Genomic DNA, 144,179 nt, shown 5'->3' with positions numbered 1-144,179 from the left:
TTGTTTATGGGTTTGTTTGTGTGTTTGTTTGCGTGTTTGTTTGTGGGTTTGTTTGTGGGTTTGTTTGCGTGTTTGTTTGTGGGTTTGTTTATGGGTTTGTTTGTGTGTTTGTTTGTGGGCTCGTTTGTGCGCTTGTTTGCGTGTTTGTTTGTGGGTTTGTTTGTGAGTTTGTTTATGAGATTGTTTGTGGGTGTGTTTATGGGTTTGTTTGTGTGTTTGTTTATGCGTTTGTTTGTGTTTGTTTGTGGGGTTGTTTGTGGGTTTGTTTGCGTGTTTGTTTGTGGTTTTGTTTGTGGGTTTGTTTATGGGTTTGTTTGTGGGTTTGTTTATGGGTTTGTTTGTGTGCTTGTTTCTGGGTTTGTTTGTGTTTGTTTGTGGGTTTGTTTGTGTGTTTGTTTATGGGTTTGTTTGTGTCTTTGTTTGCGGGTTTATTTGTGGGTTTGTTTGCGTGTTTGTTTGTGTGTTTGTTTGTGTGTTTGTTTGTGTGTTTGTTTGCGTGTTTGTTTGTGTGTTTGTTTGCGTGTTTGTTTGTGTGTTTGTTTGTGTGTTTGTGGATTTGTTTGTGTGTTTGTTTGTGGGTTTGTTTGTGTGTTTGTTTGTGGGTTTGTTTGTGGGTTTGTTTGTGTGTTTGTTTGCGTGTTTGTTTGTGGGTTTGTTTATGGGTTTGTTTGTGTGTTTGTTTGTGGGTTTGTTTATGGGTTTGTTTGTGTGTTTGTTTATGGGTTTGTTTGTGTGTTTGTTTGCGTGTTTGTTTGTGGGTTTGTTTGTGGGTTTGCTTGCGTGTTTGTTTGTGGGTTTGTTTATGGGTTTGTTTGTGGGTTTGTTTGTGGGTTTGTTTGTGGGTTTGTTTGCGTGTTTGTTTGTGTGTTTGTTTGTGTGTTTGTTTGTGTGTTTGTTTGTGGGTTTGTATGTGGGTTTGTTTGTGTGTTTGTTTGCGGGTTTGTTTGTGTGTTTGTGGATTTGTTTGCGTGTTTGTTTGTGGGTTTGTGTGTTTGTATGTGTGTTTGTTTGTGGGTTTGTATGTGTGTTTGTGGATTTGTTTGCGGGTTTGTTTGTGTGTTTGTTTGTGTGTTTGTTTGTGGGTTTGTTTGTGTGTTTGCTTGCGTGTTTGCTTGTGCGTTTGTTTATGGGTTTGTTTGCGTGCTTGTTTGTGTGTTTGTTTGTGTGTTTGTTTGTGTGTTTGTTTGTGTGTTTGTTTGTCGGTTTGTTTGCGTGTTTGTTTGTGTGTTTCTTTGTGGGTTTGTTTGCGTGTTTGTTTGTGTGTTTGTGTGTTTGTTTGTGTGTTTGTTTGTGGGTTTGTTTGTGTGTTTGTTTGCGTGTTTGTTTGCGTGTTTGTTTGTGTGTTTGTTTGCGTGTTTGTTTTGTGCTGTATCACGTGATTGGGATTTCGTATATCATGACTCGCCCACTCGGGATGACAGTGATGTACATCCGGACGCACAATAAAGCGGAGTTACTGCTAACACTCTTGCTTCCCATGTTCCGCTGCACCTCGGACACCACATATTTGTGTGTTTGTTTGTGTGTTTGTTTGCGGGTTTATTTGTGGGTTTGTTTGCGTGTTTGTGTGTTTGTTTGTGTGTTTGTTTATGGGTTTGTTTGTGTGTTTGTTTGTGAGTTTGTTTATGGGTTTGTTTGTGTGTTTGTTTATGGGTTTGTTTGTGTGTTTGTTTGCGTGTTTGTTTGTGGGCTTGTTTGTGGCTTTGTTTGCGTGTTTGTTTGTGGGTTTGTTTGTGGGTTTGATTGTGTGTTTGTTTGTGTGTTTGTTTGTGGGTTTGTATGTGTGTTTGTGGTTTTGTTTGTGTGTTTGACTGTGGGTTTGTTTGTGTGTTTGTTTGTGGGTTTGTTTGTGGGCTTGTTTGTGTGTTTGTTTGCGTGTTTCTTTGTGGGTTTGTTTATGGGTTTGTTTGTGTGTTTGTTTGTGGGTTTGTTTATGGGTTTGTTTGTGTGTTTGTTTATGGGTTTGTTTGTGTGTTTGTTTGCGTGTTTGTTTGTGGGTTTGTTTGTGGGTTTGTTTGCGTGTTTGTTTGTGGGTTTGTTTATGGGGTTGTTTGTGGGTTTGTTTGTGGGTTTGTTTGTGGGTTTGTTTGCGTGTTTGTTTGTGGGGTTGTTTGTGGGTTTGTTTATGGGTTTGTTTGTGGGTTTGTTTATGGGTTTGTTTGTGTGTTTGTTTATGGGTTTGTTTGTGTTTGTTTGTGGGTTTGTTTGTGGGTTTGTTTGCGTGTTTGTTTGTGGGTTTGTTTGTGGGTTTGTTTGTGGGTTTGTTTGTGGGTTTGTTTATGGGTTTGTTTGTGTGTTTGTTTATGGGTTTGTTTGTGTTTGTTTGTGGGTTTGTTTGTGTGTTTGTTTATGGGTTTGTTTGTGTCTTTGTTTGCGGGTTTATTTGTGGGTTTGTTTGCGTGTTTGTTTGTGTGTTTGTTTGTGTGTTTGTTTGTGTGTTTGTTTGCGTGTTTGTTTGTGTGTTTGTTTGCGTGTTTGTTTGTGTGTTTGTTTGTGTGTTTGTGGATTTGTTTGTGTGTTTGTTTGTGGGTTTGTTTGTGTGTTTGTTTGTGGGTTTGTTTGTGGGTTTGTTTGTGTGTTTGTTTGCGTGTTTGTTTGTGGGTTTGTTTATGGGTTTGTTTGTGTGTTTGTTTGTGGGTTTGTTTATGGGTTTGTTTGTGTGTTTGTTTATGGGTTTGTTTGTGTGTTTGTTTGCGTGTTTGTTTGTGGGTTTGTTTGCGTGTTTGTTTGTGGGTTTGTTTATGGGTTTGTTTGTGGGATTGTTTGCTTGTTTGTTTGGGGTTTTGTTTGTGGAGTTGTTTGCAGGTTTGTTTGCATGTTTGTTTGTGGGTTTGTTTGTGGGTTTGTTTGCAGGCTTGTTTGCAGGTTTGTTTGCATGTTTGTTTGTGGGTTTGTTTGCGGGTTTGTTTGCGGGCTTGTATGCGGGTTTGTTTGCGGGTTTGTTTGCGTGTTTGTTTGCGGGTTTGTTTGCGGGTTTGTTTGCGTGTTTGTTTGCGGGTTTGTTTGCGTGTTTGTTTGCGGGTTTGTTTGCGTGTTTGTGGGTTTGTTTGCGGGTTTGTTTGTGGGTTTGTTTGCGGGTTTGTTTGTGTGTTTGTTTGTGTGTTTGTTTGCGGGTTTGTTTGCATGTTTGTTTGCATGTTTGTTTGTGGGTTTGTTTGTGGGTTTGTTTGTGGGTTTGTTTGCAGGTTTGTTTGTGGGTTTGTTTGCGGGTTTGTTTGTGGGTTTGTTTGCGGGTTTGTTTGTGGGTTTGTTTGCGGGTTTGTTTGCGTGTTTGTTTGCAGGTTTGTTTGCATGTTTGTTTGTGGGTTTGTTTGTGGGTTTGTTTGCAGGTTTGTTTGCATGTTTGTTTGTGGGTTTGTTTGTGGGTTTGTTTGCAGGTTTGTTTGCATGTTTGTTTGCGTGTTTGTTTGTGGATTTGTTTGCATGTTTGTTTGCGTGTTTGTTTGTGGATTTGTTTGCAGGTTTGTTTGCATGTTTGTTTGTGGGTTTGTTTGTGGGTTTGTTTGCAGGTTTGTTTGCATGTTTGTTTGTGGGTTTGTTTGTGGGTTTGTTTGCAGGTTTGTTTGCATGTTTGTTTGTGGGTTTGTTTGTGGGTTTGTATGTGTGTTTGTTTGTGTGTTTGTTTATGGGTTTGTTTTCACGTTTGTTTGTGGGTTTGTTTGTGTGTTTGTTTGTGTGTTTGTTTGCGTGTTTGTTTGCGGGTTTGTTTGCAGGTTTGTTTGCATGTTTGTTTGTGGGTTTGTTTGTGGGTTTGTTTGCAGGTTAGTTTGCATGTTTCTTTGTGGGTTTGTTTGTGGGTTTGTTTGCAGGTTTGTTTGCATGTTTGTTTGCGCGTTTGTGTGCGCATTTGTCTGCAGGGTTGTTTGCATGCTTGTTTGTGGGTTTGTTTCTGGGTTGGTTTGCAGGTTTGTTTGCGTGTTTGTTTGTGGGTTTGGTTGTGGGTTTGCTTGCAGGTTTGTTTGCATGTTTGTTTGTGGGTTTGTTTGTGGGTTTGTATGTGTGTTTGTTTGTGTTTGTTTATGGGTTTGTTTTCACGTTTGTTTGTGGGTTTGTTTGTGTGTTTGTTTGCGGGTTTGTTTGTGGGTTTGTCTGCGGGTTTGTTTGCGGGTTTGTTTGCGTGTTTGTTTGCGGGTTTGTTTGCGGGTTTGTTTGCGTGTTTGTTTGCGGGTTTGTTTGCGTGTTTGTTTGCGGGTTTGTTTGCGTGTTTGTTTGCGGGTTTGTTTGCGTGTTTGTGGGTTTGTTTTCCGGGTTTGTTTGTGGGTTTGTTTGCGGGTTTGTTTGTGTGTTTGTTTGTGTGTTTGTTTGTGTGTTTGTTTGCATGTTTGTTTGCATGTTTGTTTGTGGGTTTGTTTGTGGGTTTGTTTGTGGGTTTGTTTGCAGGTTTGTTTGTGGGTTTGTTTGCGGGTTTGTTTGTGGGTTTGTTTGCGGGTTTGTTTGTGGGTTTGTTTGCGGGTTTGTTTGCGTGTTTGTTTGCAGGTTTGTTTGCATGTTTGTTTGTGGGTTTGTTTGCGCGTTTGTTTGCAGGTTTGTTTGCATGTTTGTTTGTGGGTTTGTTTGTGGGTTTGTTTGCAGGTTTGTTTGCATGTTTGTTTGCGTGTTTGTTTGTGGATTTGTTTGCAGGTTTGTTTGTATGTTTGTTTGTGGGTTTGTTTGTGGGTTTGTTTTCAGGTTTGTTTGCATGTTTGTTTGTGGGTTTGTTTGTGGGTTTGTTTGCAGGTTTGTTTGCATGTTTGTTTGTGGGTTTGTTTGTGGGTTTGTATGTGTGTTTGTTTGTGTGTTTGTTTATGGGTTTGTTTTCACGTTTGTTTGTGGGTTTGTTTGTGTGTTTGTTTGTGTGTTTGTTTGTGGGTTTGTTTGTGTGTTTGTATGTGTTTTTGTTTGTGTGTTTGTTTGTGTGTTTGTTTGTGTGTTTGTTTGTGTGTTTGTTTATGGGTTTGTTTGCATGTTTGTTTATGGGTTTGTTTGCATGTTTGTTTGTGGGTTTGTTTGTGTGTTTGTTTGTGTGCCTGTTTGTGTGTTTGTTTGTGGGTTTGTTTGCGTGTTTGTTTGTGTGTTTGTTTGTGTGTTTGTTTGTGGGTTTGTTTGTGTGTTTGTTTGCGTGTTTGTTTGTGTGTTTGTTTGTGTGTTTGTTTGCGTGTTTGTTTTGTGCTGTATCACGTGATTGGGATTTCGTATATCATGACTCGCCCACTCGGGATGACAGTGATGTACATCCGGACGCACAATAAAGCGGAGTTACTGCTAACACTCTTGCTTCCCATGTTCCGCTGCACCTCAGACACTACATATTTGTGTGTTTGTTTGTGTGTTTGTTTGCGGGTTTATTTGTGGGTTTGTTTGTGTGTTTGTTTGTGTGTTTGTTTGTGTGTTTGTTTGTGGGTTTGTATGTGGGTTTGTTTATGGGTTTGTTTGCGTGTTTGTTTGCGGGTTTGTTTGGGGGTTTGTTTGTGGGTTTGTTTGTGTGTTTGTTTGTGTGTTTGTTTGTGTGTTTGTTTGTGGGTTTGTGTGTTTGTTTGCGGGTTTGTTTGTGGGTTTGTTTGTGTGTTTGTGTGTTTGTTTGTGTGTTTGTTTGTGGGTTTGTTTGCGTGTTTGTTTGCGTGTTTGTTTGTGTGTTTGTTTGTGGGTTTGTTTGTGGGTTTGTTTGCATGTTTGTTTTGTGCTGTATCACGTGATTGGGATTTTGTATATCATGACTCGCCCACTCGGGATGACAGTGATGTACATCCGGACGCACAATAAAGCGGAGTTACTGCTAACACTCTTGCTTCCCATGTTCCGCTGCACCTCGGACACCACATGTTTGTGTGTTTGTTTGTGTGTTTGTTTGCGGGTTTATTTGTGGGTTTGTTTGTTTGTGTGTTTGTTTGTGTGTTTGTTTGCGTGTTTGTTTGTGTGTTTGTGGATTTGTTTGCGTGTTTGTTTGTGGGTTTGTTTGTGGGTTTGTTTGTTTGTGGGTTTGTTTGCGTGTTTGTTTGTGTGTTTGTGGATTTGTTTGCGTGTTTGTTTGTGGGTTTGTTTGTGGGTTTGTTTGTGTGTTTGTTTGTGTGTTTGTTTGTGGGTTTGTATGTGTGTTTGTGGATTTGTTTGCGGGTCTGCTTGTGGGTTTGTTTGTGTGTTTGTTTGTGGGTTTGTTTGTGTGTTTGTTTGTGTGTTTGTTTGCGTGTTTGTTTGTGGGTTTGTTTGTGTGTTTGTTTGCGTGTTTGTTTGTGGGTTTGTTTATGGGTTTGTTTGTGTGTTTGTTTGTGGGTTTGTTTGTGTGTTTGTTTATGGGTTTGTTTGTGTGTTTGTTTGCGTGTTTGTTTGTGGGTTTGTTTGTGGGTTTGTTTGCGTGTTTGTTTGTGGGTTTGTTTATGGGTTTGCTTTTGGGTTTGTTTGTGTGTTTGTTTGCGTGTTTGTTTGTGGGTTTGTTTGTGGGTTTGTTTATGGGTTTGTTTGTGTGTTTGTTTATGGGTTTGTTTGTGTTTGTTTGTGGGTTTGTTTGTGTGTTTGTTTGTGTGTTTGTTTGTGGGTTTGTATGTGTGTTTGTGTGTTTGTTTGCGGGTTTGTTTGTGTGTTTGTGGATTTGTTTGCCTGTTTGTTTTTGGGTTTGTTTGTGGGTTTGTTTGTGTGTTTGTATGTGTGTTTGTTTATGGGTTTGTTAGCATGTTTGTTTGTGGGTTTGTTTGTGTGTTTGTTTGTGGGTTTGTTTGGGTGTTTGTTTGCGGGTTTGTTTGCGTGTTTGTGGGCTTGTTTGCGTGTTTGTGGCTTTGTTTGCGGGTTTGTTTGCGGGTTTGTTTGTGGGTTTGTTTGCGTGATTGTTTGCGGGTCTCTTTGGGGGTTTGTTTGCGTGTTTGTTTGCGGGTTTGTTTGTGGGTTTGTTTGCGTGTTTGTTTGTGGGTTTGTTTGTGTGTTTGTTTTCGTGTTTGTTTGCGTGTTTGTTTGTGGATTTGTTTGTGGGTTTGTTTGCGGGTTTGTTTGTGGGTCTGTTTGTCGCGCTACTCCTCCTACAGTCCTGGGCCAATTACATCCAGACTTGCTACAGAGGATCAGCATGACCCCAATTAATGTATAGGGGAGTTGTTATCTTTGCTGATGGTCTTGGGATTTTTTTTGTGGGGGGGGTGGGGCTGTACAGAGCTATCATTTGCCTATACACCGCCCAAATAAAGGTATGCGTCAGAAGAACGCGTTGCATGCTTGAAGTAAGATCGTCTGTCGGGTGGGTACTCTGCTTGTTCTTTATAAAACGCGGCGAGACGATGGGAATAAAACAGTGGGAGGAAGGACAGCGCATACTGCCATACCCGACCTCCTTTCGAGTGCAGCCTGTGGCTGCTGGTTGCATCATTGGTTGGGACGCGGCTATGCCGCTGATGCAGTGTCCCCCTTACCAGTACACTGGTGCTCATTTTGCCGACCTCGGAAGGATGACACGCTGAGTCTGTGAAGACTCCGTTCCCCGGACAGGAATGAAGAGAGTCAAAGAGGAGTCACAAATGCACCGGTTTATTGAAGGACCACACGCCAGCGGAGGTGGTGTGGCAGCTCAACCAGCACAGTGGAGAGCGACCAAACCACACTGAGTTTTACATGCAAAAACTCTCCTTTTATATAGTCTATCTCTAATTCCAATCTATCTCTGGTTATACTCGAACCCTGGTTGGTGTGACAGAGCTGTGTGAATACCCAAATATGTGCTGCAGAGTTTTCCCTTCCTCCCATAAGGGAGGGTGGAACAGTCAAGCCACTTATCTAAAGGCCCGGTCACACCTTGACGTTTTAGCCAACGTATGCCGATTTTTGAATTTTTTTTTCTAACACGCTGGCACACGTTGAATACGTTATGGGTAAGTTTTGATAACATTGAGAGCACGCTGAAAAACACTGCCATACGTCGTTGTACGTTGGCTTTAAACGTTGTACTTTTTGGTTGTCCTCAAATTTTTTCATGCTTGAAATTTCACGACGTATGCCGGCGTATGACTCACACGTTCCGCTATGCTGGCCACAAGTTGTATGCACGGTCTGCGATCGTTGACAGACGTCAACACATGCTACTTGTAAGTTAATCATAAGTTGAGACACGCCGAGGTAATGTTTAGCGTACCCGAAACTTATTTCTAACCTATGATTAACGTGTTGTTGGCACGTTACGCGATCGTTGCCACACATCGACAGACGTTACTTTTAAGTTACTCATAGGCTGAAAGACGTCGGTATAATGGATCGTCCTTGCGTCAGCGTCCACGGCCACGGCCAGGACACTTATTTGCAGCATTCTTCAAACTTTTCTTCGGCATGACGAGGATGTTCACACTTCGATGTCTAGCTTGGCTATGATTCCAATTGTCCATCGGCAGCGTCTATTTAAAATAGTCGAGTTTGAGCGTTTCAACACGTTCAGAAGAAACGCTTCAAATTTCCAAACCCCAACGTCAAAAAACAAAGGCGAGTGACAGCAATTTAAATCGTTCATTGTAAACAATGAAAATAGCTGAGTGGTACCGTTTAAAAGTCGTTGAGTGTAAAAAAAAATCCAATTGTTGAGCGCAAGCGTCTACTTTCAATAGTGGAGATGCAGCCATTTAAATCGTTGAGTGGCAGCCTATGGATAGCAAACCCTACGTCACCGGCAAAGATAAACTGCCGCACGATATGAATAAGTTAGGCTATCGTTGGGCATAGTTTGTGAATGCCAGCTTCACGATAATTATTCGTTGGTATACCGTATATATCTATGTTATCGAAGCGCTCTATGCACATTATTAGTTCATTGTGCATTTGTCCAACCCGTTATGAATAGACCGAAATCGTAAAAACAAGCTATAGCTCATTGTTGAAAAAGCCCCATAAAAAATTAGCCGCGAAGAACTTCGAACAATGGTGAAAAGATGTCTCCTACCCGTGGACACGCGGACGCAAGGACGATCCATCATAACCCACACCCTCCCCCTCAAACTCACCTACTACTGCCAACATGAACAAACTACTACTAATACTAATACTGATACTGATACTGTTACTGCTGACATGGACATCGACTCAAAAAGGACTCGAAAACACTGTTGGGTTCCCCTTTTATGAACACCATTTTTATATACCAATTCCCAAAACCGCTGGGAACACGTCTTTATATGGCAGTTGTAAGCTAGAAACACGTTCATTTATTTTTTTTGTCGACCGAAAGACGTCATTGGAATACGTCTACATACGTCGATGTGTGTTGGGACTACGTAAAGAATTGGTTCAAAGCACGTCAAACATAAGTTAGAAATAAGTTTCGCGTAAAAAAGACATTACCGCGACATGTTTCGACTTATGAGTAGCTTATAAGTAGCCTTTGTGGACGTGTGTAAGCGTCCACATATCGTGTGTAAAACTTATCCCCATCGCATGCGGAATGTGTGTCATACGCCGAGTACGTCGTAAAATTTTGAACATGTTTAAAATTTCTTGACGTACTCTACTTACTACGACGTATGATAGCGTACTTTCGCGTTGTACTCACGTATACCAAACTTACTCATACCGTATTTGACGTGCCCCAACGTTTTAGACACATTTTTCTTAGGTCGGCATACGCTGGCAAGATCGCCAAGGTGTGACCGCGATGTTGACACTTCCATTTCTACCGCAGTTATGATTCGAATCGTTGTGCGTCAGCCTTTTAATAGGCTACGTCACGACATCGTCGGCGATGCGTGCAACGCGCTATGCCTAAGTTAGACTATCGTTGGTCATCGGTTGTGTCGGCTGACAACAGGTTCAGCATTCGTTGGTATAAGTTATCTATAACACAACGAAACGTTCTGTGTCTGTTACCAATGCGTTATACATAAGACCAAGTCGCTATGAATACGTCCGAATCTTAAAAAAAAAAACATCAAAAGTTCAACGTAAGCCAGCGTTTTACATACATTTTAATACGTTGCCATCGCTGGCTAAAACGTCAAGGTGTGACCTGGCCTTTAGGGCCCAGGAATTTCTCTTCGGCAATTATCTGGGCTTGTTATCACTGTAAAAGCAAAAATCCTTTAAGTTTCCCAAGCGTTGGCTGTGTGAGGTGACCAGAATGAGCTGACTGGTGGAAACTGTGTGACTGAAGGCAATGAAGATGTTTAAAATGCATTTCAAACTAAAACAAGAGAGTGTCACAGAGTGGAATGCTTGGGAAAGCCAAGATCAGGACTAGCACTACCAGTAAAGAATATGTGGTAGGCTAGACAGTGCAACTAAATTTATAAAGTTTTTAAAATACATTTTGAAGGATACAAGAAAAATTGGTTTGAATCCCTACATCTAACTAATATATATGTATTGACTTTGGCTCAAATGTGGCCATTTAATAGCACTCCTCACAGAGTCAACCTCCTGGTGTGTATTAATTCAGCAGCGGCCCAACTGGGCTTGAACTCAGGACCCGAGGATCCCAATCCACCATCCGAACCACAAACCCAACACCAGGCTTGCCACTCACCTGCAGTACACACACAAACATTTTCAGAACGATTGCTTGAAAACTGTGGCCAAAAATCATGTGACAAATACACAGACAAACGCTGCAGACCAACAAACTTCGGAAAAAGTTTTTTTTGCCGTCAACTACCAAACACCAATCAGGAATCAGGATGAAACATAAATCCATCTTCTGCTGGACATCTTGAACATCAACTTCATTCACACGGTACTTATATTTTCTGGTGTTCATCCTTCCGATATGGAGGACTTCGCACGATTCCAATTCCAACGCTCTTTCCAAATCATCTTGCAGGGGGATTCAATCCGGTCACCATTGGAAACCGGCCCAGAAGTCTTTGCATCATCGGCGACGGCTTCCTGCACATGCAATTGATCACAACTTCCGGCACATCATAGCAGAGGACGGAGGACATGATTCCATTGAGGTGTGCCGCTTCTCACTGGGCTCCAATTCGAGCTAACCCCATTTATCGGAGCCCACGTGTTGGCCTATCAGCCAGAAATGCAGCCATATGCACTTGAGGGGCTTCATTGCTGTCGAGCGGTTTTAGTACACATGATGCAGTGCACGGGCGCCATTTTGGTGGGCAAGGAGAACAAGGTCGACGAATGAGCGTGACCTTGCAATGCAGGGAATTGAATACCACCAACGTGGCGGCGCGCACGGAATTATGGGATAGCTCTGCAAATCCTCCATTCCATAGATCGCTACGTTGATCCTGATAAGGTGTTCGTACGGTAGCGAGTCAAATGCTTTGTTAAATACCGTCCAATCCTGGGAGGTTTAAAGTAAGAGAAAAAAAAAATTACTTTTTTTATATAAATCAAGATTATTTATATAATCAAGACTGAAGAGTAATTAATAATAAACGAATGCAAGATGAGAATATTTTCCAAAAGCGATGAATTATTTCGTCTTACTCTGAATGTTTTTTTTTTTTTTTTCCTCAATTTCAGTTTTTCTAATCCCGAAGTCGCTATAAACTGGCATCCTGGTGTTTCACAAGCAGAGAGCGATTCATCAATGTGTGTGCGCACCGTCCCTCGGATGGACGTTAAAGATCACACGGTGTCTGTCCTTCGTGAAAAGTAGGCGACCTATCGCCGGCACCCTGGACGAATTACAAATTCCTGCCCTACCTACTGCTGGGAGAGGGGGAAGGCAAAGCACCCAGGATTGTAGCCTCATAACCAACTGCTTCAGGCATCATACATGATGATGACAAATTGCTAAATATCGAAGCTCTACAGGTACCCGATTTAATTTGGAGATCACGATGAAACACCCACCAAGTGTAATGGTCACCAAAGGCCCCTTTACAGTGTTGATGATACCCGTGAAAGTACCAGAAGGGTGGTGTACCTGCTTTAAACTCGTGGATATGGATAGCATTTCTGATCGTGTTAATGGCGGCGCAGTGCCCAACTCGGGGCCTCTTCCCAGACGAACAAAAAGTGCCACTCACGCGCAGTGAAAATAGCAGTTTGGCAAAGGCCATGTCACACGATCGCCTTCCAAGAGCCACCCGCTGCCAGGCACCCATGGGGGCTGCCCACTTTCATGCCATTTGATCTTCGGGCAAGTTACTCAACAAATGTCATTTCTAAACGGCAAATCTAGTTTGTTGGCCCAAGGTTAATGAGCCCAATTATTCAGACAATGCAGTAAGTCTGGTCTCGAGTCCATTTTGGATAGTTAGCCTGTACTGGACTCTAACAAAAAAAAATAATCGAAAATCTTTCAAGGGGGTGTTGGGGGAGGGACATGCTGAGAACAAATTAAATAAACTGAGGCATAAAATCTGGAAACAGCAAGAACGAACATTTGGGCATTCCATAATGCTCGACACTCCTTCAACCGACAGATAGGCCAAATTAACTTGCAACCGATAACTCTTCATCTGAACTTTCGCTTCAAACACAAGCCCTTCAGCGATGGATTATATTTTCATAACAGTATATATATATAATTTTTTTTTAAATCAATTAGTTCGATCCGAGCAAGCTTTGTTTTTAACCTCTGGCAATTGGCGCAGGCAAGAATAGATTGGCAAAGTTTTCGAATTCCCAACACCCACCCTCCTCCACCCCCAAACTATCTCGTTCAGACACTCAGCAGAACTCTTCCGCGATTCCGGTTTATTGGTTCTAAAGCTGAAAGGGACAGTTGTCTGTTTCAAAGGGTGGGGATGCCAGAGGGATGCACAGGAAGCATGAACATGGAATAATCTCCAATGAGACTGAATTGTCCATGTGGAGTGTCAAAGAAAGCACAATTTCCAAGCACTTTATTGGCAAAACAAATGACAAAAGGGTGGCGAATTCCACAACCATTTTGAACAGTGTTATTTTGCTCGTATGCATCATTTACGCAGAGATATGCAGAATGAACACAAACAAAACAAAAAAAAAAACAGAAAAAAAAAAGAGAAAACAACAAGGAATCAAGTCGAAGCCGCAAAACCGAGCCGCTCTAAGGAAAGGCGCTGCGATTCCGCGTTTGCCTGATTCGTGGGTGCCTGGCATAGAGCCAAACTAACGATAGGCGTAGGAGGATTGAACACTAGCTCAAAGGCAATCCAACTGCGAAGCACAAACATGGGGCTTATTTTCACCAAACATCGATTCCAGGGAGTATCAAAGGGATCAACAGGCAACAGAAGCTACAGGCATTCTGACCGATGACAAGACACCGTGGTGGAGATCTGGGAAAGGAAAGAAAGAAAAACAAACAAGCAGGCACAAACCAAAAGCAGCAAGGCCCGTGCGTGCTTCACGGGAGCAGAGATCGCGTTTGTTCTGCATATTAATTGCAATCGATCAACAGTGGAACGCAATGAATGAAATCCCAATGAAGAAATTCATAAAATCATTATATGCAATTGTTTAATTCAGCGACCGTGCAATATAGCCCGATAGCCAGTGGACAAACTCGTGCAACAATAATCAGCACACGTAAGGCAGCACTACTAATGAACCCAAAGATAATTTATCAGTCAAAATGAAACCTTTTTAAAATTTTGGCAAACTAAGGCACGTGCCCGCAGGTATAGCCTCCAAAGTTCCACAACCCCCGAATGTACCGCCGGAAAGGGGAGCTTCAAAATAACTGACGTGCCTACGACTAGTTCAAAATTGGAAACTACAAAATATATGTTTTGCTGGTGATGTTTGGATTTGAAGTCGATTGCATAAACTACGGGATCGACAATATCTGAGGGGCTGAAATGAGGCATGGGCTGAAGCTTACAGGTGTGCTCAGTGCTGGTCACCAAACTTGCTTGATAGCTTGTTGACAAAAGCCATAACCTTAGGGTTGTTTTGGTACTTTGTGATATTGGCTGGATTCTGAGCAACGTCTTGAAATGCTGCCAGCACAGTGGGGTCCTACAGATGGAAGAGGTGGTGCACAAGAAGAAGAGGAGGAAAAAAAAAATCAGAACAATAATAGAAAACGGTACAAGGAATCGGACAAAATGTTTCAAAATAATCATCAAGGATTCAAAATGCACCGCAACAGAGTCGATAGAAAGTCCACATGCCTTTTCAAAATCTTCACCTTTTGTTGCTTTGTAAGGTGGAATTAAATAAGACTTTTTCCACCTTTATTTATACATCGTAATCCACACCTTCCAAGTGAAAAACAAATTGAACAAATTTCAGAAAATTAAATGGAAATACAAAAATAGGATCTCTTGGTTGGATAAGTGTCCACCTCTCTTGTAACAGCAATTGTAAATTAGCTCAGGTGTAACCAATCACACACCAAGTTAATTGGCCTATTTCACAGCAAAAGGGTCAACCATCAGCCCCAAGGAGCTTTCAAAACACCACTGGGATAAAGTTGTGAAAGGCACAGAACAGGGGATGGGGATAAAAATATTTCAAAAGGCCTTCAATATCCCTTGGAGCACAGTCAAGCCAATCATTAAGTGGAAGGCATATGGTACCACCAAGATAGTGCCGAGATCAGGCCGTCCCTCCAAACTGGATGACCAAGAAAGGAGGAGACTGATGAAAGAGGCCACCAAGAGGCAAATGGCAACTTTGAAAGAGCTACATGCCTTTATGGCAAAGACTGGTCACTGTGTGCATGTGACAACAATATCCCAAGCACTCCACAAGTTTGGCCTGTATGGTAGGGTGGCAAGAAGGAAGCAAATACTCAAAAAAGCCCACCTTGAGTTCCTTTTGAGGTATGCAAAAAAAACACTCCGGAGATTCTGAAGCCATGTAGCAAAACGTTTTGTGGTCTGACAAAACCAAGATGGAACTTTTTGGCCAAAATGCAAAACGTTACGTTTGGCACAAACACAACACAGCACATCATCCAAAGAACACCATCCCTACTGTAAAGCATGGTGGTGGCAACATCATGTCGTGGGGATGTTTCTCATCAGCAGGGACTCGGGTACTTTTCAGGACAGAAGGGAAAATGGCTGGAGCAAAATACAGAAAAATCCGAGAGGAAAACCTGCTGCCCTCTGCAAGAAAGCTAAAATTGGGACAGAAAGTTCACCTTTTAGCATGACAACGACCCAAAGCACACAGCCAAAGCTCCACTGGAGTGGCTAAGGAACAAAAATATAAATGTCCTTGAGTGGCCTCGTCAGAGTCCTGACCTAAATCCAATCAAAAATCTGAGGCATGACTTGAAGATTGCTGTTCATCAACACTCCCCACACAACAACTTGACGGAGCTTCAACAGTTTTGTTCAGAAGAATGGGCAAATATTGCCCAAACAGAGTGTGCGACATTGGAAGAGACCTGTCCCAACAGACTCACACCTGTAATTGCTGTCAAATGTGCTTCTGCAAGTATTAACTCAGAGGGGTGGACACTTATCTAAACAAGATATCCTAGTTTTGTATTTTTATTTAATTTTCTGAAATTTGTAGAATTTGTTTTCCACTTGGAAGTTGTGGGTGACGATGTGTAAATAGAGGTGGAAAAAGTCTGATTTAATGCAATTTAATTCCAGGCTACAAGTCAACAAAAGGTTCAAAATTTTGAAAGGGGGTGGTAGACTTTCTATAGGCACTGCAAATGCGGTGAGAAGAGTCGATTAGGTTGTGCAGCGACACACCGAAAATGAATCAACAGGACAAGACAACAAAACATCAAGTTGGTGCTTCACAGGAGCAGGAATCTGGAAGACCGTCCAAAAAGGGCAATCAAGCCTGCTGTTCGGGTTTGTCCATGATTGGTTGAAATATATCAGTCATGTCACTTGCGTGTTTCACAGACAATCAATGGCACAAAGGAAAAAGATACCTGCCTTGAGAGAAATCACTGGGATATTCATTAAAGTTGCATTTTTCATGGATCTAGTGAATTTTTTTTTTTTACAAAACGAGCACATACGTAACTCAGTTTTCAACTTTTGATTAACTTACCTGCATAGCTGCCATGACCTCTGGATCACTAAGAAGATGACTCATGTTCGGCATTCCTCCAGGGATCCCGCCTGGCATCCCTCCAGACATCCCTCCGGGCATCCCTCCAGGAAAAGCTCCTAAAAATATATAAATGAATAATAAATTTAAAAAATAATAATAATTAAAAAATCTAATTGCAGTGAGAGATCTCCACATGGTATGACCATGGACCACCACCCGAAAGGGGCGGTGTGCAATCGTCACAGATTCTCACAAGTTCACGTGAACGCCAGTCTTGGACAGTGCTGTTTATACCTTAATCACAAAATGCATCAAAATAATCAGGACAAAAACAGGATGTATAAAATACATTAGAATGACTGAATAAATAAATAAATAAATAAATAAACAAACAAACAAAACAAAATGTCAAACTTAAACCCAATGGACACCATGAATGCAAGGGTGCCCATAAAACACAACACCTTACTGGCTTAAGGATAGGGAGAAGCAAAGGTAGAAAAACAAATGATGGAAGTAGAGGGGGAAAAAGAAGAGCCAGGAAAAACCAAAGATAAGTAAGTGAGAGGGCTCTGCACATCACAAGTATAAAACTAGTGCAGTCGCTCTCAAAGTCGGTGCAGTCCCATTAAGAGATCGGTCCACCATTCCGATCAAGCGTTACAGGGACCATGTACCTGAAAAGTCAGCAGTTTCACCAGCGGCTTGCCTGCGATTCTCTTGTTCCTGCAATAAATGCACGTCGTCGGTGTTGGATTATACAAGAGATAGTGAGCTTCGGTTAACCGTCACATTACTGCCATGCATGTGGTGATGAGATGGAAGAGTGCTTTGCATGCATGCAACTCGACAATCAACTCGATATGCGGAAAATGACAAAAGCTGTCAGATTTGATGGAGGAATTTACATGCACAGAGCATATCATATTGTGTATTTAAACCCATTCATCGGTTTTCAAAATTGTGGTTCAGGAGAAATCATTTTAAAATTCTGTGTTGGAGTCAGGGCCATATATTTATTACATATGTACCAGAGATGGCCGAGCCAGAGTAAGTAAAGGAAGCACAATTTTAGATGATCGAAGATAGGAGGGTGGAAAGAGAGGGTAGTGGAGTGAGTGAAAGAAAGGAAAGAAGGTTGGGGAGGAGGGGATGGTGCAGAGATAGGTGTAAGGGAAGGGCAATATGGGGGGAGGGAAGGGGGTTCAAATAGGAAACAGAATTGCATACGTAATAAACAGATGGCATCGAATATTCACACAGACTACTTATCACTCCAAATTTGTTGTCTTTGCCCCAGAATGCAAGTTTCAAAGCATGGAACTCCAATAAACATTCCTGTAATATAGACTTCCTTGTAAGACGAAGGGGCCGTTGACATCGTCGGTAAGTAAAAGTAACAGAATACTAAACTTCCTGAACATCTTCCACAAGTCTCAACCCTGTATTCCCCTTTCACTCCCTCAATTTTTGAAACCTTCACCCAACCCTTCACATTCCAGATGTAATGTAGATATCCAGGAGAACCCATTTCGCTGCACACATATTCAAATGTTAAACTTGTACAAGAAAACGTTAAAAAAAACAAAACAAAAAAACAAAAACAACAACTTGGATTGAGGAGACAGAGGGTAAAAAAGGCCACATACTCACAGGGGCAACAGTTGGACGCAGTGAGCAAAGGCATGAATGAACAGCAAGAGAGAAAACGATTCTCAAGTGAAATGATTTGCAGTGAATATTTTTCAATAATAATAACAATAATAATAATAATAATAATAATGATAAACAAACCATACAAACTTGGAAGCAGAGACATACCTTGCGCGCCTGCTCGTGTTCCTCCTGTGCCTTGCGGACACGTTCCCTACGCTCGTGCAGCTTTTGCTCCTCGTGCTTACGCTCGTACTTGCGCCGGTGCTCGGCGATGCGCTGTACCTGTGTGCCGCACCACACAAACAAAGAGCGTGCAAGTCATGTGGAACGCTCGCACAACAACCGTAAACAGTGTTCTCATCACAAATCTTCTTCTTCCATTACTAAAAGGAGCAGCATGCATCAAGCTTCATTCTAAAGGGTTCCTGCTGCTGTGGAATAATAAAAATAGGACCGCACGTCCTGAAGCTCACCTGGATCAGGAGCAAGTCACTCAAACCGCCCGCAGACACCTCGAGACCCTGATATTTTTTATACCAAGAACAAACTTTGGTACATCATGGGCGATGAAGGTTGTGGTCAAGTTTTATCAAAATTGTGAATGTCGTTTCAGAAGAGAGAGCAAATACCTATTTTAGGGAGTTAAACCCCCACCTTACCACCCCCCTCCTTACCCCCCCCCAACCGACCCTTTCATGAGTGCAGATCTTGATGCGATCGATACACTTTAGTACATTACGGGTGATGAAGGCTGTGATCAACTTTCATCGAAATTGTGCCTGTAGTTTTAAAGGAGAGAACAAATACCTATTCTTTGGGGGGGGGTCGACCCCCCCCCCCCGGTAAGCACCCTTAATGAGCACAGATTTTGATGTTGTCAATACAACTCCTTTAAACATCAGATATGAAACCTGTGGCCAAGTTTCATCAAAATTGTGTGTTGAGTTCAAGCGATGACTGAAGTGTTTATGGACCAATTGACTCACTCACCTACAGACACTGCTTGGTAGCATAAGCTCACCTGACTGAAGTCCAGGTGAGGTAAAAATGGTCCTGTTGGAAAGTTACTGATAGATTTCATTGGAACAAAAATTTCAGTTTTAAGCTGGCGTGTCCGTTTTATCAAAAAGGTGCCTTTTACTAGGACTTGGAAGCTTAATGTTGCGGTTTCAACGGGACCAGTTTCATAATTCCACGACAACACAAACCCTTTAGAATAAAGTGTGACGGACATGGAAGGGGCACACAAACAACTACAACCACAGTGACAGCGACAGCAGCACATGGTAGATTGCATACCTCTGCCAGGCTGAACGGTTTACATTTTGTATCCCACTGATAAGCCAGACATGGATCAGGACCATAACCAAAATCTTATTGTTCCTCCTGTCACCGACCCAAATCATCAATCAAGGTTCTTCCGAATCCATCCATAACTCTGAGATATCATGATATATCTCGTTTTTTGGCCCAATCTCTCAATGCCGAAGAAGCACTTAAAAAATGAAAAAAAACAAAATTTCATATCCGGATGCAGATCTTCACCAAAATCTAATCAATTCGTCCTTCTCCCACACCCAACCTGTCGCCAAAGTTTCGTCCCAATCCGTCCACAACTTTTTGCGATATCGTGCAAACAAGCAGACAAACAAACATGGGTGAACACAATCTCCATCCACCTTCGGTGGCAGAGGTAACAACGTGTTATGAAAGATCTTTTCTCGTAAGTTTCACTTCATTTTCAATCCTCACTGACACTCACAGATGGACATGCAATATGGTTTTGAAGTACAACGTGCTGTCTTTTGATTAAACCCGTCAGCAAAGTGACCGGTCTTATTTGCAAGTAAACCAGAAAAGAACCATGACGGATCAGAAAGAAACACTGGAGATGCTATCTCATTCAATATGTTAAAGGCAAAAATAAAACCGAGAAACTCTGAGGCCTGTTACTATTGGTTAAGGTAATTGTTGTGGTTCCACATATCGTCGACCGAGAATTAACAGGGTCTATCTGACATTTCATTCAAATTTAGAAGAAATCCATGTAGAAGGGCAACAGAGGAAACTAAGTAAGATTATTTTATGTAACCTTTATATGTACCTGTTATGTAGCACACGATATGAAAATAAAATGTTATGAGATAGCGGCAATTCCACTTTGAATTTTTGATTTCATTTTTCTCAAACTCTAAAAAAAGTGTAGTTCGACCCTGTTAATTCTCGGTCGACGATATGTATCCATTTTGCAACTTTTGATTGGTCAAAGGCTTACATTATGTGACCCAATTACCTCTCAGAAGCTGCTCACTCAACATAGCAACTAATTGATGTGCTGCCAAGTCAGAGTTCCTACGATCAATGCTTGAAATACATGACACTGACATGATACCCACGAGAAGGCAGAATGGTAATCCCTCTTTCATAGTTCTCTTGGCAATTCCAAGGTCTTCCCTACATAATGCAGTGTCGTGGTAGTAGTTGTAGGCAGGGACAAGAGCAAGAGGACAGCCGAGAGCATCAGCTATTTATGGCCGCTGACATTCGCAGGAAAGCCTCTACACTGGGAGGTACACGGCACAGAGAGGAGAGGCAAGACGAGGCTTGAGGCAAGGTTGCTTACAGGCACCGACAGCAGCACCGTGCCACAAGTTTGCACTACAATGTTTCGCTACTTCACCTGTCTTCTCGTGTTACTTTTAGCACTGAGTGCCGCTGCTCAAGGTGAGTGGTACACCACCGGTGCAGGACACCACACACAACCGCGGCATCGTTTGGTCACCTTGTGATTGGGACGAACCCAACAATTCGCTCTTTGTATGTCATTTGTGTGTCGATATGACTTTATAAAACCATGTTGTCACTTTTAGAATCGAGTGACACTGCACAAGGTGGGTACATCATACCGCACAGTGCAGGGCAGCATCGGTCGGTCACATGGTGGTTGAGATGAACCCGACGTTTCGGAATTCAAATGTCATTTTATGTGGATAAGTGCTTGGAAACCATTTTCAGTATTTCTGTGCAAAGTTAAGAAAGCTTAATGTGTGCCTTTTGTAAAAAGACCTCAACATCCATAGAAGTTGCTGTCATTATTAGTAACAAACATGGGAAACAAATCTTTTGGAATGCATACGATACGGTTAACCGTCGCTCTTGTGCTTAAACGATGCACCTCTAACTCACTCCATGGGTGCAAGCTTTAAAAGAGTAATCTGAGCTCCTTGTATCATTGCAAAGATCCACCCATAAAGCCAAAATATGACTATCTATTGCAGCAGCATGACGTAGTGAAGCAGACAACAGATGCACAGTGAGAAAAGGAGCATCCATTCCCCATTCCCAGCACACTCACTGGAGTAATTCAAGGCAGGCGATTAGAGCGCTTCCCATTTTAGCGGCATCTCACCGAGCAGCCCAAGTATGGTCAGCGCGCCCAGCAACTGGCTCGCTGTGCTCCAGGTCACTGACGGCGTCACTAACGAGACCAGTCATTAGGACGGGCTTTCAGGCTCCCGGCACTCTTGGGAAAACAATGACAATAATGCGTTCCAATGGGCTGCACAAAATTTGGTGCTGTTGTGGAAGCGATGGCCAGATGCAAAAGAAGGCAGGGAGAAAAACAATAAACAAAGGCTGAAGTGGTAGAGAGAGAGAGAGAGAGAGAGAGAGAGAGAGAGAGAGAGAGAGAGAGAGAGAGAGAGAGAGAGAGAGAGAGAGAGAGAGAGAGAGAGAGAGAGAGAGAGAGAGAGAGAGAGAGAGAGAGAGAGAGAGAGAGAGAGAGAGAGAGAGAGAGAGAGAGAGATAGAGAGAGATAGAGAGAGAGATAGAGAGAGAGATAGAGAGAGATAGAGATAGATAGATAGAGATAGAGAGAGATAGAGAGAGAGAGAGAGAGAACACGAGAGAGAGAGAGAGAGAGAGAACACGAGAGAGAGAGAGAGAGAGAGAACACGAGAGAGAGAGAGAGAGAACACGAGAGAGAGAGAGAGAGAGAGAGAACACGAGAGAGAGATGGACAAGACAGACAGACAGAGAGACGGACAAACAGACAAACAGAGAGAGACAAATCATTAAGCCCTGGGTGTTGATAAATTAACATTGCAAATTGTTGAAGCAATGAGTAGACCCCCAAAGGAAACAAGAACAAAAAAAATTGATTCTGAAAAGCAAGAAGGTAAGACTATGTTTTGGCAAACAACTAATGGCCGTGCCTTTGCGGCGCAGATGTGGCAGAAACAGTCAGCACCTGCACTGTGGAGCCAGAGCGACCGGTCCTGGCAGAGCTTGGAGGGATGGAGAATACTGCCAACCAAAGCCCGGTTCCCAGCGCACAAGCACCAGAATTGGACGGCGGCACACATGCCGAGGACACAATTGCACAGGTTCTTCAAGAGAGCGGAGTTACAGCAGACTATGAACCTGAGCAAACCCAAACCAAAAATTCTGAACCAAATGCAGATGACATAGGGTTGGATAGTGGCAGCAATGAAGGCACAGACCCCCCACTTAGAGATAAAAATGGCGAATCGACAGAAAGCAAATCAAATGAAAACCAAACGCCTACCAAAACATGCATCCCAAAGGGAGACGCAGATGAGAGCGAAACAATTAGCCATACTGAAGAAAGTGGTCCTGAGGATGAGCCTGATTTAACCCAAAGTCCAAATGATAGCTCGATTCTCAAAACAAACATAGATGAACTAGAGCAGAGTAGAGATGACAGCATAGGGGAGATTAATCGCCCTTTGCTGGATAATAATGGATCCGATGGACAACAAACACCCACAAAAACATCGATCGAAAAGCTAAAAGCAGATGAGGTCGAAATAAAAGCCGATACGGAGGAGATAAGCCACGAGAACGAATCTGATCTCCCCCAAATTACAAAGGTTCCCGAGTCAAATGGAGTTGTGGTTAAGCTCACAAATTATACGCTTGCTGAAGAGTCCGTGTCAAATCCGCCGGTCGCAGAACGGCAAGGTGGACAAAGTGCTGGAAAAGAGCCACTCCCTGACCAAACTGTGAAACCTAATCGGGTTGCAGATGTGATCGAGCCGAGCCACGAGGCCTCCGTGAAAGCACCAAACCCACCGGTGCTCAGACCCAATGGAGCAGAGATGGAGGCGAACGTTGATGTGGATGAAATTGCATACGTGCTTCGTGATCGTACGCACATTGACCAAACACTGCAGCTCGATGACACGCCACTCGAAGACTATCCAGGTTTGGACATTAATAATAATAATAATAATAAAAATAATAATGTTTTGATTTTGATGAAAAAAATACTCTTTACAAAGCATTGGTGCTTCTGAAGCAGTTTTTTATTGCAAGGATGATGCTATGTACGAGGTGGTTTGCCATTGCCTTCTCAATGTTGTTTGTCTGTGATCTATCCTTTTTAATGCTGAGCATCAACAAACAAGGAACCGTTTGGTAAGTCTTTGGGACGACTCGGCCAGGGTTTGAACAACCAACCCCCCCAGACTCAAAGCGGACGTGCCAACCATTACACCTCTGAGTCTGGTAATAATAATAACAATAACAATAATAATAATAATAATAATAATAATAATAATAATAAGTAAACCATGTGCAAGAGGAGGCTTATGTTGCAGTTATATAAAACACTTGATTCTGTTTGTATTTCATTAATGGACAACTAACCCACAATATACATTTTTGCTCTCACTGGGTAAACGATAAACTGTTGGCTTCATTGGAAAACACAATTTGGGTGATTCAAGAGGAGTTCTGGAGGATTGTCCCACACCCCACCCCCAGCCAACGACATCAATCTTTTGCCAGATTTGGGTTAAATCCCCCCCATTCCTTACAAAATTTGAGCCTATTTTTTATTACGTCCTGAGGACAGGACATGAAGCGGTAAATTGTGAAAAAAATTAATGTTATTGGAATTAAAGCCAGGAAGATAGATAAAAGAACAAAGGAAGAAGAATGTTGGCAGAGTTGGGAGGAAAGGATGACAGGATGTTGACTGAAGTAAGGGTGAAGGTGCTTGGGGCACGTGCGGGTGACATGCATGAAAGGAAGGGGCATTTTTGTGCAAATCTGGAGTGAAATTTGATAATGTAAAGAAACGAATCTTGTATCTAAGCTGATATACCTATTAACTTTAAACAAGCAAGGCTATGTTCCCTCCTTCTCCATATTTACACAAGAAAATGGGAAATTTCCAAAACATTAAACTTATCTTTTTTGGACTGTTTGGAGAATTATATTGAGTGAACAAAAGATGTAAGAATGTGCAAAAATTAACTAGTTTCATTGAGCTATACAACAATGCATTCAGTGCTTGACCTATCTCCCAGAGGTCCTGTTTATCCAGAACATCTGCCAGATCTGTGTCAATATTTTTGGAGGTTCTGTGAGGTGCTCTACAGGGGATCAAAGCAAATCTGGTGAAAAACACACGCTTTAAAAAAAAAAGTTACGTTTGCGCAGACCGCGAACGATGCAACATGTGACGCGTGCACAGACGAGCAGGCAACATAGCGGATCATCTGCAATGTTTATTTCATGGGCGATTAAACTTTGCAATGTCCCCAGAGTTGTTCTCCATAAGCAGCAACTCTTTTGTGGATAAAGTCATTATTTGAACGAATTGATTTTATTTCATTAACTGATGCGTGCGTGGTGATGACCGGCTTTAAAGTTAAAGGGATCCTATATAGTATCCAGCCACAGCCTGGCCAGCCATTCCTTATCAACCATTTAATTGAAGTGCTTGCTCGAGTGCTTAAGCCACTTGTCGAGCACCCGATAGTCGATAGTAGTACCGCGCTGTGTCTTTATTTTGCTCGTAATAAATAGATGGCACCTTTTGTCCAAGCTTATCATTCAAAACGAGCGAAGTGCTGCTTTCAAAATGCCAAACTTGAATGAGCTTTACATTTGTGACCCAGGCCTCTTGGAACGCCTCAAAAGGACTTACCACTCCGCCATCAAACCGATGGAGAGGGCGTACAAGTACGAAGATATAAGGCACCAAGACATCTCCGGTAATGTATTTCTACACAGCACCAAAGCACAACAGATTGCGACCTCGACAGTCATAATACAGTAGTTATAACAAAAGAAGCACATTCGGGTTTAATGACTGGACAATACCGACTCGAGCATGTTCCACACTTTATCAGCACAACCTCACTCGTCTAATTGCTTGGTTTTCATCTCCTGCTCCACCACCTCCACCTCCATGAATGGTTTGACAATGAGTGCAGTTACGTGGTGGTGGGGGAGGGCACTTTCTGCACGAGAGCACCGGAGTCTTAACACAGACACTAAGCTGCACATAATGTAACTGCTCTACAATTCCTCCGCAAGTTAACTTCCCATTCTTCCCTTTGGGTTAAGCATCCCATTAAAAAGCACTCCTCATCCTGTGGAACTGAGATAATCCTCCATAATGCTTACCACTACTCTCTTCTTTTTCCCTGTTAACAGCTTTTGCTGGTAGAAGTGCAACTTCTTTCCAAGGTTAGTAACAAGATTGCTGGCAGACATTTTGTTGCTAATGAGGGAGGAGGGGTTTGATGAAGAGGGGAATTTTGTTTTCAATTTGGCCAATGCAACCTTCACAAAGTTACGAAGATTCTGTTTGCAGTAATAATCTAAAGTTCAAGCATTTTAATGTTAAGTGAGTCATGATTAAAATTGTAAGCGGTGAGATTTAATTCCACTAAAAGAAGCATATTTTAAATGAAGATATCGTTATCAGCAGCACCTGACACCGGAGCGCCCGAGTTATCGTCCTCACCCCCCCCCTCCCCACCTCTCCCTCGCCCCAGTTTAAATCACATTCCATTCCATTGTAAGAAAGAATAGCACAAACACCACCATATACCCCCTGCATGTTCGGAGTTGTATCCCGAACCCAAGTACGAACCCAGCACTCCAAAAATGCTCGAGACAAAAGCTTGTCCACCTGGCATGTACAAGGTCTAACATTTGATCACGTTGAGATTACAGCCCCAGCGTGCTGACTATTTCACAACACAAATGCTAAAACTACAGCGAAAATGTCCAATTCGACCATTGGCGAGACCTTTTTACAGCAGCTCTGAAAGATGCATTCACCCAAGGTGGGAAAGGCAAATAAATAGATAAATAGCCATTCAAATCCACAAACATTTATTTTTAACAGATACCAACATATATAATAAACATAATAATAATAATAAAATGTTTATTTTTGTTTTTTAAATATCTGGCCAAATAATGTCGACATGATTAACTCTCCTTATAAACTTCAAGTATTTCAGCTCGTTTTCAGACCTCCAACCTGGAGCACCAAAGTTTCTTTTTCGAATTGCGATTCAAGAGCTGCTTGCATTTTCCTTGGGTGATGCTCATCATGAATGAGTGCAAATTTGATGAGGATTTAGGGCAATCCGCCTAACAACAGACAGTGCTGTGACTTGCTTGTCCAACTTAGACTTTGACTGTTGAGCTGCAATTTGTCACTTGCAAGAAGAATAAGCTGCTTGCTTCACTGTGCATGCAACTGTTGCAGCCGTTGGGATTGACGGTTCTTTGAGATTCAAGCCGAGGGTCCGTCCAACCTTCGGCCAGGTGTGTATAATAACCCTCACGTTCTGCCATCCCCGTCTGCCTTTCAGAGAACGAGATAATGTCCAAACCTATGGTGTTATTCCTTGGCCCCTGGAGTGTGGGCAAATCAACGATGATAAACTACCTCCTAGACCTTGACGACAAACATTACCAGTTGTACACAGGTAGGTTTCAGCCAGAATCGAGCTAAAATACACCACTTTCCAGCTTCAAACAAGTGACCTTGAGTTAATAATAACAACTGAGTTTCCACATCCATGCTATCCATACCTCACAGGGGGTCGGAAACTTCCTAGTGTCACGAGCGAGCCAAATAAGTCACCTGTCACATGCTTACACCAGCCAGAACATCCAAATCATGAAGTTTATGATCACTTAGTTTTTGACTCCAACATCCATGGGGAAGTGAAGTACTCATTTAAGGCCTGCACCACAAACCATTCTCACATTACCTAAACAAGCGTTTGCTGAAACGAAATGACAGCCGGGGATGCCCAAGATAAAAATGGTGCTGACATAGCAATGGCGATGGTGGCATTTCCAAATACAGATTGGTATCCAGCTTCGCAAGTTAGGAGCTTAACTCTTTCATACCAATGAATTCTGCACTTGTAGCACTTGGAAATTGAAAATGATCAGCATGGACCATGGATGCACATTGTCTTTGCACGAGTATGTATGCATCCATCCATCCTCTCCAAAAATCACGAAGACTAAAAGGTCAACAAGCAATTTTAACAGTCCGCTTCGATTCCGACAGGTGCCGAGCCGACGACATCGGAATTCACAGTCATTCGGCATGGACCCAAGATGAAGCACCTGGAGGGAATAGTCATGGCAACTGAAGGTGCACGCACCTTTGCGTCACTTGAGAAGTTTGGACAAAACTTTCTGGAACGTTTTTCCGGGTATGAAATCCCACACCGACTGCTTGAACGGATCACGATTGTTGACACACCAGGCATCATTGAGAACCGCAAGCAACAGCAGCGCGGTATGGCCACCCCAAACCTAATTTACAAATTTCAAAGTTTGTTGGAAAAGGCAATGTACAAAACATTTATCTGCATCACAAGAAACACAAAAATAACTCCATTTCTCACTTTCTCAATCTTGTGCCCCCCAGGTTACCCGTTCAACGATGTGTGCCAGTGGTTCATTGATCGTGCTGACCTCATACTGGTGGCCTTTGACCCAACAAAGTTAGACGTGGGACTCGAGCTGGAGATGCTGTTCCGACAATTGAAGGGTCGTGAATCACAGATCCGCATCGTCCTGAACAAGGCCGACAGCCTGTCCACACAGGAGCTCATGAGAGTTTACGGTGCGCTGTTTTGGAGCCTCGCCCCTCTCATCAACGTTACCGAACCACCACGTGTCTACGTCAGTTCCTTTTGGCCCCGCGCATTCCGTGTCAACACCAACAGTCGCCTCTTCCTCATGGAGGAGACATCGTTGCTCGATGACTTGCGGCAGGTAATCGCTAATCGCATGGAGAACAAGATTGCATTCATCAGACAGCATGCAATTCGCGTGCGCATCCATGCTCTCGTGGTGGATCGTTACGTGCAGACCTTCCATGCCAAAAGTTCATTCTTCAGCGATCCAGACGAAGTCTTCACAGAGATTGTAGACAATCCGGAGAAGTTTGGGATTTACAAGGCCGTACTGTCTCATAACAACATCAGCAAGTTTGACCTGCCTGAACCAGCTGCATATTATGAGTTCTTTGCAATGAACCCAATCAGCCAATTCCGCACGCTTTCCCACCACTGTGGCTTCACGGGAGGATGCTTGCTCGACAAGATGGAGCGGGCCATCGCTTACGAGCTCCCGGGCCTGCTAACATCTGTGGGAAACATCGCTCATCGGGCTCGGTTTGGCCAGACCTGCTCCACAGTTTCATGCAAAGCTACCAAGGGTCACAAGCCATAGGATGGCACAAGACCACGGCACCCAGCCATGGTCAACCCTCCCTAATCTCAGCCCCACTTCACGCCGGCTTTTCCAACAGGACACGAAAAGCTGATAGAAAGGTCAGGGAAGCCCAAGACTCGGAGTCAATGCTAGCACCCCATCTGGAAGAGTTTCCTGTGACCTTTGGCGGAAGTTAATCATCCAAACCATCCGGCGGGTAGTTGCATGTCCATCGTCATTTTCAGCTCAAACCCCATACAGTTCCCCCAAAATGTCCGTAACTTTTCCCCTATGGCTGGGAATCATTTTGGGACCTTTAAAGCTGTTTGTTTGTTTGGCAACCTCAAATTATTACAGACAATACGTCAAAGCAATTAGGCTGACAGTGAAAAAAAAAACTTCAGCTTTGACAAAAAATTATAATTTGAACAGTCTTGCCAGCATACAAAAAGCTTTTTGCTAAAAATGACGAATATAATTCAGACCTACGAGAGCCCAAGATTGGGCATATATAAATATATTAAAAAAAAGAAAAGAAACGTATTTAAAGCATGTGCGTCGTCGTTTTAGGGGAGAAATGATGCAAGGTTCGATCCTTTTTATTCGTTTATGGTACTACTAACCTCCTACCAGTCAAAAAAGCCAAAACAGTCCACAAAATAATTTTTAAAAAGATCATGTAGTGCAGGTCGAATCAGTTTATCCATTTCACCCCATACTATCATTCAACAAAAACAAGTGAAGCGCACAATAATTTGGTCCTGAATCCATCCATTCATATGTGCACATCCATCCAGCTAAAATCTGAATCCACACACATGCGCATTCAGCTAAAATTATTCACAAGCAATAAGTTGCACAAAGAAATTGTATTTGCATAGCATATGACTAACAATACACCAATGGCTACAAATTGCATGCTCGTCATTACCGACATCGGTCATGAAAACCAAGGAAATACGGACAGCACAACCACACAACACGGCATACCAACAAGCGGAGTTACCAGTAAATGCACTTTATAATACTCCATCATACATGACCTCGACTTGATAAGCCAATTATTAGGTTCACCGCAGGATGAAAGCCTCCATCAACATAAATGAGCAAACTGCAAAAAAAAAAAAATATATATATATATATATATATACATATACATATATATATATATATATATATATATATATATATATATATATATATATATATATATATATAGATATATATAGATATATATAAAAATAGGATTTTCCACGAATGCGTCGATGGATATGCCTCCACCCAGGTTAGATGGCATCACCCGTTACGTTTGATCTCAATTAAAGGTCACGAGAGAGCACTAGAGAAAATATATTAAGGCAGAGAAAGATAGTCACATGCTTCAAACTTGAATTATGGTCTGCAAGAGTCACAAAGGGCAAATGACCTTCGACCTTTGAGCCATTGCAACTAAAATTGAATCGGTTCATGTTTCTATTTGCATCGCGGTCCATACTTGCACCAGGTGTGGTTAGAATCCCTTCAGTGGTTTACAAGTTAATGGATAACAAAGATTGTCAATTAAAAGTCAAATGACCTCTAAACTTTGACCTTTTATACCCAAAATCGAATCAGTTCATCTTTGTATCATAGTCCATATTTGTACTAAGTTTGGTCAAAATCCCTTCAAAAGTTTACAAGGTATCATGGTAACGAAAATCCGCTTCACACACGACTGACGCATGGCCAAACGGACAGCCCGTAAATGTAGCGCCCCCAGTGCTTTCACCTGAAGAGGCATTAAAAATATAAACACACAAACAAACTCGTCAAAGAAAAGAACCAAATCAGAATACTATTTCACCAAAACACCAAAGAGGACAAACTGGAAATATTAAGCAAGAGCAAACAACCCAAAACTAATGAGTGTTGGATACCTGCAAAGTGAAACTTACAAAGCCATAGCATGGGACCTTGCACTGACATCTTAGAAAAACGTGTTTATTCTCAAAAGCAACTTATTCATAAAGGGCTGAGTAAATTGCCATCACTAGGGTTGGGAGGGAAGCGGGGAGGGGGAGGATTGGTGGCGGGGACTAACTCACTTTGATCCGCTTCTGCTTAAAATCACGGCTTTATCTGTATGAACCTTCTTCACGAATATTGACGTGGCGGGTTGGGTGGGAGAAGCAGTGGGCAAGTTAAGGACTAAATTTCCTGTATTTATGGGGAAAGAAGAGAGCAAGAAATAAGCAGTTTTCATTTTTTGAAAGATTGGCAGATTAATTGCTCGGGATATTTAACCCGAAGCATCGTCGCAACATGCTTTTTGCACTGAGTTGCAAAGTTCCTATTGTGCTTTTAACTCGGCCACGTTCGCACGACGCCCGAGTTCTGAAGCGGTCAACGCTGGCTGGTTCATGGTGCTACAATCAAATTGATCAAATGTGTGTTCAAGCTAAGGTTACATTCATTTTCATAAACAAGAATGAAGCGTCAACTCGGTGCAACCGGTGGTGACAGAGGATGGACAGAATATTTAGCATTGTAATGAGTGTGCTAAAAGTTTGATCCCATAGATATATAATTAAAGGAGCAAGTAAAATAGATATCATTTTGACAATCTGTGTTCAAACATTTAATCTTTTTTTTTGTAAGTAAATATTCAACAAAACAGTGGAATGTTACAAAATAAATGACCGACTCAAATACAGGAACCATAAGTATACAGATGTTTGAAACGGAAAGCAAATTCGTATTTTGTGTTCTGGAAACTTTCAATAAGTGATTTTTACAATGGACTGCAATAAAAAGGAAATGCTACCCTCCCCCATTCTGCCCTGTTTATCAGATCTTTTTGCCACTGGATGCACACATCCAACTCCAACTGAAGATTAAAGATTCAACCAAGTGCACATTATTTTGATTTCCTTGTTTAACAGACAAAACTAGAGGGGGAGCACTCGGTAGAGTGCAAAACCTCCGCCGCCAATACTGCGAGGTCACTCAAGTGAACCTGATATCCTATTCATTCAATTTGACGTCAACAGTGCTCAGAGTTATAGTTTGCAACTTTCCCTTTTACTTTTAACTTTTACATACTCAATTCATTCGTCATAACTAGATTCCTTGAGACAAATTGATTTTACGTGGGTATATCCACCTGAAGTTCCAAAATCAGCCGCAATTATAATGTTGGCATGTTTTTTGTTGGAAATCACTTATAACGTGCAGAAATGCAAAAAAAAATAAAAATAAAAATAAAAATAATAAAAAAAAAATCGAAATTTTGTTGAAAAAAAAGTTGCAAAATTTTCTTAAGTTTTTTTTTCTTTTTTTTCTCTCAAACAATTTTTTTTTTTTGGTTGGAAATCACTTAAAACATGTAGGAATGCAAAAACAAAAATTCAAATATTTTTTCAAAAATGGCCGCCATTGCAGCCATATTGGACTTTGGACCAAGTCCAAAATCTAATGGCATGATCCTTGGACCATACCTAACCCCCCACCAAGTTTCGTCGAAATCCGTCGAGGAGTTTTTCCATAATACTGTTCACAAACAAACAGACAGGTGAAAACAGTAACCTCCATCCATCTTCGATGGTGGAGGTTAAATATAATTCAACGAGAAGGGCACTCGGTAGAGCATAGACCTCCGCCACATAATGCCTGATTCATGAGAACATATCATGCCACGTGTCGTTTTTGACTCGATCTCTCAATGGTGAAGAATCACTTGAAAAATTAAATAATTCTCGTATCTTCACCAAACATCGAATCAATTCTTCATCACACACCCAACGTGTCCACCAAGTTTCGTCCGAATCTGTCCACAACTTTTTCACACATCGTGCTATATATTAGTTTAGCCCCATCTCTCAATGGTGAAGAATCACTTTAAAAATTAGCGTATCTGGATTCGGATCTTCAACATTGAATCGCTTCTTCCTTGTCACACACCAACCTGTCCACCAAGTTTTATCGAAATCCACCACAATTTTTTGAGACTTCTTGCTATATATAGTTTTTTTTGCCTCATCTCTCAATGAAGAATCACTTTTTTAAATTCTAGAAGCCAGATCCAGATCTTCACCAAAATCTAATCAGTTCATTGTTGTCACACACCCAACCTGCCCACCAAATTTCATCCGAATCCATGCATAACTTTTTGAGATGTCCTGCTCACAGACAAACAAATAAAGACAGACAGACAGACGGGGGTGAAAACATAACCTGCGTCCACCTCAGACATCGCCGGTGACCAAGGTAATAAACTCCAGTCAATAATTGTCAGGTCATGAAAATAAATGAAGAGAAATAAATAAATCCTCAGCTTATTGAGCAACTTTAAAGGGATAAAAGTGGAAATCGAGAAGAAGATATTCATTTGTGAAGACAAATCAAAGTAAAGTCCATGAGAGACAGATGTACTCCCAAATGTATCGCATTGACAAACCCTCACCTCCCCATGACTGCAAGTACCATATTTTGACACTTAAAGTCTTTCAATATCGTCACAGTGCAGGTCTGGCACGATTGCTGCCGTGGAGGACACACCTTTGGTTGGATTTCTTTCAGCACCTTGCTCGACTCGTCATCAAAATCCAATCGGCAGGCAATCGAAAGATCTTTCCCAGCTTCCTCCCAATGGCCTAACAACCTGCACAACATACAATTCTGTGAGCATTTCAACGGTGTAACTCAGAACTCTTGCCATGTTCTACGAGAGTGCTCCAAACTTAACATTGACCGTGGAATGGTAGTGCAATGCAGATCATCAAGTTGAGGGAATAGGTCTTTATAGCGCCGGTAACCAATAATGTACAAATCACGCCTGCCACACTTTAAATGCCATGTGCTGAACAATAAAGATGATGGCAAGTGAGGTAACAAGGTGGATCGGTGCAGGAGGAAATTCCTGGTCAGTAAAAATATCAAACCCATTAACGTTTAGAGTATTGGCTGCACAGTACGGTGAAGATTGCTTGCCAAGGAAAACCATTAAAGCGCAACTGGACAACAAGCTTTTCACCCACGAACACGTTAAGAAGTCGCAGATAATGCCCGTGAAGGGTGGGTGATTGGATGGTTGAGATTTGAAAGGATGGGAGGGCCATAAAACAACAACAACAATCACATGGAAATTTGGATTGAACCCTGCCCATCAGAATGACACGTCATGCAGAGACTGGAATAAATAAACACCTTGGAAGCAAATGGAGATGTCATAGTCCAAAATACAAGACATTGTTTACTAAAGATTTCATAGAACATGATATCACATGCAGTGCTCGAGTATACACAATACCAAAATGATTTTAAAGATAGTTTAAAAAAAAAAAATCCAGAAACAACACTATTGAAGCAGTCATACATCACCTTTATACACCACCCTATTTAACATGTTAAAGTAATGCAAAACTGGAGGTTCTTGGAAGTATTTAGAAGGTGATTCATGTTCAAGTATTTCATACCACTTAAATAAAATAAAGCTTGAAAGTCATATAAATTAATTAATTCTGAGTTTTAGTGCCGTTATTCGCAGTGTCTACTCCACCACCTTATTTAACACCTTCCATTCATTCTTTGTGCCTGGTGTTTGTGTCCTTTAGGACGTCCGTAAAAACAGGACGTTTCCTGTTTGGAATTTTGTTTTGTTTTTTGTTTGTCCTCAATTTTGTTTGACTGCCAGGCAGACAGAGTTAAAAAAAAAAGTATCTCACTCTTCTCTGCGCATGTACGATCGAGCCAAATTCAGAGACAAAGTCGTGTTTAACGGCAGATTTGTCTTCCGATTCAGGTTCAAAATAGAACATTTGATTTAAATTAGTTGTTCCTCGATCGTAAACTGGTAAAGGCCCAGTCACACCTTGACGTTTTAGCCAGCTTATGCCGATTTTTGAAAAATTTGTCTAAAACGCTGGCACACGTCGAATATGTTATGGGTAAGTTTTGGAAACATTGAGAGCACGCTGAAAAACTGCCATACGTCGTAGTACGCTGGCTTTCATCGTTGTACTTTGCGGTTGTCCTCAAATTTTAGCATGCTTGAAATTTTACGACTTATGCCAGCATATGACTCAAGTTCCGCTACGCTGGCCATAAGTTGTAGGCACGTTATGCGATCGTTGACACACGTTAATTGTAAGTTAATCAGAAGTCGAAACACGTCGAGGTAATGTTTAGCGTACCCGAAACTTATTTCTAACCTATGAGTAACGTGTTGGAGGCACGTTATGCGATCGTTGACACACGTTACTTGTAAGGTTACTTCGACCTGACACACGTTACTTCGTCAAGGTTACTTCGAAGTAACGACACACGTTACTTCGACATACAAGTCCAAACACGTCAATGTAATGGTTAGTGTCAGTATTCCAGACTCCCTGGTTTTTTTTATTTTTTCTTCGGTATGACTGATGTTAACACTTCGATTTCTAGTGCGGTTATAATATAATTAATAGGCTGCCGCTCAACGATTTAAATCATAACCGCACTCGAAATCGAAGTGTCAACATCACCGTCAAAACGAAGAAGAAGAAGGAAAAAAAAAATAAAAAAAATAAAAATAAAAAAAAACAGGGAGTCTGGAACACTGACACTAACCATTACATTGACGTGTTTCGACTAATGAGTAACTTACAAGTAACTTTTGTCGACGTGTGCCAACGATCGCATAACGTGCGTACAACTTATTCCCATCGCATGCGGAACATGAGGCATACGGCAAGTACGTCGTAAAATGTTTAAAAGTACAAGACGTACTCCACTTACTACGACGTATGATAGCGTTCTATTCACGTATACCAAACTTACCCATACCGTACTCGACGTGCGCCAGCGTTTTAGAGGCCGGTATACGCTGGCAAGATCACCAAGGTGTGACTGCGATGTTGACACTTCCATTTCCCCGGCGGTTATGATTTGAATCATTGTGCGGCAACCTTTTAACAGGCTACGCCACGTGATCGTCAGCGATACGTGCAGCGCGCTATGCATAAGTTAGACTATCGTTGGGCATAGGTTGTGAATGCCGACAACAGGCTAAGCATTCGTTGGTACAAGTTATCTGTAAGACAACGGAACGTTCTGTGTCCGTTACGAATATGTTATGCATACGACCAACTCGTGATGAATACGTCCGAATCTCAAAAAAAAAAAAAAAAAAAAAAATCAAAAGTTCAGCGTAAGCCAGCGTTTTACATACATTTTGATACGTTGCCATTGCTGGCTAAAACGTCATGGTGTGACTGGGCCTTAAGGAAGATGGACGGACATAAACCAATTCCGCTTCACGTGCGTGGGGTAATTATGACTAAGTTTTGTGGTCAGACGTGAAGCAGAGAGAGGGACCATGGGAAGTGGGAGAGATAAAGGTGCAAGCACAGTCCATTTAAGGCCTGCATTGGCTATTTTTTCTTTTTAATGGAAATCGCTCCAAACAAGGCATAAAGCCACTCTTGGTAAGGGGCTGAGGGAAGTTTAGATAAAGATAATGACAAAGCAAAACAAAAATAAAAGAAAGAGAAAAACAACAAGAAAACATCCAAGACACAGGAAGTAACAGATGTCAGGTGAAATGCGATGCAACCTCAAAGATTTTGGAAGATGTTATTGACATTCCTCTTAAAGTCGAGTAGATTGGAGGATAATGGGAAGCACAATACAGGTAGTGAATTCCAAAGCGAGACAGCACGAGGGTTAAAACGATCTGCATCGCCTTTCGTTCTGCACTTTAGATCAGCCATCGTGCATCGGTGTGCAGAGATGGAAAACCGAGTCTTGCGTCCAAACATTCATACAGGAAGAAAATCATTTCAAAAATTATTTAGGACGAGCTATGCACACATCCCAAATAATACCTTGAAAATAATCCAAGTATAGTCCCTCACCTTTGCGATACACATACAAGCTGAGTTACAAGTATAAACACAAATCCAGGTAAAAAAATTGAGGTACCCTTGCATAAGTTAGAGTGACTAAGGCACCACACATCAGGCAGCTTCATTCAATTTTAAGCCTGGTGTTCGCTTGGTGGTTAGGGTAGCTGGCCTGGGATCCTAGGGTCCTGAGTTCGAGCCCGTTGGCTGCTGAATCAACACCAGGTGGGGTTGACTCAGCTCGTCATCCGTTCAAGGTCGGTGAAATGAGTACCAGTGTACTGGTCGAGGGGCGCAGCATCAGCGGCACAGCCACACTCCAATAAATGATAGCTACCCGGCAGCCAAGCTGCCATACGCAAGAGCAGATTCAATTATAATTTGCCAAATTTTCTTTGAAGATCTCAGCCTTACCTGTGAGCAATACCTCTCCACTTGTAAGACTGCGCAGAGTCAGGGTTGATGTTGATTGCTCGGTCACAGTCCCGGATTGCCGCATTTGGCTTCTGCAGTTTGATGCAAATACTGCACGCACCAGGTAAATGAAAAGGACCATGATGCAGGACTGCAACGTGCATCAGCAATAACAAGGTAAAAGAAAGTATATGGGCAAATGCCATGCATGTCACGGTGGGACATGCCAAGGCCACCTCGTACCTGGCCCGTTTGGCGTAGAGAATGGCAGACTGGGGATTCAACTTTACAGCTTCCGTGATAAGGGCCAGAGACTTCTCCAACTCCCCTGCATTCCAATGTTGCAAGCCTCAGTCTCAATTGCAATCCCAAGTCTCCCATAATATGAGGTAAACATGTAGAGAGTTGTTTCACCTGATATTCAAATTCATGATATACATTGACATCCTCCCCCAATTTGCACAAAACAATTAAAGGCAACTCACCTTCAGAAAAAGCACTCAAAGCCTCTATTTTTTTCTCACTTGCCTGATCAATCATCTCTTCTGTCACCTGTAAAGGGAGAGCTTATTATCTGCTCAAGTACCATCAGTTTCACCGCCACAGTGCCACACAAATACATCACCCCACCAATAGCATTTAATCCATCTCTAATTTTTGGATTATATTTTCAACAAAAAGTAGCCAAAAGACAATGAGGATAAAACAACCTGCAGCTTTATTTATTTAGTTTTGAAAAGACAAAATTCAGTAAAGGCCTTCCTTGGCACACCTCAACTCTGATCCACCTTCAAGGCCTTCATCTGAAGCTTGATGGAACACAGCTCTTCCCTCTGGGCTGGGTCACCTGACTCACACCTTGCTCATCTTAACGCTGTGGAAACAAAGGCCTTCAAGATCATAGTAATCTCCTGCGATGAAGCCAAGTCAATGGGCCTCTCACTTTCACGTTGCAGACAGGTCAGTGGTCTCTGTATCCTCGACCGCCTCCTTTCTGATCCTGCACCCACAGGTTTCTGCAGGACGCATGCAGTCCACCATCCACACCTTCTGTTGAACCTCCCAAAATCCAGGATCAATGCTCACCACTCATTCATTAATCTTTTTTTTTTTCCTGCCCGTGGAACCAACTTCCACATTCCATCCAAAATCATTCTTCCCTACAGATCTTCAAGACGGCTGTTCACCACCATCCCATAACTGGATTTTGATCATCTCCCATCCAAATCCATGATATTTTCTATGCCCAATAAATCCTCCCCAAACCCACCTCTTTCCAGTTTTTCCTTCCTGAGAATTTGTTACTGTATCCATCTCATTCTCCCGGTTTGTCCTCCCCGAGCAGTCATTCTTCCCCACGTCTCCCTTTATTTTGTACCCCAACCCTGCTGTTGGTGCATTCCCCCCTCTCTTTCCACTATGTCCTGATCTGTTCTTTGTCCTTGCTCCATGTGCCCAATATGGTGTGAAAAAAATGAATAAATAATAGCTTCTCCAAAACAACACACTACTAATAGTTTTGATGATCATGTTTGTGTCTCTTGGCACTTAATCTGGTGGAAGAGAAAGGGGGATTTCCATAGAGCAATACTTTCCCAATATCAACACGACAGAACTCTTATTCACCACTCTTACAATCAGTACCCTGTGTGCTCCTTTGACTTTGATTAACAACCATTTTATGGAATGCTTCCTCCAAGTAAAGCTGCATATTATTAAATTTTTTTTGAAAGTTTGACAGAGTGTGGCAACGGGGTCTGATTTCGAAGCTCTCCTGTTTCGGCTTTCTTTCTTCACTCTGCTCTCTCATAGCTAGCTTTCTCTTGGGCCATTCTTTCGCCGTAATTGTTGATGGTTCAACCTTCTTCCCCCTTTCCTACCAACAGCGGTGCTACTCAGGGTTCTGTCCTGTCTTCGACATATAACCAAATGCATTCGTATTGTTGTGGGCTGGGGTCCGGTGGCGAGAACGACCACTAGGTGGGTGAAGTTACGTCTCCCACCAGACTCCCGGAATTGTAGGCCGTCACTCACGGATAATTCCGTAACACGGCGAGTCGCTTAACTGACCGTGGACGCCAATACCTCAACCGCGTAGCGTAGGGTCTTCCTGCCAGGTGTAATCAGTTCACTGAATTAACCACGCGGTTTCGACTACCGGGGAACCACCCCCTCGGTAGGCCTTGCCCGAACTGGATCACTACCAACTACGGTAGAGTACCAACTACCAACTCCGGATCGGATGCAGCCGAGCGGAACTGCCAAGGACGTACCGGCTAGAATGAACAGATTATCGGGGATAAAGACCCGGATAAACGCAGATCCGAACCATGCTGGACCAATGAAGGAAAAGACAAAAACGAACCGAGAACATGTCTACAATGATTCATTTACACTTGGTGAGGAAAAACGTGGTACAGGAACAGGTTTATTGGTGTTATGCAGGGGACAGAAGAGAGATGTAGTGCGACAATTTTACAGCAACTTGCAAAAGAGGACACAGAGCAGACTTGTCGTGAGAATAATACAGGCAAGAATTACAGTATTCAAAAACTTAAACAGTTTTTACTTAATGGACAGGTGCCACACACTCAGACAAAATAAACCCCAGTTGAATGGCAAAGGACTTTTGCAGCCATGAAAACGATTTGTTAGTGAATTTAGGGTTATTACAGACCACAGACACCGACACCGACACAGAAAACGATACACAGACAGACAGACCATCCCTGAAGGATGGTTGATGGAAGGAGGGGTTGAGTGAGGGGTACTCAGCAGCTGAAGGGGGGGTTGCAACCCCCCCCCCTCTAGATCCGCCACTGCCTGTCCACCTAGTGTGGTCTTCGTGTCGACTGGGGACCAGCGAGAGGCGAGCCGAACCCGGACACCAGCGAGCGACCCTTGCGGTTCTTGTGGGGGGAAAGTGTCGGTCGTGCGGCGAAGGAAGAGGAAGAGGAAGAGGAAGAGGAAGAAGGCGATGACCAGCTTCTTCAGGCTCCTGACCAACTTCTCAGGCTCTTCACCAGCTTTTCCCGCTCCAGACCAGCTTCTGCGGCTCCTCAGGCTCTCTATCGCGAGGAGGACAAAGACGACGACATCGACCAAGACCAGCCAGCCAGACAGACCGCTGTCCCGTTTGACTGACTCCTTTTATGCGATCCGGCGCGGCTCGACCCCTCCCCCACTCGGTGTGCGGGCGTGCGGAGAATCCCGGGGCCGAGGGTTGTCATTGTTCTCTGAAGAATTGTAGCAAACCGTTGCTGTCGTTGATGTTGTTACAAATAAAAGGAAATCCTAACAAGCAAAAGTAACTGACAGTGCACGGACATTTATTTACCCATAAGACAAAGGAAAGGAAGCAATCTATAAAACACATACTTACCGATATAACTGTTCTATCGGGACTACTGAATGTTGAGTGCAGTAAACTTCCAAATTCGTAACAACATATGTATATATATATATATATATATATATATATATATATATATATATATATATATATATATATATTTATATTTATATATATATATATATATATATATATATATATATATATATATATATATATATATATATATATATATATATATATATATATATATATATATATATATATATTGTTACGGCTGTGGAAATTCGCAAACCACCATTCAGGGCCCGTAGGTGAGATAACTCTAAGTACATGTGTAGTTAGCCCCAAACCCGTTGTTTAGAGGGAATTTATGTTATTCATTGGGGCTGCGAAGCTTTGAGATAGCCGTTTTTCTGTTCTATCTGTATTTTGAACCAACCACGTCTCAACCGCCATAACCATCAAACCACCACCGATAAACCCTCCACCACCCTCACCTCTCTCCTTCTACGGCCATTCCCGCAACACCTGTGAAAACTGAGCGTCGGGCTGTCTTGGGCTCGTTCAAGCGATACGCACCGAGCCGCGAGTGCAAATAGCGGCCTTTCCGAGGGAGAATTCGGATCAAGAATGCTACACGCCCACTTCTGATCCGTCCAATGAGGAAGTGCGGAGCGGCTTGGCCCCGCCTCCAGGCGCGTCTGTGTGAAATCCATATATGCAAATTCTATGATTAGGGGAGGTTCACGCCCACTTTTCCTCCGTCCAATTGGCGAGCGTGGCTCCGCCCACGAGGTCATTCTGATCCGGAAATTTGCATATCGTTTCTCCTGCCAGCCTATAAAACGGCGAGCGGAAGGCGAATCGGAAGAGAGTCAGTTTTGGTGGCAGAGTCAGTTTTTGGTTGGAAGAGCAGAGTGTGGCAGAGAATGGAGTCGGGTGGCGAAGGCATCGAGTTGGGTTCTGCAGTCGGCTGAGGAGAGTTGTGGGAAGAGGCCAAGGAGCTCGGGTCCGAGGCGAGAAGGACGGCGGTCGGCGACAAGGTCGCGTTGGGAGATCGCTCGTCGCAGGACCCAAGCCAGCCAGCCATTCTCCTTCCCCCAGGGCATCAACAATTCCCCCTTTTCCCCCGCGCTAAGATAGTGCAACAAAGGGGGCCCCGTTCCCACGCCACTCCAAACATCGTGCCAACGAAACCCGCGAAGGAGCACGAGTCGGGGCACAGCCACATCTGCGGCTCGTCCGCCAACGCGTCACGAGGACGCGGGTAGGACCCACCCGGTCTCGCAGACCTGGCCGCTCCTTCAGGTCCCGCGCACATATTGGCCTCCAGGCCCGTCTGCCCCCTTGTCTATGAGGGTGGCTTCTTTCCTTTGCTTTTGAGTAAATGTGTGTTGGCGCCGTCTGTAAAGTAGAACTGTATTAGTGTTGCCGTGTGTATGCGTATTCGGTAGTAACTCTGCGTCATTGTTTCTTTTGTTTTACTGCTATAGGTGCATTTTGACTGTTTGGCTGTATATGTGTGCTTTCCGTGTGTCGCGTAATAAATGTGCATTGTGTGAACTGTTTTCCCGTTTCACTTCGTCTTTTCTTTATTGACCCTCCATCCTGCTTCACGTAAAGGGGTCGTATTGGGCTTAATACGCCCGATAATTAATCGGAACCGTCGAGGCCGATGATAACACCACTCGGTTATCCCGACAACACGGAACGGTCCGCTTAAGCGGTTCGTGTCCGGAGTCGGCCTGCGGCGAGGTACGATCGCCCGGTCGACCATCCGCGCAGGTACTTAGGTAGATCGAATTTGGCGAGTAACCCTATCCTGCGCGGGTGGGCAATTGGCACGGTCGTGGTGGGGTTAAACCCTCATCCGTGACTAGCTCCCGGCGTTGTTCCGAGAGGGTCACGACAGAATTGTCCGTTCGGTGGGCGAGGCGGTCACCATTCGAGTCGAGCGGCCGATCGCACGCTGGCGGGCGCGAATTCGCAACAATATATATATATATATATATATATATATATATATATATATATATATATATATATATATATATATATATATATATATATATATATATATTGTTGTGGTTGACGAAATTCGCAAACCACCATTCAGGTCCCTTAGGTGAGATATCTCTGTAAGTATATGTGTAGTTAGGCCCAAACCCGTTGTTTCGAGGGAATAAATGTCATTCATGCGGGCTGCGACCCTTCGAGATAGCCGTTTTTCTTTTACTATCTTTATTTTGGACCAGCCGCCATTACTACCACCACCAACCACGTCTCAACAGCCATCACACAACAACCACCAACCGCAACACCGCTTCACAACAACAGCCACGACCTTTACCGTGACAACTCGCCCTTGCAACCATCGCATCACCGTCATTCCCACGCCGCTTGTGGGCACCGATACTGGACTCTTGCAGGGCGAGCACCGAGCAGCGGGTGCAGAAGCGCCGGCCTTTCCGAAGAAAACGGATCAAAAACGACTCACGCCCACTTCTGTTCCGTCCTATCGGCGAGCGTGGGGCGATTTGGCCCCGCCTCCAGGTGCGTTGGAGTAATATCGCTATATGCAAATTCATGGATCAAAAAGCATTCACGCCCACTTTTCCTCAGTCCAATGAGGAGCCAGTTAGAGGTGAAGGGTCGGAGGTAAAGGGTCGAAGGTGAAGGAGTGAGGCCACGGGGCATATAAGGGGCCGCGCTCGCCAAACAGAGCAGTTCGGAGGGGAGAAGTTAAGAGTTCGGAGGGGAGAGAGTGAAGAGTTCGGAGTCAGTGAAGAGTTGGGACGAGTCAAGAGAGGAGTCGGAGAAGGCGGTTGGACGGAGCTGTGGAGAGGTGGCGGCGGCGAAGGCGGTCGAGGGGGTGCTCGTGTCGGAGTCGGGAGCTGCGGAGGGAGAGGCCGGCGGCGCGACCGAGGTCGTGGTGGAGACGCTCGTCGCGGGACCCGAGACAGGGAGATATCCTCCTTCCCCCGAGCATCAACAACCCCCTCCTGTTTCCCCCCGCGCTGAGATAGTGCGAGAAGGGGGCCCCGTTCCCACCCCCTACCAGACACTGTCCGCGAGGCCCGCGGAGTCGGGGCGCCAGCGCCATTTTGCGGCTCATCATCAGACGGGTAGGCCCGACGCGGTCTCGGCCTCAGGCCCGCCTACCCCCCTCATCCTTGAGGGTGGTCCTTTTCTTTTGCTTTGAGTACATGTGTTGTCGGCGCCGTCTGTGAAGTAAAACTGTATAAGTGTTGCCGTGTGCTCGGTAGTCGGTTAGCTCTGCATTGTGTTTTGCACATTTGCTTTTGGTGTAATTGTACATGTGTGCTTTCCGTTCATCGCGAAATAAATGTGCTTTATGTTGAACTGTTTTCCCGTTTCGCTTCGTCTTTTCCTTTATTGAATCTCCATCTTACTTCACGTAAAGGGTTGGTCGTGGGCTAAAACGCCTGATAATTAATCGAACCGTCGAGGCCGACGATAACACCGCTCGGTTATCCCGATAGTACGGAACGGGTCGCTTAAAGTGGCCCGTGTCCGAAGTCGACCTGCGGCGAGGTGCGATCGCCCGGTCTACCCTCCGTGTGGGTACTTAGGTAGGTCGAATTTGGCGAGCAACCCTATCCCACGCGGGGGCCGATTGGCACGATCGTGGTGAGGCCGAAAGGTCCACCCGTGACTAGTTCCCGGCGTTAGTCCGAGAGGGTCACGACGGGATTGTCCGTCCGGTGGGCGACGTGCCGAGATTCGAGTTACGTGGCCGTTCGCACGCCGGCGGGCGCGAATCCGCAACAATATAAATATATATATATATATATATATATATATATATATATATATATATATATATATATATATATATATATATATATATATATATATATATTGTTGTGGTTACCAAATTCGCAAACCACCATTCAGGTCCCTTAGGTGAGGTATCTCGGTAAGTACATGTGTAGTTAGGTCCAAACCCGTTGTCTAGTGGGAATACATGTCATTTATGCGAGCTGCGACTCTTCAGGATAGCCGTTTTTCTTTTACTATCTTTATTTTGGACCAACCGCCATGATTACCACCACAACCACAACATCAACCACCAACCACAACGCCGCTTCACCACAACCGCCACGACCTTCCCGTCACACCTCGCAGCCGTCGCATCGCCACCGTTCTTGCCCCGCTGTGGGTACCGGTGTTGGACTCGGGCAGGGCACGCGTCGAACAGCGTGTACAAAATCACGGATTTTGTGCTTCAAAAACGGATCAAAAACGACACACGCCCACTTTTTGCCGTCCAATCGGTGAGCGAGGGGCGATTTGGCCCCGCCTCCAGGACGATCGATATATGCAAATTTGTGGATCAAAAAGCCTTCACGCCCACTTTTTCTCGGGCCAATGGGGAGCGAGGTGAAAGGTCAAAGGGAGGGGGTCAAAGGCGAAGCTACGGGGGGGATAAAAGGACCGTGTTCGTCAGTCAGGAGAATCGAGAAGGGGAGAGTCCAACGAGGAGAGTCCAAAGAAGAGTCCAGAGTCGGAGAGTCCAGAGGCGGAGAGGCGGCAGCGGCGAAGGCAGACGAGGGGGTGCTCGCGTCGGTGCCGGGAGCTGCACGCCCGAGGGAGGCCGGCAGCGCGACCTGGCCGAGGTGGAGACGCACACCAGGGATAATAAAGATCCTCTATACCCCGAGCATCAACAACCCCCTCCTGTTTCCCCCCGCGCTGAGATAGTGCGACCAAGGGGGCCCCTTTCCCACCCCCTACCAGACACCCTCCGCGAGGCCCGCGGGTTGGGGCGCCATCGCCGCTCCGCGTCTCATCACCAGACGGGTAGGCGCGACCCGGTCTCGGCCTCAGGCCCGCCTCATCCTTGAGGGTATTCTTTCCTTGGTTTTGGGTATGTGTTGTCGGCGCTGTCTGTGAGGTAGAATTGTATAAGTGTTGCCGTGTGCTCGGTAGTCGGTATTAGCTCTGCATTGTGTTTTCGCTTTTATATTTGCTTTTTGTGTAAATGGAATTGTGTTTTTTCTGTGTGCATTTGGTGGAATTGAATATGTGTGCTTCCCGTGTGCCGCGAATAAATGTGCTTTTGTGTTGAACTGTTCTCCCGCTTCGCTTCGTCATTTCTCCCATTGAATCCTCATCTTGCTTCACGTAAAGGGTTGGTAGTGGGCTGAATACGCCCGATAATTAATCGAACCGTCGAGGTCGACGATAACACCGCTCGGTTATTCTGATAGTACGGAACGGGTCGCTTAAGTGGCCCGTGTCCGAAGTCGACCTGCGGCGAGGTGCGATCGCCCGGTCTACCCTCCGCGTGGGTACTTAGGTAGGTCGAATTTGGCGAGCAACCCTATCCCACGCGGGGGCTGATTGGCTCGATCGCGGTGAGACCGAAAGGTCCACCCGTGACTGGTTCCCGGTGTTAGTCCGAGAGGGTCACGACTGGATTGTCCGTCCGGTGGGCGACGTGCCGCGATTCGAGTTACGTGGCCGTCAGCACGCCGGCGGGCGCGAAAACCGCAACACTGGTGTCAGGAGTGGGATACAAATTCATCGCCCTCCTCGCGGCACTGGTATCAGAGAACAGGAAAACAGGCTCTCCTGTCTCCGGCTAAATTCACGGGAATTGGTCCAGGGGTGAGAGAAGCGACCCCCGATTCCCTCCAAATTACGAGCGAGCAAATTAACCCTTCACAAGAAGCAAGATGGCGTCTCAAGGCGAGCGGGAGCCGGGGGTATTAGAAATGGATGTAGAATGGTAGGATCCATGGTCCAGGATGGAATCCCCGAGCAGGAAATGTTGATTGTGCAGGAACACGGACTCGCCCAACTGAACCCAGAACCTGAAATGGGTGCGGCAGCGGCCGCAGTGTATGACACCTCCCCCCCCCCTCTCCACCAAAACCCTTCCCCAACCTTTGCCGAAACGGCTCAGCTGAGTGCATCCAACATGGCCCAGCTATGCGCCATGCTGGCGGCAATGAACGAAAAGATGAATGCGAAAATGATCGAAAAAATGGATGCAAATACAAACGAAATGAAAGACATGAACAAGCAAATGAATGAAGTGAAAACGACGATAGATACAAATACAAACGAAATGAAAGGCATGAACGAAAAGATGGATACAAATACAAATGAAATGAAAAACGAAATGAACAAGCAAATAAACGGAATGGAAGCAAACATGAAGGAAGAAATGAAAAAGTTCCGGGGTGAGACGCAGAACATGGGCCGATGCCTGCAGGCGGGCATGACGGCCGTGACAAAGGAAATAATAGTTGAGACAAGGGAGGTAAAGGGTGAAGAGTTGGCAGACACACGGGAGATAGAAAAAATAGAGGGAAGACTACACGAGGAAGACGGGGTAAGTGACGCACACACACACACAGAGGTAGTGGAGGATAATGGGGGTGAGCTGGCGGACTGGGTAGAGACCCAGTGCGAGCACCTGGATGGCCTCCTCCAGGAACGAGGGGAGGGAGTATGCCCCCTTGAGGCGAGTCACGACCAGGTGAGTTCGGTCGTGCTTTGCGAGGTTGAGAGGATGGGTGCTGTGGACAGGTGCACGGAGAGCTTGGGGGGTATAGAGGCCCCGGAGACCCTTGTGGGGACACGAATCCCCAGTGTGGTTGTCCCTGTGTGTGTGGTGCAAGGCGTGAGTGCGTCCCCGTGTGTGGAAGCGACCCCGTGTGTGATTGGTGTGGTGGCGATGGTGCCGGAGTACGTGCTTCCCAGCACGCCGTGTGTGGATGAGGCACGGAGTGTGAGTGAGGCACCGCGGGTTAGTGCCCCCGCGTGTGTGGGTGAGGCACCGTGTGTGGAAGAGACCGCGTGTGTGAGTGTCGCCGTGTGTATGAGTGAGGCACCGCGCGTGAGTTCCCCCGCGTGTGTGAGTGAGGCACGGAGTGTGGATGAGGCACCGCGGGTGAGTGCCCCCGCGTGTGTGAGTGAGGGACGGTGTGTGGATGAGGCACCGCGGGTGAGTGCCCCCGCGTGTGTGGATGAGGCACCGTGTGCGAGTGTCGCCGTGTGTGTGAGTGAGGCCGTGTGTGTGAGTGAAACGGCCAGTGTGAGTGAGGCACAGCGGTTGAGTGCCCCCGCGTGTGTGAGTAGTATGGTTTGTGTGAGTAGTGAGGCACGCGTGAGTGAACGGCCGTGTGCAAGGTCGCTGTGTGCAAGGGAGACCGTGTGTGTGAGAGAGCGGTATGTGAGGGAGATGTCGGTTGGCATGCGGGAGCACGCAGCCGCATCTCCCGGTGTGAATGTGATGGAGTGGACTGTGTGCGTCGTAACACGCAGGTATGCGTGTGTGCAATGGAGGCGACGACGGCGACATGGGAGAAACGAAAGCCGAGTAGCGGCTGTAGTTGTTTCGCGGACCGTGCCGGGTTCACCCAGCAGTGAGCACGAGGTTCGTGCTGTGCAACGCACGAGACCAGCACGTGCTCGCTTGCGAGAGTGAAGTCCCGGTCCGGAAACGCACGCGGTGGATTTGCCGATCCCGCGGACGGACAAAGTTTAGGCAGGATTATGGATTTGGACCGGACGGGTTCTCCACGCGATCGTGTGTGTTAAGCTCCAACGGGCAAAGCACATGTGTTCGCGTGGGAAACCCCTCGAGACGTGGGGCTTGTGTTTTTTTTATGCGCACGGTGACGTCATGGCTGCACGTGTGGTTGGAATCCGGCAGGAGTGGTATCTCTGCCGGATGGTACCGTCCAAGGAGGGACGAGGAACACGTGCAGCTGCATGACGTCACGGGCAGGTGCAAAGTGCGCGAGTTGCCGCGCAGGTGCTGCGCATGGAAAAAAAAAATATATATATAAACAAGCCTCACTTTCGGGTGCACAGGATTCCTGGGCAAGGGGTGAAAGACCCCCTTACCCCTGGGCACAGGATGGAAACTAGTTAGGGGGAAGGGTTAGCTTAGTTAGACCGACTTCATGGGGCAGGGGTAAGTCCTCATGGAGTCCGTGGAATGGATTAGGTAGAGGGATTGTAGCCAGATTTAGGTTGGGAAATAAAATGAATTTTTGAGTTAGGAGACAGAGACAGACTGGTGAGTGTGTAGAGGGGACGTAGTTTAGCTACGTAGGTTAAAAGGAACGTGCTGTAGTATAAGGGACGACGTGGGAGCACGAGTTAGTTAGGGGAGGTAGTTAGAAGGATGGCAGAGTTCAGCGGTGAGTGTGTTGAAGAGTTGTGGGTTGTGAGGAGAGTACGTGTACATGTTGAGTGAGTGAGGCCAGCGGGTCTGTGTGTGTGGAGTGAATGGGGAATGCATGGTGCGATGAGTGATTGGGGGGAGGAGTGACTCCCGCCCAAGGGACCCCGGGGTCAGTGTAGAGTGAGTTAGCTGGGTTAGTCAAATTGAAAAATGGAGGTCGTTTTGTTGTTGGTGGGAAAGTAGGCTCGAGACCCATTTGGAGGGGTGCAGGAGCCCTGTTGCCGGGCTTGGGAGCGTGGCTGCGAAAGGTGAGTATCGCTGAGTGGGTACCCCGGGCACCAGGCTAGTCGGCCGTGGTAGGCCAAGGGCACATGGGGGGCCGGGATAGCGTAGTGGGCACGGGTGCGCCTGCTTGGTGCGGGGGCCCGGGGCGCCATTAGCCGCGTGGGCAGTGTTGTGGGCACGGGTGACCCTCGGAAAGGGGCCCGGGAGGCCGGCCTGCCACGTGTGCGTTTCAGGGGAGGTGCCATGGGGGGCACTCCCCGGTGTTAGGGAGCTGGTAGGCTCGGAGGCAGTGTAGTGCCCGGGGGTGCCATAGCGGAAGAATCGGCAGAGGGTCGTGCCTGCCAAAGGGAGCCACGTGTCCCAGCCAGGAGACCGTGTGAGGGCACGGAGAGAAAATTGGGGGGCGAGGCCCGAAATTGTGAGGACACCAACACAGGCGACGGGAATCTGGGCTGTTAGAACCAATAGTTTAAGCGAGAGGCGCTTGTTGAAAGCCCCGGGGTAGTTTAACAGTTAAATGGTTAGGGTAGATTAGGAGATGTACCCCTCCGCACCATCCATCCCCTCGCTGTCGTTGTGGGCCGCTGGACCCACTTGGTGTTAAGATCGCCGAACTCTGGGGAGGCCATTCTGAGGCTTAGTTGGGCCTCGACACAGGACGTTAGCTCTCCCTTATTCCCCTCCGGGAAGGGAACGTAGGGGTTGGGAGTAGGTTAGGTGACAGGATAGGTTAGCCGAACAAGGACGATAAAGGGGGTTAGGGGACGATTTATAGTGGGGGAGTAAAAATAAAAACAACAGAAAAAAATTAAGTTGGCGCTAAATTGGGGTTTGACAAATTAAGGGAGTGGGTATGTACAGTGACAGGCAAAGGCGATAGGTTGGGAGGGAGACAGGTAGGTAGGTCCGAGCCCGCCTTCCAAGTGGCCAGCACCACCGCACTCCCTCCACCAACCTCCACTGAACGGCAAAGGCTGGCCAGCTTCATCTGCAGCTGCTGTGCTGCAAGGCCTGTGCCGGCTGGATCGTCTGCCGGCTGGCTGTTTTTCTGCAAGGCCTGTGCCGGCCAGTTCATCTGCTGGCTGTTTTTCTTCAAGGCCTGTGCCGGCCAGTTCATCTGCCGGCTGTGTTTTTCTGCAGCGGCCTTCTTCGGCGGGCTGTGTTTGCCTGCTACCTTTGCCATGCCATGCCCACTGCCCACGTTCACCAGCCCCGTTCAATTTTTGCTTTGCCCCCCCCCCCCCTGTTCATTTCCATGTGCGCCAGGATCCGCAAGGCAACAGTTTGCAAGCTGCGAGAACTGCCCCGTTGGCAGCTACAACACGGGCCTGCAGTGGCGGCCCGTGCACCGTGTTTGTGTTCATCCATCCATTCGTTGTGCTCATTGCGTGTGCCACTTGAGCTGGCACGGAGACTGCGTTTGTGCAGCCCATGCACCGTTGTGGTTCACTGCGTTCAGTTCAAAAGGGAAGGCCTTGGACTGCGTGTGAGCAGCCAGCCACGTTCCCTGTCACCTGCATTGTTTGAGCCAGAGACTGCATGTGGGCAGCCTGGCTCCCTGCTAACTGCTTTTCTTTTGCAGAGTTCAATGATCCTGGGCCATGGTTTAGTGTAAAATTTGTAAGTTAAGGTTAAGATGTACTGTAAATATGAGTGCGCCCCCGGCATGTCTGTCTAGCGCCGGCAATTTTATTTAAGTCGTCCGTGTGAGTGAGTTTGTTTAGATAGTTACGCAGCCCTCAGGTTATTTATTTTGGGGACACGAATACCATGAATGTCGCACTCAGGGATCCGTAGGTAAAATGTACTAGGGGAAAACTACACATGATGGCACACGAAAATTTGACGACTCGGGACGAGTCTGTAAAAAGGGGAGGGGGTAGTGTTGTGGTTACCAAATTCGCAAACCACCATTCAGGTCCCTTAGGTGAGGTATCTCGGTAAGTACATTTGTAGTTAGGTCCAAACCCGTTGTCTAGTGGGAATACATGTCATTTATGCGAGCTGCGACTCTTCAGGATAGCCGTTTTTCTTTTACTATCTTTATTTTGGACCAACCGCCATGATTACCACCACAACCACAACATCAACCACCAACCACAACGCCGCTTCACCACAACCGCCACGACCTTCCCGTCACACCTCGCAGCCGTCGCATCGCCACCGTTCTTGCCCCGCTGTGGGTACCGGTGTTGGACTCGGGCAGGGCGCGCGTCGAACAGCGTGTACAAAATCACGGATTTTGTGCTTCAAAAACGGATCAAAAACGACACACGCCCACTTTTTGCCGTCCAATCGGTGAGCGAGGGGCGATTTGGCCCCGCCTCCAGGACGATCGATATATGCAAATTTGTGGATCAAAAAGCCTTCACGCCCACTTTTTCTCGGGCCAATGGGGAGCGAGGTGAAAGGTCAAAGGGAGGGGGTCAAAGGCGAAGCTACGGGGGGGATAAAAGGACCGTGTTCGTCAGTCAGGAGAGTCGAGAAGGGGAGAGTCCAACGAGGAGAGTCCAAAGAAGAGTCCAGAGTCGGAGAGTCCAGAGGCGGAGAGGCGGCAGCGGCGAAGGCAGACGAGGGGGTGCTCGCGTCGGTGCCGGGAGCTGCACGCCCGAGGGAGGCCGGCAGCGCGACCTGGCCGAGGTGGAGACGCACACCAGGGATAATAAAGATCCTCTATACCCCGAGCATCAACAACCCCCTCCTGTTTCCCCCCGCGCTGAGATAGTGCGACCAAGGGGGCCCCTTTCCCACCCCCTACCAGACACCCTCCGCGAGGCCCGCGGGTTGGGGCGCCATCGCCCCTCCGCGTCTCATCACCAGACGGGTAGGCGCGACCCGGTCTCGGCCTCAGGCCCGCCTCATCCTTGAGGGTATTCTTTCCTTGGTTTTGGGTATGTGTTGTCGGCGCTGTCTGTGAGGTAGAATTGTATAAGTGTTGCCGTGTGCTCGGTAGTCGGTATTAGCTCTGCATTGTGTTTTCGCTTTTATATTTGCTTTTTGTGTAAATGGAATTGTGTTTTTTCTGTGTGCATTTGGTGGAATTGAATATGTGCGCTTCCCGTGTGCCGCGAATAAATGTGCTTTTGTGTTGAACTGTTCTCCCGCTTCGCTTCGTCATTTCTCCCATTGAATCCTCATCTTGCTTCACGTAAAGGGTTGGTAGTGGGCTGAATACGCCCGATAATTAATCGAACCGTCGAGGTCGACGATAACACCGCTCGGTTATTCTGATAGTACGGAACGGGTCGCTTAAGTGGCCCGTGTCCGAAGTCGACCTGCGGCGAGGTGCGATCGCCCGGTCTCCCCTCCGCGTGGGTACTTAGGTAGGTCGAATTTGGCGAGCAACCCTATCCCACGCGGGGGCTGATTGGCTCGATCGCGGTGAGACCGAAAGGTCCACCCGTGACTGGTTCCCGGCGTTAGTCCGAGAGGGTCACGACTGGATTGTCCGTCCGGTGGGCGACGTGCCGCGATTCGAGTTACGTGGTCGTCAGCACGCCGGCGGGCGACGTGCCGCGATTCGAGTTACGTGGTCGTCAGCACGCCGGCGGGCGCGAAAACCGCAACAATATATATATATATATATATATATATATATATATATATATATATATATATATATATATATATATATATATATATATATATATATATATATATATAATATTGATATGCTGGAATGACCCCACCAGAATAATGATAATCAAAAAATAAAAAATGAAAATAGACATCGACAGAGCTTAACGTGCTAAACTAAACAAAGCCCTACCTCCATGGAATCATCTCCCATGTCTTGCTCAGGATCACAGTCTCCCTCGATTACACCTTCATCGTCAAGATCTACAGGAGACAACAATCAGACAGTGTTCTTCACTCGTGCGTAAAGGGTGAGCCAGAACACACATCAACCCCCCCTTCCCCCACAATAAGAATCACCACAATTTATTTGCAAAATTAACAAGCAAATAAAAATTTCACAAGCAGAAAGACAAAATTAATTTATCTTGAAAAAAACCCAAAAGTAAGTGGCACACCAAGATCGCTCTCCTCACTCTCCTCTGGCTCTGACTTTGGCTTTGGCGGTGGTGGTGAGCTTGGTAGATCTTCCTTCTGGAATAAACAGAGGCAGAAAGGTGAAGGTTTCTCCAAACTTTTGGATCTGAACCTTTGCAAGGTTTACATACATAATACTGTTACATGCACAGGAAAGGAAGGTGGTGAAGAGACCTTTAGTGTTGTACAAGTGTTGGAGAAAAGAAACGAAAAGAAAAAGAGTTAGTGCTCTTGGCCTCACCTTTCCAGAGTGGGGGGTTTATAACTGTTCAGGTGATGTCACAAATCAACCAGTTAGAGCCACAAGGAATCCTGTAAGCGTTTTTACCAGTCTATCCCTCCCCTCCCTCTTTATGGTCACAACATTCTCAAATACAATCTTCGCTATCTATCCTCACCAAGAAAAAAGCGCTTGGACCATTTTCTGCCATTGCCGAAATGACGGAGACAGTTTCACATGGCGCATGGACATGCCAAGACAGGTAATGAGACACTTTGCTCTGGGGCGGAATATAAAATGGATGACCGCGGCTGCAGCGAAAGAACAGGAATTGATGACTGTAGTTGGAGAACAAGAAGCGATGCCTTTTAGAGGAAAAGAGGGATAAAAAAAAAAAAATCAGGAGCGTAATGCATTAATGCACAAGTTCACTTCTGAGCTGCAGAAATATTGTTACGAATCTGGCAGCCATGAGCACACAACAGGCAGGTCCCCATCGCTCAGTTATTTCGTGAAGTATATGTGTATAGTTAGAATCCATCCCGTGTCTAATGGGTGATTAAATGTTCATGCACTGCGGAGTTATTTTGATAGTCAGGGTTTTCTTTTAAATTTTTACATCACTTACAACTACAACACCCTTGCCTCGCTCCATCCTGATGCCATAACACTCGCGGTGGGCGGAGTTCAATGAAAGACTTGGCGTCCGTCCTTCATTCTCCGTCCCTGGTACTTTGAGTGGCATTGTGGTTGCAGGTTCGAGTCCCGCCGATCCAGAACGTCGAAGACCACATGAGGTGGACAGGTCCAAGATAGCTCTGGTCTCCAGCTCACCCTTTCCTCGAGCTGGAAGCCTTCAATGAAGACCCGACGGGGTCCATTTCTGGGTATGTGTGTGTGCGTGTCCGTGGGCCCCCGTCTGACAAGTAAAACTGTTAAGTGCTTTTTGTTGTACATTATTTGCCTTGCTTATTCGGATAACACTTCCCTTACGTGCTCCCCTCAAACCCCGACTATTGTTAATAAATTCCCCTCTTGTTGAATGTCCCAGCTCATCCTTGTCCTTTCTATCATTGGTTTGCCGTGCTGCGAACGGGAATTAGGAGGCCTCATTGCTGCCGTAATCGTGCAATCGGCCCGGCAGGATTCTGGTACTCTCCGCTCGGGGTACGCCTCGGATCCAGCTCGGTAATGGCCCTGATCACGCAGATCCTGCCGAGGGTAAATTTCCCTGGTAGTTTGGACGACGTGGGTATTTAGGTATATTGAAATTGGCAATTGACCCTATCCCATGTGGTCGACCTGTTGGCGATCTTCGGTCCGATAAGGGACCCGTGACCTTTCGGATTTATCTGAAAGGTACGACCTAAATTCCGGGTGTTCGGTGGAGCCGACTCTACTGCTCCATCTAGCGGTCGTGCTCGCCACCGAGGCCCAGCCCCATAACAATATCGCAATCCCGTACTAGATTGCCATGTCCGTCCTAGGCTGCCAGCAATGGCAAATATGCCATTGACACTGATAACGTTCTGCTGCCCTGGCTTCACATACATTTATTCACTTGCGAGCCCCATCTATCCTGACCCCTCCTTTGTTGTTGCCAGGCTTACAGCAGTAGAGTACAGTCAAACGAGGGTAAACTACAGCTAAAGTCATCACAAATTGAAACATGTGGTTTCCCTTTGGATTTATCAGAAATGTCTCCAGAATAACATACTAAAAGTCAAGGGGGGGGGGGATAAAATAAAATAAAATGCACAAGCAAAATTCGCTTTTTCAATGCATACATTTTCAAAGCTGCATAAATCCAAAATGGCTACCACAGAGTTAGATTACTACATCTTGACTATCCATCTGTCTATAGCTATCCTACATTCTATACAAGCAAATACCACCCGTCACTTCACTGACGGGAATAGTAAAAGGGAGGAGAAAGGGAGGAGGGAGGGGCGTGAGGAGGGGTGGGGAAGGGAAGGCAGACGTGTGGTGGAGCGTTAATTACCACTCATACCGTCTCATCACAATGATTCTGCATACAATAACAGTGAAGATGGAAACAAATTACAGAAACTTCACTGTTATTCGATGCAGAATCATTTTGATGAGTCTTCTTCTTCTTCTTCTTTCGGCTGCTCCCATTAGGGGTCGCCACAGCAGATCATCCATATGATCCGCATAGTGATTTGGCTTAGTTTTTACGCCGGATGCCCTTCCTGACGCAACCCTGGTCACCTCTTACAACACAGGGATATGGTACACCTATTCTAACCGGGGCATACACCGGGCCCAGTACACTGGTGCTCACTTCGCTGACCTCGGAAGGATGACAGACTGAGGGAACCTCCTGGTGTGTATTAATTCAGGCGGCCAACGAGGCTTGAACTCAGGACCTTTTGGATCCCAAGCCGCTACCCTAACCACTACGCCAACACCAGGCTTAATCATTTTGATGAGAGTATGAATTGTAATTAACGCTTCACCGCATGTCTGCCTTCCCTTCCCCCACCACTCTTCTCTCCCTCCGTCCTCTCTCTCTATTCCCCTCCACCTCCTCACTCTCCCCCTCCCTTTCTCTCCCCCCCACCCCTTTAGTACGCCCGTCAGCGAAGCAACAGGTGGCATTTGCTAGTAAATACATATAGCACGATATTTCAAAACGTTTGTGGACTGATTTGGACAAAACTTGGTGGATGAGCTTGGTCATTGACAAGAACAAGCCGATGAGATTTTGGTTCAGGTACGGATGCACATCTGGCTTATCAGTTGGCTGCAGAACGTAAACTGTTCAGCCTGGTGGAGGTATGCACTCTCCTGAGTGCCGTTCTTGTTAACATTGCTCTGCTAGGTTTAATTGACAATCTATTATTATTAAATAAATATCGTCAGGATGTCTCCTCTTCCCATCCGGCTGATAGAATAGTGGGCAGCCATTGGGAGAGGACGGAATTTTATTTCCCCACACACGGCTTCAAATTCAGCCAATCACCAATCGGTTATCTGGGGAAAGGCACCCCCCCACCCCCCACCCCGACAAACACCAGGGCAGGTGAGCGAAGGTTTGCACACATCATGGAAATGACAATGTGTGTGTGGATCCAAACCCATTTCACACAGCCACATATCCTCCTCCCCTCCTCCACAACTTGCAACACTGCAACTGACGAAACTTACACACGCACAAACACGCTCACACACTCACCTTTGGTGGGGGGCTTGCAGATTCCTGTGGAGTTGCTGCAGGGATGGTCGCACCCAAGCTGGGGGTAGAGAAGGAGGGAACATGCAATCAAAAAAAAAACTGCAAATCTGGCATCGTGGGATTTTTTTTGTCTCCAATGCTCACAGAAGTGTTTTACACAATTAGAAGAAAAGCATGTGGGCATATGCATGTCCCCGCTGCCTCACCATAACCACGCTTGCGACAAGTACTGTCGACCAAACACCACCAATGACATGATCCTGAGAGGTATCACGTATCACATTTACGGCTAAGTGAACAACCTGATGGAATGCATGAAAGGTCATTGCATTCTGTAAAAATTGGTGTTTGGTGTGCTGCAAGTCAGCAATGAATTATTGGCCCAATTTTCTTCTCAGAAACAGTAAACTCAGAACGTTACATCAACCTAATCCATGAGATTCTTGGGCACCTTACAGAAGATGAAATCAACCAAGGACGGTTTCAGCAAGATGGTACCACAAGTCACACTTCACAATCAATGCAGCATTAACAAACTTAGGCTACTCTTTGGTGATCGTGTCATGTCCAAATCATGACGGCCACCCCGATCCCCAGATTTTTTTTTGTGTAGATATTTTGAAGGATATAGTATACGCCACAAATCTACACACTATTGGTGAATTAAAAGCAATAATCAGTGATGCAATCAATCAATTTGTGCCTGCAACATGGTGGTGGATACTTTTAGCACTTCATTGAAGGTAATCAATTGTGTGGATCATGTCACGTCTTTCTGTAACGTCAGGCTACATTTACGCAAAATATTAGCTTCTTAACTGACGTGGTATTTTATGTAGGGGAATAATTTAAGGTTCTCGAATAAAAATTAAAAAGCAGTGTTTTTTTAAATATATATTGTTACGAATCTGGCAGCCATGAGCACACAACATTCAGGTCCTTATAGAACAGTTATATCGGTAAGTGCGTGCTTATAGTTAGGGCCCCCTACCTGTGTCTAACGGGAATTACATGTGTGCGCTGCGGAGTTTTGTTTACAACAAATCTCCTTCACTTCACATACCGAAGCCATAGCCCACGTGCGTTCAGCCACGTATGTGGGCGGAGATTTCCATCGCCTCAGACTGGGACTCTGCCAAGGAAGGCAGGGGCATGCCCCTTGTCCAATCACACCACAGAGAGCGACTTTCCCACGGCACCCCGGCCAATGGGATTGAGACTGCCACAGAGAGCGACTTTCCCACGACACCCCGGCCAATGAGGGTGGAGAGTGCATCAGACGGCGATTTGCTCACCCCGGAGGAAAAAAAGAATAAAAAGGAACACCAGGCTGGGTGAAGCAGGGTCGTGGTCGTGGTCATAATCATCGTGTTGCGGGTTCGAGTCCGCCAAGCTGGATCATCGTCGCCTCTGATCTTCTCCTCGGTCTTGGTCGATTGGTGCGTGGCCGGTTGGAGAGCGCGGTACCTGGTGCTTGGAGCGGCATCGTGTTGCGGGTTCGAGTCCCGCCGAGCAGGATCGTCGAAGACCACATGAGGTGGACAGGTCCAAGCACAGGCTCGAGTCTCCAGCTCACCTATCCGCGAGCTGGAAACCTTCAATAAAGACTCGAAGGGGTCCGTGTGTGTGTGTGTGTGTGTGTGTGTGTGTGTGTGTGTGTGTGTGTGTGTGTGTGTGTGTGTGTGTGTGTGTGTGTGTGTGTGTGTGTGTGTGTGTGTGTGTGTGTGTGTGTGTGTGTGTGTGTGCAGGCGCATCTTCAAGTAGAACTGCATAAGTGCTTGTGTATAAATTTCCATTTCTTTTATAGTCGTGATGGCTCTGCTCTTTGTGTGTTCCCTTCCCCCCATTGTTAATAAATATCTATTTTGTTGAATGAATCAGCTCGTTTCTGTGCTTCTTTCATTGGCTTAGCACGGTACGTATTGGGAAATGGTAAGTTGTGCATTTGGACCGATGGGTCTTGGTAAAAATCTGCACGGGTTATGCATGGTTCGAGCACGATAACGGCTCATTCCGCTTGAGGCCTGCCGAGGGTGTGAATTCCCCGGTAGCTTTGCCGCGTGGATACTTAGGTATATCGAAATTGGTAATTAACCCTATTCCACACGGCCGAATTATTGGCAATTCACGGTCCTGCAAGGGACGCGTGCCTTTCGGAGTTCTCCGAGAAGCACGATCTACATTCCAGGTGTTCAGTGGAGCAGACTCCACTGCTCCACCGAGCTGTCGTGCTCACCACCAAAACTCGGCCCCACAACAAGAAATATATGCATGTATGTATGTATACATACAGATAATATACACATACATACATATATTGTTGCGGATCCGGGGTGGCGGGATTCTCACACAGTCCTTGGCGCCACCCTCACCACCACCGTCTCCGGGGTTTATAACGCCGGCCAGCTCAGCACAGGCCTCGGGTCACACGTCTTCAATCGCGATACCAACGTACTCCTTGTACCTTGCCAGTTGGGGAAATAGAACCCCTGGTTACAGACTGGTTTTGTCAGATGCCGAGCGTTTTCTGCCAGTTTGTAACCATTTTGGTTTTATATGCCAATCAAACGGATCGTTCCTCGACGCGACAAATTAATCCATAGCGGCAACTTCATACGAACCAACCAGATTTATTGGGGAACATCGGGGATCACAACACAAGCAAAATTCACGACAATGTTTTTATTAACAATCCTTAACCCGTTCTTAACGAGGGAACCACGGACTACAGGTTTCGAGGGGGTCGCTACCAAGATATGCCTTAAATAACGTGCAGACAAAGACAGATAGACAGACAGCATGCATGCAAGACAAGACAGAGTACATGGTGATGTCTCATGGATGAGACGACTGTGGCAAAAGCACGAATGTCGCTCGCAACAGGCGGATGTCCATGGATTCGAGCTCCAGCTCAAATGCGCCGCGTGGCGAAATGGAGGCGTTGTACTCTTGCCCCCTTCGCGCCACACGCGGTCTCCGCACGCTCTGACCCCGCGTAAGGTCGACGATGGGCCTCAGCTGATCTCTCTCAGTCCAGCATACAAATCCAGGCCTGGCCCGTTCACCAGACAAGGCCCAAATCGAGGTGCCGAGCTGAGCAGGCAGATCGACAAACGCGTCGAGCCGTGAGGTGAGCAAGTACGGAGGCTCCGCGGTCAGACGCAGGCCGAACCTGTCGATCACCTCCCCATACGAGTCGATAGTCGACTTGACGTGCAGGCCACCTCTCCCACTGTCCAAAAGGGCAGACTCGACGTGCAGGCAGCCTCTCAAAACTCAACCTTTTCACGAAGCCTTAGTTTCTCTCGCTTTGAAGCCACTCCGAGCACGCTTCGAAAACCCGACTGTTGTTTTCCACACACAATAATGTTTTCTCCGAAGCCTTTGTTCGTTCGCTCGCTTTGACACACGAGCACCCTCTCAACCGACTGCAGTTTTGCACTTCTGCCAAACTGAAGTTGTTCACGAGGTCTTCGCTTGCTCTCTCGTTCGCTCCTTCGACACACGAGCACGCCTTCCTCAGCGACTGCTGACAAACTCTTCCCCTTCGCGTCACTTCCTCTTTTTGGCCACACCCTCTCAGCTGACTCGGCAGGGCCTCGCCCGGGATGGGGAAGAAGAAGAGGGACCTCTCGTTCCACCACCACCACCACCGCACAACCAATAAAACAGCCTCTTACATCTCCCGACACATACAACGTCCATTTTACCAAACAACCTATCTATACATGCATTTAATAGGGGATCTGAGCTAATCCTATATTTAGTAGTCCAATAAGGGCCATTTCCATAACAACACACACACACACACACACACACACACACACACCAATCTGTCTGCCCCACCCTGAAACAAGGAAATGCTTCTCAGAGAGAAAAAAAAAAAACTATATTAAGTAAAAGTTGTTTCAAATTAATCCAAACCTGCAGGACAATTTAAAAAAAATTTCAATCGAGACAAAATTGAACCCAGGCAATGTGTGGTGGCAGCTACCGCAAGGCTGGTCTGCCTCGCTTCTCCCTTTTTAATTTTTTTTTCTTTGCTGTTAAGACATGATGGTGTCACGAAAGGTGCACGTGTTCTGAAGAACACAAGAAACTGTATGAATGTGACAAAATGCAAAAAACAAACAAACAAACAAAAAAAACCACATCATGACATCTCTTTTGGTTTGGCTGTAATTTAAAAATCAAATTAAATAAAATGAATAAATATAAGGGTATGTTTTTTTTGAACATACGAGTCCCCTAGGACCATGACGCTATCGTTCTTGTTGTTAATTTTGGTAAAATGGCACAGAATGCTGTCACTCAAATCCGTTGGAAAACTCACTCGTGGCGAACACGTTCCCAGGCCTGTTTGCCATGTTACATTACTCATTAGGATCGCAGAATTATCCCAAGGGAGTGTTAATAGAAACACATGACCTACCTAATTTGACCGAGCAACAGTTATAAGCATGGTCTGAGTAGCGGCTTTCCAAACTTCAAGTTGCAACCACCATAAACCACAAAACAGCCGGAACAAGGGAATCCATCCTGAGACCAGGTATATTTAATAACAAGCAAATGTTCAGGGGAAGGATGACGTGAAGCAAGAACAATGTAAATGTGTATGTAATAAACAAACAACATAATCACTCCTAACCCTTCATTGATATACACGCCCTCAAAAAGAACCAAGCAAACTGTGGCTTCCTTAAATATTCTAATCTTATGGCCCATTCAATCACACGACAAGAGATATGCAAAGGGAGACAGGAAGAGATCTGGTCAGCAAACCCGATAATGAGCCTGGCATTAAATGCGGTGGCAGCTCGCTTCCACAGTGAACATCCCGTCACATCCATACTCCATTCTGGCAGGATGTCGTTCGGCGAACGAAGAACAGGGAAGAAGCGCAGTTTCCTCTGCAGTGGTATTCCTTTTTCCTGATCAGCTCCATCTCAATGGGCTCAGACGTCAACAGCTTTTCAGCTCAATGAGTCATAACCACTAGTCACAGGCCATAAGAAACATTGCACATGCTTCCAGTGGTGATTTTATCTTCAACTTTGACAGCACCTAAGCATTCTCCCATGGCCTCACACAAGGTTTTGTGCACATTTTAAAAAAGAAACAGAGAGAGGAAAGCTAGAAGGGCACTCGTTGGAGCGCATACCTCTGCCACGTAATGACCGATCTAGAACATATCAGGCCCAATAAATTTTTGAAATATCATTGGCCCTATCTCTCAATGGAGAACAATCACTTTACAAATTCTAGTATCTGGATCCAAAGCCGTATCTTCCCCAAAATCGATTAAATTTGTCCGTGTCACACACCCAACCTACCCACCAAATTGCATCCACATCTGTCCACAAATTTTTGAAATACCCTGCACACAAACAAGAAATGTCTTGCACAACACGTAACTTGCAAAATCCATAAGACAAGGTTAGGTAATGTATGGGAGCATGCACCAGAGCAGCGCGTTGCTGTGTCCATTTTCCGTCGGTACTCAAGGTGGCCTCTTTCTGGCCATCCCCCATGGAGATGCCTGGCCCATCACCATCTACTTGAGATGTCGATCAACCTGCTGCAACGAGGCATGTCATCATCCGTTTGGCCTTCTCCACTCACGAGGCTCCCTCTCTGAGAGAAACTGATAAGCAAGATCAGCGTCGGGAATTCAAGCCACATGTCCATACAGCTGTAGCTGACGTGCACAGACTATGCAGGTAACAAATCTCATTTGAGTCAATCTCAGCAACCGCTCGTTGGACACAGTCTGACCAGTGATAGCCAAGGATTATCCGAAGAGAGCTGGTACCAAAATAATTAAGTCTTCATCTCAGATCCTTTGGCAGAGCCCAAGTTTCAGACCTGTAGAGCAAGACTGGACGCACCAAGGACCTGAAGACTTGGACTTGCGTCGTCCTGCACAGGTACCGACAGCGACACCCCATGATCCAGTGAATCCATGACTCCCACAGGCTCAACACAGATGTCTGTTGACCTCCGGCTCACGACCTGCAGAAACATGAATATCACTGCCAAGGTAAGTGAATCTCTCCACGATCTCAACATCTTCACCACAAACAGAAACAGACAAGATGGCAGCATCCAAGATGTCACTGAAAGCCTGGATCTTTGTTTTGATCCAGGAAACCCGTAGGCACAGTGGGTCCTATTCTTCATTCAGTGCCTCAAGGACCCCTACAAGGACATCCAGCGTTTCAGCAAGGATGACTGGATCATCTGCAAAATCAAGGTCAAAGATGTGGACATTCCCAAGCGATGCACTGCAGCTTGATCTCTCCGACAACTTCCCAAGAAGTGTTGAAGAGTGTGGGGGCCAGTACACACCCCTGACAAACTCCAGTCACAACTGGAAATAAGTTGGACATGGAACCACCACACCTCACAGCACTCTCTGTACCAGAGCATAGTTCAGAAATCAGAATGATCAACTTTGGTGGCTTCCCACAAAGACGGTGAATCCTCCAGAGGGCATGCCGATTCGCTGATTCAAATGCTTTGCAGAGATCAACAGAAGCTGCAAGTAGCCCCTGCTGAAACTCTCATCTGCATTTGGTGAGGAGCGAGAGAACAAAGATACAGTCAATCATTGATCTCTTTGGTGTAAAGCCAGACTGCTCTAGGTGCTTGTGCTTGAGCAGATGGTGTGCCTTTGGAGAGAAATTTCCTCTTCGCCTGACGGTGGGTTCCAAGACATCCGCTGGCAACATCAAGGAAGGGAATCTTGAAGGCATTTGAGAACTCTTCAAGATTCCCCACAGCACAATGACTCCCCCCCACCAATATCCATTCAGCCCATTCGTAAACTCCTCAGCGACTCTCGTATCCCTGAGCTTGTCAACATCCAGCCTCGGCGAGGATGGTACCATTCTCCTGGATTGAAACTGAAACTTCAGAGTTGCTAAAACAAGCCTGTGGTCGGTATTGAGGAACTCGGTACTCCGGTAGACCCTGCAGTTCTGAATCGTCCTCCAGCGGCCATCAACGAGCATATGGTCAATCTCCTTTGCCACACCACCAGCATTGGAATACCAAGTCTGGCAATGAGCCTGCAGGCACTTAAACTATGATCCAGCTACCCGAAGTCCACAATTTCTTGCAAAATCAAGGAACTTGGTGATATTCAGGTTGCAGTTCCAGACCCATGGGGACAAACATGTCTCATAGCCAGTCAATGATTTGAAGTCGCCCAAGACCAGAAGAGCAACTCGTCTGGGGCACTGATCAACCAGACTCGAGCACGGCATAAAATGCGTCCTGCACAGTGAGATCACTCGCCTCAGTCGGAGCATACATAGAGACCAGGGAAATGACACCCAAGGAGTGACGAATCCTCAGTCCCATCATACGCTCGTTGACTGCTGTTACGACAATTATCATTCGAGTCAACTTATTGGACACAGCTACAGCAACTAAAGGACATAGATAAAGTAACCATCAGAGGGACCAGACCAGTCGTACATGCAACCACCTGCCATGATCTCACCACAATCCAGTTTCTGAATCTCAGAGTGCTGCAATACTGATGTTCAAGCGCTGGAGCTCAGATGGTAGCAGAGACAGATGATCATATTCGCTTTGAGATATAACATTGCAGGCACCACCTAAAGGGACCGCCTCAGGTTAACCCGAGATTGCCATCTGGTGGACGACACCTCAGCACCACCCGACACACGACCGCCATCCAACCCGAGAAGGTGACCCCGTGTTTTGCCTGTCATCAAAGAGTGGGGGGTCCCAAAGGCTTTGCCCCAATCCTGACATCCGGTGAGCTGCCCTGCGAAGGGGAACTGCATCGGAGATACTCCCACGGAATAGCTTTTCAGTTCTTTGCGTTGTCAGTGTGTTTTGCAGAGCGAAATGTTTTTACGGTGGCAGTAGTGCAAATCCTGCCACCAACCTCCTAGGAAAGGTTACCCACTGCAGGAGGACATTCACAGATGCAGATAGGCACAAGATATGGATGGCCGGTGGCTCACAAGAAGCTCCTCCGCCTTTTGACAGGTCTTGTTTTTAGTCCTGCTGGGTGTCCATATCCATACACCCTCCTCACCAGGAAACCTGGTGGGGAAGATGGTTTAGTCGCAGACAACGAAACATGTTACTACAGGTTAACATAGTAACTGTAGCAAGTCACAGATCTGATCTGGCCTGACCTAACATCAAACAAATTTGACTAAAAAATAAAAAACTAGAACTGCCACTTAAAAACTGCTGGTAGTGATGACCGGGTACCCAGACCTTCAATCAAACATGACTGCCAAACCATGTGACGTGTGATGTCGTAAATTTTACCACGCCTGCATACACGGTGGTAGATGATAATTGCAAATTTTCGATTCGATAGGTTATGTGATTCCAGAGAAAACATTATTTAATATTTTTCTTGAATCCAACACGGCTGCCAAACCATGTGACCTATCAATTCAAAATTAACAAACTTGTATTCACTGCTCATGTGCAATAGGTGTGTGAAGTTTCCCCTTGATCAGATTAGCCGTTCTGGAGAAGATGTTTTAAGGTTTTAGGGTAAATCCAAGATGGCGGCCAAACCATGTGACTTCATAATTTTCACCATCTATGCAGACATCATGGAGGATGACAGTTGCAAATTTTCACTTCGATAGGTTAAGCAGTTCCAGAAAAAACATTATTTAATATTTTTCTTAAATCCAACATGGCTGCCAAACCATGTGACCTATCAATTATAAATTAACAAACTTGTATTCACTACTCATGTGCAATAGGTCTGTGAAGTTTCCCCTTGATCAGGTCAACTGTTCTGGAGAAGATGTTTGAAAGTTTTAGGGTAAATTCAAGATGGCCACCAAACCATGTGACCCATCAAGAAGAAATTAACAAACTTGAGAAAGGACCTCATTGGGAATACATGTGTAAAGTTTCGTCTCAATCTGTCTTTCCGTTCTGGAGAAGAAGATTTTAAAAATTTATTCATTTTCAATCCAAGATGGCTGCCGAGCCATGTGACCTATGATTGCTTGGGGGAGTTCGTCCTGTACAACCAGCATTTCCTGCTCGGGGTTCTCATCCTGAGCCATGGATTCTAACATTTCTAAATCCATTCCTACCACCCCCCGCTCACGCTCGCCTTGAGACTCCATCTTGTTTCTCGTACGAGAATAATTTAGATCGCTCGTAATTTGGAGGGAATCGGGGGTCACTCCTCTCACCCCTGAACCGATTCTCGTGAATTTATCTGGAGACGGGAGAGTTTGTTTCCCGCTCTCTGACACCAGTGTTGCGAATTCACGCCGGCCGGCGTGCGAACGACCACGCAACTCGAATCGTGGCACGTCGCCCACCGGACAGACAATTCTGTTGTGACCCTCTCGGAACAACGCCGGGAGCTAGTCACGGGTGGGCCTTTCGACCTCACCACAATCGTGCCAATCGGCCACCCGTGTAGGATAGGGTTGTTCGCCAAACTTGACCTACCTAAGTACCCACGCGGATGGTAAACCGGGCGATCATAGCTCGCCACAGGTCGGCTCCAGACACGAGCTGCTGGGGCGGCCGGTTTCGTACTATCGGGATAACCGAGCGGTGTTATCGTCGACCTGGACGGTTCAGATTAATTACCGGGATGTTGCACCCACTACGAACCCCTTACGTGAAGTAGGATGGAGAGTCAATAGAGAAAAGACGAAGCGAAACGGGCACAGTTCAACATGCAAGCACTTTATTACGTGACACACGGAAAGCATGTATATACAGCCATACACAAAAAGCAAATGTAATACAACCGACGAGCGCGTACACACGGCAACACTTACACAGTTTTACTTCATAGATGGCGCCAACACACATTTACACAAAAGCAAAAGAAAGAAGCCACCCTCACAGACAAGGAGGCAGACAGGCCAGTAGGCCAAATGTGCGCGGGACCTAGAGGAGCGGCTAAGTCCGCGAGACCGGGGAGGTCTTACCCGCGTCCTCGTGAAGCGTTGGCGGGTAAGACGCAAAGTGTCCGCGACGCTGTGCCGCGACTCCGGGCCCCTGGTGTGCTTGTTGGCACTACGTTTGGGGTGAGGGAGGAACGGGGCCCCCTTTTGCACTATCTCAGCGCGGGGGAAGGAGAAATTGTTGATGCCCTGGGGGCGGGGAGTGGCTGGCTGAATTGGGTCCCGCGACGAGACGAGCGATCCCCCACACCGCAGCCTCGTCGCCGACTGCCGTCCTCCTGGCCTCGGACCCGAGCTCCCCTGCCCCGACCAGCCGCCCGCAGCTCCACCGCGACGCTCCTCGTCTCCAAAAGCAACTTCTCGACAACACACTCTCCTCTTTTCCCGCTCAACTTAAGCCCCCGAGTCGCCTTCTGCTCGCACCTTAATAGCGCTCAGGAGGCGCCGATATGCAAATTCCCAGATCAGGACGTGATTGGAGGTGGGCCAACACCGCCCCCCCGGTCAGCCATTGGTCAGGCAAAAATGGGCGTGAATCTCCCCTGATCCTAAATTTTGCAAAGACGGACCAAGACGGAATTCACCTCCACGCGCCTGGAGGCGGGGCCAAGCCACCTCGCGCTTGCCCATTGGACGGAGAAGTGGGCATGAAGCATTCCTGATCCAAATTTTCCCCTCGGAAAGGGTGCCATTCGCGCTCGCGGCTCGGTGCGTTTGGCATCAATTGCTGAACGGGCCCGAGACAGCCCAACGTTCAATGTTCACAGGTGGTGTGGGAATGGCCGTAGAAGCGATGATGTGGGATGAGGTTGTGAAGGTAAAGGCGAAGCTGGTGGTGTGGCGTCGTGTGGTTGGCGCTGTGGTGGGGATGGCATGGTTGGTGAGATGCTGTTTGTTTGAAATAAAAGATAGAGAAAGAAAAACGACTAACTCAAAGCGTCGCAGCCCGGATGCATCACATAAATTTCCTCTATACAACGGATTTGGGCTAACTACACACGTACCTATGGAGATATCTCACCTGAGGGCCCTTTATGGTGTAATGCGAATTTCCACAGCCGTAACAATATCTTGCAAAAACTTCGTTTTGGCAAGATAACAAGCAGTCATAGACTGGTACTTACGAAATCGTCAACTTGACCTCTGGCCTTGTCTAATAAAAGCTGTCTCTGGAGAAGGTAGCGACGTAAACCAGAAGTTTCTACGATGATTCTGTACCAAACCATCAAAAAAAAATTCAATGTTTTGGATGTTTGACCTCACCATGACCTTGACCTTTGACCGATTTTTGACCAAAATCTAATCAGCGCTAGCCACCACCCTCCTGAATCACGTGGTGTAATTTGACATTGGTCGCTTCTTCTGTTCTCGAGTTATCTGTACCAAACCATCAAAAATCGAATATTTGACCTCACTGTGACCTTGACCTTTGACCGATTTTGACCAAAATCCAATCAGCACTCGCCATCACCCTCCTGAATCACGTGGTGTAATTTGACATTGATAGACTCTTCCGTTCTCGAGTTATCGTGCCTACAAACAAACAAACAGACAAACAAACACAAACAAACGTCATCAATATACTTACGAAATCTTTAGATTTCGTAAGTAACAAACAGAAAAGGGTGAAAACAGTAAGCTCCGATCTTCGATGGCGGAGGTTAATAAATATTGCATGACAAAATGTAAGCGCGGCGTTCCAAGACACCAACAAAAAGAAGAAGCTTAATAAAATAGTGACGAAGCAATGAAGATTCGATTTTGGACTTATGCCGCAACAAGTAAAACGGGCTCTCGGTCATTTAGCCAAAACGAACGAATTAAAAAATAAAAATAAAAACCACGTCGTGTTAGTGTGTGCTTGTGGTTTGAGCACGGCATCCCAGACCCAGTAATCGCAGGCCGCTCACCTGAGGAGCCAGTCCTTGAAGAAACGCAGCTCGGGTAAATGAATCAATGCAGGCGTGGACTTGCACGATTCCACAAAGATTCGCAGCTGAACGATCTTTTCTGAGTCCATAACGCGTTCACTTTTAACCGCAATCAAAATAAAAATCCACTCACAAGAAAGCACCACGTTTACAACACGACCGCCGGGCCTCGACACCACCTCCCGCCTTCACGAGGTTCCTCTCTCTTCAGCCAATCAGAACGACGCATGCACGTCACGCGTCACCGGCTAACCAAAGGGAAGCACCAAATTCTCTGAGGTCGGCGCCCAGTCAGCATTTCAAATTAAATACTTTCCTCGATTTTTTTTTTTTTAATTTCACCACATACGTTGAGGTCTAATGTTGATTCAGATCTGACAAATAAACGACTTCTGGCGGTTCCGCAGGCAAGGCGGTAACGTCGTGGACATCGTGGATGGATTTATATACGGGCGGTACTCGATTTTTTTTTTTCCAATTCGAGTTTCCAGTGGGACTTTGACCCGAAACAATTGTCATCTGAGTGATATCACAGGATTATCGGCAATTTCCTGCAACGCACCGAGTGAAATGATTCGACAAGAAAATGCTCCGTTTGAATGCTCTGAAAACCAAAAAAAACCCCATATATAGTGGCATGTATAGATCCTGTAGATCTGAATGAGTGTAATTTGTATTAAATAAAAGTTAAAAACCAAATTGTAATTACAGATCGATTTAAATATGTGACAAAGTTCAGTATTATTAATGCCGGTGGATATTTTTTTCCTCAGATCATTGGTCATATTTGGATCGGGGTAATAATGGCTGTGTCAGGTTTCGAGCATACCTCCCTTCATTTATTTTTCTCATTCATCTGCTTCAAGAAAGGTCGGCGGGGTAGGTGGGTAGGTGCGCAGGATTCTTAAAAAAAAAACATTTATTTGTTATTAGAATCACAATGGGCGTCTTTGTTTGAGAGTAGGTCTCCTAAGCCGCCACTTGCCAGCTTTGTTTCGTACGTACAATATGTCAACAGCAGGTCTGCTGTTGGCATTGTGATGAGGGTGGCTGGCTTGGGATCTTAGGGTCCTGAGTTCGAGCTCCGTTTTACCCCTGAATTACCACCGGGTGAGTGTTGTTGACTCAGCCTGTCATTCTTCGAAATGAGTACCAGTGGAGGGGCACTGCATCAGCGGCACAGCCGCGCCTCCAACAAATGGCAGCAACCCGGCAACCAAGCTGCCACACGCAACAACAGAATGCAGGTTGGGATCACAATGGGTCATCCATCACGCGTACGTCAAAGCCGACAGGACGACCTGCAGGTATGCACACTCACGTCTGAGCTGTTTCGCCGAGGTTGGAATCCCGACCCGGCTACAAACTGCCATCCTGGTGTCTCGCAGGTGAGGAATCGATGTGTGCGTGCCGTACGTGCCGTACGTACCTCGGATGGACGTTAAATTGGCGTCACGAGTTGGTTCCTTTGGTGGACGTTGAAGATCCCACGGTGTCATTCATGAAGAGTCGGCGAGTTATCTCCTGTCCCTGGATGAACTGCAAATTCCTGGCCGAATCACCTTCAGGGGAAACATCAGGCCTTGCCAACCGGTTCGTGAAAGACTTGGCTGACTCCACGACGAGGTCGGAAGAATTGGAGCTTGTTCATTCCTTTCATACTATACGCAGCCTCTGGCCGCTGGTTCAACCATCGGTGGGAGCGTGTCTGTGCCGCTGATGCAGTGCCCCCCTTGCATGTTTGGTTCGCAATTTGTAATTTGTTTGCAGCGCCGACTCTCCGTGTGTGTGCTCATGGTTTGAGACAACGTGGGATTATTTAACGTCCACCAAGTCATGCCGGCAGACAGGACGCCCAGCTTAACGTCCATCCAAGGGACGGCACACACATTGGTGAATCAACCTACCTGTGGAACAAACAGGGGCACTGCATCAGCGGCACAGCCGTGCTTCGAGAAAATGATGCAACCAGCAACCATGCATGCAGGCTGCATATGAAACGACAACAAATTCATGTACAAGTACAGGTATGTCTACCAATAGGTACACAAACTCAACTTGGAGTGAAAAAATACATTCTTGGGAAGGCACGTCGGTAGAGCACGTACCTCTGCCAGGTTAGTTTACCTTTTGTATCCCAGTGACAGGTCGGATCTGGATTCAGACCTGAACTCACAAATAATCGACTTGTTCCTGTCACCGAACCCAATTCATGCACCGAGTTTGGTCCGAATCCTCCCTTAAGTTTTCGAAACATCCTGCAAGTCCGATCACTCAATGATGAAGAATAACTTTTAAAATTCTCGGATCCAGATCCGGGTTCGGATCTTCACCAAAATCCAATCAGTTCGTCCTTGTGTCACGTACCCAAGCTCTCCCCCAAATTTCCTCCGAATCCATCCGCAACCTTTTGAGATATTTTGTTCACAATTAAACTGACAGACAGGTGTGAAAACATAACCTCACTCCACCTTTCTGCTTGGTGTTGGCTTCTGGTTAAGGTGGTGGGCTTGGGATCTTCGGATCCTGAGTTCAAATCCCACTTGGCTGTTGAATTACTACCAGTTGGGGTTGACTCTACCCGTCATCCTTCTGAGGTCGGAAAAAATGATTACCAGCTTGCTGGTATCCAGTGTTGGAGTGGTGACCTGTCCAGGATTGTACCCGATTAGCCAAGGAGACTGCTTGGGCAGCACCAACGCTCTGCACAGAGTATGGTCCCGATGGATGGATGGATGGATGGATAGATGGATGGATGGATCCACCTTTGGTGGCGCAGGTACAAAGGCAAATTGGCCGACACGTGCGTGAGAGTTGATAAAGTTTAATTTCCTTTCTCCCGAACAACTTTCCTTGGCGTGCTTTGATGAGCTGACTTACAGTTTGCTGATGTGGAGAAATTTCCCCAAAATCCCGATACTTCTGGTCTGCAAGACGTGGCTTGTGAAAGTGGGGAAAGTGCATTCACAACAACATCCCATCAGAGCATCTGCAGAGGCAGCGCAATTCAGTCCTGGCTGACTCAGCAATGCCGCAGGGAGTTTGTGCGACTGTTACTTCATGGTTGCCACCCTTCTTATCCTCATCAAAAGGAAACTATTTTGTATATCATTTATTCCTTGCACTGGTGGGACAGCTGATCACCCTGTCTTGCCTTGAACCGACTACTACGTCTTTATCCGGCCCAAGGGTCTGCTCAGGGGGCGATTTTGTCTTTCAACCATACTCGGTGTCGTCATGGTTGGAGGGTCCGCTCCGAGTCTGGGAGGTCGGTGGTTCAAACCCTGCCAAGTCATACCAAATACTTTAAAAATGGTCCGTGATGCTTCTTGTCGCTCAGTATTTAAAGAGGATGGAGCACGGACAAATAGACGGACAAACAAACGGACGGACACGGACAAAGGTCAATAGACGTCTGGGTCGGGCCTGGGGAGTCATGGATTCACTGGATCATGGGGCCGGTACCTGTGCGGGAGGACGAAAGTCCGAGTCTTCAGGTCCTTGGTACTTCCAGTCTTGCTCTATGGGTGCGAGACTTGGACTCTGACCAAGGATCTGAGACGGAGACTTAATTCCTTTGGTACCAGGTGTCTTCAGAGAATCCTTGGCTATCGGTGGTCGGACTTTGTGTCCAACGAGCGGTTGCTGAGAGAGAGTCGGACGAGATTTGTTACCTGCATAGTCCGTGAGCATCAGTTGCGGCTGTATGGACATGTGGCTCGTTTTCCTGACTCTGATCCTGCTCACCAGATTCTCTCAACGAGGGAGTCTCATGAGTGGAGGAGTCCAGTGGGTCGACCACGTGCCTCATGGTTGCAACAGGTTGACCATCATCTCAAGGAGATGGGGATGGGCCTGGCATCTGCCTGGGGGATGGCCAGACGGAGGCCCCTGAAGTACCGGCGGAAAGTGGACGCAGCGACGCGCTGTTCTGGCACATGCTCCCATACCTGACCTGGGCACGGACAAAACCCATAGGTTGACAACCATAGCACAAGCTTGATGGACCTAATGGACTCCTTCTAAGATAAAGTTTCTAGTAAGGAGACTCATATTATTGTTATTATTAACCTCCGCCATCTTCGAAGATGGATGGAGGTTACTGTTTTCACCCATTTCTGTTTGTTTGTTTGTTTGTTTGTGAACAGTATTACGGAAAAACTCCTCGACGGATTTCGACGAAACTTGGTGGGAGGGGTTAGGTATGGTCCAAGGATCATGCCATTAAATTTTGGACTTGGCCCCCCCCCCAAAAAAATTGTTAGAGAATTTTTTTTTTTTTTGCATTTCTACATGTTTTAAGTGATTTCCAACCCCCCCCCCCCACAAAAAATTGTTACCCCCCCCAAAAAATATAGAAAAAAATGTTTGTTTGCATTTCTACATGTTTTAAGTGATTTCCAACCCCCCCCAAAAAAAATTGTTAGAGAAAAATTTTTTTTTTTTGCATTTCTACATATTTTAAGTGATTTCCAACCCCCCCAAAAAAATTGAGAAAATTTTTTTTTGCATTTTTACATGTTTTAAGTGATTTCCAACCCCCCAAAAAAATTACCCCCCCCAAAAAAGAATTTTTTTTGCATTACTACATGTTTTAAGTGATTTCCAACCCCCCTCCAAAAAAAAATTGTTAGAGAAAAAAAAATTTTTCAACAAAATTTCGATTTTGTTTGGGCATTTTTACATGTTTTAAGTGATTTCCAACCCCCCCAAAAAAAAAATTGTTAGAGAAAAAAAATTTTTGCAACTTTTTTTTCAACAAAATTTCGATTTTTTTTTTGGCATTTTTACATGTTTTAAGTGATTTCCAACCCCCCCCCCCCCAAAAAAAAAAATGGAGAAAAGAACTATAACTCTGTCAGCACTGTTGACATATTTAATGAATAAGATATAAGGTTCACTTGAGTGACCCAGCAATATTGGCGGCGGAGGTTTTGCACTCTCCCGAGTGCTCCCCCTCTAGTTAATATTCTTATTGTTATTATTAGTCTTTTACAAATTGGCTGAACTTCTGACGAACGAATAAAGGTGATTTCAGAAGGAATTTGTGCAAGCTGCCAGAGATAACTCGCCTACTCTTGACGAGAGACATCGTGGGATGCTTAACGTCCAGCAACTCGTGCCAGCAGATGGGACACCCAGCTTAACATCCATCTGAGGGTGGTATGCTTTGTGATGTAACGTCCGACCTGCGAAGACTGTTTAAGCTGGGTTGGGAATCAAACCCAGACGAGATAGCTCAAAGGTAAGTGCATTCACTTCACCTCTGCACCATCCAATTAAAGACCTGCTATTCTTTAACCACACAATGCCTGAATGCCTCAATTCTGTGTTTGCTTCAAAATCTTGTCTCCAACCCCTCACTCTCGGTACCTATCCTGAACTCTGTGTCTTTTGCACCTGAGAAGGTGGAGAAGGTTATTAAAACCCTCGATTCTGATTCTGCAACTGGACCGGACGTGAGTGCATCATCTCACGTGTCCTAGAGCACATACGTCCACCAGGATGAACAGTTTACATTTTGTATCCCATTGCTAGGCCAGATCCCAATTCGGACCTGAACCAAAATCGGACTGATTCGACCTTGTCACACACACAACCTGTCCACCAAGTTTCGTCTGAAGCCATCCATAACTTTTTTGAGATATCTTGCTCACAGAGAGACAAACAGACAGCCGGGTGAAAACATAACCTGTCGACCTTCGGTGGCAGAGGTAACTTGGTGTAAAAACGGATCCCCTTAACTACACACTTTTCAGCTTACTTCTAATCATCAGCAAAGTCATGGAATCCATCATCACAGCTGATATGAAACCTTTCCTTTTCTCCAGCAACTTCAGCTCATATCAACGGTTTGGTTTCAAACCAGGTCACTCCACATTGGACATCCTGCTTCTACTCATCCAATAATGGATGGAGGCCCTCAATGTCAGACACAAGATCAGAACTGTCTCTCTTGACACATGTTGTGTATTTGATGCATTCTGGCATCCTGCCTTGCTCTCCAAACTCTCTGCCTATGGCATCCAAGGCCAACTCTACACATGGCTTTCTGACGTGCTCCCCTCTCGTAGTCGTGTGACTCAACAGAATCCGTTCATCTCCTCTCCCTGTCAATGCTGGAGTTCCCCAAGGCAGTGTTCCAGGCCAAGTCCTATTCTTAATCTTCATAAATTATCTCTCTGACTCTCTATAAAATTATTTCTCTATTTGCTGATGACTCCACCCTTTGCCATGACATCCCTCATCCTTCAGACAGGCAGGCTGCAACCTCTTCCCTCAATTCAGACCTTGACAAAATCAAAAGCTGGTCAACCACTTGGAATATATTGCTACAGATTCGGGGTTCAAGTTCGACCATGAGGGGAAGCACTCAGATTCCTCCCGAACACCCAGTCCTGAGGCCGCCGGGCACAGATAACTGCACATGGACGGGTTGCGAAGCAACCACAAACACCGATTGGGACTGCCAATCCTAGCAGGGTTACACTACGTCCCGTGTTCCCGTTTCTGGTGGATTGACCATACCAAGCGAGTTTCGTGCCCTCTTTGCATGCTTGTGTTAACTTACCGTATCATGCAGCTGAGCGGAGCTGCCAAGTACGCACCAGCTAACAAGAGCCAATTGGTGGGGTAAAACTTCCCGGTTAACCTGTGCGCAGACTTCGTGCCCTCTTTGGGTGCTTGTGTTAACTTACCGTATCAGGTGCAGCCGAGCGGAGCTGCCAAGTATGTACCGGCTAACAAGAGCCAATCAGTGGGGTAAAACTTCCTGGTTAACTTATGTGCAGACGACACTGGACCAATGGAGGAAAAGAGCTTGGTACATTTATAACATAAGCAATTTAGTACAATAAAGTGAGGATGAGGAAAAAGACATGTGAACAATAAAGGGTTTTAATACACAGCAATATGCACAGCAGGGGAAAGCAAGGGTTTGTAAGGTGCGGCGAAAGAAAAGCAGTGACATACAAAAGAAGACAGTGCAGAGCTAACATGATACAAACTTCTACAATCTTATCTCATGCAAACATTACAGGTGCCATCAAACAAACATACCCAAGGAAATTAGAATAGGGTAGAAAGATATGAGAAAGTACGAGGTGTAAACGACCTCTGTGGTACCCGGTGCGGCCAAGGGACTAGCGCAAACCCATTCACTTTGGAGGGGGAAGGAGGGAAGAAAACTGAGGGTGTCGATTGTGCACGAGTGGGGAAGTGCAAATGGGGTGCAACAAAGTGTATGTGGGGTGCAGATAAGGAAAAATTAAGAGGTGCCTATCTGTGGGTTGCTCTTTTTGCTCTTGTGCATCCACAGATGAGACAGAAGATAAAAGAGACAGAACGTGTGACAGGATAGCTTATAATGGCGTGTGAGAAAGTCTGTAAGTGTAAATGCTAAAATATATGATCGGTCTGGCGTTCTGCCCACACAGCGCTCTACTCCGCCTTTCTCCTCTCGTCACTCATCAGGCCAGGACTCTCCTCCTTGCCCGGCCCTTCACACTGAGAAGAAGACTGTGTGACCTTTGCAGAAGACCATGGAAAGGAGACTGTGATGAAGACTGTTCTGAAGACTGACTTACTCGAATGATCCTTGCGCAGCTATTTTACAGACGCTTGACGAAGGAGGAGCCTCAATTCGGATCAAAACGCTCTGTAGGTATTTCCCAGTGCCCTCATTGGTGCGCAGATGCTTTCCTAAGGAGTAGCCCCATCCCTGTGAGGCTCTGAAGCTGAAAATGGCCTCATTCGCTCCCCGGCCATGCGACGGAGCTCCGAGATTAACCTTGAGGAGATTGGGACCATACTCTTGGCAGAGTGTTGGTGCTGCTTAAGCAGTCTCCTTGGCTATTGCACTCAATCCTGGATGGGTCGCCACTCCGACACAGTATACCAGCATGCTGGCACTCGTTTTACCGACCTCGGAAGGATGACAGGCCGAGTTAGCTCCACCTGGTATTAATTCAACAGCTGAGCGGGATTTGAACTCAGGACTCTCGGATCAAAAGCCCGCCACCCTCACCATTAAGCCAACACCAGGCATGATTAACCTTGGGTGTGGGTTTTTGGGAGCACTTTCCGGCTCTGAACGTGCACTGGGCACCAATGCGAGTCGCTATTTAGCACAGTATCAGGACTTTTCAGATCACGTTGAATGGACCCAAGTGCATGCTTGCACTTTGAGCTATGTGCCAATATGTTCCGAACTCAAACATCTGCCAGGGTAGATAGTGTTCATTGTTCCCCAATATCCTCACAGGACAGTGGTGAACGTCCGGGGTGCCGACTGTGGTTTCGGCGTTTTGTAGTGGTTGTGATGAGGTGGGTGAAGCGCTGTGGCATTTCTGGTGAGGATGCTCATGCGTTTGTAGCGGTTGTGGTGAGAAGGGCATGCATAGTTTATTGTGGTGATTTTTAGGGAGGCGTTGTGGTGGTTGTATGAAGGTTGTAGCATTGTGGCTCGAGTACATGGAGAAGGTTGAAACAAAGTCTCCGTTGGGGAATGGTGGGCTGTTTGAACAGGGTTTTCGCGGTAGATGCCAATGAAGCTGTCCCTCTTGTTCTGCGGTCTGTGGCGTACATGCAATGAAGAGAAGATCATGTGTGCAGCAAAGAACATTTAAAGAGGGTAAAGGGCTAGAGAATGGAATGAGACCTAACCAAAAGTCCTCACAGCGCATCTTGTCCCATATACCCACCACACGTGAGGGAAGGGCTAACTAAAATGAATACCAATGAAATAACTGCCTGGGGACTGCACACAACACACAAATAGCACATAAATAACAAAACACACAAGCAGCACATAAATAGCACACAACACACAAATAACACACAAAGCACATAAATAACACAAAAATAGTACACAACACACAAATAACACATAAATAGCAAATAGCACAAAAATAGCAAACAACACAAATATAATACACAAATAGGAAATAACACATAAATAGAACACAACACACAAATAACACATAATTAAATGAATACATATTAATCACTTCCAGTCATGAAAAAAAGAAAAAAAATCACTTCCGGTAATGCAAAAAAATAAAATAACCACTTCCTGTCATAAAAAAATCACTTTGGGAAATAAATAAATAATCACTTTCGGTCATGGATAAAAGAAAAAAAATCACTTCCGGGAAAAAGGTTTTAAATCACTTCCGGTAATATAAAAAACAAAATAACCACTTCCTGTCATGAAAAAAATTACTTTCGGAAATGTAAAAAAAATCACTTTGGGAAATAAATAAATAATCACTTTCGGTCATGGATAAAATAAAAAATCACTTCCGGTAATGTAAAAAACAAAATAACCACTTCCTGTCATGAAAAAAATTACTTTCGGAAATATAAAAAAAACACTTTGGGAAATAAATAATCACTTTCGGTCATGGATAAAATAAAAAATCACTTCCGGTAATGTAAAAAAAAAATAACCACTTCCTGTCATGAAAAAAATCACTTTCGGAAATATTTTAAAAAATCACTTTGGGAAATAAATAATCACTTTCGGTCATGGATAAAATAAAAAATCACTTCCGGTAATGTAAAAAACAAAATAACCACTTCCTGTCATGAAAAAAATCACTTTGGGAAATAAGTCAATAAATAAAAAATCACTTATTTACAAAAACGATACAGTACATATTTACATGGAGAATTTGTGTACTCCCACTTCTTCCCCCCTCCCCCAAGACCACCGGCAAAGATAAAAACACCCTTTTGCACTAATTGGGATCATACTTATCTTTCGCAGCAAGTATGGATGAAATCAGCCCACAACTGGAGAAGGAGTAGCATGACAAACAAAAACACCGATCCGTGGATTTTAATCAGGATACAATACTGTACAATATGTCGGAATCAATCCTTTGTGGGTTTTCCCCCCTGTCCCGACTCCGGTTTTCCTTCGTGTTCATCCCGACTCATGCGCATTCCTCCCTCCGCGTGGAGAACAAACAGACAATTCTCCTTGAGAACCGATCGTTTTACTCTTATTTTAATTTAAGCCTTCCTGAACATGTTATCACTTCCGGCGGTGTAGCGGTTGGTACCCTCAACGGTGGTGTTTTGATTTTCGGTTCGTGAACACCACCCGATGTTCAATTGATTTTAACTTTATTCAATAACTAATAGTTAACTAAATTCATGACATGACTTTTAAGTTTGACAAACGGTTATTAATCCTGACGAGGTGTGAAGAATCTATTTCCGGTCGCTTTCCGGATCTGGGACAGTGCCCTTCTCGCTGCTGTTCCGCGTTCGTTCGGCGCAATCTTGGCTCGTTTTCCCCACTCGACGCACTCGGTCCCGTGACTTCACTCGTCGCCAAACCTGGTAAGCAGGTGTCCGCTCGACCTGCAAGGTTAATTGTAGGTCAGGTAGCACAAAGGCCTACCATTATAGTCGTCGTCCCTCCCGCAGGCCTACTATTAGAGTCATCGTCCCTCCTGCAGCCCTACCATGATAGTCATCGTCCCTCCTGCAGCCCTACCATTATAGTCATCGTCCCTCCTGCAGCCCTACCATGATAGTCATTGTCCCTCCTGCAGCCCTACCATTATAGTCATCGTCCCTCCTGCAGCCCTACCATTATAGTCATCGTCCCTCCTGCAGCCCTACCATGATAGTCATCGTCCCTCCTGCAGGCCTACCATGATAGTCATCGTCCCTCCTGCAGGCCAACCATGATAGTCATTGTCCCTCCTGCAGCCTTACCATTATAGTCATCGTCCCTCCTGCAGCCCTACCATGATAGTCATCGTCCCTCCTGCAGGCCTACCATTATAGTCATCGTCCCTCCTGCAGCCCTACCATGATAGTCATCGTCCCTCCTGCAGCCCTACCATGATAGTCATCGTCCCTCCTGCAGCCCTACCATGATAGTCATCGTCCCTCCTGCAGCCCTACCATTATAGTCATCGTCCCTCCTGCAGCCCTACCATTATAGTCATCAGTAGGGTAAGAATACTGATTCTGGCTCACTTTTCCCCATGTAAATGAATGGGGGATTTTCAGCGATTTATATTTTTTTACCCTAAAAATAAACCCCCTTTTTATCCGTTTTTCCCTGCTGTGCAGGGGTTTGGCTTTTTGTGAGGCAATGTTTTATGGTCGGATGCCCTTCCTGGACGCCTCTTACAACACAGGGATATGGTACACCTATTCTAACCGGGGCATACACCGGGACCAGTATACTGGTACTCATTTCGCCGACCTCGGAAGGATGACAGGCTGAGTCAACCCCCTGGTGTTAATTCAGCAGCTGAGCGGGATTCGAACTCGGGACACTGGGATCCCAAGCCGCCACCCTAACCACTAAGCCAACACCAGGCTTTGTATATATATAACCAGGCTATCCCAAGGTATATTTATTTGTCTCCCCTTTAACCTGGGGTGTGAACAGCTCACTCATTGAACCTATAAAGATTTGTTCATTCTCAAATTCCTTCAATAGTTTAATTTTCTTTGCACAATAATCCCCATCTAAAATATTGACAAACAAAACATTTGAATCTTTATATTTTTTAAGATACCCCTTTTGTGCCATTACGAAATGATAAACTTCTCTTAATGCTCTTGTTTGACCACCTCCTGAGCCACATATCATTTTGAGATTATAGTAAATTGTTTTTTCATTGTTCAATTGATAACCATCAAAGTTTTCAGTCCATTCAAGGATATTCATTTTTTCTTTACATCCTCTAACTTACTACTTTTTAAATTGATTCGCTTATTTGTTTTATTTACCTTTGTTTTAGTTATTTTTTCAATAAGACTTATTTGATATTTTTCACATTCATTATGTTTTCCATTTATATACCAAGACTGAGATTTTCTCCACTCTTTAGTTTGATTAATACTTGGTTTAACCATTTATATATTGTGAAAAAGCAGTGTAGCCCTTAAAAACCCTAACCCTTCTTCCCATCGTTAAAACGCAATCTATTTTATACACTCTATCATACAATATCCATATGGAACACAATCTATTCCATTATCTAAAATAAATCTCTTATCATCAAAGGCTCCTAATGCCTTTTTATTTACTTCTTCACTATATATGTTATGTTTATAACTTCTTATTGTATTCATTTTCCTGTATTCTTCTTTCTTATTCATCAAACAATTATAATAATTTCTAAAAGTTATTGATTTCTTTATTACATATTTCTTTATTCCCTTTAACCTCTTATCAATCTGATCACCATACTTATAAGCATATGCCTTTGCTCTCAATCCAATAAACTCACTCATTACTTTTCCACCCAACTCATCCTTAAACTTACCAATAACCTTTTCATTCTTTTTGGAAAATAACTCACTCTTCTTGCTGAAATTACTTGTATCATATACTCCAATATTTTTCTTCATATCTTCATAAACATCATCAGTTTTTATATCTAGGATAAAACTATCAGTGTCCATATACAACAATGAAACATTTTCACCATACTCTTTCTTTAAGTCATTATACAAATAATCATACATCAATATCTTTGATAAATCAAGAACTGCTGTTCCAATATAAATTGGTTTATCCATTACAATACTTTCCTTTTTCATATGAATTGCAGAAAAGTTCTCTGAAAAAACCTCTTCTCTCTCAAAACTTGGTTTATTTATCAATCTCGAAGCTTCTTTCCAAGATGTTGCGAATCTAATGTTTTGCCTGTTTCTAACATTTTCCATAGTCTTTCCAAATACAGCATTATTCATTAATTTATAAAAGTCCCCTTCAAATTTTACTTTTGTATTTGCTCTCATATCTGTATTGAATTGAATATACTTTTTCACCCAAGGACTTTGTTTAAATTTTAAAACTCTATGAATTTTAGCTACTCTCAATCCTTCTCTCAAAAACTGTTTTAAGCTTCTCTGATGCAAAACATATCCCTCTTTATCATAGAATGTTGTTAATAACTTTTCTGTTGATTTACCTTTAATATTAAAACTTTTATGATAATCACTTAACCATTCTTTCTTTGGAGTTTCTTTCTCACATGCAAAAGGAAGATCTTTATGCTTATTATGAAGATCACTCGGGTACCTCAAATCAACTTCAAAATAATAACCTTCTTCTTCGTCATTCAATTCCTCTTGAGAAGAAATAACAATATTCATCAAAGCCTTTTCATAATCCTTTTCTTCCACCCACTCTAATTTACCATAAGGTAGAGATTGAGACATTGCCCATCCATACAAATTATTAGCATCAAAATACATCAAATAATTACTATCTTTTTCACTATCATAATTTGGGAGATATTTATTATTTGCTTTAGCATATCTTTTTGAACATACTTGTGATATTCCACCTCTCTTGGACTTCTCAATCATCAAAAGCATATCCACATCACTGATTAAATCTATATCTTGTTTTGTCATTTTCAACATTGCACTCCAAGCTAAACCAGGAGCTATGAAATAGTGGGCAGGATCTAATCCATAACAATTTTTATTATGACAGAGTGATCTAAAAGCTTCAAACACATCAGCTAACAATAAAACATCTGTTTTTAGATATAAATCGTGATATTCTCCAAGGTTCTTTATCTTAAATATTTTCCATATTTCTTGTGCGTGTTTATATTCCTTATCACTTATCTCTTCTTCATAAAGGTTATTATAGAAACTTTCTTTTGAAGGAAGTTGTGTTTCTTTAAATCTCATAAATGAATCCATATAATCATAAGGATAAATTCCCTTACTTGTAAGAATTTTCTCTTTACTTTGAATTTCATTCCTTGTTTGAATTTCCTCTCTCGTAAGAATTCCTTCTTTAATCAGAATTTCATCTTTAATCTGAATTTCCTCTTTAGTGAGAATTTCCTCTTTTGGAAAGAATGAATTAAGATTTGGAAAAGAGTCCGTGGAGCTTAGATTTGATGCGAGGTAGGCTAGTGGTGTTCCCATAAACTTGTAAGAATCTAGAAACCTAATACGAGTTAAAGGTTTTGTGAATATCATTTTTGAAAATGAAATATACTTTTGACTTGTGTTTGTTATGGCAGAAATATTCCCTGGTGTTTTTGAAAGTTCATTTATAAATAGATGTGTATCATAGTTGGCGCTGTTGTGAAGAAAGACTGGAATAAAAGAAGGTAATTTATAATTAAGATTACAACAGGAATGAGCGGGACCTCTATATTTACCAGTAAGATGACAATGGCCTCTAACTTTAGACTCCTTAATTTCCCCCTCACAAATATGACAGATATTGTTCATTCTAAATTCTAATTTTTCTTCTTTGGTTAATTTCATCGGTTCATTTGTTTCTTTCATTAATTTAGTGAGTCTTATACAATCCTTTTCTAATCGTTTTACAAACTCTTGTGAAGCATTTTTTCCACGATAATGTTCAAGTTTGTTATACTTTTCTCCAACAGATGATTTGATATAATAACAAAAACCACAAGGAATATGTTTTTGATATTTATTTGTATATGGTTCTTTTGGATTAGGAGAAGCAGTATTTATCTTTTTAAGGATACACTCAAAATCAGCGTATATCACAAATGGGTGCATGATAGATTTATTATAATCTTCAAAAGAAATCTTTTCACCAGGTTTAGGCATTGTAATTACAGCTGATTTATGATTACTACAATATTTTGAATGTTGTTCTAATCGTTCTTTTGTATGAAATGAATTAAGACATCGCTTACAAGGATATATTTTGTTTGCTGTTCTGAATACCTGAGAAGAGATTAATCTTGATAAATTATTGATGTATGTGTAATGTGAATTCTTTCCAACACTAAAATATAAAAGATCAATGTGTGTTTCTTCATTTTTATAGTTGTTTGAAATTTTTAATATTTGAACTTTGTTTGTATCCGTTAATCCATATACATTAATAGAAAGATTATTCTTTTTCTCAAATTTAGGAATATCTGTTAGTGGCATTGGGAATTTAAAATCTTTAATGTCCAAGGTATTCTCATATTTCATATATTGTTTTACTCTTTCTGAATTACATTTTGGTGGATGTAAGTGAGCAAGAACAGACCAGAGAAAACATTTATTATCATTGTTCTTAATATTAACAACTGCCTTCTTTAGTTTTATTTCTTTTGGTAATTCAATATAAGAAGAAGCTTTAAGAGGGTTTGATTTTAGAATGTGTATATCTAAAAAGATGATTTTTTTAATATTGAATCCACTTCCTACCACTGTATTATCAACATCCTCCTCTTGTCTTGATAGTTCTTCATAAACCCCACTATTCAAAAAATCTTGAAATGATGTTATAAAATGAAGATCTGTTCTCATATAAGGAGTTTGTTCTTCATCTTGTCTTTTCATATTCATTTTCACTCCCATATAAAACTTTAAAGTTTTTATTTCTTTTAATGTCTTTTTAATAAATTTTTCAACATCGGGTTTCACTATTTCAATTGATTCAGCTATTGATGATGGACTGGGTTCTCCAAATTGAAAAATCCTTATTTTTATATGCCCTTTAAATGCCTCATCAGTGTTTTTAATATAATAGTCTCCCTTTACTTTAAACTCATTTTTCTTGTGTTTTTGTGATTGAAGATGTTGATTATAACTACTCTTCAAAACATCCTTTGAACAGATATCACAATGTTTTCTTTCCAACTCAAGAGGAGATATTTGATGAAATAGATTAAATGTGTGTTTGTTGGTTCGGAGGTGTTTTCTATAATGTTTATATTCGTGATTACAAACATCGCAGTACGTTGTATTCACCATATTTATAGAATAAAACTTTGCTTCAACTAAAATTTTCTTGATGAAAATTTCGTTTAATTTATAGGTGAATCTGTGCTTAAAAAACATTTTATCCTCCAACTTTTTCACTTAATAAATACAATGTTTCAAGACACAAAAGACAAGTTTCAATCAATCTCTTCATCTGTTAAAGATACTGAGAAATATGTCAAGGATGTAAAATTGAACAAAGATAAATATAACAACTATTGGATAAAAACTATTATGGTAAATAATATGAGTTCTTCAATTTCCTTCAGTGGAAGGGCCTTTAGTATACCTGGTAGAACATCAATTAAAGTATCTCTAACAAAAGTTTCTCCTCTCCTTCTAGTAATATATTCAAAACTAGAAAAAGCAATGAAACAAGAAAAAGTATCAAAGAACAAAAACCTTATGGATGAAGCTTTAGAAAGAAAAGATAAGACCATCTGTAATATGCAAGGAGAAATTTGTATTTTTTTCAACAACCCTAAAGATGTAAATCCTGATGAAATAAAGGATGTTAATATATCAGGTGAAATGACATTTCGTTCAATAGTAGTTAACGATAATTTTAAAATTACCTTTAATATAAAAAATGTTGTCGTTGAATCTGATAATGAAAAAAAGTATATCGATATCGATGGTAATATACAACTGAAAGTATAGATGAATTTCAGTTTAAGTAAAGTTTTACTTTATAAATATGCTAGACTTTCCTGATTCTCCATATGACAAATTTGAGAATTGTCCTGCGTGTGAAAGACAGGGATTAAACACAGAGTCAAAAGCCTATAAACAATGTATATTCTGTGATTATCTTCTAATTAATGATAATAAAAAATATAAAAAGGAAAATAATTCTTTTAGATTTACACCAAAAATGAATTACTTTACAAGATTGATTAGAGAAATGAATGTAAAGTATGAGGATGATAACACACCTTTCCTTACAAGGGAAGAAACTGAACGTATAAGAGAAATGTTCAAAGGATTGTTGTTGTATATTATTCATGGATGTAATTTTCAGGGAAATATCAACACAAGATATTGTATAAATAAAATAATGGATTATCTTGAAATTAAACCTGAACTTAGGATAAAATATAGAGTTTCTAAAAAGCCAATAATAAATTAAATAACCTGTTTTTCAAATATATAAATGAATGATTTTTTACCTATTTGGGAAAATAAGATAAAATTTAACAACCATAAAAATCTCCCAAATTCATTAAGATGTCTCATAGTTGGTTCAAGTGGATGTGGAAAAACCTGCTTACTTTTAAAAATGCTCCTCACTCCCAACTTTTTAGATTATGATAATTTAATAATTTTCACAAAGTCGAGTTTTCAACCAGAGTATCAACTACTCTCACAAGGTTTTAATGCTGGTCTTCAAAAAGAAGATATAATAGGTTTATTTAAACGTCAAAAAAACCTAAATGATTATAACATTGAAGATATAATTCAACTATTTTGTGATACACAGAGATGTAAAAAGAAATCAAATCCTATAACTTGTATTCTTAGTGATAATACGGATGATATACCGTCTCCCCAAGATTTGGATAAATCAAAAAAGAACCTCGTTATCTTTGATGATTGTGTTAATGAGAGAAACCAAACGGTAATGGACAGCTACTACACAAGAGGGAGACATTCTTCTTGTAATTGTATTTATCTTAGTCAATCGTACTTTCAACTTCCTCGTCGTTCCATCAGAAACAATGCTAATACTTTTATTTTATTCAAGTTAAATTCAATAGATATCAATAATTTTTGGAGAGATAATTGTTCTACATTATGTAGTAAAAAGAAATTTGAGGATTATATGAAGCACACGACTGAAAAATATAAATATATTGTTGTGAAACAAGATGAGATATTAAGGGATATATTTTTTGTTTTATAAACAATTACATATATAAATCTTGTGGGTAAATCTGCTTCTGGAAAAAACTTTCATAAATCAAGGTTCTTGTGTAGTACAAATGAGAATATTGTAAATTTACTTAAAAAACACCCCGTGATACGCATTGTATCAACAACAACTAGAGCAATAAGACCTGGAGAAGTAAAAGGTGAAGATTATCACTATATTTCAGTGGAGGAACATATGCGATTGAGGAATGAAGGACAAATATTTGAGGAGGTTTCTCTTGGTACAACAAAATATTCACATTGTAAGAGTGAGTTAAGGAAACTAAAATCTGGTGGTGTTGGGATATTAGAAACTAATCCAGAAGGAGCAGAGACAAATTATTAAACATCTGAGTGGAGTGAAGATTTTATCATTCGGTTTTGATGTTGATGAAGAAACTCAACGCAAACGTATGAAAAGCAGAGATGCAAGTATTAGTGAAGAAGAAATTACAACTCGCATTAATGTTAATAAAGAATTTGATGAAATATTTAAAGAAAAGGATTTATTTGAACACATCTACTTGAATGATGAAGAAAAGGAAAATTTCCCTGTTGATCTTTACAATTCATTAAATGATATTTTACAATAAATAAATGGATGTAAAAGAAAGAGCAAGAAGATTTAAGGAACATCAAGAGTTGGTTTCAAAAGTTGTAAAACAACAGGAAGACATAAAGAAGAAACGCAGACAGAAACTAACGGGCGAAGAAGCATTTGAAAGAAAACAAGAGAAATTTTTTAAACCACTTTTAAAAACTTCCCAAGAAAAAATGAAAGATGTTTCCACAGTTCCCACAGTAGAATATACTCCTAGAAAGCTTCAAATGTTAAAAGATTTCAGTCAAATGACGGAGGAAGAATTAGAGCATTTAGGAGAATTAGAATATGATGATGAAGGTTTATTTCAACAACTGGAAGAGATTAATCAACCCCCTGATGATTATATTGTGAATGCTGTTCAAAACAATGAATATTCAGCGGATTCAAAAACCAAAGCAGGACTCATTCCAACAGAACAACCAGCAATATTTCATCTTGTTCAAGAAAAGGTATTGATATTTAATGATGAATTAAGGTTCTTAAGTTCTGCTCAACCCCCTGTTAAACTAACTCCGAGATTAATGTTTCTTCTCACAAAAGATGGAAGACAAGGTTCAACTGTGAAGGATGAATCAAAGTATATTGATAAACCATTGGATATGGAAAATAATGATGATAGAGTATATATTGATTTGCTGAACACTCTAAATTATAAGGTTATTCTTTCTGGTAAAAGTAGGAAGAATGAGAAGGAGAAACACATTATTCAGGCTTTAAGTATCCTTGGTTCAGGTGTTAGTTTTCTTCCAAATGACCCATCGCAATTAGTTAATAGACTGTTATTGTTGTTAGGCAGTCAGAAGGCTGGAAATAACAATTGTTTTAATGAAGCATCAGCCATTTTAGACCAGTTGATGAACATGAAAATAATTAATAAATATCAATATAAAGACATTTTATCTCATATTAAATAAGATGAGAAGCACAATCCTTAGTTTCAATTTCACAACAAGCGACCACACATCTTCATTCCCATACCCACTACAACTTGACACAACAAAAGAATATGAGGCATCTTTATTGTCCATGGAAACTTATAATACCTTATTTAATATAACTGATAAAAATGACAAGTTTAGTTATAATCCCGGAAGTGGATACAAAACGATAACAGTCTCACCCGGAGCATATGAGATTTCTCAAATATCTTCCGAAATTGCTCGTCTTATGGAAGAACAGGGTGATGAACCAAAAAATATTGTTATAAACATTCAAAAACATACTTCAAAATCAACGATTAAAGTTAAAAATAACTACAAGGTTGATTTCACAATTGATAATTCATTTAGAGAGTTATTGGGTTTCTCCTCAAAAAGATTGAAACTAATGGGACGTTTTACAGTGATAATGTCATTCAAATATCCTCAGGAATAAATTCGGTGTTAATTCACTGTGATTTGATTGATGGTGCTTATAATGATGGGAAAAAAACAAATACAATATTTTCATTCAGCGCATACTCAACCCCAATTGGTTATAAATTCAATATGGAACCCAAAAATTTGGTTTATCTACCTGTGTCAGGAAAAACCATACACAGAGTAAATTTTAGGATAACCGACCAAGATAATCGTGTGATTTCTTTTAATGGAGAAGTTATATCCATCAGAATTCACCTACGTGAAGTTTTTCAATAAATAAATACGATGGTTATTGTGAGGAAGCACGAGTTGGGAAAATATAAAATAATTACAGGGGATGGGATGTTCCTTTCCCCGTACTACAAGGGTGAAGGTATGTATCTTGGTAGAGGATACTATAAACCTAAGAGACAAAGGGGTGTCGGACATCAATTTAGAGGAGATGGGATAATTGATACTCTCATGGGTATTGGTTCAACTATTCTTAAACATAAAGACCTAATTGGTTCAACTGCTTCTGCTGTGGGAAATGTAGCAGGTGCTGTAAAGAGTATAAAAGATGCTCAGAAAGAATCTCATAAATTACAAGCAATAAAAGAAATTAAGAAAGGTAAAACTCAGTAGCTCCTCAAAGAACGACAGAAAATAATTCAAATACTTGGATCAGGGTTTCAAAAGTTTTAACATCTTTTTTCCTAAATAAATACAAGTATGGAAGCAATTGATAGTATCTATGATTTGGATGATACTATTATTATCTCAAACTCCACTAAAAAAGAAGATTACTTCAAGGTAAATGCAATAACTGGAACAGACTGGAATACAAATGGGACAAAAAGTTTTGAAATAAATAATCAACAAACCTATTTGAATCTCTCCGAAAGTTTCTTGTTGTGTAAATTTAAATTCACTAAGGCTGGGAATAACACAAACGCTACACTTGTAAATGATTTCTTCTGGAAAATGTTTGATAGTGTGCGATTGTATATTGGAACACAAGAAGTTGAAGCGGTTGATTATGTCTCTGCTGTATCTGAAATGATGAAATTTACACTCTATACATTCAGTGATAGAATGGGAAAGGGGTCTGTCGAAGGTTTTATTCCTGATATGTCAACGGGAACAAACACAGACCCTGGATATATTCAAAGGAAAGGAATGTATAATGATGATACAAAAGCAGAAAATAGTTTTACTGTGGCAGTTCCTCTTAAAGGTATATTTGGATTTTGTGATTATGATAAAGTTCTGCATGGTCTTAAAATTAGATTTCAACTACAAAGGAATGATAATGAAAATAGATTGCTTTTTGGTGTTGGTAATGCTTTTGGTGATCAGAATAAATTTGTAATTGAGGAGATGAGTTGGTATATCAGTGAATATACTCCTAATCTTAAAACAGAAGAGATGTTGAATCGAAGACTTAACTCAAAAAACCACTCAGTGTATCATACCTCAAAAGAAGATGTCAACACGTTAAACTCAATCAAACTACTTACACGTGGAATTTGGGTGTTCTGGAAGGAAAGCCACGATATCTGTGGATGATTTTTAAAAAGCCAGATGGTGATACTGCGACTGATAAGAATAATGCATTGAGTGATAATGCTAAGGTGAAACAACTTCGCGTTTCTCTAGATGGAACATTTTATCCACGAGATAGATTGGAAATTAATTGGGAAAAAATGATTTTGCTGAAGCATACAAGTCTTACCAAAAGGTGTGTGAAAGTAATGGAAATAAAGAACCTATTTTGGATATGACAGCATTTAAAAGTTTGTATACAATCTATACGTTTGACCTGAGCGCTCAAAAAGAAACTATAAAGTCTAATCGAGTGGATACTTCCCTATACATTGAAAGAGGAGAGAGTGAAGAAGTTGATACATATTGTTTGCTTTTGGAAGAAACAGAATTGCAGATTAATACAGATAATGGTGTGATGATTAGTCTCACATAATTTTTTGTTAAATAAATGAGTGGCAAAGTACCAACTGGGGTATATGTTAATCAAATCAATCTTCATAAACTATCATCTTGTGTTCAAAATCAAAAGCCTTGTACGATTAACGTTAATACAATTCAGAGAAAAGGAGCAGTAAGAATTGATGTTTTGCTCACAAGAGAACAGGTTAAAATCTTGAATGACACTGGCTCACTTAAAATTAAAATGACAAAACCAATGTTGAAAAAATATTCAATAAGAGAGACGAGTGGAGGATTTCTCCCATTTCTAATTCCTTTATTTGCTGGTTTAAGTGCGGTTGGAGCATTGACGGGTGGTATTTCAACAGCGGTCAAAACTGCCAACGAAAGGAAGGCTCAACTCCAGGCTCAAAAAGAATTGGAAAGACATAACAAAGAGTTGGAGAAACAAATTAGTGGAAGTGGTGTAATTGTAGATTTTGCTGAAAAACTTGAAGGTCTGCCTGATAAAGCGAGATTGTTAGTTGGAGATATGCTTTCTTCTATAGCACAAGCAGGTGTAAAATTAACGAAAAGAGGTAATGGATTATATCTTTCTAATAAATAAATGAGCATTGATGAGTGGTTGAAAGAATTTGGAAATAATACAACATCAAATTTACAACTTGCCAAATATTGTAAGAAATTAAAAATTCATAATGTGGTTATTTGTATGAGAGATGAATTAACAAATGTGCCGAAACATACAAAGAATATTATTATGAACTTAGAAGATAATAATGGGAACGGTTCTCATTGGGTTTGTATTTTTAATAGTCAAGACAAATATTATTTTGATAGTTTTGGCCTTCCACCACCTGTTGAAGTTATAAAATTCTTACAGAATGGTGTTTATCAAACATTTCAAGTCCAAGAATTAAATTCCAAGTGTTGTGGTCAATTATGTCTATATGTGTTATTTCAACTCAACAAAAATAAAAAATTTTATGATATTATTTTTAATCTAATATAAATGACTTATGTTGGTAAAGATGGTTCTATCTTTGGTGTATCTCAAGAACTGGATATTGATTTATCAAATTATTACACAAAGGCACAGGCTGAACGATATAAATATAATATAAACAAAAATATTAACATGAAAAATGCTTATAAATTAAAAAATTATCCAAGCCCGACTGACGCGAATGACTTGGTGAGATTAAGCGATTTATCACAATATATATACTTAAATAAAACGGCTGTGTATTCTAAAGATACAGAAGTGTTGATATTATCTCCAGGTCATACAGAATTCACAGTTCGAATTAAAATAAATTTTTATAAAGAAGGGCGTATCGTTTGTATGAGAATAGAACAATGGGGGTATGATATGAATGATTTAGGGTATAATTGGTCATTTAAAATTAACCTCGAAGACCTGGAACAATTAAATCAGTCTCGTAAGGAAGAATATTATCCACTTGGTATCGAGAATGAGTTTTGTGGGTCCACGATTAGTAAACAACAAATAAAAGAATTTAATAAGGGTAAATATAATAATGGTTTTGCCCTTGTTTATCTCATGAAAACAGAAAAAACAGGATTATATATAATAAGTAAGGAAATACAAAATGATTTAACTATGGGAAGATGGGGAGGTGTTTCGTGCCATAATATTATTCTAACATATATTTCTAATACATAAATGACAGCAAGAAGGCTTCAAGAAAATTATCATTTCTGTGTTCAAGCATACCTTCAAGAAAAGGGTATTCGGTATTTTAATAAATATGTTCTACAACATAAGAATGAGGTATTTTCAATAAAAGATTGGCATTATGCTGATGTTGATAAACCGACAACTTTAGATTTAATTAGAATGTTAAATAATGAAAAAATTATAAGGTTAAGAAAAGGTAAGGCTCTTTTAGAAATTCAAAAGAAATTTTATTGGTATCCTGTTGTAAAAAAAATTATTTTGGATACAGGAATAACAAGAAATCCTGATGAATATATGTATAATATTCTATGGGGTGTAAACGATTCAAGTATAGTAAGGGATGAGGAAGGAGTTGAAGAAGAGAGGGAAGAGAGAGAGAAGGAGGAAAGAGAGAAGAGAGAGAGGGAGAAGAAAGAGAAGGAGGAAAAGGAGAAGAGAGAGAAGGAGGAAAAGGAGAAGAGAGAGAAGGAGGAAAGAGAGAAGAGAGAGAGGGAGGAAAGAGAGAGAATGAATAAATATCAAAATATGGAAACCAGTGAGATTCAAAAAAGAATAGAGGTATTACAGAAAATAACTCAACCCACCGAGGAGGAAAACAAAGAATTGACAAGTCTATTTGCAATATTTTCTTCAAGACTATTGACATCGTCAAGCTATTCATTTTAATTCAAGTTTTTTCTTAAATAAATGGAGGAGAGAGTGAAGGCATTTCTAAGGATTCTTTATGTTTTAAAAATGAAGATTCAAATGTGCATGTTGGAAACTAAAAAGGTTTTTGCACTCTGCAGGAATTTTTCTCATAAATAAATGAGTTATTGTCTCAAATGTAAAAAGAAAACTAATACTAAAAATATTTCATATATTAAAAGTAAAAATAACAGGGTTATACAAAAAGGTATATGTTCGGTGTGTGGTTCAAAAAAAAATCAATTTATCTCCAAACACAAACTCGGAGGAGATATACAAAAGTTTTTATCAGGAAGTAAATTTACAACTACTGGAATACCAGGGGAATTACATCTTCCAGGTTATTCTTTCTGTGGTCCAGGCACAAACTTAGATAAAAGATTAGATGAGGCAGACAATCCTAAATCCTGGAGTAAACCAATCAATAGAGTTGATGAAGTGTGCATGAGACACGATATTGATTATGGGAATACCACAACGTTGGAAGAAAAGCATGAAGCCGATAGAGAAATGTTGTATAATTTGTCTCTGATACAAAATCCAACCTTGAGAGAAAAAGTTGATAGGTTCATCGTGAAGAAGATGATTAGTGCTAAATTGAAACTTGGACTTGGAAATTCAAAAAACTCATAGGCTCTAATGATGCCATTAAGACTGAAGAGCAATTAGCTGATGAATTACATAAACCAATATTCACAAAGTTTCAGAGAAGGAAAGTTTATTCCAAGGAAGTTGATTATATCTGGTCTGCTGATTTGATTGAACTCAATAATGATAAGGGGTACAAGTATGCTTTAACCGTTATTGATTTGAGGAGTAGATATGCGTGGGTTGTCCCTTTAAAAAACAAAACAGGTAAAACTCTTATGTTAGCTTTTCAACAGATATTTAATAAAAGTAAGAGAAAACCTAAAAAATTGTGGACTGATGAGGGTAGAGAGTTTTATAACAAGACATTTATGAATTTTCTAAAAAATAACAGTATTACATTATACAGTACCTTTAATGAAGGGAAGGCAGTTGTTGTTGAACGTTTTAATCGTACCTTAAAAGAGAGACTATATAAAAAATTCACACAACTCGGTTCACAACAATGGTTATCTTTTATTCAGGATATTGTGGATAAGTATAATGACACGATTCACACGTCAACGAATATGAAGCCATCAGAAACATTTACAAAATTAAAATATGAAAAAGAGATTAATGTCAGAAAACCTAAGTTCAAAGTTGGTGATATCGTAAGAATATATAGGTGGAAATCTCATTTTGAAAAGGGTTTTACTGAACGATGGACGAAAGAACTTTTTAAAATTGTTGATGTAATAGATACAGTTCCTTGGACTTATAAAATATATGATTTGGAAGGGGAAGAGATTTTAGGTTCATTTTATTCACAGGAATTACAAAAGACAAAACTAAGCATATAATACACCTTTGTGGACACTAGAGGGACAAGTCCGAGGTGTATTACAGTATATAATGTGTGTCAAGGGGGACGTTCTTAGATCTGTGAACCCCAAACACAGAATCCTCAACTGAATAGTCAAGGCTTAACTTTTGTTTGTTGATGTGTATGTGTGTGTGTCCCAACCCTCACATTCAAAATCTCAAAATGATATGTGGCTCAGGAGGTGGTCAAACAAGAGCATTAAGAGAAGTTTATCATTTCGTAATGGCACAAAAGGGGTATCTTAAAAAATATAAAGATTCAAATGTTTTGTTTGTCAATATTTTAGATGGGGATTATTGTGCAAAGAAAATTAAACTATTGAAGGAATTTGAGAATGAACAAATCTTTATAGGTTCAATGAGTGAGCTGTTCAACCCCCAGGTTAAAGGGGAGACAAATAAATATACCTTGGGATAGCCTGGTTATATATATACAAAGCCTGGTGTTGGCTTAGTGGTTAGGGTGGCGGCTTGGGATCCCAGTGTCCCGAGTTCGAATCCCGCTCAGCTGCTGAATTAACACCAGGGGGTTGACTCAGCCTGTCATCCTTCCGAGGTCGGCGAAATGAGTACCAGTATACTGGTCCCGGTGTATGCCCCGGTTAGAATAGGTGTACCATATCCCTGTGTTGTAAGAGGCGTCCAGGAAGGGCATCCGACCATAAAACATTGCCTCACAAAAAGCCAAACCCCTGCACAGCAGGGAAAAACGGATAAAAAGGGGGTTTATTTTTAGGGTAAAAAAATATAAATCGCTGAAAATCCCCCATTCATTTACATGGGGAAAAGTGAGCCAGAATCAGTATTCTTACCCTACTGTCATCGTCTCTCCTGCAGGCCTACCATGATAGTCATCGTCCCTCCTGCAGCCCTACCATTATAGTCATCGTCCCTCCTGCAGGCCTACCATTATAGTCATCGTCCCTCCTGCAGCTCTACCATTATAGTCATCGTCCCTCCTGCAGCTCTACCATTATAGTCATCGTCCCTCCTGCAGCCCTACCATTATAGTCATCGTCCCTCCTGCAGGCCAACCATGATAGTCATCGTCCCTCCTGCAGCCCTACCATTATAGTCATCGTCCCTCCTGCAGCCCTACCATTATAGTCATCGTCCCTCCTGCAGCCCTACCATTATAGTCATCGTCCCTCCTGCAGCCCTACCATGATAGTCATCGTCCCTCCTGCAGGCCTACCATGATAGTCATCGTCCCTCCTGCAGCCCTACCATTATAGTCATCGTCCCTCCTGCAGCTCTACCATTATAGTCATCGTCCCTCCTGCAGGCCTACCATTATAGTCATCGTCCCTCCTGCAGCCCTACCATGATAGTCATCGTCCCTCCTGCAGCCCTACCATGATAGTCATCGTCCCTCCTGCAGCCCTACCATTATAGTCATCGTCCCTCCTGCAGGCCTACCATTATAGTCATCGTCCCTCCTGCAGCCCTACCATGATAGTCATCGTCCCTCCTGCAGCCCTACCATTAGTCATCGTCCCTCCTGCAGCCCTACCATGATAGTCATCGTCCCTCCTGCAGCCCTACCATTATAGTCATCGTCCCTCCTGCAGCCCTACCATTAGTCATCGTCCCTCCTGCAGGCCTACCATTATAGTCATCGTCCCTCCTGCAGCCCTACCATTATAGTCATCGTCCCTCCTGCAGCTCTACCATTATAGTCATCGTCCCTCCTGCAGGCCTACCATGATAGTCATCGTCCCTCCTGCAGCCCTACCATTATAGTCATCGTCCCTCCTGCAGGCCTACCATTATAGTCATCGTCCCTCCTGCAGCTCTACCATTATAGTCATCGTCCCTCCTGCAGCTCTACCATTATAGTCATCGTCCCTCCTGCAGCCCTACCATTATAGTCATCGTCCCTCCTGCAGGCCAACCATGATAGTCATCGTCCCTCCTGCAGGCCAACCATGATAGTCATTGTCCCTCCTGCAGCCCTACCATGATAGTCATCGTCCCTCCTGCAGGCCAACCATGATAGTCATCGTCAATCCTGCAGCCCTACCATGATAGTCATCATCCCTCCTGCAGGCCAACCATGATAGTCATCGTCCCTCCTGCAGGCCAACCATGATAGTCATCGTCCCTTCTGCAGCCCTACCATGATAGTCATCGTCCCTCCTGCAGGCCAACCATGATAGTCATCGTCCCTCCTGCAGGCCAACCATGATAGTCATCGTCCCTCCTGCAGGCCAACCATTATAGTCATCGTCCCTCCTGCAGGCCTACCATGATAGTCATCGTCCCTCCTGCAGCCCTACCATTATAGTCATCGTCCCTCCTGCAGGCCTACCATTATAGTCATCGTCCCTCCTGCAGGCCTACCATGATAGTCATCGTCCCTCCTGCAGGCCTACCATGATAGTCATCGTCCCTCCTGCAGGCCTACCATGATAGTCATCGTCCCTCCTGCAGGCCTACCATGATAGTCATCGTCCCTCCTGCAGGCCTACCATGATAGTCATCGTCCCTCCTGCAGGCCTACCATTATAGTCATCGTCTCTCCTGCAGGCCTACCATGATAGTCATCGTCCCTCCTGCAGCCTTACCATTATAGTCATCGTCCCTCCTGCAGCCTTACCATTATAGTCATCGTCCCTCCTGCAGCCCTACCATTATAGTCATCGTCTCTCCTGCAGGCCTACCATGATAGTCATCGTCCCTCCTGCAGGCCTACCATGATAGTCATCGTCCCTCCTGCAGGCCTACCATGATAGTCATCGTCCCTCCTGCAGGCCTACCATGATAGTCATCGTCCCTCCTGCAGGCCTACCATTATAGTCATCGTCCCTCCTGCAGCCCTACCATTATAGTCATCGTCCCTCCCGCAGCCCTACCATGATAGTCATCGTCCCTCCTGCAGGCCAACCATTATAGTCATCGTCCCTCCTGCAGCCCTACCATGATAGTCATCGTCCCTCCTGCAGCCCTACCATGATAGTCATCGTCCCTCCTGCAGCCCTACCATGATAGTCATCGTCCCTCCTGCAGCCCTACCATGATAGTCATCGTCCCTCCTGCAGCTCTACCATTATAGTCATCGTCCCTCCTGCAGGCCTACCATGATAGTCATCGTCCCTCCTGCAGGCCTACCATGATAGTCATCGTCCCTCCTGCAGGCCTACCATTATAGTCATCGTCTCTCCTGCAGGCCTACCATGATAGTCATCGTCCCTCCTGCAGGCCTACCATTATAGTCATCGTCTCTCCTGCAGGCCAACCATGATAGTCATCGTCCCTCCTGCAGGCCTACCATGATAGTCATCGTCCCTCCTGCAGCCCTACCATTATAGTCATCGTCCCTCCCGCAGCCCTACCATGATAGTCATCGTCCCTCCTGCAGCCCTACCATGATAGTCATATTCACGTTCATTCTCGTTTTGTTTTTTTCCTTTCTGGATGTTCCTTTTATCCTTCCTTTCCAAATATGCTCCCTATATTTGTGTTCCTGATGAGTTGGCAGGGAAGAATATCCGCACACTCGCTTTTGAGCTATTAAACCTGGGTTCGAATCCCGAGCCGGAAATAAACTACATCCCGGTGTTTTACAGGTAGGGTGGTGTGTGGGTGTAGTGTAGTGTCGTCCCTCGGATGGACGTTGAATCGGAGGACCAGTCTGCCGGGACTGGTCGTTGGTGGACATTAGATATCTCACGCTGCCCTTTGGTGAACATATTGGGAGAGTTATCGCCGGCACCCTGAACAAATTACACATTCCTGTTGTCTTCAGTTGAACGTCAAGCTTGGCGAACCGCTTCGTGAAAGACTTGTGGTGCGAAAGACTATTTTGTGGTGGTGGTGATAGTAGTCGTAGTAGTAGAAGCTAAATGCTGTAAGTTGAATTGTTTGGTTGTCGGCACGATTTCTGACAGTCTGATCAGACCGAAACTCTGGGTGTCCTGCCAGCAGAGTACCACAAAAGAGACCATGCTGTTTTTCAGTCGAAATATTAAGCCGGTTGTCCTTGTGTTGATATAGAGGCCCATGGTATCCTTTTAATATCAATTCTCTCGAGGGTAGCCCCTTGTGCGATCGAATTGCTTCAGGAACCCTCCTGATCAACGAATGTGGTGGCTCCAGCGCAGCTCCCGAGTTGTTGGGTCAGCTGATCGACGTTCCCAACTGAGCCCGTGTTGCTGGGATCCTATGTTAAAATCCTGCACATTGTGTTAATTCCTTGTGAGCAACCTTTTATTCTAATGCGAGGTCGACCTGTTCTGTGGATGTTTACAATAAGTGGGCCATTGCCTCCAAATTTGTTGTTTCTGCAGACATCACGATGTCGGAAACCATTAAAGAAAAGCTGAAGAATTACAAAACAGCTCCCTTTGATGCACGCTTTCCCAACCAGAACCAGACGCGCAATTGCTATCAGAATTACTTGGGTGAGTGTCTTGCACACGGGGCACCTCGTGGGTGTTCTGCGGGTTTTGTAAGGGGCTTTTAAGGGAGTGCTGAGCACAAGGTGTACATGTTAAAGTTGACCGTCGAGTTGCCTCTTCACATGTTATTTTGGTTTGAGGAACACGTCTCGTCTCGCATTGAGGAAATTTGATTATCTGTTGTGCATAAATGTCCATTTGTTTTGCTTTACCCTTCCCTCCCAAACATTATTTTTTAATTTATCCTGTGCATAGTTTGAAATAAAGCCTGGTGTTGGCTCAGTGGTTCAGTTAGCGGCTTGGGATCCAAGGGTCCTGAGTTCAAGCCTCGTTGGCCGCTGAATTAATACACACCAGGGGGGTTGACTCGGCCTGTCATCCTTCCGAGGTTGGCAAATTGAGTACCAGCTTGCTGGGATAATTGAGCCATTCGAGTATCCTGCGACGGAGTGGCGACCTGTCCAGGATTGTGCTCAACAGCCCAGGAAACTGCTTCGGCAGCAACGACACTCACTGTGGAGAGTATGGTTCCAAAAAATAACTGGAGGGGGAGCACTCGGGAGAGTGCAAAACCTCCACCGCCAAAACTGCTGGGTCACTCAAGTGAACCTTTTATCTTATTCATTAAATATGATGTCAACAGTGTTGACAGTTATAGTTCTTTTCTCCAATTTTTTTTTTTTGGGGGGGGGGGGTTGGAAATCACTTAAAACGTGTAGAAATGCAAAAAAATATATATATTTTTCTTTTTTTTGGGGGGGTTGGAAACCACTTAAAACATGTAGAAATGCAAAAAAAATTTTTCTCTTTTTTGGGGGGGGGGGAGGGAGTAAAAAAAAATTGGGGGGGTTGGAAATCTCTTTAAACATGTAGAAATGCAAAAAAAAAATTTTTTTTTTTCTCTAACAATTTTTTTGGGGGGGGGCCAAGTCCAAAATTTAATGGCATGATCCTTGGACCATACCTAACCCCCCCCCCCCACCAAGTTTCGTCGAAATCCGTCGAGGAGTTTTTCCGTAATACTGTTCACAAACAAACAAACAAACAGAAAGGGGTGAAAACAGTAACCTCCATCCATCTTCGAAGATGGCGGAGGTTAATAAAAAGTTTGAGATATCCATATTTGAGGCGAGACTGTGCTATACCCAGCGTTGCCACTAGTTATTGGAAAATAATAAAGGCAGATAAAAAAAAAACTTAACATTAATCTGGAAGGCCTTCTAAACACCTCTTGGAATTCCTGATGGAACCCCTGGCTCATAATGAAGGGAACCGTTATTGAAATCCCATATAACCATGCAGGCTCATCTGTTTCCGTGTCCTTGTAATTAATGTAGAAGTACAGTGATGTCCACTGTCCCCATCCTATATGTCATTATACGTATGGGCTCCACGATGAACCTGAGATTGGTGTTTAAAATAAAGAAAGAAAATCAAAACACCTGTTGAAAATCTGGCACACTTGATCATATTGTTGGTCAATTGTAATTTTGATTGGCTTGGTTCCCCGCAGAGCCAAAAAGGGAGCAAAATCATCCCCTGGCACCTTACCCAGAGTTGGCCAAAAGCATCTTATTTGTAGTCCGTAATATTTTGATTAGCCAGGGAAAGGCAATCACTCTTTGTTCTTTTTTTTTTTTTATACAATCATAAAAAATGTAGCTATTGTCACCAATTGAGAATTATGAAATGTCATTATTCTTGAATCTTTTTAATTTTTGTTTTTTGCATCCTTAAAATGTACTGCAAAGCAGCAAATGCAACTTCAAAGACAGAGTCCTTCGTGAGGAGACAGCCACATGCTTCATTTGAGGGTCCTCGATTGGTTGTGAAATGTCAAATGTCTTTTGTAGCCCTTCATTGATGAGACAAAATATTTTTGGGGGAATTGAGAGTAGGAAGCGCAACCACCTACCTAAATGATGCTCGGAAGAGTGCAGGGCCTGGACAATGACACAAGAATGCAGAATGAAAACTAGAAGGGCACTCGGTAGACCACATACCTCCGCCACGTAATGCCTGATCCATGAGAACATATCGGGTCCGATACATTTTTGAGATATGGTGCAATGTATCGTTTTTGGCTCTATCTCTCAATGGTGAAGAATCACTTTTAAAAAAATTAAATAATTCTAGTATCCAGATCCGGATTCGGATCTTCACCAAAATCGAATCAGTTCGTCGTGGTCACACACCCAACCTGTCCAAGTTTCATCCAAATCCGTCCACAACTTTTCGAGATATCGTGCTATAGATCGGTTTAGCCCTATCTCTCAATGGTGAAGAATCGCTTAAAAAGATTCTCGCATCCAGGTCTTCACCAAAATCGAATTAAATTCGTCCTTGTCTCACACTCAACCTGTCCACCAAGTTTCATCCGAATCCGTCCACAACTTTTTGAGATATCCTGCTTACAAACAGAAAGACAGTCAGGGTGATAACATCAGCTGTCCACTTTCGATGGTGAAGGTAATGAACAATAACTGTTAAGCAATGCATTTCCAGAATAGTTTTTTTTTAGCCTTCGAAGACAGCCTCTCAGAGCACAGATAGCGGAGTCTGGCCACGAACCCAGAACTTGGAAGTATTCATGGTGTGTATATATATATATATATATATATATATATATATATATATATATATATATATATATATATATACATGGTGTATATAGTGTTTAATATATATATATATATATATATACATGGTGTATATAGTGTTTAATATATATATATATATACATGGTGTATATAGTGTTTAATATATATATATATATATATATATATATATATATATATATATACATGGTGTATATAGTGTTTAATATATATATATATATATATATATATATACATGGTGTATATAGTGTTTAATATATATATATATATATATATATATATACATGGTGTATATAGTGTTTAATATATATATATATATATATATATACATGGTGTATATAGTGTTTATATATATATATATATATATATATATATATATATATATATATATATATATATATATATATATATATATATATATATATATATATATATATATATATATATTTTAATTGATTGTTGAAAAGTGTTTTTTATTTTTATAATAGGTGTATGAAAAGGGCAGATTTTACTTAATTTCATATTTACTCATTGTTTTATAAATGCAATTGACATGTTCTTTGATGTGATTATTTTTTTTTCCCTCCCCTCCCAACAAATGAACTTTTAATCGATTTTGAGAAATCGGCCCCAGTACACTCACCTCTCTTTCACCATTGTTGGCAGATTTCTACCGTTGCACCAAGGCCCTGAATGCCAAAGGTGTCGACCCCCTTCCGTGCGAATGGTATCAGCGTGTCTACAAATCCATGTGCCCTATGTCATGGGTGAGTTTGTGAAGATCTGGGTCACTTTTTCAAAACGACCAATAGTTTTTTTTTGGAGATTGTGTTTTTTCCAACAACTTGTGGGTTTGACTTCAAAATCAGACGGTGTGAGTGTGCATGAGCCCGTTTTGATCGATCTGATCCCTCGTACTTGCGATCTTTTCAGATTCAGAAGTGGGATGAACAACAGGAAGCGGGTACTTTTGCTGGGAACGTATGAAAGCGTGTCCTTTTCAATGTCCTTGATGTCCATCTTTATTGTAATCGCACCATGACTTCTACCCAACTCGTTGCAGCCTTTGCAGCTCAATAAACTTGGTTGATGGAATCTCTTTATTTATTGATTGTTATTGGATCTGAAACACTCTCTCGCTTGATTTATAAAGCAGAAAATTTTGCATTTGCTGCATCTCCTTGATCACATTTACAATTTCTTTCTCATTGTTTTATATTGGACTGCAACTATTTTTTAATAGTCCCACTTATTCCTACCTCCTTGTGAGGTTGGTGGGGGAATGTTACTGGCTCAATTCTTTTCGGAATTGATGGGTGAGGCTTTCTTTTTTTTTTTTTTTCTTTTAAATTGGTGAAACAAAAGAAGAGACTTTAAGACTATGCATTCAAGGATTTCAAGACGTTGACTGGTTTTTGAAACTTTAATTTGTCTGATAAATACACTCATCAGTAACCGCTTACACTTTGGTGAATTTTCTATTGAGGCTCGGTGAGGTCGAGACCCTTCATTCCAGATTCGTGAAACACCCTGCATCCATGGCTGCAGAAAACGTTTTTTTTCTTTTATTTTTGGAACGCTGGTCACATTTTCCATCCAACCATTATGTCATTTTGTTGAAACATTCTTCATGGGTCGGTGCTCTTACATTTAAAGTTTTGTGTCAATCGCTCAAACGGTGGCGGAGAAAATTTTTCAAGTGAGGGTGGAAGAAAAAAAAAGTTTGGGCCTCGGCCGACATTCCACAATATGGACAAGGATGGTTGTGAATGCCTATTACTAGTTTATGGAGCCACCTCGTTCTTTGCCCCAAGTGGCTGAAATGACATGGTCGGCATTTCAGCCAATTGTAGCATCCAATGACACTGCTGGCGCATGAGGTGGAAAAAGTTTATTCAACAAAACAAGTTCCAGAAATGCATTTTGAATAATCTTGTCCAATATCATTGAAACTTTTGAATTATTAAATAATCGATTTCTCTCTCTCCCTCTCAGATTTTATTATTAGTAACCCAATCCACTGGGATGCCTCATCTCACAGATAAGCAGGTGAAGAATGTCATTCTGGCTCTTGTCCAGCAGCGGCCTGAAAAAGAGGGAGTTCACCCTTTTCATTCAAAATCATGATTATTAAAATGGTTTCAGGTTCGTGTATAAAATGACTCTGAACTGTTAAGGCCCAAGTCACATGTGCCACGGCGGCCATGGGGTCTACAAAATCTACGGCCACCAGCAATTATAGAGCGGCCACAGTATTTCCACGGTCACACAATGTCGCAGTCACATATGTTTTTATTTTTCGGGGAGCCGCACGGCGTGTTTATAAATTGTGGAGACCGAAAACGTGGGGGTGCCGTACGGTCTTTGATTTGATGTCGCACGGTGACCTTAGGGCGTTCCTGCGGCGACCATAGAATTTTCAAGGCAGACGCAGGGGGACCGCAGGGGGACCCGAAGGTGAACGTGCGGCCAGACGGACGGTAACGAGTGGTTTTTTATGTTGCCAAAACTAAGTTTTTGCAAGATATGTTAGTCAGCTTGTATGGTTTTTTTTTTTGGTTTTTTTTTTTGTTTGTCTGTAATCACGGATAAAAAATTCTGCAGAGCACAGTTATCACAGTTATCACTTTGCATATCAGAGGCCTATAGAGGTCCCTTTCAGCGCATAAAATTTTGAAGGTCAAGGTCACTTTGTCGCAAATCAGGGGAGACGACGAAACCCTTATTTTTTGAGTAATTTTGATCGGATCGTCTTCAAACTTCATGGGAATATAGTTCATGGTCTGGTGCTCAGCTGATTAATTTTGGGTGGCGATTGGCCTTGACCTTCATGGTTAGCGTCTTAGGTCAAATTTTCAAGTTTTAGGAACCATATCGTGTAGTACCTCAAATTTAACACCTCAATATGTCAAGTTTTCTCAATATGTAAAGCTTGAGACATTATGACGTCATTTGGTGACGTTATGAGGCAAATGCATATTTTTCATGGTTACTCTGTAGAACGATTCTCATCGGAATCTCTCGTAGGCAGATAGATATTCCTCAAGGAGTCGCTCCTGGTGGATAGCAGCTCTGTTCACCTCAGTGTGACCTTAAAGAAGTCACACGTGGTCACCTTTTGGCAAGATACGGGTCACCCTGCGGGTGGCATTGGTTTATTTTTTTTTTACCAGTTCTTTTATTTCGGCTTGTCTAATTGCTACGGCAAACGTAGAAATGAAAAAAGTTATAACTCCGCGATATAATTCCACGGCGACCTTGCGGCCTGTAAAAGATAGCCAAATGGCGTAGGGCCACCCTGAGGCCACCGCAGAAACTCTGCGGCCGCCACACGTTTCTGTCAATTCGGAGGGCGTACGGACGCCGTATCCTCGCCGTAGAGCAAATGTGACAGGCCTAAGCACAAGCCTCATGCTACTTTCAACATTTCACCCCCCCCCCCCAATTTTTTTTGAAGTTAAAATGTCAAAAAGAATAACAGGTCATCAATTAAATCAAATGTCATAACAGAAAATGCATAACTAATACAGAGGACTCAAACTTGGGCTGATGGCATACGTAACAAGCCGGCACGATTACCATCACCATCATCTTAAAACATGTTCCATACAGAGTGAGGGTGATGCCGAAGCAGTTTCTACGGCTGGGATTACAATCATTATTTGGCTCGGCAGGAATTTGTTCTTGGTGCCAGCAAGAGCTCACCTACTCTTCGTGAAGGACGCCGTGGAATCTTTAACATCCACCAACTAATTCTGGCAGACGGGACGCCAAGTTTAACGTCCATTTGAGGGACGGCACACACGTTGATGAATCACCCTGCCTGCGAGACATCAGGATGACGGTTTATAGCTGGGTCGGGCTTCTAACCCAGGCTAGACAGCTTTGAGGTGAGCGTGTGTATCTCAAGGCCATCCTGCCAGCTTCATGATCACCCTGACTTAAAAATAATTGAAGTAATAATAACTTGAAATTCCAGTTTAATTAGATATTTCTTTCAACGATTCGTTAAAATTGCTCATAATGATCAAATGTTTGTGGATAAATGATGAGTACTGTGTATCATTCAAAATGTGCAGAGGTAGCACACCAGCCCTTGAATTGTCTGGTAGTCTGGATTAAATTTCCGACCTCATTATATACTCAGAATCGTGCTTCGGAGGTGGCATGTCGCACAAATGAGTGTGCCGTCTCTCAGGCCAAAGCTGGGAGTCTGTTGGCATTACCTGGGGTACATTAAAGATCTACGCAGTGTCTTTCACGAAGAGCGCCAGCACACCGAACAAATTACAAATTCCTGTTCTAGCTCACACTCGGAAGGTAATGGTAAACCACCCAGTGTAATTTCGTCATGAGACTGCTGTGGCAATGCCGAACCTGCTCTCAGGAGGAGGACCCCTGCAAAAAAATAAAAATAGAGTATACCCATTTCTTCCAAAAGTCCCTTCCCAATTAATGTTTGGTTCAGTACAAATTAATAGCTCACTGTAGAACCTCCAGGATTTATTCCTCCATTGCCGACGACCGATAGGAGGGATTGGGTGCACTGGGGAAGTCCCCTGCAGTGGAGATTGTCGATCAATATGAAATAAACTTTTACGGAAAAAGCACGTGCTGGTGTCGTTTATTTGTTCGCAATTCTCAAGGATTTCTCGAGTATGACCATCACTCATACAGGCAACAGCGTCTATGACGTCGATGTTATTGGAGGTGATTCCCGGTCAGCTGGAAGCAGGAGGATGCGTTATCTACATTTGGGGAAATTTTAATCTCTTGATTAGTCCAAAAAACGGAATTTGTTTTGCAGGTCCCCAAGACACTTGTACCAATCCATTTTGTTTGTGGTATGCAACGGCACAAGTGGAGACATTTCTATGTGATTAACAGCAACATCCATTTGGCAACTTGGGAGACCTGAAAGTAACTTTTTCTCATACTCCCATGGTACGTTTGAAATTCATTCTTGTGGTTTCAGAGCAAACGGATTTGCCGATATACGAGGGTGTGTGAGAAACCTGAATGATGCTTTTACATCCCTCTAAAAGTGAGGCAGGAGAGCGTAGGCCACATCTTACCATAGCTCCTTCTGTAGTACATGCAGTGCTTCCACGTCCTTTTCTTGGCAAGCCATCTACACGCACGCACACTACGTTGCAGGTTATGCCCTCCAGGCATTAAGCTGGCTGTATCGTGTGCTAACATTCACTTGTGGACAAATCGTTCCAGAAAACATTTCAGACAGTAAGCCAAGAAGTGTGTTACCATGTGAGCCAAATTTAAATTCCTTTTTACGTGGGAAACAAAAAATTCAACCATTGGCTAACCACATACTCATCACCACAAGACAATCAAAAAATGAAAAGCAAAAAGAATCGGCCTGGTTAAAAATCTGACCAGGGGGCCCCGGTTACGAAGAGACCAGGTTATCGTGACCTCTTTTGTTGCTCGTGCACGCCGGTACTGATGAAACCAAAAGGTTGGATTTGTCAGACTCGAATCCCGGTTCAATATGCATTTCACGACAAATGATGGCCAACTACTGTTCAGGTTGTATCGTTACATACCCTTCAAGATCCGGTGAGGTCTTTAAAGTACAATTGTGTTGCACTTAAAATACACAATGTTCCATATGTCTCATGAGCCCAGTGATTGTTTTTCACCATATTATACCTTGCAATTGAATATTATTTCTCGCAGAGGGTAACAAGACCCAAGTACCCCAATGAATACGCCCAAGCTCGTTTCCAAATTTGCATCCATCCGATTCGGCTGACAGGATGGCCAAGAGGTACACATCTCTGAGCTTCGATCCGATCCCAGGCGAGTGTGCGTACCTCGAGGCCATCGTGCCAGCCCTGCTGCTTCAGTATCTAAATAGGGGGGAAAAAAAATAGATGCAATCGCTGTACATTGTCCCAATGAGGTGTTTTGCTGTAACGAGCCATTTTACTCACCACCACTGACTGCAGAAGGATGAACAGCTCCTCAGGCAGGCATTGTGCTGTGGAGAACATACGTGAACGTGCTGCATTATTACATTATCACTTGTGTTTGGACCCATTAAACTCAGTACCTCGAAGAAGAATGTGTTCAGCACAAATACCCGTTTTAAATTATCACCTCTGCCCCCGAAGGTGGCAGGACGGAGGTTATGTTTTCACCTGTCTGTGTGTGAGCAGGATATCCCAAAAAGTTGTGGACGAAACTTGGGCAGGTTGGGCGTGTGCTCATGACGATTTGAATCGTGTTTGGTGAAGATCCGGATCCAGATACGAGAATTTTTTTAATTGATTTTTTTTTTTTACTACATTGAGAGATAGGACCAAGAACGATACATAGCACGATGTCTCAAAGTTGTGGACGGATTCGGATGAAATGTGGTGGACAGGTTGGGTGTGTGACAAGGACGAATCGATTCGATTTTGTGAAGATACTGATCCGGATATGAGAATTTTTTTTAATTATTAAAGTTACTCTGCAACATTGTGAGAAGGAGCCAAAAACGAGATGGAGTACTGTATGGCATGATATTTCAAAACGATGTGGACGGGTTATGAGTGATGGCAAAACTGGCGGACGAGTTGGGAAGGTGACAAGAATAAGCCGATGAGATTTTGGTTAATGTGCAGATGTAGATCAGGCCTATCACAAAGGGATACATAACGTAAACCGTTCAGCCTGGCGTAGGTATGCGCTCCACTGAGTGCTCTTCGAGTTACCCTCGCCAAAGGAGAGGACATAGCATTTGGATCCCTTTGTTTGTTTGTCTGCACAGAATTTTTGTGTTTTTATCCACAACCACTTGTCGGATTGAGACGAAATTTTCACCATTGGTGCGACTACTCATGGAGAATGTTTTAATGATAATTATGACGTCATAGGTCACGTGGGGGAAAAAAAACGGGGAAAAAAATTGGACCTCTATCTCTGAAACCGCACCAGGGAAAAAAATTGACGCTTGGCACACTGAAAGTACTCCTCATGGGGAATAAGTGGGATGCTTTGATGACATCATAGGTGCCTTTGTTATGATGTCATGGTTGCATTTGTAGAACGCTACATCTGATCAGTATGAAAAAATTTTGAGGGTCATCTACGGATAAAATGTCCCACAGAAAAAAAAAATAAACATTTCATGACGTCATCGGTCACGTGATTCGGCAGCCATATTATGTTTTTTTTTTTAAACCTTCAAAAATCTTCTCTGAAGCGGCTGAACAGATCGAGGCGGAACTTTACGTGTATGACCGCCTATCCATGAGGAACAAAAGGTTCACACACGTCATAGGTCACATGGTTTAGCAGCCATATTGGATTTATTTATTTATTATTTTTCACTTGGCTGTGCCTGGATGTGTTTGAGGGTAGAGGAGTATCAGCTGAAATGCAAATCCTATCCGGGTTCCTCCTGATGACTTGATCTTTGCTTTTTGCTTGTTCAGGTTCCTTCTGATGACTCCAACGCAGGACTGCACCTATTTGGTCTTCCATTTGATTTGAATTTAATTTATTTTAATCCCATTCTGAATTCCTTTGAATAATAAGAATAAAACGTCATAGGTCAAGGTCAGGTGTCCGATCAAAGCGGGAGGTCTCGTTACCCGGTCATCACTACCAACAGTTATAAAGTGGCAGTTCTAGTTACAGTATGTCTCTTATTAATTACGTAACACACCAGGACACAAACACCACACAGAACAAGTCCTGGTGAGGGTCTGCAATCTCTGATCACTCTTTTTCTTTCTCACTCCCCGCCTCCCTTCCCTTCACCCACTCCATTATTAAGGATTATTTCATTGTTTCATTGTACTTTGACAAAACATGGAAACAGCTTTTGTGACCAATTCGTTTTCATTGTAATCTCCATCTCTTTAAACATGTATGACGGAATTTGACAAAAGCCTGTATGGTATATCATGGTAAAATGACTTGTCGGCATCATGAGGTCATTTTGAATTGTATTCTTTACTTTATCTCCAGAATGTTGTCCACGTAACCTACCGTTTCAAGGACAAAACACCTTCGATACGTCGATAAATTGCTTTCGATCATATTCATTCCGCTGCAAGAAATCTAGCTATTGCATCTTGGCATGCACCGCCTACAGCCGCCATTTTAAACTCATCCGTCCTCCGGTGGATTATAGCAAAACTTACACAGCACTGGCAAGAAAAATTAAAATTGCAGCAAGTTTTTTTTATTGCTTATCTTTCTTTCACCGACTTTCCTGAGATAATTATGAAGGAAAAATGTATTCCACAGCAAGCTAACTCCAACTGAACAGCAGTAACAGCAACCAGGGGAAGTAGGTGAAGACTAAAGGAGAGGGCTTGAGCGAGATGTAGGAATAGACTAAAAGGGGGAGCCCCTACCCCTTTACACCCCTCCCTAGGATGGCTATAATAAGCAGCAACCAATGATATGTATGTTTCTAATTATATACGATTGTCATGTGTATGAGGAGGGACGAATGAGTCCTTCTCAGTGAAGTTGAAAAGTTGGCACCTGTGCCAGGATATGGATACTCTGCCTGTCATTTGCACTGTTATGAATGTGTGACTGCATAATGAAAACAAGAAAAAGAGCAATCAGATATTGTAGACGCTCGCCAGAACTTGTTTCGTGTGGTGTTTGTCTGGTTTTGTGTACTGGTGCGTTCCATAATTAATGAGACATAATTAGAACTGCCACTTTATAACGGCTGGCAGTGATGACCGGGTACCAAGACGTCCCGCTTTGATCGGACACCTGACCCTGACCCTGACCCCCATGACATTTTTTTATTATTATTCAATTAAATTTAGAATGGGATTAAAATAAATTTAATTCAAATCAAATGGAAGACCAAATAGTTACAGTCCTGCGTTGGAGTAATCAGAAGGAACCTGAACAAGCAAAAAGCAAAGATGAAGTCATCAGGAGGAACCCGGATAGGATCACATTTGAGCTGCTACTCCTCCACCCTCAAACCCATCCAAGCACAGCCAAGTGAGCCTTATTTTAAAACAAGGACAAATGTGTTCAAGAGCAGCGTCCTCAAAGTTTTGTCGGCTAAAAATAAAAAATAAAAACAACAACTTCCGATATTTTGTCATGTGCCTTAATTAAGCCAATAGCGAGACCCGTCATAATGTATTTACGTATTTACGAAATAAATAATGTATTTACGAATTTACAATACATTAAATGGAATAATCTTTAAAAAGTAACGTGAACTTTTAGAAACTTTCAAACAAATGTCCGAATATATTTAAAAGTTCATGATAGACGCTCTCAAAAGGCACTGTCTATGTGAGGATGTGTACAGGTGTTTAGTATTTAAGGAGATCCGGATCGTGTATATAAAAGAGCCGAGTCCAAATATAAAGGTTTTTGTCTTCACAAGAAGAAGAAGAAGAAGAAGAAGAAGAAGAAGAAGAAGAAGAAGAAGAAGAAGAAGAAGAAGAAGAAGAAGAAGAACAATGCCCAGCGTTCTTAGAGCAGCGTTCACGGCGCGAGACGCTGCTAAAAATTTAAGAAATCAAAATGAACCCAGATCAAAAAAATTAAATAATTCTGGCTGCCAGACCATGCGTCCGATCAAGTTGAAATTTAAAACATGTATTCCCCATCACGACTACATCATAAATGTGAATCATGTCGATCAATTAAGCAGTTCTCGAGAAAAGATTATTTAATATTTTTCTTCAATATGGCTGCCAAACCCTGTGATCTATCAATTATTCCTTAACCTCAGACACCCATTGCTTGGGGAACATTTATGTGAAGTCTCCCCTTGATCTATCCAGCCGCTCTGGAGATTATTTTGATCGGTTTTAGGGTAAATCCAATATGGCTGCCAAACCATGTGACCTATGACATCACGTGTGAGAGTTTTGTTCCTCATGGATAGCTAGTCATACAAGTAAAAGTTTCACCTCAATGTGTTCAGCAATTTGAGATTTTTGAACTTTTTTTTAAATATGGCTGCCAAATCACGTGACTGATGACGTCATCAATTTTTTTCTGTGGACCAATTTATCCCTAGGTGACCCTCCAAAATTTTCATTACGATCGGATGTAGCGTTCTAAATCTGCAATTATGACATCACAACGAAGACAGCTTTGACGTCATTAAAAAAAAAAATCACTCATTCCCCATGAGGAGTACTTGCTATGTGACAAGTTTCAATTTTTGCCTTTGTGCAGTTTCAGAGCTACAGAGGTCCAAAGTTTTTCGGTTTTTCCAGCATGTCTGCCACACCACATGACCTATGACATCATTACTATCGATACAACATTCTACATGAGTTGGTGCACCAATGGTGAAAATCTCGTCTCAATCCGACAAGCATATGCGAAGAAAAACACTGAAGTTCTGTGCAGACAGACAGACAGACAGACAAAAAAGAAGACGTCGTGCAGAGCATGATACTTGCAAAATCCATGACAAATTTGACCTCAAAAATAATTGGCTAGTTGAATTCAATGACCTGATATGCAAATCCTCTTCAAATTTCAAGTGAATCGGATGAAAATTGAGGATTTTAGAAATTACACCGAAGTTGTTGACCTTTGGCCTATGTTGACCTTTTGACCTCAAAAATAATAGGCTTCTTCCTTATGACAAACTCCACCATGTGGTGAAGTTTCGTAAAGATCGGTTTAAAATTGTGACCTGCAGGTGACAGACAGACAAACAGACAGACAAGCCGGTAGGCGGCGATGGGTCGCCGAGCATGGAAACGATAAGATGTAGAGCAAAATGGATGTCATATGGCGGATAGGGAATCACTTTAAGATTATGCATATCAAATCACATCCAGTTCCATCTACTGATAACTACTCGGTATCCATTTGAATGAAAAGTACCGAAAATGCGGTTTGAAATCGGAAATCCCCAAAGTTCGAGGGGGTGCTGTGGGTGAACAAAGATATAAATCGAAAATCCGGCTCGATTGTTTGTGCACAATGTATTCCAGACGATTAGTGTGAATTTTCATGACCATCCGACCATAACCCTCGGAGGAGTAGCATTCATCCAGCAGCCTCTTTATTTGGGTCTTTAACAGCAGGAAGATATAAAAACGTCACCTTAAAACAATGGGAAGAATATTAGTCGTGATGCATTTGAAATTGAAGGGAAAAACTCACAGCGAGCGTGACCCGGGCTGTCGAGCGCACTCCACGCATAATTTTCCAGTGTTCGGCCATGTTCTGGAGCCAGGTGTTGAGGAGGAGGCTGCAGAAGTGAACGCAACAACCCAAGCATGTCCAGATAATTATAATCCAGCCTGGTTTTACAGTCTTCAAGTGCGAGAGTGCTAAACAGAAGAGATCAGGTGTTGAAGAGTCAACTGGAATACCTCGTGATTGCTCACCTGTACCAACATCAGCAACAGCACTCGGGAAATTTCGTTGCTTGCGATGATGTCCTGAAAAGCACCTGTGTGAGGAGCAAAATGATGTTGCATTGGCAAAACTCATCGAATGATCAATACAGCCAAGTCAATACATTTCCAAGGAGATTGTTAAAGTTGGTGGTGCTTTCACTCTCCAATACAAAACTTTGTTCTGTGCTTTGGAAAGAAGGAAGAGGCCACCAACTGGAACAAAATAGTTTGATTGCAAATCAATTGGACAAAACTTTCGATTTGATATCAAATGAAGGACACATTTTCAAAATGTGTCAATTATTACCTCCGCCAGGGAAGGTGGAAGGAGGTGATGTTTTCACTCCTGTCTGTCTGTGTGCAGGATATCTCAAAAAGTTTTGGACGTTTTCGGATGAAATTTGGTGGGCAGGTTGGGTGTGTGACAAGGACGAATTGATAGATTTTGGTGAAGATCCGAATCCAAATCTGGATACGAGAATTATTAATTTTTTTATAAAGTGATTCTTCACCATTGAGATATTTGGGCAAAAAACGATATATAACACGACATCCAAAAAAAATGTATTGGGCCTGATATGTTCTCATGGATCAGGTATTACGTGGCGGAGGTATGCACTCTACCGAGTGCCCTTCGAGTTGTACGATATACGATACGATACGATATGTAGCATAACGATCAATGACGGCAGGGTGCATCCCTACATAAAGAAAAAAAACTTGAATTGACCATTCATTGAAAAATACTTCAATTGCTATGATTTTGTCATCAGCAAGAAATTATTTATTTATCTACTTTGAAAAAAAATATAAAAATATTCAACCTAAAATCGACAGGTTTGAGGCAAAAAAGCAGAAATCTGAAAAATGGTGGTGTGGCACGTATGAACCTCATCAACAATGGGTCTTCGCCGTTTGTTATGCAGCACGTAGCTGTGGCTTAACATCAGTTCTCACAGGGGTGTGATAGTGCTGCTGATGCAGTGCCCCCCCTGTTGGTTTGAGCACGAACTTGTAATTTGTTTCGGGTGCCGGCAACGGCTCGTCTGCTCTTCGCGAAGGACACCGTGGGATCTTCAATGTCTATCAACTAATAATAGCAGAAGGGTCGTCCAGTTTATCGTCCATCTGATGGATGACGCATACGTTGATGAATCGCCCTGCATGGGAAACACCAAGATGAAGGTTTATACCCGGACTAAGATTGAAATGCAGGCGAGACAGTTGAGGAGAGCGTGCATACCTCTCGGCTATCCTGCCGGCCCAACATTGATGGATGAATCATTTACATGTTCGATCTAAAGAGATAGTTTGGAGACTTTTTTTTTTGAGGTTATGAGCTTGTTGGTAACTTTTCATGACTGTGAAGGTAATCTTTACCAAACGACTTGGTTAAGAATAGAAACCGAGGTTTTCCGATTTCATCATGCAAGTGCTGAGGCAGTTGCGTTACGTGGCAGAAGAAGAAAGATGTCATTGGTTTCTAAAACACAACTTGCGTGAAGTCGATGGCGCGTCATCGCAAATCCCCACGCGTCCCACCGAAAGCAAAGTTGAAAGATGGCAAAAAGTTCCACCAGGAATGACGCAATATCAGATTTTGAGTTAAATTTTTTTCTCCGCAGTTTTGACCCCTGTGACCCAAAGTCCCTGAGGCATGAACCGGGGATCAAATCCCCCCCAAAAATTGACCATTTCATGCATCTCCCAATGTTGGTTGCGTATACATAGTTATGTTTAAAAATGTGCCCATAGTTGCATTTTTCAGTATTTCACCCTTCTGACCCTGCGCCCCCAAAATGTCCCTGCTCTCGCACCTTCGTGCCATGTGAAGATCATAATTACCAAGTTTGGTGAATTTATGCCCAACCATTTTGGAGATAATGTGACGGCCGGACAGAGGGTTTTTTTTTTTTCATAAAGCATGGGGATAATTAGTGATAACAGCGATGACAGGATAACCAAGAGGTAGCAGACTTGCCTTTGAGCTTTCTCGTCTAGATTCAATTCCCAACGCAAGTATCAAGTGTCATCTTGGCACGCTGTTACATCATTACGTTTGCATACTTCAGACTGGACGTTAAGCCGGCTGTCCTGTATGCTCCAATCATCCCAGCTGACAGTGCAATCTCTACAAACGCCGTGACGAGTATGAAGCAATTCGTACCAACAGGGGCGTTGTTGCCAGGGAGCCGTGGAGCCTTCTCCTCAGCCACCTGCTGCATGGTTGTGTACAGGGTCAACGCGCCCTCGTAATCACCTGCACAACATTTGCCAGATAAACGAACATAGCTCTCGACATTTACGACAGGAAATTAATGAATGAAAATCTAAAGGGGCAGTCATCGTACGTGTGAGCAAGCAGCAGGATGCTGCCTGACCCAGCGAGTGCAGGCTGGCAAAGGGCGTCTCATATTGCAGCTCAGCAGCACGGCGGAAGAACACGCAAGCCTCTCCATCCTTACCCATCAACTGCGAACAGCAAAAAGATGATTCAGCACGTTCAAGGTGATACACCAGATTTTACTCCACACCCTTAATTTTCTCATCGGGTCACAATTATGCAGATAGCAGGTAATCCAGGGCAAGTGGGTTTGACCGTTTGCACGGGACTTAGCCGATGGAAAGCCAAGAGGGTCATAATCCTTACCTTCAAGGATTGAGCGAGATCGAGACAGAGGCTTGCCGCCATGGTGTTCTGTCTTAGTTCTGTGTAAACCTGCATCAGTCACACAGAACGGCGCGTTTCAATTGGTCCTTCAAGCTTTTAATTCTTGAATGTCTCGCAACCATTGTGGACAAGACAAAGAGGCATCAATTTTGTTCATCAGTGTCTTTGTGCATTTGTTTACACTCCACAAGCAACATGGATTACCGAGATCCCATTCGGGGCCAAACGCTTTCAGATCGTCGGCACTGCCAAAGTTGTCACTTTGCCAAGAATACACCGAATTGTTTGCCATTACTGTACCCAGCGGTAATCAGGGTAGGGATTTGGTGAGGATATGACGTACAATGGGCCATGCCTACTCTGAAAAAGTTACAGCAGGCAAAAGGGACACCCAGCTTCGCGTCCTTCCAAATGGTCATTGATGCTACGCCCGATTATAGAGGTAGAAATGAAGCAAATAAACTTTAGCAACACTCAATGTCCTCTGCAACCACACAACTTTGACCTTGATGGCACAGTTGAATGCATTGCAGGAAGACTGCAGGGCTTCCTGTAGACTCGGCAGGTGCAGTGTCCAATTGTCGGCCTCAGCACGCAGAAGTAGACGAGCTGCTTCCGTTAACGTCTCCGCTTCTCCGAGGCCGTTCATCACCGCCTGTTCACACCTGCCATGGTCCAGAGTTTGTTTGTTTTTTTCTCAACTTCGTGCAACGACACTCGCAATTATATTTCTCTCAAATCATATTATCCAAGATAAAAATGGCCAATTACAAAAAAAAATTATTCAAGTCAATAACATTATCGAAGATCAAGCACCGTTTTGAAGCTCTTGGAATTTAATAGAACTCTTCGCTACGGCAGCTCCCAACTGCTGGTTGCGTCATCACAGACGCACTCCCAGCACTATTAGAGATGCACCCATTCATTCAATGATTCGTTCTCCCGAGCCAGGTGTGGCTCAGTGGTTAAGGCGGTGGCTTGGGATCCTCGGGGTCCTGAGTTCGAGCCCCGCTGGCCGCTGAGTTAGCATCAGGGGGTTGACTCAGCCTGTCATCCTTCCGAAGGTCGGTGAAATGAGCACCCTGTAGGGTCGAAGGCGGCTAAAGGGTTGGCGTCAGGAAGGGCATCCGGCCGTAAAAACATTGCCACAAGAAAGGGTACCATGATTGGAGCCCGCAAAAAGCTGACCCCTGCTCAGGGATAAAGGCTTTCGAATGGTGTGATGATGATTCAACGATTCATTCTCCCAATCGAAGTCTGCGTAAATTTATCATGGGCCTTCATTCACAAAATGCTTCAGAGGAAATTGACTTTCCTCTCCTCCTGCTAGCAGGGGGTCCTCGGTCTTCCCGTACGACGTCTGCCCGAAGGCTGTGACCGTACAAGTCAAGTGGCTAGCCTATCACCACCCATATTCAGCCCAGTGGAGTTGAGCCTGGATGCCGAGAGCCGAGACTGCAAGAAATCGAGAAAACTACGAAAGGTCAATGCTATACACACATCTGGAAGAGTTGAAAATTCTACCCCGAGGTCAACAAGATGAACCAAACCTCCACTCTTGAAAGGATCCTTTGCACAGAAATCAGAATTGCTTGCATTTTGGTGCTTAAAAATACCTGTTTTTGCTTCCAGAAAGGAAGCCCCAAGTTCAAATAGCCTTAGAGACACAAGAATGAACCAAACTCGGTGGCGTAACAGTTGGAGTGTCTTCTCTGAGCCTGGGAGGTCGGTGGTTCGAACCCGACCCCGGCCGAGTCATACCACAGGTTTTAAAGATGGTACATCCTGTTTCCTTGGTTGACACTCAGCAATGAAAATGATACAGCATGGATAAACAACCATACGTTGGCAGCCATTATGCAGGGTTGATGGGCCTAATTGCCTCCTCCTGCTTAAAAGTTCCTTGAAAGGGAACTCATCTTCGAGACGTATCATCTCTGATATATGATACAAGTATGTTTGAGTCTGCATCGGTGAACAACTCAGTGATTAGGTTGCTTACACTTAACCAGAATGGTCTTTGTAGTTCCAGTTGTGAGACGCAAGTCAGATGACGATGTCACCTGAGTAGGCCAGCTGAGTTACAAAGACATCAGACGTGCATCAAAAGTTGAGCCCATTGCACCAAAACGCTGAATGTCTCGAGGTAGCAAATGTTACCCTGTTGTTCTCCAGCTTCTGTGCATAACTGGTTGGTGGGTTAGCCTTGATCTTGAACACAGCATTCCGTCCAATTTAAATGAGATATTTATTCTGCAGTAGCCGTCATTTGTAGTCCAGGAGCTGCGAGCACCTTTCAGAGAACCTCCAGCCATACTGCATCAAAGGCTTCATTTTTGGTCCGTCAAAGCACAAGCGCATCGGCCGGTTAGAGTCCCAGTTACAATCGACAATCGATCGGAAGGGAAGGCATTTAATCAATAAAGAAATAGCCTGAGTAAAATCCGCATTGTTCTTCAAGAAGAGAAGAATCCATCGCTCAATGAGCCAGGGCAGGGGTGACATCTCCCACGATGATCTAGGCTGATTCACAAGGTTTGTTGCTCTCACATCACGTGCAGGTAGGTGGCCTCTGTTTGTTTGTTTATTTATTTTTACCACCTCTCCTTCATGTTCGCTTCCTCCATCTCTCCACAGCAACTCCTGGATGTATCCATTCTTCTTCCTGGTTAACCTCCCAAAATCCAAGCAGACTTTACACCTCGACTTCCTTATTCCTCGCTCCTCCAATCTGTGGAACTGCCTTCATGAGATGGTTCAATCCCACCCTTCCTTCTCGGGCTTCAAGCTGGTGGTGCACCGCCATCTCACATCATCCCCCATCCCTACCCTTGATATTTATTTCTCCCATTAACCCTCTCGAACCCATCCCTCTAAGTTACAGGTTGCAGTATTTCCTCCTCTGTTTTCCTGTTTCTTCATCACCTTGCTTATTGTGTCGAACTGTTGCCCCGCTGTCCGTCAGTTCATGCTCACCATCATCTCGCTCATCCACGAGCTTCGTTCTTATAAATAATAAAAATAATTGAAATAAATAAAAATAAATTGTGACCCGAGTACTTGCCTCATGGTGCAGCAAGCCCAGACTTAAATTGCAAGTACAAATGATACGCTTCCTCCGAGCCCGAATATTCTTGTCTTTCATATAATGTATGCATGTACCAGCTCTTCCGTAACTGTTAGACACGAACACGTCACGCCATGTCATCAAAAGTTTTGGGACAGCGTGCTCCTTCAAATGAAATTAAGCCGACAAACCTACCTGTGTACTTTTGATTTTTTAGATCCTCGTGGAGGATCTCAAAGTCTTACTCACGTTGTTGTTCAGGTATGGGAGCATGTGCCAGAACAGCGCGTCGCTGCGTCCACTTTCCGCCGGTACTCCAGGGGCCTCCGTCTGGCCATCCCCCAGGCAGATGCCAGGCCCATCCCCATCTACTTGAGATGATGGTCAACCTGCTGCAACCACGAGGCATGTGGTCAGCCCACTGGCCTCCTCCACTCATGAGACTCCCTCGCTGAGAGAATCTGGTGAGCAGGATCAGAGTCAGGAAAACGAGCCACATGTCCATACAGCCGCAACTGACGCTCATGGACTATGCAGGTAACAAATCTCATCCGAGTTTCTCTCAGCAACCGCTTGTTGGACACAAAATCCGACCAGCGATAGCCAAGGATCTCGGAAGAGACCTGGTACCAAAGGAATTAAGTCTCCGTCTCAGATCCTTGGTCAGAGTCCAAGTCTCACACCCATAGAGCAAGACTGGAAGTACCAAGGACCTGAAGACTCGGACTTTCGTCCTCCCGCACAGGTACCGGCAGCGCCACACCCCATGATCCAGTGAATCCATGACTCCCCAGGCCCGACCCAGATGCCTATTGACCTCTGACTCACAGCCGGCAGAGACATGAATATCACTGCCAAGGTAAGTGAATCTCTCCACGACCTCAACATCCTCACCACAAACAGACACAGACAGGACAGCAGCATCCAAGATGTCACCGAAAGCCTGGATCTTAGTTTTGACCCAAGAAACCCGTAATCCCAACGGCTCCAACTCCACATTCAGCACCTCGAGGGCCCCCAAAAGGATGTCTAAAGTCTCCGCAAAGATGACTGCATCATCTGCAAAATCAAGGTCCGAGATCTTGACATTGCCAAACGATGCACCGCAGCTTGATCTCTCCGACATCCTCCCTAAAATCCAGTCCATACAAGTGCTGAAAAGTGTGGGGGCAAGTACACACCCCTGACGAACTCCAGTAACAACTGGAAATAAGTCAGAGATGGTACCACCACACTTCACAGCACTCTCAGTACCAGAGTAGAGTTCAGACATCAGATCGATCAGTTTTGGTGGCACCCCACGAAGACCAAGAATCCTCCAGAGGACATCCCGATTCACTGAATCGAACGCTTTACAGAGATCAACATAGGCTGCAAGCAGCCCCTGCCGAAACTCTCGTCTGCGTTCGGTGAGGACACGAAGGGCAAGGATACGGTCAATCGTTGACCTCTTTGGTGTTGTTGTGGTTACCAAATTCGCAAACCACCATTCAGGTCCCTTAGGTGAGGTATCTCGGTAAGTGCATGTGTAGTTAGGCCCAAACCCGTTGTCTAGTGGGAATACATGTCATTTATGCGTGCTGCGACTCTTCAGGATAGCCGTTTTTCTTTTACTATCTTTATTTTGGACCAACCGCCATGATTACCACCACAACCACAACATCAACCACCAACCACAACGCCGCTTCACCACAACCGCCACGACCTTCACGTCACACCTCGCAACCGTAGCATCGCCACCGTTCTTGCCCCGCTGTGGGTACCGGTGTTGGACTCGTGCAGGGCGCACGTCGAACAGCGTGTACAAAATCACGGATTTTGTGCTTCAAAACGGATCAAAACGACACACGCCCACTTTTTGCCGTCCAATCGGTGAGCGAGGGGGCGATTTGGCCCCGCCTCCAGGACGATCGATATATGCAAATTTGTGGATCAAAAGCCTTCACGCCCACTTTTTCTCGGGCCAATGGGGGAGCGAGGTGAAAGGTCAAGGGAGGGGGTCAAAGGCGAAGCTACGGGGGGATAAAAGGACCGTGTTCGTCAGTCAGGAGGAGGAGAGTCCAAAGAAGAGTCGGTCGGAGAGTGGAGAGTCGGAGAGTCCAGAGGCGGAGAGTAGGAGAGTCGGAAGCAGAGGGTCAAGACTTCGCGGGCGGTGGAGCTGCTCGTCGTGTGCGTTGGAGTCGGAACGGAGGGGACGAGCTGTGGAAAGGCGGCGACACCAGACGAGGGGGTGCTCGCGTCGTGCAGGGAGCTGCACCCGAGGGAGGCCGACAGCGCGACCTGGCCGAGGTGGAGACGCACACCAGGGATAATAAAGATCCTCTATACCCCGAGCATCAGCAACCCCCTCCTGTTTCCCCCCGCGCTGAGATAGTGCGACCAAGGGGGCCCCTTTCCCACCCCCTGCCAGACACTGTCCGCGAGGTCCGCGGGGTTGCGGCGCCATCGCCGCTCCGCGTCTCATCACCATACGGGTAGGCGCGACCCGGTCTCGGCCTCAGGCCCGCCTCATTCTTGAGGGTATTCTTTTCCTTGGTTTTGGGTATATGTTGTCGGCGCCGTCTGTGAGGTAGAATTGTATAAGTGTTGCCGTGTGCTCGGTAGTCGGTATTAGCTCTGCATTGTTTTCGCTTTTATATTTGCTTTTTGTGTAAATGGAATTGTGTTTTTTTCTGTGTGCTTTTGGTGGAATTGAATATGTGTGCTTTCCGTTCGTCGCGAATAAATGTGCTTTATTGTTGAACTGTTTCCCGCTTCGCTTCGTCATTTCTCCCATTGAACCCTCATCTTGCTTCACGTAAAGGGTTGGTAGTGGGCTGAATACGCCCGATAATTAATCGAACCGTCGAGGTCGACGATAACACCGCTCGGTTATTCTGATAGTACGGAACGGGTCGCTTAAGTGGCCCGTGTCCGAAGTCGACCTGCGGCGAGGTGCGATCGCCCGGTCTACCCTCCGCGTGGGTACTTAGGTAGGTCGAATTTGGCGAGCAACCCTATCCCACGCGGGGGCTGATTGGCTCGATCGCGGTGAGACCGAAAGGTCCACCCGTGACTGGTTCCCGGCGTTAGTCCGAGAGGGTCACGACTGGATTGTCCGTCCGGTGGGCGGCGTGCCGCGATTCGAGTTACGTGGCCGTCAGCACGCCGGCGGGCGCGAATACCGCAACACTGGTGTCAGGAGTGGGATACAAATCCATCGCCCTCCTCGCGGCACTGGTATCGGAGAACAGGAAAACGGGCTCTCCTGTCTCCGGCTAAATTCACGGGAATCGGTCCAGGGGTGAGAGAAGCGACCCCCGATTCCCTCCAAATTACGAGCGATTCAAATTAACCCTTCACGAGAAGCAAGATGGCGTCTCAAGGCGAGCGGGAGCCGGGGGTATTAGAAATGGATGTAGAATGTGTAGAATCCATGGCTCAGGATGAAATCCCCGTGCAGGAAATGTTGATTGTGCAGGAACATGAACTCCCCCAACTGAGCCCAGAGCCCGAAAAAGGTGCGGCAGCGGCCGCGGTGTATGACACCTCCCCCCCCCTCTCCACCAAAACCCTTCCCCAACCCCTGCCGAAACGGCTCAGCTGAGTGCATCCGACATGGCCCAGCTATTCACCATGCTGGCACAAATGAATGCGGAAATGAAAGGCATGAACGAAAAGATGGATGCGAATACACAAAAAATGGATGAAAAGATGGATACAAATACAAATGAAGTGAAAACGACGATGGATGCGAATACACAGCAAATGAGGGAAGAGATGAAAGAGCTGCGGGGTGAGACGCAGAACATGGGCCGATGCCTGCAGGCGGGCATGAAGGCCGTGACAAAGGAAATAATAGTTGAGACAAGGGAGGTAAAGGGTGAAGAGTTGGCAGAGACACGGGAGATAGAAAAAATAGAGGAAAGACTACACGAGGAAGACGGGGTAAGTGACGCACACACACACACAGAGGTAGTGGAGGACAATGGGGGTGAGCTGGCGGACTGGGTAGAGACCCAGTGCGAGCACCTGGATGGCCTCCTCCAGGAACGAGGGGAGGGAGTATGCCCCCTTGAGGCGAGTCACGACCAGGTGAGTTCGGTCGTGCTTTGCGAGGTTGAGGGGACGAGTGCTGTGGACAGGTGCACGGAGAGCTTGGGGGGTATAGAGGCCCCGGAGACCCTTGTGGGGACACGAATCCCCAGTGTGGTTGTCCCTGTGTGTGTGGTGCAAGGTGTGAGTGCGGCACCGTGTGTGGAAGCGACCCCGTGTGTGAGTGGTGTGGTGGCGATGGTGCCGGAGTGTGTGCTTCCCAGCGCACCGTGTGTGAGTGAGGCCGTGTGTGTGAGTGAAACGGCCAGTATGAGTGAGGCACCACGTGTGAGTGGTGTGGTGGCGATGGTGCCGGAGTACGTGCTTCCCAGCACGCCGTGTGTGGATGAGGCACGGAGTATGAGTGAGGTACCGCGGGTGAGTGCCCCCGCGTGTGTAAGTAGTATGGTTTGTGTGAGTGGTGAGGCACCGTGCGTGAGTGAACGGCCGTGTGCAAGGTCGCTGAGTGTAAGGGAGACCGTGTGTGTGAGAGAGCGGTATGAGAGGGAGATGTCGGTTGGCATGCGGGAGCACGCAGCCGCGTCTCCCCGTGTGAATGTGATGGAGTGGACTGTGTGCGTCGTAACACGCAGGTATGCGTGTGTGGAATGGAGACGGAGACGGCGACAGAGGAGAGAAAGCCGAGTAGCGGCTGTAGTTGTTTCGGGGACCGTGCCGGGTTCACCCAGCAGTGAGCACGAGGTTCGTGCTGTGCAACGCACGAGACCACCACGTGCTCGCTTGCGAGGGTGAAGTCCCGGTCCGGAAACGCCAGCGGTGGATTTGCCGATCCCGCGGACGGACAAAGTTTAGGCAGGTAAATGGATTTGGACCGGACGGGTTCTCCACGCGATCGTGTGTGTTAAGCTCCAACGGGCAAAGCACATGTGTTCGCGTGGGGAACCCCTCGAGACGTGGGGCTTGTTTTTTTTTATGCGCACGGTGACGCCATGGCTGCACGTGGGGTTGGAATCCGGCAGGAGGGGTATCTCTGCCGGATGGTCCCGTCCAAGGAGGGACGAGGAACACGTGCAGCTGCATGACGTCACGGGCAGGTGCAAAGTGCGCGAGCTCTGAGTTGCCGCGCTGGCGCTGCGCATGTAAAGAAAAAAAAAAAACAGTAAGCCTCACTTTCGGGTGCAAAGGATTCCTGGGCAAGGGGTGGAAGACCCCCTCACCTGGGCACAGGATGGAAACTAGTTAGGGGGAAGGGTTAGCTTAGTTAGACCGACTTCATGGGGCAGGGGTAAGTCCTCATGGAGTCCGTGGAATGGATTAGTTAGAGGGATTGTAGCCAGATTTAGGTTGGGAAATAAAATGATTTATTTGAGACAGAGACAGACTGTGAGTGTGTAGAGTTGACGTAGTTTAGCTACGTAGTGTTAAAAGGAACGTGCTGTAGTTTAAGGGGCGACGTGGGAGCACGAGTTAGTAAGGGGATGTAGATAGAAGGATGGCAGAGTTCAGCGGTGTGTGTGTTGAAGAGTTGTTGGTGAGTTGTGAGGCATGTGCTTGGTGAGTGAGTGAGGCCAGCGGGTCTGTGTGTATGGAGTGAATGGGGAATGCATGGTGCGATGAGTGATTGGGGGGAGGAGTGACTCCCGCCCAAGGGACCCCCGGGGTCAGTGTAGAGTGAGTTAGCTGGGTTAGTCAAATTGAAAAATGGAGGTCGTTTTGTTGTCGGTGGGAAAGTAGGCTCGAGACCCATTTGGAGGGGTGCAGGAGCCCTGTTGACGGGCTTGGGAGCGTGGCTGCGAAAGGTGAGTATCGCTGAGTGGGTACCCCGGGCACCAGGCTAGTCGGCCGTGGTAGGCCAAGAGCCCATGGGGGGCCGGGATAGAGTAGTGGGCACGGGTGCGCCTGCTTGGTGCGGGGGCCCGGGGCGCCATTAGCCGCGTGGGCAGTGTTGTGGGCACGGGTGACCCTCGGAAAGGGGCCCGGGAGGCCGGCCTGCCACGTGTGCGTTTCAGGGGAGGTGCCATGGGGGGCACTCCCCGGTGTTAGGGAGCTGGTAGGCTCGGAGGCAGTGTAGTGCCCGGGGGTGCCATAGCGGGAGATTCGGCAGAGGGTCGTGCCTGCCAAAGGGAGCCACGTGTCCCAGCCAGGAGACCGTGTGAGGGCACGGAGAGAAAATTGGGGGGCGAGGCCCGAAATTGTGAGGACACCAACACAGGCGACGGGAATCTGGGTTGTTAGAACCAATAGTTTAAGCGAGAGGCGCTTGTTGAAAGCCCCGGGGTAGTTTAACAGTTAAATGGTTAGGGTAGATTAGGAGATGTACCCCTCTGCACCATCCATCCCCTCGCTCTCGTTGTGGGCCGCTGGACCCACTTTGGGTTAGATCGCTGAACTCTGGGGAGGCCATTCTGAGGCTTCGTTGGGCCTCGACACAGGACGTTAGCTCTCCCTTATTCCCCTCCGGGAAGGGAACGTAGGGGTTGGGAGTAGGCTAGGTGACAGAATAGGTTAGCCGAACAGGGACGATAAAGGGGGTTAGGGGACGATTTATAGTGGGGGAGTAAAAATAAAAACAACAAAAAAAAAATAAGTTGGGGCTAAATTGGGGTTTGACAAATTAAGGGAGTGGGTATGTACAGTGACAGGCAAAGGCGATAGGTTGGGAGGGAGACAGGTAGGTAGGTCCGAGCCCGCCTACCAAGTGGCCAGCACCACCGCACTCCCTCCACCAACCTCCACGGAACGGCAAAGGCTGGCCAACTTCATCGGCTGGCCGTGTTTTTCTTCGAGGCGGAGGCCGGCCAACTTGATCGGCAGCTGTTGTTTTGCTGCAAGGCCTGTGCCATCGGCTGGCCGTGTTTTGCTTCAAGGCCTGTGCCGGCCACTTCGTCTGCAGCTGCTGTACTTCAAGGCCTGTGCCGGCCAGTTCATCTGCCGGCTGTGTTTGCCTGCAACGGTCTTCTTCTGCGGGCTGTGTTTGCCTGCTGCCTTTGCCATGTCATGCCCACTGCCCACGTTCACCAGCCCCGTTCAATTTTTGCTTTGCCCCCCCTGTTCATTTCCATGTGCGCCAGGATCAAGGCAACAGTTTGCAAGCTGCGAGAACTGCCCTGTTGGCAGCTACAACACGGGCCTGCAGTGGCAGCCCGTGCACCGTGTTTTGCGTCCATCCATTCATCCATTCATTCGTTGTGCTCATTGCGTGTGCCACTTGAGCTGGCACGGAGACTGCGTTTGTGCAGCCCAAGCACCGTTGTGGTTCACTGCATTCAGTTCAAACCGTTCATGCATCCATTCGTTGTGCTCATTGCGTGTGCCACTTGAGCTGGCACGGAGACTGCGTTTGTGCAGCCCAAGCACCGTTGTGGTTCACTGAGTTCAGTTCAAAAGGGAAGGCCTTGGACTGCGTGTGAGCAGCCAGCCACGTTCCCTGTCACCTGCATTGTTTGAGCCAGAGACTGCATGCGGGCAGCCTGGCTCCCTGCTAACTGCTTTTCTTTGCAGAGTTCAATGATCCTGGTCCATGGTTTAGTGTAAAATTTGTAAGTTAAGGTTAAGATGTACTGTACATATGAGTGCGCCCCCCGGCATGTCTGTCTAGCGCCGGCAATTTTATTTAAGTCGTCCGTGTGAGTGAGTTTGTTTAGGTAGTTACGCAGCCCTCAGGTTATTTATTTTGGGGACACGAATACCATGAATGTCGCACTCAGGGATCCGTAGGTAAAATGTACTAGGGGAAAACTACACATGATGGCAGACGAAAATTTGACGACTCGGGACGAGTCTGTAAAAAGGGGAGGGGGTAGTGTTGTGGTTACCAAATTCGCAAACCACCATTCAGGTCCCTTAGGTGAGGTATCTCGGTAAGTGCATGTGTAGTTAGGCCCAAACCCGTTGTCTAGTGGGAATACATGTCATTTATGCGTGCTGCGACTCTTCAGGATAGCCGTTTTCTTTTACTATCTTTATTTTGGACCAACCGCCATGATTACCACCACAACCACAACATCAACCACCAACCACAACGCCGCTTCACCACAACCGCCACGACCTTCACGTCACACCTCGCAACCGTAGCATCGCCACCGTTCTTGCCCCGCTGTGGGTACCGGTGTTGGACTCGTGCAGGGCGCACGTCGAACAGCGTGTACAAAATCACGGATTTTGTGCTTCAAAAACGGATCAAAAACGACACACGCCCACTTTTTGCCGTCCAATCGGTGAGCGAGGGGCGATTTGGCCCCGCCTCCAGGACGATCGATATATGCAAATTTGTGGATCAAAAAGCCTTCACGCCCACTTTTTCTCGGGCCAATGGGGAGCGAGGTGAAAGGTCAAAGGGAGGGGGTCAAAGGCGAAGCTACGGGGGGATAAAAGGACCGTGTTCGTCAGTCAGGAGGAGGAGAGTCCAAAGAAGAGTCGGTCGGAGAGTGGAGAGTCGGAGAGTCCAGAGGCGGAGAGTAGGAGAGTCGGAAGCAGAGGGTCAAGACTTCGCGGGCGGTGGAGCTGCTCGTCGTGTGCGTTGGAGTCGGAACGGAGGGGGACGAGCTGTGGAAAGGCGGCGACACCAGACGAGGGGGTGCTCGCGTCGTGCAGGGAGCTGCACCCGAGGGAGGCCGACAGCGCGACCTGGCCGAGGTGGAGACGCACACCAGGGATAATAAAGATCCTCTATACCCCGAGCATCAGCAACCCCCTCCTGTTTCCCCCCGCGCTGAGATAGTGCGACCAAGGGGGCCCCTTTCCCACCCCCTGCCAGACACTGTCCGCGAGGTCCGCGGGGTTGCGGCGCCATCGCCGCTCCGCGTCTCATCACCAGACGGGTAGGCGCGACCCGGTCTCGGCCTCAGGCCCGCCTCATTCTTGAGGGTATTCTTTTCCTTGGTTTTGGGTATGTGTTGTCGGCGCCGTCTGTGAGGTAGAATTGTATAAGTGTTGCCGTGTGCTCGGTAGTCGGTATTAGCTCTGCATTGTTTTCGCTTTTATATTTGCTTTTTGTGTAAATGGAATTGTGTTTTTTTCTGTGTGCTTTTGGTAGAATTGAATATGTGTGCTTTCCGTTTGTCGCGAATAAATGTGCTTTATTGTTGAACTGTTTCCCGCTTCGCTTCGTCATTTCTCCCATTGAACCCTCATCTTGCTTCACGTAAAGGGTTGGTAGTGGGCTGAATACGCCCGATAATTAATCGAACCGTCGAGGTCGACGATAACACCGCTCGGTTATTCTGATAGTACGGAACGGGTCGCTTAAGTGGCCCGTGTCCGAAGTCGACCTGCGGCGAGGTGCGATCGCCCGGTCTACCCTCCGCGTGGGTACTTAGGTAGGTCGAATTTGGCGAGCAACCCTATCCCACGCGGGGGCTGATTGGCTCGATCGCGGTGAGACCGAAAGGTCCACCCGTGACTGGTTCCCGGCGTTAGTCCGAGAGGGTCACGACTGGATTGTCCGTCCGGTGGGCGACGTGCCGCGATTCGAGTTACGTGGCCGTCAGCACGCCGGCGGGCGCGAATACCGCAACAGTGTAAAGCCTGACTGCTCTGGACGCTGGTGCTCAAGCAGATGGTGGCGAACCCTATCGAGAATTATCCGAGCAAAGACCTTGTCCGGCACTGAGAGCAGCGTCACCCCTCGGTAGTTGTTGCAGTTTTGGCGATCACCCTTCCCTTTCCAGAGAGGGACAACAAGGCCCCTCTTCCAGTCAGTTGGGATGATGCCTGCGCTCCAAACAGAGGACAGAACTGCATGCAACAACACGAGTACAGTATTTCCACCAGCCTTGAGAAGTTCAGCATGGATGCCACAGATCCCTGGAGCTTTGCCCCGTTTCAACTGGTTCACCGCAGCCCGTGTTTCCACAAGCGAAGGTGGACCACAGTTGATTCGTGGGTCAGCAACAGGGATTGTAACACCCTTGACGTCCAACTCGACAGCTGGGGGATCAGCCTGGTACAACCGCTCAAAGTAACCGGCCCAGCGGGCCTTCACTTCAGACTCCTCTGTCAAGAGCCTACCACTCTCCGCTCGAACTGTCGTGCTCCGAGGGATGGGCTTGGATGAACGCAATGCGCGAATTCCCCTGTAAGCGGGACGAGAATCACCTGTCCACAGGTGATGCTCTACCCCCTCACAGATTCCTCGCACATAGGCCTCCTTGTCCACCCTCAATGCACGTACAGTTTTACGCCTCAGCTCCCTGAACAGCTCAGCTCTGCCATTCAGCCTGGCCCTGCGACTCTGGTCAATGGTATCCAGTGTCCCTTGAGAGACAAAATTCTTCTTTGCCCTGCGGTGAGCTCCAAGACATCCACCGGCAACATCAAGGACGGTGGTCTTGAAGGCGCTCCACAACTCTTCAGGACCCCCCAAAGCACCCAGACCCCCCAAGTGTCCACTCAGCCTGTTCGCAAACTCCTCAGCTACTCTCTCATCCCTGAGCTTGCCAACATCCAGCCTAGGCTGGGATGGTACCATTCTCCAGGATTTAAGGTGCAGCTTCAGAGTTGCTACAACAAGCCTGTGGTCAGTATTGAGGAACTGAGTACTCCGGTCGACCCTGCAGTTCTGGATCATCCTCCAACGACCATCAATGAGGACATGGTCAATCTCCTTTGCCACACCGCCAGCGTTGGAATACCAAGTCCAGCGATGAGCTTGTGGGCGCTGAAACCATGAATCAGCCACCCTAAGTCCATGACTTCTTGCAAAGTCAAGGAACTTAGTGCTATTCTGGTTCATAGTTCCTGACCCATGGGGACCAACACACACCTCATAACCATCCCTATCAGTTCCAGTCGATGTATTGAAATCCCCCAAGACTAGAAGTGTATCTCGTCTGGGGCACTGATCAACCACAGACTCGAGCGTGGCGTAGAATGCATCCTTCACGGTGAGATCACTCGCCTCAGTTGGAGCATAAACAGAGACCAGGTAAATGACATCTAAGGAGTGACGAATCCTTAATCTCATAATACGCTCGTTGACCGGTGTTACCTCTATTATCATTGGGGTCAGCTTATTGGATATAGCTACAGCAACTCCTTGGGTATGGTAACCATCAGAGCGACCAGACCAATAGTAGGTGTAACCACCCACCATTATCTCGCCGCAATCCGGTCTCCGAACCTCAGAGAGAGCTGCAATCCCGATGTCCAAACGCTTGAGCTCAGATGATAACAGAGACAGGTGATCATCCTCTCTTAGTTGTTGCTCCGCCGTTGTTGTTCCTGTGGACTTTTTTTGTTTCACAACCTCCAGTTTTCATCGAAACTTCCTGAAACTTGGCGTATATATGTAGAAATTCCCTGCGCAGACAGTAACCATCTCCGATTTTGAAAATTCCTCCGAGAAAAAAAGTTGACGTGAAAATATCTCCACTAATGGAAATCGCCTAAAAAAATTATCTCCGAAACTAGGCGAACTTTTTGAATTCTGTTTGCGGGAATCGAACAGGGCATTAGCAGAGATGAATTACAACACATATGATACATCACTATGATGACATATCAATTTTTATGACGTCATTCCTATTTTTTGACATTTTTTGTTTCACAACCCAGAGTTTTCATCGGATCTTCGTGAAACTTGCCATGTATATGCAGAAAGCCCACGCGCAGGCATCTCCGATTTTGGAAATTATTCCGAGAAAAAAAGTTGACGTCATAATATCGCCGCTAATGAAAATCGCCTATACCGTTTTCTCCGAAACTAGGCAAGCTGTTTGAATTTTGTTTGTGGGAATCAAGCCGGGCATTAGCACAGATAATTTATCGCAAACCTGATACATCACAACGATGTCATATTCGTTTTTATGACGTCATCATTAAGACGACGAGGATCTTAGCTCATTCGAGCTTGTATTTTTTTACTCCACCATGCAGCATAGATGCTTTTGATAGGTGTACAGAGGGTCGTAAAGGTAATTTTAATCACGATGCCATTGAGTAAAGAGCTCACTTACCTCCAAATAATATCCACAAGAGTCCAAAACTCGGAACAAGGTCTAAGTGACAGCTTTCCAGCTTTGTTCATTTCCATGCTGCTGCTACTCACCCAACAATGGATGAAGGCCCACAATGTCAGACATGAGATCAGGGCAGTCTCTCTGAACATATCTCGAGTTTTTGATACAGTCTGGCATCCTGCCTCACTCTCCAAACTCTCTGTCTGTTGCATCCAAGGCCAACTCCACACATGGCTTCCTGACTTGCTCCACTCTCGTAGCCAACATGTGGCACTCAGCGGAATCCTTTCATCTCCTCTCCGTGTCAAGGCTGGAGTGTCCCAAGGCAGTGTTTTGGGCCCAGTACTATTCCTGATCTTCATCAATGATCTCTCTGACTCTCGAGAAAATCCCTTTTGTCTGTTTGCTGATGACTCCACCTTCTGCCATGGCATTCATCATCCTTCAGGCAGGGAGGCTACAGCCTCTTCCCTCTCTTTAGACTTAAAAACAAAATCACAAGTTAGTCAAGCACTTGGAATACATATTTCAATCCTGACAAATGTCACATTCTCACCATCTCTCTCTGAAAGGACCATCTGGCAAATCTTCCGATCTACCTTCTTAACAATCCCCTTGAGGAAGTTCAGCCATGATCTTTCTTGGGAAAACCACATTTCAAAGTTGGACTCCAAAGCCAGCCGCCGACTGGGCATCCTCCGCCATACAAAGTCCTTCCAAGGCACGCCTGAACTCCCATCCACCTACAAGGCCTTCATCCGCAGCTTGATGGAGTATTGCTCTCCCTTCTGGACTGGCTCCCCTACCTCGCACCTTGCTCATCTTGGCACCGTGGAAACCAAGGCCTTTAAGATTATTGGAATCTCCTGCAATGAAGCTGGGTCTAGGGGCTTATCACTTCGCCATCACAGACAGGTCGGTCGTCTCTCTGTCTTCTAACGCCTCATTTCTGGTCTTTGCACCCTCTGCTCTTTCCGTGTTTTGTCTCCAACCCCAGGTTTCTTCTGCAGGGCTCACACAGTCCACCATCAACCCCCTTCTGGTGAAACTCCCAAAATCCAGAATCACTGCTCACCTCCGTTCATTCGTTCCTCTTTTTTCCCCCCACCTGTGGAACCAATTTCCACGTTCTTTTCAATCTCATTCTCCCCTCCAAGTCTTCAAAGGCAGCTGTTCACCACCATCTCAGCACATCCCCAATCCAAAACCGTTATCTTTTCTCATCTCGTTTAACCCACCACCCCCACCACCCCCAAGCCAAACTCCTTCCAAATTTCCTTCTTTTTTTTTCCTTCCTGAGCATTTGCTTCTGTATCCATCTTGTCCACCCTCTGCATCCTCCCTTACCCCTCATTCCTCCCCACACCCATTATTTGCCCAAGTCTCCCTCTATTTTTCGCTCCGTATTAAAAAAGAATTAAAGAACAAGACCCTCTATATTTCCTTACCATCCCAATACCAACCCAATCGAAAATGTGGTGCATGTTTAAACTCGATGTGCAGAACGAGCGATACGAAGGCTCCCACATCGTTTGGCTCACCGGGCCTGGGCGAGGCTGCAAAATCCTGCATATTGTAGACAGTCTTGTTGTTTTAGCTCTTTGGATAGCTGTCCTGAAAAACAAAACATAAACATGAAACTTCATTTCATCTCACACAGACTATACACTTCCAGCAAATTGATTAATTAACTTGGAGTTTGTTAACAATCTCTCTGATGCAAGGTCTCGCCGATGAAAAACAAAGACACTGTGTCTTCATCATACATTGGTGCCATACCGACATCATGGAGCATCTTGCCTCATCGATGGAACCGTAACCATCAGAAACTGGCTCGGCAAACCAGCCGGTCCAGCCTTTACATTTCTCGCTGGATTGGGAGCGCCAAGATATCATTGCTGCAGCGTATTCACGATTCACCTGCATTTTCCCATCGTGGCTACGTCGTCAGGCCGGTGAATAAAGGCATCACGCAAATGCCCACTGCCCACGATTGCAAACTCTGCACCGTCCTGTAATAATATCTCACAAATGTTCACGAGAGTTCCCCTTTCGAGGAACTTCAACACAGGAGGAGGCCATTAGGCCCGTCAAGCCCGTGCTCTGGTTTCCAACCGATGACTCGGCTGAGGTCACGTTTGAACCGCCGACCTCCCAGACTCAGGGCATACCCTGTCTAAGATCATTATGTTACCGAGTGCAGTGAAGTGCAAGAAGGGCTTCGTTTGCCAACAACAAATCAGCGTGGAGATGCTGTTTGTGCATTAGGAAAATGTGTACATGACACCACAAGGTTTGCATCTCCAGCTCTCCAACAAATGTATCATAAAGAGTACGGCAGCCATGGCTGTGTAATAAAAAGTAGGAGTAATCACTCTTTTTTCCGGGTTTTAAAAAAGCTCTAAAACTGGTGACCAAAGAAAGTATGGCGGCACAGCTTGCTCACTCAGAATTGTTGATTCGCTATGTAACGGCGATACGAGTCTGATTAATGTATAACTGTGGTTAAGTCAGCACATGCGAGTAACTTAATGAATTATGCCTTGACCTTGTGCACTAGTAATGGGGACACGATACGTGAAGCCTGGTCCCAGCACAATGAAGAGCCAACCTTGCTCGTGGATACAAGGCAAATAAACTGACAAAACTTGGACGAGGTGACTCGGATCCCAGTGTAGCTTGGAAAATTCAACCGTGGCTGCAGCTTTGATAAATCTACCTTTCCATTCATTTATTACTGCTACTACTACTACTTCTACTACTGCTGCTACTACTACTACTACTACCACTTCTACTTCTTCATTAACGGCCGCCATTAAATAAATGTGACCTTTCATGAACCTGCTGGTTTGGCCTGACATTCAACTGGAACTTTGGGATGAAATTTGTAATTTGTTCAGGGTGCCGGCGCTAACTCGCCTGCTCTTTGCTGTCATCTTTAAGGTCCACTAACTAATGATAGCAGACGGGACACCCAGCTTAATGTCCATCCGATGGACGGCACACCTTGTGATCAACAACGCTGCCTGTGAAGCACCAACCAGACAGTTTAGAGTCGGGTTGGGAATCTAACCAAGACTATGCAGCCATTCTGTCGGACTACCTCTCCATTCATATTGTTACGAATTTTGGCCCGTCCGGCGTGCGATCGGCCACGTAACTCGAATCGCGACGCGTCGCCCACCGGAACGGACAATTCAGTCGTGACCCGCTGGGAACTACCTCCAGGAGCCAGTCAAGGGTGGGGGTTTAACCTCACCACGATCGTGCCAAATGCCCACCCGCGCAGGATAGGGTTGCTCGCCAAATTCGACCTACCTAAGTACCTGCGCGAGTGGTCGACCGGGCGATCGTACCTCGCCGCATGTCGACTTCGGACACGAACCGCTTAAGCGGCTCGTTCCGTACTGCAGGGATAACCGAGCAGAGTTATCGTCGACCTCGATGGTTCAGATTACTTATCAGGTGTTTCAACCCACTACCAATCCCTTACGTGATGCAAGATGGAACTTTCAACGGAGGAAAGGACGCAACGAAATAGGAAAACAGTTCAACAAGCAAGCACCTTTATTTCACACACAACACACGCACGTAAGGCAATAATGCAATGTGCAGCAAAAGCAAAATGCAACAAAAGCAAAAGCACTACTACCGACTATAATTATTCACAACACTTAAACAATTATACTTGTCGGGACTCGGCGCCACATCATTCATTCAAAATAAACAGGAAAGACCTCCCCATAGGCAGGGAGGTAGACAGGGTCCGTGGACCAAATGTGCGCGGAACCTGGAGGAGCTGCCAGGTCCACGAGACCGAAAAGGTCTTACCCGCGTCCTCGTGACGCGATGGCGGGCAAGCCGCAATATCAGCGCAGCTGCGCACCAACTACGTGCCCCTAGCGTGGTCGGTGAGCCCTCTCCGGCGCGCTCCGCGCAAGCACGGTTTGGTCGGCACCACGGTTAGGGTGGGGAATGAACGGGGCCACCGGCACTATCTCAGCGCGGATGGGGAGGGGGGTGAATTGTTTATGCTCAGGGTCGAGCGAGGGGAATGGCTGGCTGGCTTGGTCGCTTGTGAAAGCGAAGGTGGCTCGATTCCAGCGACGAGACGACACCAACGACGAGACGAGCCCAGCGACGAGACGATACCAACGACGAGAAAAGCGACCCCCACACTACAACAATGAGTTCCACACAGACTCACGTCTTTTATAGACCAGGGGAGGAGCCTGTATGCAGATTTTAGGATCAGAACGCGATTGGAGGCAGGGCCACACCACCCTCTGTTCAGCCATTGGTGTGGCAAAAAGGGGTGTGAGCCTCTTTTGATCCGAATTCCTTCCTGAGAGGAATTCACATCCATCGCGCTTGGAGGCGGGGCCACACCGCCCGCCGCTCGCCCATTGGATGGAGGAAAAGGGGCGTGAACCTCCCCTGATCCGAATTTCTCTCCCGTAAGGAATCCACATTCATCGCGCTTGGAGGCGGGGCCACACCGCCCGACGCTCGCCCATTGGACGGAGGAAAAGGGGCGTGAACCTCCCCTGATCGGAATTTCTCTCCCGTAAGGAATCCATTGCACTCGCGGCTTGCTGCGTTCGGCAGCAATCACCGAACGGCTTCGGACAGTACGACATTTGGTGTTGACTGGTGGTGCGATCGATGGTTGTGGAAGGAGAAAGGCGAAGGTGGTGGGGGGTTTGCTGTGGTGGTTTGGTGGTTGGCGGGCGTCATTTGGGAATGGCGGTGAAGCGATGTTTGCGGGATGGAGTTGTGGAGGTAAAGAGGTGAAGATGGTGGTGTTTGCGTTGTTGGCGGCTTTATGGTCCAAAATAACGATAGAGAAAGAAAAAATGGCTAACTCAAAGTGTCGCATCCCGGATGAATCACACATATTCCCTCTAAACAACAGGTGTAGGCTAACTATACATGAACTTATCGATATATCTCACCTGAGGACCCTTTATGGTGTATTGCGAATTTCCACAGCCGTAACAATATATACCTTAAGAAATTATATAAAGTGAAATATCCAGTGTTGGTTTTATTTCTATTCACAAACAACAAACGCAATAACTCAGGAATAACTATGCTCAGTGTCGTTACCTCCGCCACTGAAGATGGACAGAGGTTACGTTTTCACCTGTCTGTCTTTTTGTCTTTGTCTGTGAGCAGCATATCTCAAAATGTAGTGGACGTATTTGGATTAAATTTGGTGAACAGGATGGATGTGTGACAAGGAATAATTGTTCAGATTTTGGTGAAGATCCGGATCTGGACACTGGAATTAAAAAAATTTTAAAAAGTGATTTGCCTTCATCATTGAGAGATCAGGCCAAAAACGATATATAGCACGACATTTCAAAATGTTGTCGACGAGTTATGACAAAATTTGGTGGACATGTTGGTTTGGTGACGATAACAAGCCAATTCGACTTTGGTTCAGGTTCGGATTCAGATGCGGCCTATCAATGGGATACAAAACGTAAACTGTTCAATCTGGCAGAGGTATTGTTGTGGAGCCGGGTTTCGGTGGCGAGCACGACCGGTTGGGGGAGCAGTTGAGTCGGCTCCACCGAACACACCGGAATTTAGGTCGTGACCCTCGGATAACTCTGAAAGGCACGGGTCTCTTACAGGACCATAAATCGCCAATAATTTGACCGCATGGGGTAGGGTTAATTGCCAAACTTCAATATACCTAATTATCCACGTGGCAAAGTTACCGGGGAATTCACACCCTCGACAGACCTCAAGCAAGACGAGCCGTTACCGTGCTCGAACCGTGTGTAACCCGAGCGGATGGTTACCGAGGCCCGTCGGTCCAAATGAAAAATTTATTGCCTTGCTATTCCTCAACACGCACTGTGCTAAGCCAATAAATGAAATGACAGAGAACGAGCTGGGGCATTCAACAATAGGGGTATTTATTTCCAATAATCGGGGGACGAGGGGAGCACGTAAGGGCAGAGTTATCCGAATAAAGGGAATCAAATGTACAAGCAATTCCTTTAACAATTCTAGTTGGAGACAGGGCTCATGGACACACACACATGGACACACACACACACACACACACACACACACACACACACACACACACACACACACACACACACACACACACATACCCCAGAAAGAGATGGACCTCGAGGTCTTTATTGCCCCTTCAGCTCGGGAGGGAAGATGAGCTGAGGGAAGAGAACGTAGCTGACTACCTGGCCGTGTTCATGCGGCTGAACGACCGCACCTTCCCAGAGCACCAGGCGCCAAAGAACAGACCAGGGCAGCTGAACCCAGAGGAGGCGAGACGAGGTGGTCTCCCGTGATGAGATGGTCGACCGCTTGTTGTAATGCGCCAGACGAGACGCCTCGGATGCGCGGGATGCAGTCAGCCGTAGACCCAAACAGAAGAGCACTTGAGCAGACGAGAAGCAATCATCAATCCTTTCCCGTCGTTTTTCATGCAGGATCCACTCCCCCGTCGCCTGCTCCCATTGGGTGGACGGTGTGTCGCGGCTCCGCCTTCTTGAAAAGGATCGCCCCGGCTTTGGTCCACACGTTGCCCATCGGGCGGAAAATGACGTCTACCCTTATTTGGCGCAAAGCCAGAGCGAAACGCTTCGTGACCATATTTGGTGTGAAATCCACACCACCTGGGGCATGGAATTCCGCGCCGCATGCAGCACACGCCCGCATGCCGGCGAGCACGCGAAGAGGCGGACAATGCCGCGAGCAGAGGGTTGTTGTTGGGGTAAAAATCCTATCTATAAAATAACTTCGCAGCGCACGTACACTTAATTCCCATTAGATGTAGGGGAAAGGGAGCTATGTATCCACATTTGCTTAACGAAATAACCGAGTTATGGGGACCTGAATGTTGAGTGCTCATGGTTGCCAGATTCGTAACAGTATACGCTCTACCCAGTCATTCTTGTTCATGAACATCAGTTCTCTATTTTCACTTTGTGACAATAATGATCAATACGATTCGTTAATATATAGCCTTGGACACTCACCAAATTGTTCACCTGCTTCTGCAAGGTTTGGTTTTCTGAGAAATCGCCTGCAAGGTGAGAGCGACACCAACAAATCAAAATGAATCCTCCATCATCACACCACCTTACCTAATAAAGCAATGGTTATATAATAACCTGCTCTTACTGGCCACACGACAAATGCACAGGAAGGTTGATCAAAGAAAAGTGTATTTTAAAGTTTCTTTTTTTTTTGCAGAGTTATTGTGCTCCGACAATTCACCGTGATATGAGCGAGGAGATTTGAAAACCAAATAAATACTGCAATGTTATTATTGAGGAATTACAATAACTTATTAAACGGATGTTTGTATTGTACTATTTCGGTAAATCTTTGAGCCGTCTGACTTTGGGTCCGATTCCTGATGAATGTCAACAGACCAACTACTTGTTCACATCCTGGCATGGTGCTGCATTATGGAGCACGCCACGCTTTGGAAGAGGCGATAAGCCGGCTGTCCTTTCTTGTCTGGGTGGTTCGATTCCAAATTGAATGTCACCCGACGAATTTTTTTTTTTAAAAATCACATCAAGCAGTGGTGCTGCATTATGGAACACGCCACGCTTTGGAAGAGGCGATAAGCCGGCTATCCTTTCCTGTCTGGGTGCTTCAATTCCCGATTGAATGTCGCTGGACGAAATAAAACTCACATCCAGTAGTGGAGCTGCATTGTGGAGCACGCCACGCTTTGTAAGGGACGTTAAGCCGGCTGTCCTTTGGTTCTAGTTTCACATTGTGGAATGGATTTATCGAGCCGTCCCACAGACTAAAGTATCCTTAGTAGGATACCCATCCATGTTGGAGCGTCATGGCGTAATAACAAGTGAACATCCTGATCCTCCAACATGACAGGACAATCCATTTGCAAACACAGTCCAAAAATTGTTTTTGATGCGTCATCAAGTGCTCGACGTGAGGTAAGGATTTGAAAACAAGGTCGTGTCACGTGTCTCTCGGCATTGAACATATTCCTCAAACTCTCCCGCGTGGGAACTCGATATCCTGAGTGTTTCGATATCGCAAAACGACGGCGAACCGACACACAACGAATCCAAGGGGAAAGGACGTGTCACCTCCGAAGTTTGCTGGAGATCCCGCGGTATCTCGCCCAGAATTCCGCGTCGTTTTCCATGGATCTCTGGTTACTTTCCCAATCGGTTCACGAATGTATCGACACGGAAAACAGGAAGCAATGCATTGCTCACCGAAGGCAATACACCGCCTGAAAAACCAGGAACCTGCTACACCAACCAATCGCCTTCTTTCGACGGTTGACGTCATCGAAGCCGCTTCCCCTGAGCTCGAGACGAACTGTGCTCGTCATCACTGACTGGAGAGTGGAGGGAATTTTTGGAAGAATCCTTCATAAAGTCTCCAGATGGAATGTTATTAATGTAGAATGTTAGTGATGGTGATGGTAAAGTGGATATAAATAAATAATCCAAAGTGTTTGGCAGTGGAAGTGGAAAAGTGGATAGAAATCAAAAAGTGTGTGTGTGTCCGTCTGTGTCTGTGTGTGTGTGTGTGTGTGTGTGTGTGTGTGTGTGTGTGTGTGTGTGTGTGTCCGTCCGTCTGTGTGTGTCCGTCCGTCTGTGTGTGTGTGTGTCCGTCCGTCCGTCCGTCTGTGTATGTGTGTGTGTCCGTCCGTCTGTCCGTCTGTGTATGTGTGTGTGTGTGTGTCCGTCCGTCCGTGTGTGTGTGTGTGTGTCCGTCCGTCCGTGTGTGTGTGTGTCCGTCCGTGTGTGTGTGTGTCCGTCCGTGTGTGTGTGTCCGTCCGTGTGTGTGTGTGTCCGTCCGTGTGTGTGTGTGTCCGTCCGTGTGTGTGTGTGTCCGTCCGTGTGTGTGTCCGTCCGTGTGTGTGTCCATCCGTGTGTGTGTGTGTGTTTGTCCGTCCGTATGTGTGTGTGTGTGTGTACGTCCGTGTTTGTGTGTGTGTCCGTCCGTGTGTGTGTGTGTGTCCGTCTGTGTGTGTGTCCGTCCATGTGTGTGTCTGTACATGTGTGTGTGTGTACGTCCGTGTTTGTGTGTGTGTGTCCGTCCGTGTGTGTGTGTGTGTGTGTGTGTCCGTCTGTGTGTGTGTCCATCCGTGTGTGTGTCTGTCCATGTGTGTGTGTGTCCGTCCGTGTGTGTGTGTGTCCGTCCGTGTGTGTGTGTGTGTGTGTGTGTACGTCCGTGTGTGTGTGTGTACGTCCGTGTGTGTGTGTGTGTGTGTGTGTGTGTGTGTGTGTACGTCCGTGTTTGTGTGTGTGTCCGTCCGTGTGTGTGTGTGTGCCGGTCTGTGTGTGTGTCCGTCCATGTGTGTGTCTGTACATGTGTGTGTGTGTACGTCCGTGTTTGTGTGTGTGTGTGTCCGTCCGTGTGTGTGTGTGTGTGTGTGTACGTCCGTGTTTGTGTGTGTGTGTCCGTCCGTGTGTGTGTGTGTGTGTGTGTGTGTGTGTATGTGTACGACCGTGTGTGTGTCCATCCGCGTGTGTGTCTGTCCATGTGTGTGTGTGTACGTCCGTGTTTGTGTGTGTGTCCGTCCGTGTTTGTGTGTGTCCGTCCGTGTGTGTGTGTGTCCGTCTGTGTGTGTGTGTGTCCGTCTGTGTGTGTGTGTGTGTCCGTGTGTCCTTGTCCTCCATAATTCCAAAACGATGAAATCTACGGCCTGAAACTTTGCATGCACACGAAAGGAACTCCAAGGAAATGCATGAATTAAAATTGGGTGTTTGCATTAATTAAAACCCCCCTTGAAGATCAGGTCAGGTCTGTCAGGTCAGGTTCGATCTGTGACCTGCTACAGGTACCATGTAAACCTGTACTAACCTGTTCCATGGTCGGGTTGTCGGCGACTAAACCGTCTCCCCCACCAGGTTTTCTGGTGAGGAGGGTGTTTGGATATGGACACCCAGCAGGATTAAAAACAAAACCTGTCAAAGGGCGGAGGAGCTCCTTGTGAGCCAACGGCCATCCATATCTAGTGCCCAACTGTGTCTGCGGACGTCCTCCTGCAGTTGGGTTACTTCTTATTAGGAGGTTGGTGGCAGGATTTGCACTCCAGCCACCGTAAAACCCTTCATTCCGCAAAACGCAAAAACGCAAAAAAATCTGAAAACCCACTCCGTGGGAGTACCTCCTGTGCAGCTTCCCTTCGCAGGGCAGCTCACCGGATGACGGGATTGGGGCAAAGCCTTCGGGACCCCCAATCTTTGATAGGAGGGAAACCACGGGGTAACATCCCTGGGTCAGATTGCGGGAGAGTGTGTCGGAGTGGTGCTGAGGTGTCGTCCACCAGACGGCGGTCTCCTTGGGTTAACCTGAGGCGGTCCCTTCGGGTGGGTGCCTGGAATGTCCTATCCCTAAGAGAGGATGATCACCTGTCTCTGTTATCATCTGAGCTCAAGCGTTTGGACATCGGGATTGCAGCTCTCTCTGAGGTTCGGAGACCAGATTGCGGCGAGATAATGGTGGGTGGTTACACCTACTATTGGTCTGGTCGCTCTGATGGTTACCATACCCAAGGAGTTGCTGAAGCTGTGTCCAATAAGCTGACCCCAATGATAATAGAGGTAACACCGGTCAACGAGCGTATTATGAGATTAAGGATTCGTCACTCATTAGGTGTCATTTCCCTGGTCTCTGTTTATGCTCCGACTGAGGCGAGTGATCTCACCGTGAAGGATGCATTCTATGCCACGCTCGAGTCTGTGGTTGATCAGTGCCACAGACGAGATACACTTCTAGTCTTGGGGGATTTCAATGCATCGACTGGAACTGATAGGGATGGTTATGAGGTGTGTGTTGGTCCCCATGGGTCAGGAACTATGAACCAGAATGGCACTAAGTTCCTTGACGATGCAAGAAGTCATGGACTTAGGGTGGCTGGTTCATGGTTTCAGCGCCCGCAAGCTCATCGCTGGACTTGGTATTCCAACGCTGGCGGTGTGGCAAAGGAGATTGACCATGTCCTCATTGACGGTCGTTGGAGGATGATCCAGAACTGCAGGGTCTACCGGAGTGCTCAGTTCCTCAATACTGACCACAGGCTTGTTGTAGCAACTCTAAAGCTGCACCTTAAATCCTGGAGAATGGTACCATCCCAGCCGAGGCTGGATGTTGCCAAGCTCAGGGATGAGAGAGTAGCTGAGGAGTTTGCGAACAGGCTGAGTGGACACTTGGGGGTCTGGGTGCTTTGGGGGGTCCTGAAGAGTTGTGGAGCGCCTTCAAGACCACCGTCCTTGATGTTGCCGGTGGATGCCTTGGAGCTCACCGCAGGGCAAAGAAGAATTTTGTCTCTCAAGGGACACTGGATACCATTGACCAGAGTCGCAGGGCCAGGCTGAATGGCAGAGCTGAGCTGTTCAGGGAGCTGAGGCGTAAAACTGTACGTGCACTGAGGGTGGACAAGGAGGCCTATGTGCGAGGAATCTGTGAGGGGGTAGAGCATCACCTGTGGACAGGTGATTCTCGTCCCGCTTACAGGGGAATTCGTGCATTACGTTCACCCAAGCCCATCCCTCGGAGCACTACAGTTCAGGCAGAGAGTGGTAGGCTCTTGACAGAGGAGTCTGAAGTGAAGGCCCGCTGGGCCGGTTACTTTGAGCGGTTGTACCAGGCTGATCCCCCAACTGTCGAGTTGGACGTCAAGGGTGTTACAATCCCTGTTGCTGACCCTTGAATCAACTGTGGTCCACCTACGCTTGTGGAAACATGGGCTGCGGTGAACCAGTTGAAACGGGGCAAAGCTCCAGGGATCTGTGGCATCCATGCCGAACTTCTCAAGGCTGATGGAAATGCTGCACTCGTGTCGTTGCATGCAGTTTTGTGCTCTGCCTGGAAAACAGGCATCATCCCAACTGACTGGAAGAGGGGCCTTGTTGTCCCTCTCTGGAAAGGGAAGGGTGATCGCCAAGACTGCAACAACTACCGAGGGGTGACGCTGCTCTCAGTGCCGGGCAAGGTCTTTGCTCGGATAATTCTCGATAGGGTTCGCCACCATCTGCTTGAGCACCAGCGTCCAGAGCAGTCAGGCTTTACACCAAAGAGGTCAACGATTGACCGTATCCTTGCACTTCGTGTCCTCACCGAACGCAGACGAGAGTTTCGGCAGGGGCTGCTTGCAGCCTATGTTGATCTCTGTAAAGCGTTCGATTCAGTGAATCGGGATGTCCTCTGGAGGATTCTTGGTCTTCGTGGGGTGCCACCAAAACTGATCGATCTGATGTCTGAACTCTACTCTGGTACTGAGAGTGCTGTGAAGTGTGGTGGTACTATCTCTGACTTATTTCCAATTGTTACTGGAGTTCGTCAGGGATGTGTACTTGCCCCCACACTTTTCAGCACTTGTATGGACTGGATTCTAGGGAGGATGTCGGAGAGATCAAGTTGCGGTGCGTCATTTGGGAATGTCAAGATCTCGGACCTTGACTTTGTAGATGATGCAGTCATCTTTGCGGAGACTTTAGACATCCTCTTGGGGGCCCTCGAGGTGCTGAATGAGGAGTCGGAGCCGTTGGGATTACGGGTTTCTTGGGTCAAAACTAAGATCCAGGCTTTCGGTGACATCTTGGATGCTGCTGTCCTGTCTGTGTCTGTTTGTGGTGAGGATGTTGAAGTCGTGGAGAGATTCACTCACCTTGGCAGTGATATTCATGTCTCTGCTGGCTGCGAGTCAGAGGTCAATAGACGTCTGGGTCGGGCCTGGGGAGTCATGGATTCACTGGATCATGGGGTGTGGCGCTGCCGGTACCTGTGCGGGAGGACGAAAGTCCGAGTCTTCAGGTCATTGGTACTTCCAGTCTTGCTCTATGGGTGCGAGACTTGGACTCTGACCAAGGATCTGAGACGGAGACTTAATTCCTTTGGTACCAGGTCTCTTCGGAGAATCCTTGGCTATCGCTGGTCGGATTTTGTGTCCAACGAGCGGTTGCTGAGAGAGACTCGGATGAGATTTGTTACCTGCATAGTCCGTGAGCGTCAGTTGCGGCTGTATGGACATGTGGCTCGTTTTCCTGACTCTGATCCTGCTCACCAGATTCTCTCAGCGAGGGAGTCTCATGAGTGGAGGAGGCCAGTGGGTCGACCACGTGCCTCATGGTTGCAACAGGTTGACCATCATCTCAAGGAGATGGGGATGGGCCTGGCATCTGCCTGGGGGATGGCCAGACGGAGGCCCCTGGAGTACCGGCGGAAAGTGGACGCAGCGACGTGCTGTTCTGGCACATGCTCCCATACCTGACCTGACCTGAAGATATTTTACCGCCTTGTTTAATTATCCTTTATCAAGGCTCACTCTCGGTCACCTCGCTCTTGCTTGTGGACGGTCATAATCCGCCATCTTTTTTTGGCCTGCTCAACAATGCCTTGACTTGGAACAGGCCACAACGGTTTCTTAACGACAAAGCACTCAAATTTTTACTTTCACTTTCCTCACCTTGTGCGTTATCTGATGCGATTTTCCACACTCAACTCTCACGGACGAATTAAAGTAGAAAATCGAAATAATATTATTTAAGTTTTGAGGATCGGATCACGTGGACGAAAAAAACTGTCAACATTGAGAGTGAAATCTGGAAATGTTAAGGAATGAGCGACATCTTGGTTTTTGGGGTACATTGCATGACCAATCAGCCTGCTCTCACTCGTCAAGCCAGCCGTTCCTGATCAACCATTTCGTTGGAGTGCTTTGTTAAGTGCAATTCATTTTACATGAGGTTGTTTTTTTTGTATACCTTGTCGAGGCACATCAAGGGGGGCATGAGACAAGAGGGGTGGGAGTGGGAAGGACAAAACAGTGGGGAACAGAGACATGAGGAGATCTGTGGAAGGGAGAGGGATGGGGCGGGGAACACGGGGTATACAAGATGGACATTACAGGGACTTTCAGGAAGGAAAGCAGGGAATTTGAAGGAGGCGGGTTTGGGGTGGAATAATGGGGGTAGAAAAGATCGAGGATTTGGATGGGGGACGATAACAGGTGGTGGTGAACAGCTGTTTTGAAGGCCTGGAGCGAAGAATGGGATTGAAGAGAGTGAGGGAGTTCATTCTAAAGGTGGGGAAAAAGGGGAATGAAAGAGTGAAGGTGAGCAGTGATTCATGATTTTGGTAGTTTCACCGGAAGGAGGTTGTTGGCGGACCTTGAGTACCCTGCGGAAATATGGTGGGGACAAATCGCAGACACAGCGGGGGGGGGGCGAGACTGGAGAGTAGACGGTGAAGACAGAAAGACCACCGACCTGCCTGCGGTGAGAGTGAGAGGCCCAAAGACTCAGCCTCATGGCAGGAGATGCCAATGATCTGAAATGCCTTGGTTTCCACATTGTGAAGCCAAGAAAGGTGGGACGCAGGAGCACCAGCCCAGAGGGGAGAGCAGTACTCCATCAGGCTACGGACGAAAGCTTTCTAAGTGGTCAGCAGCTCAGATGGGCTGAGGAAGGACTTTGCACGATGGAGGATTCCCAGTCGGCGACTGGCTTTGAAGGCGAGGTTGGAAATGTAGCTTTCCCAGGGAAGGTCATGGCAGATATTGAGACCCAGATGCTTGAAAGAAAGGACTTCTTCCAGAGGATTTTTGAGAAAGTATATGGGTGGGGGGTCCCATTTTTGTGTGATCTGCTTTCACAATATGACCCATCACTTCAACATATTGTTGCGGTTTTCACGCCCGCCGGCGTGCGAACGGCCACGTAACTCGAATCGCGGCACGTCGCCCACCGGACGGACAATCCAGTCGTGACCCTCTCGGACTAACGCCGGGAACCAGTCACGGGTGGACCTTTCGGTCTCACCGCGATCGAGCCAATCAGCCCCCGCGTGGGATAGGGTTGCTCGCCAAATTCGAACTACCTAAGTACCCACGCGGAGGGTAGACCGGGCGATCGCACCTCGCCGCAGGTCGACTTCGGACACGGGCCACTTAAGCGACCCGTTCCGTACTATCAGAATAACCGAGCGGTGTTATCGTCGACCTCGACGGTTCGATTAATTATCGGGCGTATTCAGCCCACTACCAACCCTTTACGTGAAGCAAGATGGGGATTCAATGGGGGAAAAGACGAAGCGAAGCGGGAGAACAGTTCAACAATAAAGCACATTTATTCTCGGCACACGGGAAGCACACAAATACAATTCCACCAAATGCACACAAAAAAAAGAAAACACACTTCCATTTACACAAAAAGCAAATATAAAAGTGA

General features: G+C 45.0%; 4 protein-coding genes across 6 annotated transcripts; 2 read left to right on the top strand and 2 right to left on the bottom strand.

Annotated features, from left to right (window-relative positions):
- Positions 1-12,729: 12,729 nt before the first annotated feature.
- Positions 12,730-67,685, bottom strand: ST13 (ST13 Hsp70 interacting protein). 2 transcript variants are annotated; one of them, XM_085861331.1, is made up of 12 exons: positions 67,436-67,685; positions 55,582-55,639; positions 52,144-52,219; positions 51,879-51,949; positions 36,788-36,854; positions 36,546-36,630; positions 36,303-36,413; positions 32,566-32,668; positions 17,680-17,796; positions 16,536-16,584; positions 15,856-15,974; positions 12,730-13,845 (listed from the first exon to the last, which is right to left on the bottom strand). In XM_085861331.1, the coding sequence occupies exons 1-12, from the start codon at positions 67,543-67,545 to the stop codon at positions 13,717-13,719; spliced, it is 1,095 nt and encodes a 364-aa protein (XP_085717457.1). In that variant the 5' UTR covers positions 67,546-67,685; the 3' UTR covers positions 12,730-13,716. The 2 variants fall into 2 exon arrangements, with proteins under 2 accessions (XP_085717457.1, XP_085717458.1); XM_085861332.1 differs by having other exon boundaries at positions 52,144-52,216.
- Positions 19,961-30,836, top strand: SRL (sarcalumenin). Its single transcript, XM_085861337.1, is given in 8 exon segments — positions 19,961-20,020; positions 20,022-20,238; positions 21,742-22,740; positions 24,444-24,539; positions 24,985-25,017; positions 26,160-26,276; positions 26,873-27,106; positions 27,239-30,836. Coding segments are annotated over 8 exon segments (2,550 nt in total). The 5' UTR covers positions 19,961-19,975; the 3' UTR covers positions 28,048-30,836.
- A 9,955-nt stretch (positions 67,686-77,640) lies between the features above and the next one.
- Positions 77,641-100,956, top strand: COX6B1 (cytochrome c oxidase subunit 6B1). The gene is made up of 4 exons (XM_085861335.1): positions 77,641-77,806; positions 97,133-97,246; positions 100,528-100,628; positions 100,795-100,956. Exons 2-4 carry the CDS (start codon positions 97,141-97,143, stop codon positions 100,846-100,848), a joined length of 261 nt encoding a protein of 86 aa, XP_085717461.1. The 5' UTR covers positions 77,641-77,806; positions 97,133-97,140; the 3' UTR covers positions 100,849-100,956.
- Positions 100,957-101,735: 779 nt separating this feature from the next.
- LOC147009841 (40-kDa huntingtin-associated protein-like) lies at positions 101,736-137,243 on the bottom strand. 2 transcript variants are annotated; one of them, XM_085861333.1, is made up of 12 exons: positions 137,079-137,242; positions 135,987-136,033; positions 130,506-130,578; positions 114,410-114,569; positions 113,884-113,952; positions 113,585-113,705; positions 113,401-113,493; positions 111,222-111,286; positions 110,995-111,082; positions 105,816-105,862; positions 104,937-104,992; positions 101,736-101,947 (listed from the first exon to the last, which is right to left on the bottom strand). In XM_085861333.1, the coding sequence occupies exons 1-12, from the start codon at positions 137,135-137,137 to the stop codon at positions 101,866-101,868; spliced, it is 960 nt and encodes a 319-aa protein (XP_085717459.1). In that variant the 5' UTR covers positions 137,138-137,242; the 3' UTR covers positions 101,736-101,865. The 2 variants fall into 2 exon arrangements, with proteins under 2 accessions (XP_085717459.1, XP_085717460.1); XM_085861334.1 differs by lacking the exon at positions 105,816-105,862 and having other exon boundaries at positions 137,079-137,243.
- Between the last annotated feature and the right edge of the window lie 6,936 nt (positions 137,244-144,179).

The sequence above is a fragment of the Eptatretus burgeri genome, chromosome 17 (genome assembly GCF_056783735.1).
Source record: "Eptatretus burgeri isolate ZD-2024b chromosome 17, Ebu_testis_v1, whole genome shotgun sequence".
Lineage (NCBI taxonomy): Eukaryota > Metazoa > Chordata > Myxini > Myxiniformes > Myxinidae > Eptatretus > Eptatretus burgeri.
Note: the sequence above shows the minus strand (reverse complement) of the source record. Positions and strands in the feature narration are given on the sequence as shown.

What these genes read in the sequence shown, in the direction of transcription:
- ST13 (XM_085861331.1), bottom strand. Translation starts at nt 67,545, where the DNA reads ATGGACTCAGAAAAGATCGTTCAGCTGCGAATCTTTGTGGAATCGTGC. An exon ending in CTCTACGCCAAACGGGCCAG is followed by an intron (nt 36,414 to 36,545) that starts GTACGAGGTGGC and finishes TGGTGCGTGCAG; the next exon opens with TATTTGCATCAAACTGCAGA. An exon ending in TGAAACTGCTGACTTTTCAG is followed by an intron (nt 15,975 to 16,535) that starts GTACATGGTCCC and finishes ATATATTTTTAG; the next exon opens with GAGCTTTTCCTGGAGGGATG.
- COX6B1 (XM_085861335.1), top strand. Translation starts at nt 97,141, where the DNA reads ATGTCGGAAACCATTAAAGAAAAGCTGAAGAATTACAAAACAGCTCCC. An exon ending in TTGCTATCAGAATTACTTGG is followed by an intron (nt 97,247 to 100,527) that starts GTGAGTGTCTTG and finishes CATTGTTGGCAG; the next exon opens with ATTTCTACCGTTGCACCAAG. An exon ending in CCATGTGCCCTATGTCATGG is followed by an intron (nt 100,629 to 100,794) that starts GTGAGTTTGTGA and finishes CGATCTTTTCAG; the next exon opens with ATTCAGAAGTGGGATGAACA.
- LOC147009841 (XM_085861333.1), bottom strand. Translation starts at nt 137,137, where the DNA reads ATGGAAAACGACGCGGAATTCTGGGCGAGATACCGCGGGATCTCCAGC. An exon ending in ATCTCGCTCAATCCTTGAAG is followed by an intron (nt 113,706 to 113,883) that starts GTAAGGATTATG and finishes TGCTGTTCGCAG; the next exon opens with TTGATGGGTAAGGATGGAGA. An exon ending in GTACTACAGAAGGAGCTATG is followed by an intron (nt 101,948 to 104,936) that starts GTAAGATGTGGC and finishes CCTCTTTTTCAG; the next exon opens with GCCGCTGCTGGACAAGAGCC.